Source organism: Lynx rufus, unplaced genomic scaffold (assembly GCF_022079265.1).
Source record: "Lynx rufus isolate CCGP_SWC_20201006 ecotype Redwood Valley unplaced genomic scaffold, mLynRuf1.p SCAF_29, whole genome shotgun sequence".
NCBI classification, from domain to species: domain Eukaryota; kingdom Metazoa; phylum Chordata; class Mammalia; order Carnivora; family Felidae; genus Lynx; species Lynx rufus.
In genome coordinates this window covers 549,860-690,362 of record NW_025814844.1, presented here as the reverse complement: position 1 = coordinate 690,362, position 140,503 = coordinate 549,860, and the positions used below count along the sequence as shown (strand labels likewise).

The 140,503-nt window shown below is 48.3% G+C and overlaps 7 protein-coding genes across 9 annotated transcripts; 2 read left to right on the top strand and 5 right to left on the bottom strand.

Moving 5' to 3' along the window:
- Positions 1-5,453: 5,453 nt before the first annotated feature.
- YPEL1 (yippee like 1) lies at positions 5,454-14,532 on the top strand. Its single transcript, XM_047090226.1, has 4 exons — positions 5,454-5,857; positions 8,637-8,680; positions 9,595-9,703; positions 10,890-14,532. The coding sequence occupies exons 1-4, from the start codon at positions 5,741-5,743 to the stop codon at positions 10,977-10,979; spliced, it is 360 nt and encodes a 119-aa protein (XP_046946182.1). The 5' UTR covers positions 5,454-5,740; the 3' UTR covers positions 10,980-14,532.
- On the bottom strand, positions 13,708-43,997 carry PPIL2 (peptidylprolyl isomerase like 2). 3 transcript variants are annotated; one of them, XM_047090224.1, is made up of 21 exons: positions 43,852-43,997; positions 41,344-41,393; positions 40,513-40,558; positions 38,320-38,382; positions 36,694-36,745; positions 32,675-32,726; positions 28,492-28,583; positions 27,541-27,630; positions 26,616-26,691; positions 25,713-25,873; positions 24,808-24,883; positions 24,133-24,239; positions 23,590-23,679; positions 23,207-23,240; positions 22,539-22,656; positions 17,477-17,533; positions 16,817-16,889; positions 16,640-16,702; positions 16,406-16,545; positions 16,052-16,154; positions 13,708-15,177 (listed from the first exon to the last, which is right to left on the bottom strand). In XM_047090224.1, exons 1-20 carry the CDS (start codon positions 43,881-43,883, stop codon positions 16,058-16,060), a joined length of 1,569 nt encoding a protein of 522 aa, XP_046946180.1. In that variant the 5' UTR covers positions 43,884-43,997; the 3' UTR covers positions 13,708-15,177; positions 16,052-16,057. The 3 variants fall into 3 exon arrangements, with proteins under 3 accessions (XP_046946180.1, XP_046946181.1, XP_046946178.1); XM_047090225.1 differs by having other exon boundaries at positions 13,708-14,833; XM_047090222.1 differs by having other exon boundaries at positions 13,708-16,154.
- Positions 43,998-45,193: 1,196 nt separating this feature from the next.
- Positions 45,194-55,805, bottom strand: LOC124519877 (uncharacterized). The gene is made up of 7 exons (XM_047090343.1): positions 55,764-55,805; positions 55,353-55,605; positions 55,022-55,145; positions 52,571-52,785; positions 51,847-51,917; positions 51,504-51,608; positions 45,194-45,837 (listed from the first exon to the last, which is right to left on the bottom strand). The coding sequence occupies exons 2-7, from the start codon at positions 55,572-55,574 to the stop codon at positions 45,663-45,665; spliced, it is 912 nt and encodes a 303-aa protein (XP_046946299.1). The 5' UTR covers positions 55,575-55,605; positions 55,764-55,805; the 3' UTR covers positions 45,194-45,662.
- A 5,928-nt stretch (positions 55,806-61,733) lies between these two features.
- SDF2L1 (stromal cell derived factor 2 like 1) lies at positions 61,734-63,757 on the bottom strand. Its single transcript, XM_047090268.1, has 3 exons — positions 63,519-63,757; positions 62,924-63,120; positions 61,734-62,137 (listed from the first exon to the last, which is right to left on the bottom strand). Exons 1-3 carry the CDS (start codon positions 63,736-63,738, stop codon positions 61,856-61,858), a joined length of 699 nt encoding a protein of 232 aa, XP_046946224.1. The 5' UTR covers positions 63,739-63,757; the 3' UTR covers positions 61,734-61,855.
- A 234-nt stretch (positions 63,758-63,991) lies between these two features.
- YDJC (YdjC chitooligosaccharide deacetylase homolog) lies at positions 63,992-76,781 on the top strand. The gene is made up of 6 exons (XM_047090217.1): positions 63,992-64,074; positions 74,723-75,100; positions 75,189-75,348; positions 75,550-75,649; positions 75,742-75,919; positions 76,116-76,781. Exons 2-6 carry the CDS (start codon positions 74,937-74,939, stop codon positions 76,459-76,461), a joined length of 948 nt encoding a protein of 315 aa, XP_046946173.1. The 5' UTR covers positions 63,992-64,074; positions 74,723-74,936; the 3' UTR covers positions 76,462-76,781.
- On the bottom strand, positions 68,319-72,536 carry CCDC116 (coiled-coil domain containing 116). The gene is made up of 4 exons (XM_047090219.1): positions 72,450-72,536; positions 71,077-71,634; positions 70,355-70,966; positions 68,319-69,220 (listed from the first exon to the last, which is right to left on the bottom strand). Exons 1-4 carry the CDS (start codon positions 72,519-72,521, stop codon positions 68,444-68,446), a joined length of 2,019 nt encoding a protein of 672 aa, XP_046946175.1. The 5' UTR covers positions 72,522-72,536; the 3' UTR covers positions 68,319-68,443.
- Positions 76,782-81,037: 4,256 nt separating the features above from the next.
- On the bottom strand, positions 81,038-137,168 carry UBE2L3 (ubiquitin conjugating enzyme E2 L3). Its single transcript, XM_047090218.1, has 4 exons — positions 137,107-137,168; positions 121,734-121,829; positions 89,149-89,335; positions 81,038-82,522 (listed from the first exon to the last, which is right to left on the bottom strand). Exons 1-4 carry the CDS (start codon positions 137,131-137,133, stop codon positions 82,368-82,370), a joined length of 465 nt encoding a protein of 154 aa, XP_046946174.1. The 5' UTR covers positions 137,134-137,168; the 3' UTR covers positions 81,038-82,367.
- Positions 137,169-140,503: the final 3,335 nt, after the last annotated feature.

The window sequence follows — 140,503 nt, the reverse complement described above, 5'->3', positions numbered from 1 at the left end:
CTTTGATCTGATCTCTCCCCCACTCCCCACCTTCCCTCCAATCATTGGAACAAAGCTTTATCAGTTTTATTAGTCTTTCTGAGAACAAACTTTTGGCTTCATTGATCCTTGTATATCCATGTTTTTCTTGTCTGTTGCATTGAATTTTTTACTATTTCCATATATTTTCTTTAGGTTTCTCTGTCACTTTTCTAACATCTGAAAGATGGGTGTTTAGCTCATTAATTCCACCTGTCTTATTTTCTAATCTACCTTCTAGAAAATTTTATGTTTCCTTGTAAATACTAGGAAGTACTTATTGTTTAAGTCAAAATATCTTCTAATTTTCATTGTCCTTAGACCCATGGGTATAAAGAAATATGTTCCTTTTTTCCTCTTTGGATTATACTTTTTAAAAAAAATCAGTATAATTGACATACAATAAATATCTTAGTGGCTTCAGGTGTAAATCATATGGACTGGATAATTTTATATATTATGAAATGATCCCCACCATAAATCTAGCTATCCTCTGTCCCCATTCAAAGTTATTACAGAATTACTGACTATATTCTCTATCTGTACATTACATCCCCATGACATCTTTATTTTCTAAGTGCAAGTTCCTACCTCTTAATCCCCTTGACCTGTTTTGCCCATTCCCCCAATGCCTGCCCCCTCTGGTAACCAACCATTTGTTTTCTGGATCTGTGAGTCTGTTTTTGTTTTTTCTTTTGTTTTTTTGTTTAGATATAAGTGAGATTGTATGGTATTGGTCTTTCTCTGTCTGACTTATTTCACCTAGTGTAGTACTGTTGATGTTGATCCATGTAAGATTTCATGGTGAGATAGTAAGATTTCATTCTTTTTATGGCTGTGTAGTATTCCATTGTGTATATACACCACATCTTCTTTATCCATTCATCTATCGATGGACAATTGGGCTGCTTCCATTGCTTCCCTTTTCTCCACATCCTCACCAACACTTGTTAATTTTTTGTCTTGTTGATAATAGCCAGTCTGACAGGTGTGAGGTGATAGCTCCTTATAGTTTTGATTTGTATTTCCCTGATGATGAGTGAGTGATGTTGAGTAGTTTTTCACGTGTCTGGTGGCCATTTGTATGTCTTCTTTTGAAGAATGTCTATTAACGTCCTCTGCCCCTTTTTTTAAGTAGGCTCCATAATCAGCATGGGACTCAAACTCATGACCCTGAGATGAAGAGTTGCATGCTCCACCGACTGAGCCAGCCAAGTGCCCTCTTTGCCCATTTTTTTTTTAATTTTTTAAATGTTTATTTCTTTTTTGAGAGAGAGACAGAGTGACAGAGCATGAGCAGGGAAGGGACAGAGAGAGAGAGACACAGAACCTGAAACAGGCCAGGCTCTGAGCTGTCAGCACAGAGCCTGATGCAGGGCTCAAACTTACAATGAGATCATGACCTGAGCCGAAGTCAGATGTTTAACTGACTGAGCCACCAAGGCGCCCCCCTCTCCTGCCCATTTTTAATCAGGTTGTTTATTTTGTGTTAAGTAAGTAAGTTGTGTAAGTCCTTTATATATTTTGGTTATTAACCCTTTATCAGATGTATGATTTGTAGATATCTTCTCTCATTGCCTGGGTGGCCTTTTGTTGATGGTTTCCTTTGCTGTGGAAAAGCTTTCCAGTTTGATGTAATCCTATTTGTTTATTTTAGCTTTTATTGCCCTTGCCTAAGGAGACTGGTCCAAAATACATTTTGCTAAGAATGATGTTAAAAAGCTTACTGTCCTTGGTTTCTTCGAAGAGTTTGTTGTTTTCTGGTCTTACATTCAAGTCTTTAATCCATTTTGAATTTATTTTTGTGTATGATGTAAGACAGTGATCCAGTTTCATTTTTTTTGCATGTAGCTGCCTACAGTTTTCCCAAAGACCATTTATTGTATATTTTTGCCTCCCTTGTCATAAATTAATTGTGTGTGTGAGGTTTTTTTCTGGGCTCTTGATTCATTCCATTGATCTGTGTGTCTGTTTTTATTTATTTTTTGTATTTTTTAATCTATATTTTTAAATTTAATCTTTTTAATGTTCATTTTTGAGAGAGAGAATGTGAGCAGGGGAGGGGCAGGGAGAGAGGGAGATACAGAATCTGAAGCAGGCTCCAGGCTCTGAGCTGTCAGCACAGAGCCCAATGTGGGGCTCGAACTCATGAACTGCGATATCACATCTGAACTGAAGTGGGAAGCTGAACCGACTGAGCCACCCAGGCACCCCTGTGTGTCTGTTTTTGTGCCAGTACCATACTGTTTTGATTACTGTTCATTTGTAGTATAGTTTGAAATTAAGGACTGTGATCCTCCAACTTTGTTCTTCTTTTTCAAGATTGCTTTGGCTGTTCGGGATCTTTTGTGGTTTTATACAAATTTTAGGATTCTTTGTTCTAGTTCTCTGAAAAATGCCATTGGTATTTTGTTTGGGATTGCATTGAATCTATGGATTGCTTTGGGTAGTATGAGCATTTTAACAATATTCTTCCAGTCCATGAGCACAGAATATCTTTCCATTTATTTGTGTAGAAAGTAGTACATTTCTGAATTTCTAAGCATATGAAAATTTTCTCTTGTGGTATTTTCTTATTGATATCTAAATTTAGTGTTTTGTGGTCAGAGAATATATTGTGTTTTCAATCCTTGGAAGTTGGTTGAGACTTGTGTGTTTGGCTTTTCTGAATGTTTGTGTGCTTTAAATAAACGTGGATTCTGAAGTTCTTAGATACAGTTTTCTCCATGTCTTTTATGTCTAGTTGGTCCATCACATCATGCACATCTTCTGTGTCTGTATTCATTTGTGTTTGCTCTGCCAGTCACTGAAAAGAATAAAATAGTATATTTATACTATATATGTTGTATATTAAGTGTACTATACATATGTAATAAGTATACCATGTTTATGCTTTATATACTATAATCAGTAATCCTACTGTGATTAAAGATTTATCTGTTTCTCCTTACGGTTCTATAAATGTTTGATTTATATATTTTGAGGCTATGTTATTAAGTAGTCAGATTTACACTTTTTTTAATTTTTATTTTTTTAATTTACATCCAAGTTAGTTGGCATATAGTGCAACAATGATTTCAGGTTTTACTGCTTTATTTTTTTTTTATTTTTTATTTTTATTTTTATTTTTTTTTTAATTTTTTTTTTCAACGTTTATTTATTTTTGGGACAGAGAGAGACAGAGCATGAACGGGGGAGGGGCAGAGAGAGAGGGAGACACAGAATCGGAAACAGGCTCCAGGCTCTGAGCCATCAGCCCAGAGCCCGACGCGGGGCTCGAACTCACGGACCGCGAGATCGTGACCTGGCTGAAGTCGGACGCTTAACCGACTGCGCCACCCAGGCGCCCCTTTATTTTTTTTTTAAAGTAATCTCTACACCCAACACAGGGCTGGATCCCACAACCCTAAGATCAAGAGTTGCATGCTCTACACACTGAGTCAGCCAGGTGCCCTGTCCTTTTGCTGTTTTAGCTACTTTATTGTGAATCACATGCATATAATAAATACACAAAACAGGGGCACATGGGTGGCTTAAGGACCTGACTTCGCTCAGGTCATTATCTCACAGTTCATGGGTTCGAGCCCCGTGTCAAGCTTTGTGCTGGCAGTTCGGAGCCTTGAGCCTGCTTTGGATTCTGTGTCGTCCTTTCTCTGCCCCTCACCCACTCATGCTCTGTCTCTCTGTCTCCCTCTCTCTCTGTCTCTCTCTAAACATTAAAAAAAAATTTTTTTTTAATACATAAAACAAATATATTGTTAGCAAATAATTATAAACTGTATGTCTGTGTTGCCATCACCCAGGTTCTAGCTTCATCTTTCAACCATTCTGTGTCCTTATGTTTAAGATATGTCTCTTGTAGGGGCGCCAGGGTGGCTCAGTCAGTTAAGTGTCTGACTTCAGCTGGGGTCATGATCTCACAGTTTGTGAGTTCGAGCCCCACGTCAGGCTCTGTGCTGACAGCTCTGAGCCTGGAGCCTGCTTCGGATTCTGAGTCTCTCTCTGTGTCTCTCTCTTTCTCTGCCCCTCCCCCACTTGCACTCTCTTTCAAAATAAATAAATAACTTAAAAAAATATATGTCTCTTGTAAATTGCATCTTAGATGAATTTTGTCTTCTATCCAGTCTGAAACCTTAAACTACCATTTAGCTTGATTTGGGGCTTGATCCTACAACTGAGATCATGACTTAAGCTGAAATCAAGAGTCGGATGCTCAGCCGACTGAGCCACCCAGGCGCACCTACCGTCCTATCTTTTTAAAGCTGTACAAAACAACACTGCTGTTCTTTTACTCACCTATTTACCATCTTCTTTATTCACCATTCCTTTTTTTAGACTCTGACGTTTAGGTAGTATTGTTTTTCTTCTGTCTGAAGCACACACATCCTTGTACTTCCTTTAGTGGTATTTTGCTGAAGTCAACCTTTATAGTTTTCTGAAAATGTCATTCTGGAATTCTTGAAAGATACTTTCACTGGATATAGAACTCTGGAATAGCCAGATATTATCTTTCAGGACCTTAAAGTTACCTTTCCTGACTACCCTCTGGATTCTGTTATTTTACTTGGGAAGTTGTTCTGTTGAAAGGTAGTTTTCCCTCTCCTTCTGGATACTTCTAAGACCTTTATTTCCTTTTCTTGGTGTTCTACAGGTGCTCTGCCCCATTTTTCTCCCACTTTACCTTCTATAAATCTAAATATTTTTCTGAGCTTTTACTGTCCTTTTCAAGAAATCAAGCCACATCAATATTGTAAGTGTTTTCCCCTATATTTTCTTCTAGGAGTTTTATAGTTTCCATTCATACATTTAGGTCTTTGATCCATCCTGAGTTAATTTTTTTCACTGTTGTTTTGAGAGGCAGCAAGTAGGGGAGATGTGTGTGGGGGGGGTGGTGACAGAGGATTTGAGGTGGGCCCCATGCTGACAGCAGGGAGCCCAATGCAGGGCTTAAACTCGAGAACCATAAGATCATGACCCAAACCAAAGACACTTAACCGACTATGCCACCCAGGCATCCATTTTTTGAGTCAGTTTTTGTATGCGGTGTTAAATAAGGGTCTAACTTCATTCTTTTGCATGTGAGTATCTAGTTTTCCCAGAACCACTTGCTGAAAAAACTGCCCTTTCCCTAATGAATCATAGCACCCTTGTTTAAAATCATTTGACCCTACACAAGGGTTTATTTCTGGACTCATATAATTTTTTTTTAAATTTTTATTCATTTTGAGACAGAGCATGAGCAGAGGAAGGGCAGAGAGAGGGAGATATAGAATCTAAAGCAGGCTCCAGGCTCTGAGCTGTTAGCATAGAGCCTGACATGGGACTTGAACCCACAAACCATGAGATCATGACCTAAGCCAAAGTCAGAAGCTTAACTGACCGAGCCACCTAGGTGCCCCGAGGTATTAGTATTCTTTATGTATAATATTAAAGAATTAGATCTTCCAGTTCTGGCCCCCCCCACCCTATTCCTCAAAACACATACCTCCTGAACGTGCCTCTTTGACGTATTTTGTTCCCTCCATAACCCACTACTTTGTCTTGATTCATTGACAGGTTGTGACATTTTTCTCTCGTCCCAGCTGTGTGGACAGTGCCACACGTCCTCTGAACAACAACGGCTCTTGCATGCATATTTCAGTGTCTCTTTTGTCAGAGAGCCCAGCAGAGCCACGGTTCTTCCGGTGCCAGCCCTGAGCTGAGCGAGGAGTGCCCTGCCGAGATGGTGAAGATGACAAAATCCAAAACTTTCCAAGCTTATCTGCCAAACTGTCACCGAACGTACAGCTGTGTCCACTGCAGAGCCCACCTGGCCAATCATGATGAACTGATCTCTAAGGCAAGTGGTTTGTGCCCAGAAAATGATGAGATCCCCCTGAGGATGATCAGACCTAATTCATAGACAAACATTTAACCATCGTGTGACTTTGTGGGTCTGTTGTGTCCTGGAAGTGTAGAGACTCCTGGGCAGCATTGATGAAAGTTTCGTGCATGGTGGAGTGTGATTGCACTGTGATGTTGGTGTGCTTAGTGTGTTGGTCATGGTGTTTGTGCAGTGGGTGGGTTTTGGAGGGATAGAAAATCACAAAAAGCAAGAGGAGTAGGTTAGTTTGTCAGAGCAGTAAAGTTAATGTAAAACCAAAACACATCAAAGGAACAAAGGAAGTCTAGCAAATCTGTGGGAAGAGTTTAATAATAAGGGAATTAAGAAATTTTAAAAACTCAAAATGCTTAAGGAGAAAACAGCCCATCATAGAGGAATGGGGGAAAGAGGATTTTTTTTTTTTATGTTTTATTTATTTTGAGAGCGAGAATGCCAAGCAGGTTCTGTGATGTAAGTGCAGATCATGCTGTAAGTGCTATCGTGCTATAAGCACAGATTACGCAAAACTGTGAGATCATGACCTAAGCCGAAATCAAGAGTTGGACGTTTAACCAACTGAGCCACCCGGGCGCCCCGAAGAGAGGATCTTTTAGAAAAATCGTCAGGACGGACACTCTGAACAGGGCCACAGCAGCTGCCCTGGGCACTCTGTGTGGGACCGGGAGCAGCCTGGTAGATGAGAAAAGAACAGCCCAATTCCTTATTATTAAGTTGGACCCTTTTTTAGCAGCATCTGAGGTCTATAATCAACCACTTGTGAACACGTAAAACGATTCAAATGTAGTAGGTGGGAAGTTGTGACCGTTCTCTCCTGCCCATCCTTGCGGGTCACCACCACCTCCCCCCATCCTCACAGGTTTGCCTTCTTGGGCTACGTGAACCTCATGCTCCTTCAAAAACAAAGTCAGGAAGTTGGGCCTTTCAGGAATCCCTGCTTAAGCTTCGCACTTTAGTCAGTAGGAAGATCGCTTGCCTACTTGTGTTTTAGCTAGGTGATAATGAATGGTTGTCTCATTTCTGTTTATCATCTAAAATAAACACCGTGAAACGAGGCAGAGAGTTCCTGTGCTCTTGCTGCTGTGGATCCTTTGTCCATTCAGAAGATTCAAGTCAGAAATGCGAGGGTCTCGGTTCCTGGTTTCTTGGGTGCCTTCCAAGGCAGGCTCCGTGTGTGTCACAGTGTCTGAGTTTGTGGAAGGCAGAGCCACTCTGTGACTGTCAGATGGGGCTGTGTGGCTTGGTGACCTCCCTGAGCCATGCCATCTCAGAAGGCATAGGTGTTTGTTGGCATCATCACGGTGTTGGTTCTGAAGCATGCTGGAGGCTCCATCATGGGGTGGGCCAAAAGGAATTTGGGATGCTTCTTTCAACGAGCCCGAAAGACTGTTTTTTAAATTACATTGAAAGTAGAGACCTGCTAGGTGGAAACAACTGTGACCTTAACTGAGTATCTCAGGATGAAAGTCATGCTGAGAACCTAAATGCACCAAGCACACAGTCTGCCAAGAGGCATCAGACCTTGCATTTCAGCTGGTGATACAGGAAACTGCTGCTTTTCCTTCCATACATTGTTAGTCCATAAGTTACCATGTAGAGCAGAATCCAGTTCATATGAGGACAGAATTATTGTCTTGACAGGTGTTCACGAGCCTCTGGGGCCATCTTTGTCACTAGTAAGCAATGCCTTGGTCCAGGGGAGCTATTCCTGGTACAGGCAGGTCTAGTTGTTAGAAGGCTCTGATTTTATCTGTGGCCCACATCTGGCACACCACCTGTTTTCTGTGAAGTATTATTGGATCACAGCCACATTCGTCTATTTATGTATCATGCCAGAGTAGTTGCAACAGAGGCTGCGTGGCCCCCAAAGCCTAAAATATTTATCAGCTGGCCTCGTTTACGGAAGTTTGTAGGCCCGCACTCTAGTCTGACTTCTATCTAAACCCGAACCTCAGATCTGACCATATCACTGATCCAAACCCTGTTTAAACAAGTAAGGATTTGCAGAGTAGGTGAGAGAATTAGGAAAATTGGTCTACCAAATTGAAGGCTGATAAGGATGTTCAGGAAAGCCTATGAGATGATTATTTGTTAAATTGGCCATGATGTAATATTCCTTATTCTAGAAAACCACTTGAAAACTCTTCTTAATCTGAAAGCTGTATATTTCTTTCTTTTTTTTTTTTTTTAAGTTTATTTATTTTGGGAGAGAGAACACACATGTGAGCAAGTAGGGGAGGGACAGAGAAAGGGAGAGAGAGAATCCCAAATAGGCTTCGTGCTATCAACGCACAGCACCACCCCCTCTCCCCGTCCCCCATGCAGAGCTCAAACTCACAAACTGTGAGATCATGACCTGTGTCAAAACCAAGAGTCAGTTGCCCAATGGACTCAGCCACCCAGGCACCCCTAAAAGCTATGTAACTCAGTCAAAACACTGGTAGCCTCAAGCTAGGTTATACCACAGTAACAAAAAGCCCCCAAGTCACAGTGGCTTACCACACAGGTCTTGCTCCGGTGAAATGTCTGTCCAGGGTCTGGGAGCACTGTGACTCCCGGGTCCTGTGTGGGGTCCAGAGCCCCAGAGGCCTATGGTAGCCGTTCCTCAGCTTGGCCCTCCACTCACGTTGAGGCCATGACCTGAAAAAGTGTCTCCACCTTTATTCCAAAATGCAAAACTCACCATCCCTTTTCATCTTACCACAACAGATATGTGACAGCTTTTTCTTCTTTGCAGTCTTTTCAGGGAAGTCAGGGACGAGCCTACCTCTTCAATTCTGTGTGAGTACCACTGCCGTTGGCCTGTGGACCTGCTGTGTTCATGGTCACGTTACATTTATTGCTTCTGTACATCCGTGCAAACAATTACTCAAAGGCTAGAATGACCAGAGGGTTTTTTTTTTAATTATTTTTATTTTCATTAAAAAAATTTTTTTAATGTTAATTTTGAGAGAGAGTGCAAGTGAGGGAGGGGTGGAAAGAGAGGGAAACACAGAATCTGAGGCAGGCTCCAGGCTCTGAGCTGTCAGCACAGAGCCTAACGCAGGGCTTGAACTCACGAACTGGGAGATCATGACCTGAGCCGAAGTCGGATGCTTAACCAACTGAGCCACCCAGGCTCCCCTTTTTATTTTTTTTTATTTTGAGAGCGAGAGGGTGCGTACGAGCCAGGGAGAGGGAGAGAAGAGAGAATCTTAAGCAGGCCCTACACTCAGCACGGAGCCTGTCATGGGGCTTGATCCCACAACCTTGGGATCATGACCTGAGCCAAAACCGAAAGTTGGACGCTTAACCAACTGAGCCACTCAAGCACCCCAGGTCAAGTGTTTTTAAGTGATCTTAAAGAATTGTACCCTCCAGTCAGAGTTTCAGGGAAGAGTGTGCTCTTACCTGAGGAACTAGCTCCCACATGTGGTGTGGTCTGTGCCCCATTTGTGGTGGGTTTGAATTTTACTGCGCTATGCACCACAGAACTGTCACCTCCCTAGGAACCTGGCCCATCTTGGAATTCTCCTGGGGAAATGAACAGTTGTTCCTTCTCATACAAGGTGGTGGTGGGCAGGGGGCGGGAAGGTGGGGCATTAAGAAGAAACACTGGTGCCTTTGGTAGCCAGCTAGCTGGAGAAATAACCACCTGAGGCGGGAGCCGGGGAAATGCTCTGGTCTCCAGCGATTTCCTGCCTCCTCCCCTGTAGGGTGAACGTGGGCTGTGGCCCCGCTGAGGAGAGGGTCCTTCTTACTGGCCTGCACGCGGTCGCAGACATCTACTGTGAAAACTGCAAAACCACGCTCGGGTGGAAATATGTAAGTAACTGTCTATTCCAACCTCTTGGACACTGCACAGATTACCAGATAAAACACATTACTAACAGACACAAAATTCGCGAAGGAGTAAGCCCTCCCCCTGGAAGTGTCAATCCATGTTTTAAAATAGAAATTCTGAGCCAACTAAAGATAGACGTAATCACATAGGCACACCTGCCCACACCTGCGCTCCCAGGGCAGGGGTGACAGCCATGCCTCACAGTCCCACCCTGCAGACCTAGGCCCCTGAGGGGCCCCTGGAATGAGGGGAGGGTCCCACCTGTCTGGGGGATGCTCGCCGACTGGCCAGGCCTGCGGTGGCTGCTGACATTACTTAGCAGTAGCGATGTCAAGCAGAACCGTCTGTGGTGCTCAGAAGTTTCCGCCGCACCCACTGAGGCCTGGCCTCCCCCTGCCCATCAGAGGTTTGGCCTGTGGGCAGCTTCTGCTCCCCCACACTCCCTGCTCCCGTTTTCCCCACCCCTCCTTTCAACTCCCAGATTTGTCCCTCTGGCCCGCACACTTGGTGCCCCCTGGCCATTGAGTGCACGTCCACCCTGGGCTCTGGCATCTGAGAGGCGTGTCTGGGTGTGGCTGGCACCTGCCTTCATGACGTGCTCTTCTGCAGCGATTCTGGTCATCTTGGTCAAGGCCAGCTGCTCTCCCTCTTTCTGTAATTCCCGATTGTTCCTATTCTCTACATTCCCCAATCACACATGGAGATGGGCTTGGTGAGGCCTGCACACACCCCCAGCCCATTCCGCTCCACTCTCACTGCCCACCCAAGGGCCTTCTCTTCTTCCGACGTCTTGAATGACCTCCAGGGCACTTGGCATAGTTGCCTTCACTTGCCCCTTACCCGAAGTCCCTGCAAGGAGGCTCTGGCTCCTCGGCCTCCCAGACTGCCTCACACATGGTAGAGGCTCGGTAGCAAATTTGAATTAGCCTTTCCCTGTGAGTTTATCGGCAACTTCACAACGAGTAGGAGTGGCCTGTCCTGGTCTAGGTGTGCTTGTCACCGAGACAGACCCTGCCCCCCCGCCCCAGCCCTGGTCAGTACTGCACACAGATCACCTGGGGAGATTTAATACCATCCACTTATTTTCTTTACCAAGCGTGCAGTGAAGCCAAAGTGAAATCAATTCTGCCCTGAGACCTTCTTTCTACTTTTTTTTTCTTTTTCAAGGAACATGCCTTTGAGAGCAGTCAGAAATATAAGGAAGGAAAATTTATTATTGAGCTTGCCCACATGATCAAAGACAATGGTTGGGAGTAAAGTGAAAACTTTGTTCTCTTCTGAATCCTATTTTGTGAAAGAAACTGTAAATGTAACGGAAACCTAGGAGCATCCTGGATGACAGTATTTCTTGAACTTTGAACCTTGTAGGCTGGCCTCTCCCAGCTCTTCTGGTGGTAAGGTGTCCCCTCAGCCTCTGTCCTGTTCATGTACATGGCTGTTTCCGAAATGTTTCAATGACCTTTTCTTCTCAAGTTCCAGAGAAAGAATTAACCAACTGATGACTTACCCGTCTAGTTAATACCTTCTTTTAACCTATGCCTTTACAATAGAGTTTGGTTGTGCTCTTTCATGTTTGATAGAAAACCAAACTGAATTTCTGCGGACTACAGGGTTAGGGTCTTTTTAGAGAGTAAGTTCATTCCTCTCTTTTGGAATGAGGGTACTATAGCCCACTTTTTTCCCCTAATTCGTGAAACTACAAATGCACTGTTCCTCTTGCAGATGAACTGTTAAGGCATAGTGCTCATTTAAGAATCTTCCAGAAGCAGCCAATGAATCTATATGCCAAGGGACCTTTTTCTTTTTTAAGCTTTGCTCAAAAACAGAAGACACCACTGATTACATTTTAGATAAGCTATAAATAGAGAAATATGCCTAATGGAACATCTTGTTTATTTAAGCCAACAGCTTCCCTATCTAGAAAGCAAGCATTAGCAAAGACTATTCCAGGGGTCTGCAGGGGCACGCTATTTAGGCTGCAGTCCGGCAGGGCCCTGGCGGTGGGGCTTCTGCATCAGTTGCTGAGGGTGGGTGGTCCACAGAGTTAGAGTTTAACACACTGGACCGAGTAAAATCGGATTTCCTTTTCTACTCTGATGTACTTGAAGAAAAAGAATTACTTTTGCATATGAAAGAGGCCAGAACGAGCAGGATAAACTTCCAAACTTGAGATTTGGGAGATTGTTTTAACATTTTTTTCAGGAAAGGTTAAAGTTCTAAGACCTATTTAAACTTTGTAAATGAATATGGGTCTCCTGTGCCCCACTGGTTCTGTCCCTTGAACTGATACAGAAGGGATCTGGGCAGTCTTCTAAGTCCTGTGTCTCAACCATCCACCCGTGCCTCTGCAGGGAGAGGGCACTGTGCAGAATTTTGGCCAATGTTCAGAGCATGGAGGTCAAAAATCATTCCCAAATAAGTTCTGTTTTTCAGTGTTTGAGCCTGACTCCAGCTGCTAGGCCTGGCCAGCTGCTCCAGGGGTCTGGTGGGGCCTCCAGTGTAGCTGGAGACCCCTGAGCCCCCATTGCTGGGGATGGGGGCAGGAAGAGAGGGCCCAGGGAGGCAGGGAGAGAGAAGGGCAGCGTGCCCAGAGGTTTCTCTGCTGGGCCAATGTCTGAAAGACAAGGTCAGCCCCGTGGCAAATGTGAGCTGGCTGCGAAGGCTGAGAACGGCTTCCAGTCCAGTGGGAGGTCCCTTTCCTCCTTCCAGCCCTCCTGAGCCCCGGAGCCCATGGCCCCCCTGGGTGGTTTTGGCACAGCTGCTCACCTAGTTTCCCTTTTGGCACCATCTCTCGGGTTAAGCCTTGGAACGTGGGGAAATGGCGCTGCCTTGCTGTGGGTGAGGGCACTGGAGTGCGAGCTAGTGTATACACATGTCTCCAAGTATCGGAGGCAGATCTCTGTACAGCCGCGTAGGCCTCTGCGTGTACACGTGCTCCAGCAGGCTGCTGCTTCCTGAGCTGGCGTGCCCCCCCCGCCCTCCCCCCCCCGCCCCAGATGTAGGTTGTCCCAGAGCAGCCCCGTGTTTGAGTTCATGTGCAGCTATACAGCCTTCAGGCTCCCAGGGCACAGTCCTGCATGCATGGCACACTCATTGCCACGGTCAGAAACCTGAAGACGCCGCACTTGAGCTGGCATGTGAAGCATGGTCATCTGCAGCTTTGGTCCTTAGTGGCAACTTTGAAAGGACAGAAAGACGCCTTCGTTGAGGAGTACTCCTCTTTGAAAACTTCACCTAAACTGACACCTCCCTTCTTGCCTTGGTGCCTCCATGAGCCTCAGTGCTGTGTCTGAGGCTCCAAGAGGATGAGGGAAATGGGGGTCCTGGGGGTGCTGAGGGCAGGGCTCCCGAGCACTTCTCCGCAAGATCTCCACATAAACTGAAGAATCTTCTCAAATTCTTCTGACCGATTTTTGTATATACTAAACTTCTATTTAAAGCTTTTATATGTTCTGGGCAAGTTTACTGCTCCTTCGATTTGAGCACTTTGGTTTTTGTATTGTCTTTTGTGATGGCATTGAAACATTTTTACTAGTGGTCTTAGGAGGCCTTGTTTTATTTTGTTGGTATCAATTACCACTTTTTTTGTTGGTCTTCTGAAAAACCCAAGCTCCTCTTGAAACCAAAAGAACAGACCGTGAGCTGACTTCAGGGAAGGACATTCACACACGAGACCACAACCAGATGTGCTGGTAAAGTGTTGGAATGTTCCACCCTTTTAAATTCCTAAACAGTAAATATCATCCTGTGACTTTTATTTAAATTATTTAAAGTATTTTTTTCCTTGAAGTTTGGGAAGTGATGCCAGGATCATAAATGCATTTAAACTATGTGGTGTTCTCTGGCACAGCACATCTACTCTAAAAGTGTGGTTTAGTTTTGTTGCTGTTTTATATATACATATATAGATAGTATTTTTATACCTTAACGCTTATTCTTGATGGCATCTGTCAGATATTACGCGAAATCAGAAATGGGAATCTTCTTTCAAAAGTCCTTTAATTTACCTGATGACTTCACCAGGTACTTAAAAAAATCCAAGTGGTTTTAATACCTAGAAAACTAAGTTCCAAAATGACCTACAGAAATGTAAACCCTCATTTGTCAAAGGCTCTTGGGTGGATCTGCAGCCCAGAGTGGCCTGGCCATGCCTTGGGCCAGGTGCATGTGGTCACTGGGTGCAGCTGGAGGGACGGACCAATGGACAACAGCCCGAAGGTTTGCCCCTTGGAGCAGGACTGTCAAGCTCACGTGCACAAGCCTCCTTCAGCCTCTGCGTCCAGCCCTCTGTCCTCTGTGTCCGTGTGAGGTTCAAAAATAAAGCTTCCAATGTCAGATGTGTCCTTCCCAGTAGCACCTCCTGTTGTGGGCACTGGGGGCCCTGGATTCCCACAGTTCTCATTGTCCACGGCTTCTCCCATGTGGGGTCCTCCTGTTCCTTGAGGTGGAGAGGCAGGTAGTCCTGGGTGTGGGCCACAGGGGAATGTGGCTGTGACTACCCATGGTCCTTGCTGGGCGGGCCTCAGTGAGTCCAGGCATAAGGTAACAGAGCTTTCCCTGCTGCGGCTCCGGTCCCATGTGGGGCCATGCGGCCCACTGTCTCCTAGAGCTCTGTGTCACCGGGCTCCTACCAGTTGGGCTTGTGCACGTAGCCCGAGAACGCCTAACTTGAGCTCACCCCTCCTGAACGCTGAGGGGTTAGGAGCCCTCTGGGACTCCCTCTTCACCCCCACGTACCCGGAGTCCACGAGCGACTAGTCAGTGGCCTGCAAGTGCGTTTACATGGCTGTCACTGCATCCAGCCCTCTCCTCCTGGGTGAACCAGACTCTTGGGATACATTTCAGGCACACTGGAGTGTAAGCCCTTCACTAATTGGGAGGGTAGTGGTGAGGAGGTCATGAAGAGGGATGAGGGCCAAAGGCAGAGGCTGAGAGGTCACTCCCTAGAGCCCAGGTCCCTGGTTCCAGCTATGGTCACAGGCAAGGGATTGCAGAGGCACAGGGTGCCTGTGGGGCTCAGCCTTGTTCTCAGCACAGAGGAAAGCTGGTGGCAGGCCTGAAGCAGGATGACCACAGGCTGATGAGCTTTAGGCGGGTGACACAGATATGACCTGTGTGGATATGCACAAGGGGCTTGAACAGATGCAGGTGAGAGATAAGGGGCTTAGACCTGGGGTTCAGCATCAGAGATGGAAAAAGAAGAGCCCCCCCAGCATGTTCTGGAATTTGAAGTTTGGGTGAGGGGAAGAACCAAGGACAAGCTGGAAAGAGTGGTGGCCTGTGCTGACCTTTAGACCATAGGCCTTAGGAGTGGGTGTGAGGAGTGGACAGCCTTGGGGCCAAAGGAGACAGACAGTGGGAGGCGGCAGCTGTCCCCACCCTTCTGCAGAGGCACTTTGGGAAGGCCGAGGTAGCCGTGTCAAGGTCAGAAGCATGGAAACCAGGCTGGCACAGGCTATGGAATGAAAAAAAAAAGGGTGGGCAGGCAAGCAAGTATGTTTTTTAAAAGACATTTATAGAAAAATAGAGTTAAGGGATTTTTAAGTCTGGAAACGCTGGTGAGGCTGGCCTAGAAGCTCTGGTGCTAGGGCTGGGGGTCGAGTGAGCATGTGGGGAGGCAGGGGGCCAGGGGGCACACCAGCTCTCTGTGGCCTTTGGCACATCCATTGGTAACAGCAGGCGCTGGCTGGCTTCTCCCATGTGTGGTCCTGGTCCTGTCCTGAGCCGGAGAGGTGGGCAGTCCTGGGTGTGGCCCTCGGGGGAACATAGCTGTGACCACCCATGGTCCTTGTTGGGTGGGCCTCAGTAAGCCCAGGTATAAGGCAGCAGAAGAGGTTTTAGAAACTGATGTCAAGGCTCTAGTCTAGCATCCTCAAGCCACCGGCAGCAGGGGCCCCCCCAAGGTTTGGATGCCGAACCCTGCCGCCAGAGTCTCCCGATCAGAAGATCCGAAGTCTGAGACTCTGTTTCTAACCAGGTCCCAGGTGATACACTGAGTAAACAGTCTCAGACAAAATGACCGAAGTGGGGTGGGGAAGGGAGGAAGGCCAGAGTCAGGACACAGCCTTCCTCCCTGTCCCAGACCCGTGCTGCAGGCTGGTCTAAGGGCCACAGCCCACGCCTGGTGGTCCAGGTTGAGGGTTCTAGGTAGGCTCAGGCCTGGAAACAGGGCCAGGCCACTGTACCAAGTGAAGGTTGGGAAGGCCCAGGGGCCAGGAAAGGGGAACAAGCAAGAGCTCTAGTGAGATGTAGTCAGGAGGACAGAAAACTCTGTGATGTGGATACAAGTCCCCAGCCCTGAGTCCCTACGGGGACCCAGAGTGACAGACCTGCTGCTACCATGAGCTGAAGTCCCCAAAACCTCGGCTGGGTTTTTTCTTGGCTACAGGGACAACTGCACTGGTTGAGGGCTCTTCCTCTGCTACACGTTTCCTAGAAAGAGAAGAACCACTCTAGCTGCTGTGTACCAATTCCTGGAGCTGGGGGCCCACACCCTCCCACGGCTCCCCTCAGCGTGATGTCACACAGCCACGTACCCCCAGCCCCAAGTCCTCAATCCCCAGCCTGCGCAGTGGCCCCCATGGCCCCTGCTTGTCCTCACCACTGGTGGGTTCTGACCCGTGGGCACTGGTAAGCTTGGAGAGCACCATGCAAAACGGGACAACAGCCCTCGCTCCACTCACGTGGCTGCCGGGTTGATGTACTTGCCCACCCCCTGGCGGTACGTCTGGGGGCCCTGGCTCCCCGGCTTGGGCTGGCTTGTTTTCACTGTGCTTTCTGGGGCCACCTCCTCGAGCTGCGTCTTCTTCCGCTCCTCAGCAATCTGTGAGGAAACAGGACAACAGCTGGCCCGGAGCTCCTCAGGCTGGGCAAGTTCCCCAGAAGCCCTGCCCACCTGGTGGCTGAGGCCCCCTCACCTGAGCGTCAGCCTCCTCGTAGGGGTCCACAAACACCGTGGTGGAGTCAATGCGGATCTCCTCCTAGCAGCGGAGGGAGGCAAATGAGGGGCCGGCAGAAGGCAGCAGGCCCCTCCTAAGCCACCTGCCTGATGCCAGGCCTGAGCAGCGGTCCCTCTACTCTCCCTGAGTACATACCTTAGGGCGGTCAGTTTTGGGGTCACTCTCCACGTTCTCCATGGCTGTCAGTGTGTCAAAGCCCCCAACAACCCTGCAGCAGGGGGACAGGGGTACTCTGTGCTGCAGGCAGTGAACCCCCAAAAGCCAAGTCCCTGTGGCATGCCAGGAAGAAGGGCAGAGGATGGGCCTGAGAAGGTCCCATAGGGGTGAGGGCCATGGCCTGGGGAGGAGAGGCCGAGGGGAGAGGTAAGAGCAGGGCCAGTGGGCCACCTGGCTTGTTCAAAGTTTTATTGGGATGTAGCCACACCCATTGCTTCTATGCTAGTGCCTTTGGCGCTACAGACAGCTGAGCTGAGGGTTGTGACAGACCATGAAGCCAGGAAACTGGAAATACCATCCGGGCCTTCACAAAACAAGAGGACAGAGAACAAACATGGACCAGACTTGAGAATTGGAACCATCCAGAGGAGAGCCTGAGGGGGGTGAGTTCAGGGAGGGCAGCTGGCCAGAGGGGGCTAGAGCTCCTCTCAGCCAGCAGGTCTGCATGGCCATGACCGTGGCAGTGATGGTGATGAGGGCAAATGAGCATGGAGCCAGGCAAGGGGGAAAGGCAGTGAGAGGGTCCCACTGGGGAAGAAGCCCACCCGCACCCCAGACCTCAGCAGCAGCTTCTCTTACCGCCCGAAGATAGTGTGCTTCTTGTCAAGGTATGCGCAGGAGCGGAAGGTGATAAAGCTGGGCAAGGAAGAGAGGTCATCAGGACGAGCGTGCAAGCTCCCCCACCCAGCCTGACTTGGGTCATGGCTTCTGGGCACAAACCAGGCGTCCTCGTCCCTCAAGAGCTATTCTGGGAAGCTGGAGCTCACTCGCGTGTGTGGCCTTCATGCCCTGCCCGTCCAGGGGACCAGGACCCCTGGCTCCCCAGGAAGAGGCCCAGGGCACAGCTGCCTGGGAAGGAGCAGGAGAGGCTGTGCCTCCAGACCCGGCTACTGCCACCTCCTGGGCAGACACTGCCAAAGCCTGCAGGGAGAGGCTGCTGGGGGAGTGAGTGGCTGGGGAAACTGGACACCAGAGCCCACACCAGTGTGACAGCAGCTCAAGGAGCAGGGACTCTGAACTGGAAGAAAGGACACGAGCAGGAAAGGGAGCAAAGACACTGAGGAACATAGGTAAATACCCATAAACACTGACCAAGTAAATTTTTACATCTAGTTTGGTATAAAAATGAGTGAAATTTAAATGCCTAACTATACTAATGTGAGATGGTAGAGCTGGGGGGCCAGGACTGGAAGGATCTGTCTGGGAGGGAGAGAGATAACTAACTAGTAACTATAGACTTTAAATAAATCTACTTAAGTGACACATCTAACTTCCAAATCAGGAGAAAGAAATGAAAAATATTTTTTAATTTTTTTTAACATTTATTTTTGAGACAGAGAGAGACAGAGCATGAACGGGCGAGGGTCAGAGAGAGGGAGACACAGAATCTGAAACAGGTTCCAGGCTCTGAGCTGTCAGCACAGAGCCCGACGCGGGGCTCAAACTCACGGACCGCGAAATCATGACCTGAGCCAAAGTCGGCCGCTTAACCGACTGGCCGCCACCCAGGTGCTCCGAAAAATATTTTTTAAAAGGGTGACTAGAAAGCACAAATGAAGGTAACAGAAAACAATCCAGACACCGTCTGGAAAGTTAGGTATGCACTTATGACTGTCAGGCTGAGGTAAAATAGTCCCCACTCCAGCATGTGCTGTTAGAAAGACAGCCCCAAGACTTCAAGGATCTAGAAAGCTCCAAGTTAAAGGATGGAAGGAGATGTTTAACAAGAGATGGAGGCAAAAGCATTCTGGGGCGGATCCCGGTGCATAAGGGCATGAGGCCACACCCCTGGAAGTGGTGCAGGCCGGGCAGCCTGCTGGGACACGGTGCGATGCCACCCACATCCCCGACAACCCACAGCATGCACACACGCACACACACCTGGCAGGGACGGAAGGCTGAAGCACATTCCTCCAGGGACAGCACTCCCTTGGGGCCCACCAGGTCTGACCCGATGACAAGGCCAGCGGGCAGGTGTCCACAGACGTCAAAACCCACAACTGTGCAGACCTTAACTCTGGCCACCGAGTGGGTCACTCGCTACCACTCATTTCTAACACACATGGGGAACCTTAAAAGGGAATGAAATAGTCCCAAAGAAAAAAAAGGAAACAGAAAAACAATGAAAGGGCAAAGACATAATACAAAGGAAGTCTCAAATTAGTTCTTTGACCTAAGAAGAAAGTGCCGTCAACATATACAGACTCAAATGTCTTCAGGGTGGAGAGCAAGACGCGAGGCTAAGAAAGGAGAGAAAGAGAAGAGAAACAGGAAGAAGCCATTAAAGATGGAAACTGAGGGAACTTACATGAAGTAAAAACAGAGAAGCCTTTCGTGAGCCATTAAGGGGAGTGGGAAAGGAGATACGGTGAGCAACAGGAAAAGAGATGCCATGGAAGCAAGTTTGGAAATCTAGACATGGACCAGTTACATTCTGGCAAAACAGAAACGTGGTCCAGTTGGCCCACGGAGTGGAATCTGACTAAGGAATTAGAGTGAATGATCTGCAAAAGCTGTCCTTGACAAGCTAACTGAACAAGCAGCTGACTCCAATCTAAGTTTAACCACCCCAGGCTATAAAGTGAGGGCAGGCTCACTGTGCAGGCTGCACCCTCTCAGACTCTGGTCCCACCAAACCAGTTCTGACAAGCCACACCTGGCTCCAGAAGATAGATAGTGGCACATGGTCTAAAACAGTGGTCGTCGGACCATCATTGCACAGCAAGGACCAGACCGGGTTTACTCCAGAACAAAGGACTGACAGACAGCAAGGCTGGTCAGCCCAGAGGATACATCCACAAATTCCAGGAGGAAAGGAAAACCATAGGACCATAGTAACAGATGCTAAGAGAAAAACATCTGGAAATGCCACAGTCTCTCCAAAAAAGTAGGCCCCAAAACAAATTTGATCAGATGGCAAAACAGCATGTTACGCCTACTCCTCTCCTTACAGGCCTATGAAGTGACTGGTGTTCACACTAGAAGAGAAGACAGAACACCACCTTGTGCTGATAAACGTGAGTATCTAGAAAACCCAAGACACTCTTAACAAAAACTATCTGAGTTACAAGAGAATTTGATAAAGTAGCTAGATATAAAATAGACTTTCTTGGGGCGCCTGGGTGGCTCAGTCGGTTGAGCATCCGACTTCAGCCCAGGTCATGATCTCATGGTTTGTGAGTTCGAGCCCTGCATCAGGCTCTGTGCTGACAGCTCGGAGCCTGGAGCCTGCTTCGGATTCTGTGTCTCCTTCTCTCTCTGCCCATCCCCTGCTTGTGCTCTGTCTCTCTCTCTCAAAAATAAATAAATAAATGTAAATAAATAAATAAATAAAATAGGCTTTCTCCACATGCGCAACAGAATTGGAAAAGAATTCTCATTACAAAAATATCACAAGTCATAAAATCCTTAATGAACAGGCTTATCCAGGAAGGCAGGGAGCCCAGGTGAAGAAAACTATAAAGCCACATTAAAAGATATAAAACACAGCCTCACAGAATGTCAAGACACATTCATAAATGGAAGAGGTCATACATCTATCCTTCCAAACTATCAACATCACATCACTCCAATTAGAACCCTCATAGTCTGCTGTAGATAAAATGATCTTAAAATCTGGGGTGTGTGGCAGGCTCAATCGGTGGAGCATGCACTCTTGATCTTGGGGTTTTAAGTTCAAGCCCCACACTGGGTGTACAGCTTGAGAAAAAAATAAAATCAGGGCACCTGGTGGCTCCATTGGTTAAGCGTCCAACTTTGGCTCCGGTCATGATCTCGTGGTTTGTGAGTTCGAGCCCCACATTGGGCTGTCTGCTGTCAGCACAGAGCCCACTTTGGATACTCTGTCTCTCTCCCTCTCTGCCCCTCCCCTGCTTATGCACGCTCTCTCTCAAAAAGTCTTTTTTTTTCAATGATTATTTTTGCGAAAAAGATCACGCGCATGCACACGCACACAAGTTGGGGAGAGGCAGAGAGAGGGAGACAGAGAATCCCAAGCAGGCTCCACACTGTCAGTACAGAGCCCAACTCGGGGCTCTTGGTCCCATGACCCTGAGGCTCAAGACCTGAACAGAAATCAAGAGTCAGATGCTCAACCGACTGAGCCACCCACGTGCCCCTGTATTTTTAAGAGCTTTTTAGTCATTGATATTCCAGATGTTTTTCCCAGGTATTTTCCATTTGACAAGATCCCAGATAATATTTTGTCTTAATGTTACTTTTTGAGAGAACAGGGGAGGGGCAGAGAGAAAGCGGGGCAGAGAGGGGCAGAGCATCTGAAGCAGGCTCTGTTCTGAGAGCAGAGAGCCTGAGGCCGGGCTCGAACTGTAAGTTCGAGATCATGACCCGAGCCGAAGTTAGACACTCAACGGACTGAGCCACCCAGGCACCCCTGCCGTTGACTCACCTCTAGTATGAGGGTGCCCATCAGAGCCCCTGTCAAGTGTGCCTGGTTGGCCCCAGACACCACGGGCACAGTGGAGAAGGGGGTGCTGGGACTGCCTGGGCCCCAGGGTGTCCTCTCTCAAGGGAGGCCCCTTTTGTATCCTGATGGTCCCCTAGCTTAGGTGACTCGTTCCAGGCGATTTTCCATAAATCCTTTACATCCTAAGCCAGGGCCCTCCTGCTGGGTGCTTCCTACAGAGAAGGTGCTCCTCCAGCAGGTGTTCTAGGAGAGGCCCGGCTCCTTTCCCCACCTCCTCCCAGGCATGTGTTACATCCTTGTGTAAATCAGGGCCTAATTCCAGATTATATATACATATGCACACACAAACTTCCTCATAAAAAGTGAGCAAAGAGGAAAGAGTTGACAAAGAACAAGCAGAAACTAAAGACTTTTAAAAATCAGAAATAATGAAACTCAGTGAACTCCTCCAGCTCCCAAGAGAGGGAATGATTGAGGCCAAGCGAAACCCTGCCTGGCTGGGCACCCCCATTCTACCCAGCTGCACGGCTCTGCGGGGGAATCCCATCAAACGTCCAGGAAAGCCACCACTCCTGCCCCGCTAGATGCCACCATCATCGGCCCCCACATTGCACAGACCGATCTCCCCTGCCCTGCCAGCCCCATTGTGCAAGGCTCCTCCGGAAAACTGTCTTGCCGCTGCCCCACAGACATCCCCCACCCCTGTCCCTCCCAGGTTGAGTATGGCTGTTCCCCTTCCCACGCTCACTTCCAGTGGGCCCTCACCCCTCGCCTTTTCATCTAGACCAGGGTGGCCAGGTCTTTACTTCCAGCTCATTCTCACCCCCTTGGCTGACCCACTAGGACCAGGCTGAGTGTCCCAAGCATCTCACACCTCAATGCTGCAAGCAGAATTCTCACACCCTCACTGGGTCTCCCCATTTCCAGAAATGCACTACAAGTTCTAGCCGCCCCTGCCCCCCATCATGCACTCTCCCCACAGCCCGGGCCAGCCACACCCACACCCGCATCTGCCTCCTACAGCCGCTCTGGGTCTCTGTGTAACCACCCATGTCTATTCTTTCATGGGCACATACAAAGCACACACACTTGGGGGGTGGGGGAGTGGTGAGTCTCCCCCCGGAGTGCTGCCCACTTTCTGGGTGGGATTCAGGTAGTGTATGCTCTCTAGGGCAAAGCTGAGAGGGAGGACCCACCCACAGCTGCCGGCTGACTCACAATTGAGACTTGTTGGTGTTGGGCCCCGAGTTGGCCATGCTGAGGATACCCCGGCCCGTGTGCGAGAGGTTGGGCCGGAATTCATCTTTGAAGGGCTTTCCCCAGTACGACTCCCCACCTGGAAGAGAAAGCAGCATGACTGGCAGTAAGAATGACTGGGTCCCAGGCCAAGTGCAGCCCGAAGGATGAAGCCCAGCTCTGGAAATGTGTGTTGAGTCCCAAGGGGCACTGCTGCCAAGTACCTCAGAGGGCAGCCCTGGCCCCGAGGGACCCTCATCACTATCTCCCCATGGACTCCTCCCAGCCCCCAGGTCCTTCAGAGCCCCTACATGGGGCCAGGCCCCTAGTACAAGGAGAAGGTGAAAACCACAGGTTATTACTGCTCACACCACGTGGGGTGAGGGAGTGGCCCGGGCCCAAGGAGCCAACAGGCTGAAGGGTTCAAGAGGCAGCAAGAAGGCAACATGTTGCTTTTCATCCTCTAACCAGGCCTTACAACCATCTCAAAATGAGAAAAATGAGGGATGTGCCTGAGGTCACACAGCAGGCTGGTGGCTGGTCTGTCAGATTCCACATCTGGAGCTCTCAGCACAGCCTGCACCCACCTACCCCCTCGCGGCCTATGAAGCAGCCAAAGCTGCCAGGGTGGCCCCCATACTAGTACCTACCTGTGCCTGTGCCAGTGGGGTCTCCCCCCTGGATCTGTGAGAAGACAAGAAGCCAGTCAGCAAGCTGTACCCCTTGAGCCCGAGGCCCTGCCTGGCCCTCCTGCCACCGCCCACCACCACTGGCTGAATGAACTCCCCACCTGCCAGGGGGGCTCAAGGGAGTTCTGGGTGAGGACAAGGCCCTCCCAGGCCACTTCTCTGCACAAGCCTAGTGTGGCCAGGCTGGGGACTCTTAAGGGTCAGCCTGCAGGCTCCCCGCCCTGAAAAAAAGGGGCTCATAGGAATGACTCCCAGGAGTCACCTGCAGGACTCATGCTGGCCAGGAGTCACAGGGCCCCTACAGAGAAGCAAGTCTTTGGCCAGTGCTGACTCTTGTCACTCACCACAAAGTTCCTGATGGATCTGTGGAAGATGGTGCCATCGTAATACTGCTTCTTGCAGAGTTTGATGAAGTTTTCACAGGTTTTTGGTGTCTACAAAATAGCCCAGATACTTCTGTGAGGCAAGGAGCAACTGATGCAAGGATCACAACTGCCACCCAGGGCCCTTACCGTGCAGGGGCAATGGTCTGCTGCCCAGCCCAGACATGGTAAAGAAGGACCTGTGAAGCTAAATGACAAGACACTTGTATCTGCTGTGACCCTAAGCCAGGGCCGTGGAGAGACACTTGAACAAGTGGGGGGCAGGGGTGTGTGTGTGGAGCCTGACCCCTTTTGTGTAAAGGTTGTGCACGCAACTGCTCAGAGCACGGACCAAGGAAATGCAGTGCACCGCTAACAGGGTCCCTAACAGAAAGGGAGGTGGGGGCACCATACTTTCTGGAGACCAAGTGGAATTTTGTACCATGAGCATGTGCCAAGTGCAGCTATGTATTTAAGACCCTGGCAAGGGCCTGGACTTAGGTGGAGGGGATGGCAGCCACCTACCATGTCGCAGTGCAGCTCCAGGTTGAGGTCGCCCTTGTTGGTGTGCAGCCGCACATAGCCCTTCTTCTTCACAAACTGGTAGCGCAGCACATCCTCATCGATGGCAGCTGCAAACCGAGGCCAGAGCTCTGTGCTGCCCTCCATCTCGGGCAAGCCCACCCCACACCAGACTCTAGGGCCGGGGACGCAGCCCCAGCTTTGGGGAGAGCCCAAGAGTCTTCCTGGTCTGAGCATAGGCTCACAGGGGCCACAGTGGCAGGACAGGGTGAGTGTACAGGTAGAGGGATGAGGAAGGGCTCAGAGGTTAAGGAGGTACTAGAAAAGCCTGGACACAGCAGGCTAGGAGGGGCAAAGGGGATGGTGGGGACTTGGGAGGCTGAGAACACAAGAGGAAGGGGCGTGGGGACAGTGCCAAGGTGGGACACGGGCTGGAGCCCAAGGCAGGGCAGCCCCGGCAGGTGGAGGGAGGACCTTCTACTCCCGGCCTGGCCCCCCTGCAGCCTCTGCCATCCCGGACAAACATACTTTCCAAAAGGGCCTATGGCTGCCTGATCATGCCTGAGTTGCCTAAGCACCCATGAAGGCCAGGCACGATAAAGTGATGCTCAAGGGGGCACCCTGCCCTTGGATGCTGTTAAAGAGCACTGCTGGAGATGAAGGTGCAAAGGCAGCTACCTGCTTCGTGCGTAGTCTCTGGAACCATGGCAGTGGAGGTGAAGGAGGCGCTGACTTTGCCGGTGGAATAGTGCGCCTGGAGAGGAAACCACATGGGTGCATTAGCGGTGCCCTGAGAGGCTGGGGCCCCACTGCTCAGGCCCTGCTTGGTGCCCTTCCTCCAAGAAACTGTCCATGGCCGCTGCCCACAGAGCCCAGCAGGGACCTCCTGGGGGCTGGGCCCTCTAAGAGCTCACGGACTGAGGGGACCGAGCCGGGGTGCTCGCAACACAGGGCCCCGCCTGTGCAGGAGGCTAAGGCTGAGCTGGCCAAGGCTCTCATGTAAACTGAAACCCTGGAAGTAAGTAGAAACTGGTCACCTCTGGTATTCACAGTACCAGGGACTCTAGTTCTTTTGCAAACGTTTCAACTTTTTACAGTAAACACACTGCCTTTTTAATCAGGAAAAAATAAACCCCAATAGGTTTTATTTTTATCTAAGACAGTGGGAAAAAAAAGATTTCTCCCCATTAGAAGGAAATACATCAAAATACTAAGCACTGTTGTTTTAGAGGAATGGGATTATTAACCACAACCCTTCTTTTCTTACTTTTGCAAATTTTTCTGGATAATTCTTTAAGGATGGAGCCTCAGAGCCCCCTCTGTCCCCCTCATCCCCCATAGCCCTGCCCGAACAGGCCATGTGTGGCCTCCAGCACCCCACCTGCCATCCCCAGCCTCCTGAGGCCCATTTTCAATGCAGCCCTCCTATGGGCCTCCAAGGGGCACGTGGGCTCTGAGGGGTCCTGGCCACCCCCCTCCAAGTGTATCCCAAGGCCTCCATGAGTCCCTTCACCAAGACCTCTGAGGGGCTGAGCTGGGCAGGCTGGCTGAGCTGGCAGCTGTGTGGCCCTCTGCCTACTCACAGCATTCAGCTTGTCCACTTTCTTCTTCTCTGGGACTTTCATGGTGGCAGCCAGAACCTCGTCCCCTTTGAACTCTTTGTAGAGCTCCTGCAGCGTCTCTCGGGTCTCGGCGTTTGTATTTTTCAAATAATAAGATGGGTCCTGTTTGGCCTTTTCTTCATCTATAAAACAGCACAGTGGCCCTGATCAGCCGAGCCCCCAGCAATGTCCCCAAATGTGCACGACAGGGACAGGAGGCCAGAGCCTGCTGTAATAGTGGAAGCCCAGGCTAGGACTTAGGCTGGGTAACCTGAACCTCCATCACAGTGATGCTTTCCTGGTAGCTATGAGGAAGAAAAGGGTGTGCAGAGGGAGAGAGAGCGAGGAAACGGCTCACAAGGGTACAAGTCAACCCGCCCACAGTGTTCTCCACAGTCGGCTCTGGTCTGTCCCCAGCCGTGACCTGGCCCCAGTGGCTCATACACAGCCCTGCACCAAATGACACTGGGAGCAGCAACCAACTAGCTGAGCAGTGGCCACAGTCACCACCCCTCACTGACTACCTATCCCCACAATGAGAACAGAGCCAATTTCTAAGAAGCGAGTGGAGGACCTGGGAGAGGAAGCGGCCTAGAAGGGCCTTGGAGCTAGGTGTTGAGTGGGGAAGAGGCGGCAGCCAGGCCTCCATGGCATGAGGCGGTGGGCACCAAGGATACTGGCCCCAGCTGGGACGCCCACAACAGGCCCCCTGTGGGCAGGCATGGGCCAACAAGGTCCTGCCAACTTCAGCACAGAAGCTAAGTGTAGCCAGTCTAGGCTTGAGCAAGACTCCTGGATGCTCCAGCCCCAGGAAGGCGAGGGCTTTACCCAGAAAGCACTGGCACCCAAACCCCTGGCACCCAGACCAGCTGCCGTTGCACCTACCAGGATCTGTTATTTTTATGTTATTCTTCACATGAAAGAAGTTGGAGACATTGAATTTGTCCAAATTGGTGGGGTCCTGCAGCAAAAAGAACACACACAGCACAGTGAGCCAGGCAGTGAGGCAGGCAGGTGGCCTGAGTGCTGGGGTTGGGAAGGAGAGGCCAGTGGCAGCACAGAGATCTGGGGTGTCGAGCAGGGAATGGAGGGTGGGCGTCAGGGGTCAGGGGAGGGCTGAGCACGGCCAGGAGCAGGGGTGGGGTGGGGACAGTGATATAAATGGCTAGCTGCTCTCCAAACTGTGTCCCCTTCTCCCTAGCACACGGAAGATGAGCATGTCTCGCATCAGGCAGTCATGGGACGGATGGAGTTTCGTGGAGGGGATGCAGGCAGAATGGGGCACCCATCTTAGCCTCCCACATGCCACACCCCACGCTCCCTTCGGCCGGCTGCCACAGACCCCTTGGTGCCTCAGGTCCTGGTGACAGCAAGCCCACACTGTGGGAGGGAATGTGCACGGACCTCCGATGAGGACAGGACAAGCCCTGGATGGGAGGGGTCCACAAAGGCCACCCCTGGTTTCTAAGTCCAGGTCTTTCAGGAACCCACTCTCTGACACTCAGAGGCACACCCTAGCCCCATGCTCACCACTGGGGTAGAGCACACACCAGCCCATCCTCTCCCACTTGGATACGGAGATGGCTCTGGGGCAGAGAGGAGCGGCCTTGACGTAGCAAGGGCAGGCACTGGAAGAAGAGATGTGAAGCGGCCTTGTGAAGGCCCAGGCTGACAGAAAGCAGGGGTGCTGCCAGGAGCTGAGGGCAGCTGGGAAACAGCAGGCAGGTCACAGAGCCTGGGTGGAGAGGTGGGGTTGGCAGAGGGGTGCCACGGTCCCTCCTGGGAACAGCAGTGGGAAGGGGACACCCACCTGGAGGGTGATGATGTCCTGCCGAGAGAAGGGCTCATCTGTCAGCAGGTCTCGGAAGTTCTTGGCCTTGATATTTAGTTGCTCCACTGCCTACAGCCAAGAGAGAGCCCACTGTTACAGTGCTGGCCCCGATGCTGGCACCAGGAGCCTGGAGCCCACCCAGATGACAGCGCCATCTCAGAGGTGAGGAAAAAGACGGGACCCACCAAGGGCTCACAGCAGTGACCCCACCACTGAGGGCGGAGCTTGATGAGCCTGAAAGATTCAAATTCAGCCATTTGAGCAAAGCTCACCAAAGGACACTCTCATGATACACATCTTATGTCAATAAGCAGGCTCAACAAGGCCAGCCATGCATCTCTATCAAAGCCCTTCCACCAAATCTGTGCACTCTTTGGGCAAAAGTGACCCCTGGAGCCCCGAGGGTGGCACTGGCCACCAGGACCCTGCCAACAGCTGGTGACAGGTCTGATAACATCTCAGGGAGGGTTTCCCTGCAACATGGGGCCCACACCCTGCTCTGTACCCTGTGCTGGCATACCCAGAGCAGGAGGACAGGTATGGAAATCAGGGCCTCTTCACCCTCACACTTGCCCACCAGCCTGCATCTGCTCCTCCTGGGGACTCCACCAGGACGCAGTGGAGGGGGGCTCCGTGCTCCCCTCAGCCCCAGGCCTGCCCTCAGAGCACAGGTTCCCTTCCAGGGCCCAGTCAGTGAAGATGAAGATGGTGGGAAGGACCCCTGGGGTACAAAAGAACTGGCCAGGTTTCAGGTCTGGAGGCTGCAGGAAGGGCACACCTCTTCCTGTCTGCGCTGACAGCTCTCAGAATGTAGGCTCCACGGGGACAGGCTGTGCCCACTGCACCCAGTGCAACCTTAACGCCAGCCCAGGGTTTCCCTGGAGCATACACCCAAAGAGCCTGCATGGGACACAGTTCCCAAGAACCCACCTCATAGGTATAGACATTGCCCGTGGTCTTGACAGCTACGATGTGGGTGTTGTTGGTGAACACGGTGAATAGCACTGGGCAGTGGTACTTTCCTAGAAAGAAGGCTCATCATCAGGGAAATACAAATCAAAACCACAATGAGATACACCTCACACCTGTCAGAATGGCTAACATTAACAACTCAGGCAACAACAGATATTGGTGAGGATGCGGAGAAAGAAGAACCCTTTTGAATTGCTGGTGGGAATGCAAACCGGTGCAGCCACTCTGGAAAACAGCGTGGAGGTTCCTCAAAAAATTAAAAATAGAACTACCCTACGACCCAGCAATTGCACTACTAGGTATTTATCCAAGGGATACAGGTATGCTGTTTCGAGGGGACACATGCACCCCCATGTTTATAGTAGTGCTGCTGACAATAGCCAAAGTATGGAAAGAGCCCAAATGTCCATCGATGGATGAATGGATAAAGAAAATGTGCTGTATATATATGTGTGTGTACACACACACACACACACACACACACACACAATGGAGTATTACTCAGCAATCAAAAAGAATGAAATCTTGCCATTTGCAACTACATGGGTGGAACTGGAGGGTATTATGCTAAATGAAATTAGAGAAACACAAATATCATATGACTTCACTCATATGTGGAATTTAAGATACAAAACAGATGAACATAAGGGAAGCAAAAATAATATAAAAACAGGGAAAGGGAACAAAACATAAGAGACTCTTATTTTGTTTTTGTTTTTTAATGTTTACTTATTTTTGAGAGAGTGAAAAAGATACAGCATGAGCAGGGGAGGGACAGAAAGAGAGGGAGACACAGAATCCAAAGCAGGCTCCAGGCTCTGAGCTGTCAGCACAGAGCCTGACGCAGGGCTCGAACTCACAAACCACGAGACTATGACCTGAGCTGAAGTCAGATGCTCAACCAACTGAGCCATCCAGGCGCCCCTAACATAAGACACTCTTAAATATAGAAAACAAACTGAGGGTTGCTGGAGGGCTTGTGGATGGAGGCATGTGCTAAATGGGCAAGGGGCATTAAGGAGAACACTTGTTGGGATGAGCACTGGACTCTACTCCCTGAAATCATTATTGCACTATATGCTAACTAACTTGGATGTAAATTATAAATACATAAATAAATAATAAATGAATGAATAAATGGGAGGAAGGAAGGAAGGAAGGAAGGAAGGAAGGAAGGAAGGAAGGAAAGGGAAAGAGGGAGGAAGGGAGGGAGGGAGGGAGGGAGGAAGGACGGATGGACGGACGGAAGGAAAGACAGGAGGGAGGGAGGGAGGACACGCAGAGACCAGAGAAAGGCCCAAGGTCAGAGAAAAGGAGGAGGCAAAACTCTGTGTCAGCATGCCCAGAGTGGAGACCCAGAGGGACAGTCAGATACTCAAGCCCCCTCCTCCCACTCCACTGGGAAACTCCTAGTCATTCTGCAAAACCCAACCCCTACTTGGCCTTCCTTGGAAGAGTCTGCTCCATCAGCCCCCAACCCACTGCTAACTATCACCACCCTGGCCCCATCCTCCATCTCAGATCTTGCCACATTCCATCACCTATGTTACTGCAACAAACTCCCATTGCCCTCCCTGCCCCTGCCCTGCCAACTCCGCACCAGGCAGCCAGGAAGCCTGTTCAAGTAAGTCTCAACAAATAAACTGAGAAAAAAGGGCAGGAGAATATTTGCAGATTAAGAGACTTAGATATCAAAGACACGGATTTGTGTGGACTTAAAAAAAAAAATCTTGATTTGAAAACTTAAAAAAAAAAAAAAAAGGAATGCATTCCAGAAATTTGACCACTGGCTGGATATTTGACAATACTAAGGAATTCCTGTTAATTTTTTAGGTGGGATGATGGTAGTATGACTAGTTTGGAGTCCTTATCTTTTAGAGATACACCTGATATTTGCTTCAATATCACCTATGCACATGGCAGCACAGATAAAATCAGACAGCCCTGAGTGGATGGGACTGAAGCTGGGTGATGGATGTGGGGCAGGGGATCACCATACTAATTCTACTTTAATGTGTCTGAAGTTTTCAATTAAAAACAAAGCAAAAAGGGCAGTCAGTCATTTGAACATCCAACTCTTGATTTCAGCTTGGGTCATGGTATCACAGTTCATGGGTTTGAGCCCTGTGTCAGCATGGAGCCTACTTGGGATTCTCTCTCAATTTCTCTCTGTCCTTCCCTCGCTCGCTCGCCCACACTCTGGTTCTCTCTCTCAAAATAAATAAACATAAAGAAAGAAAGCAAAGAAAGGTGCTTACTGGTCAAAACTGTTTAAAAAAAACAAACAGGTGAAAGGTCAAACTTGTCTTTTCCTCTCTGGCTGGTATCTGAGAGTCCTGTGGCTGCCTGGACCCTGCATGACTGCCCGGCACCATCCCCAACCCTGACCCCTCTGACTGAAGCCCCTGCTTCCACCCCTTGTACTATTCCAGCAATAATGGACTGCTCAGGGCCTTTGCACTGGCTGTGCCCCCTGCCTGGAATGCTTTCCCCCACATCTCCACAGGCCTCCTCTTTCATCAGATTCCCACTCAAATCCTATCAGTGTGTTTTCCTAGGAGTCTCTTCCCTCATCTTTAACTTTGGTTGGTGGTAGAAGCAGCATCTGACACACTAAGGTGATCTGTTTTCCAGTTTCCTCCCTTGCCATTCCAGAAGCTTTTATTCCAGAAGGGATGTAGCCTATTCTGCTCTCTGCATGTGGTAGGTGCTCAGTAAATATTTGCTGAATGAGAGACACACTGTGGGCCTCTCTAACTCAGCTGATCTCAGAGAGGAAGATCTACACCACTTGGCTACCGGTCCCTGACCTCCAGGGACTGTCCACAAAGCACTGTGCACACTCACTCATTTACAGCGAACTAGCACCTATTGTGAGCCAGGCTCTGTCTGGGGTGAGATAGGACTGCCCGGTCCCAGCTTCACGTGTTTCAGCATCTCCCCAAAATGTACGTTCCTGGTTAGCAGAGACAACCCCCACCATGGCATCTATATGGGCCAAGAGAACTGTGCCAGGCCCACAAAGAACCAAGAGCAAGGTTGGTGCCTGTGGGGGTCACCTCAACTCTGGTATCTGATGAATAAGAATGGTGGAGGGAGGGGTACCTGGGTGGATCAGTCGTTGAGTATTTAACTTTGGCTCAGGTCACGATCTCGCGGTTCATGAGATCAAGCCCGGCATCGGGCTCACTGCTGTCAGCACAGAGCCTGCTTCAGATCCTCTGTCCCTCTCTTTCTGCCCTTCCTCCACTTGCACTTTCTCTCAAAAATAAACAAACATTAAAAAAAACAAAACAAAACAAAGAATGGCTGAGGGTGCAGAGAGATATAAAGCAGGAGGACCCCAGGGCTGGGGTGGGCTTTACAACCAGTGGTGAGGAGAAGCCCAGACTAAGAGCTGCCTGGCGAATCCATCACACTGCCCATACCTACTGCCCTGGGCCTCAGTCTGAGCAGCTTCTGGTTCCAGTGATGAGCAGACCAGCGCCTCATCCAGACAGGGTCCATGCCCACAGGACCCAACTATACACACAAAGGCCACCAACAACCCTCACAGCCCCACTGCCCTTGCGGGAAGAAATATCCCACCCACCCCCAGCTTTAAACAACTTGGACCTTTAAGGAAAAATTATACATCTTTTTTTTTTTTTTAATTGGGGTAAAGTACATATAAACCTTTGCTACTTTAATCATTTTATAATTTTAAGTAACCTCTACTGCCAACATGGGGCTTAAACTCAAGAGTCATGTTGTCCATTGACTGAGCCAGCCAGATGCCCCTACATCTTTGAAAAATTAAGTGCCTGGGATGGGGTGCCTGGGTGGCTCAGTCAGTTAAGCACCTGACTCTTGATTTCAGCTCAAGTCATGATCTCATGATTCAGGAGACTGAGCCTCGGTCGGGCTCTGTGCCAATATGATGGGGTCTGCTTAGGATTTTCTCTCTCCCTCTCTCCCCCTCTCTGCCTCTCCCTCACTCGCACATGCTCTCTCTCAAAAATAAATAAACATAAAAAAGAAAAAAAACCATGTCTGGCTTGATCAGAAAGGAATGATGGATTCTGCAGAGATCTTGGTGAGAGACAGGGGCTATGGGGTCTGTGGGCCAATTTTTGAATTGGGTGTCAAAGGGATCACTCACCTTCGTTGTTCTTTGCAAAGTTCAGCTTGATCAGGGACCTCCCATCCAGCTTCTGGAAGGAAAATAATTAATAATTAGTAACAATGAATAAGTGGCTGATGTGAAGAAATGCTGAGGCTATGAGGCTAGGTGAAGCAGAGACTGGAGGTCTCTGACCAAGCAAGCCTTTACAGCTACAGGCAAGAGGAAAAGCCACACAGGTGCTGACCCAAGGCCCCCAGGACACAGAAGTAACCTGGAGAAGATGGGCTGTACAACCCAGGCTCTAAGTGGGCAAACTGAACTGCTCACAGGGGCAGACCCCCAGCTAGAGGTGGAGGCTGAGTGTGGAGATTTGTTTTATACTTCTCAAATGTTCAGACATTTTTATTGTGAGCACTGATTACTTCTGAAGCTAAAAAAATGTGTGTATTTCTTCTTCTGGGTGGTGGATACAGAGATGGGCACCTACAATTCTGCTGTATGACTATTTAAAACAGAATATTAAAAAGTGGGGGGAAAGGAATCAATATACCCAAATGCTGAGTGATTGTGATGGGATCCTCTATTTTCCAAAGTTCCTGCACTGTCTGCAGTTTACCTCTTCTGTGGGAAACTTTACAATAAAACAAAGTCCAGGCAGCCAGAGGAAAAATGCTGCCCCAGTGTGGGAGGGCTGGGTTGGAGGCAGTGAAGGGGGCTATGGAGACCCCAGAAGGGGAGGCAAAGCTGTGCACCTAGGAGCACCTGAGGGCCCACAACCTGGCAGCCTCTGACCACTCTGGTGCGGGCCCAACCCTGACTACCTAACGCACAGAGAAAACGCTGGGTGGGCATCCCTGGGCCAGGCCCCCATGTCCTCACCCTCCTGAGTGGCCAGGCCACATGCGAAGCCTTGTGAGGCCACTGCCTGCTGGCCAGCCCACCCTTGTTCCTCCACGGCTGGTTTCATTCCTTCCTTTGCCACTCAATGGCCCTTCTCACCAGTGCAGGTGAGCATTAGACTCTACGACAGACCACAGGGTCCCTGCTCTGAGGTTGCTCCCATCAGAAAGCCCTCCTCCTTCAGGCCCAGGCACATGATCCAACCCAGAGAGACCCCATATACAACTCTTGGTGGGAGGCCAAGCCCAGGACATCTACATGTTTTGGGGGCCCTGACAAGCACCTGAGAAGCAAAATGTCCACAGTAACAATATCCACTGGGAAGGAGACAGAGGACATATGGACAAGAAAACATGAGAGGGGTCAGGGGCAGAGTGGGGCCTAAAAGACACCATTGACACCACAAAGCAGACCCTCAGCAGCAGAGGAGCCCCAACATCAGATGCTCCACTGAGGCAGAAGTGACCTTCATGTCAGGGAAGGCAATGTACCCCAAACACAAGCCAATTGCACGGGGCACAGGCAGGCAGCACAGACCCCATAGGAAGCCCCTGGAAGCCCACAGTGGCTCCCAGCAGACAGCCTCACAGAAAAACACTGCCAGTCACACTTTCAAATGACAACAAATGAGGAAGGACACAGCAGACACCTGAAAGAGAGCACTCTCCTTAGGGAGGCCAGACCACCAGCAGCACCTCAACCACCTGAGAGAAAAGTCCACAGGCTCTGGGCAGCCGGGCCCAGAACATGCACCACTGGTCTAGCCCTGTCTCATCCAAGGGCAGGGGAGCCACTCACTTGATCCAAGGGGCCCAAAACACCCTACACCCTGTCACAAGTGCCAGAGGAGCCCAGATAGCACAGAAGGGCCTCCAGAAAACAGGTAATAAGACCTCGGCTAAGTAAAGAACTAGTGACATTTCACTTGTCCCAGGCTGCCAACCAGGACACTGTTCACATCGCTCACCCTCTCACTACCTCGCCCTCAAGCCTCACAGCAGCCAGGTCCTCCTGGGCCTCCCTGACGATGGCCTCCACTCTGCATGTTCTCAAGGGTCTCTGTCACAGAACTAGTTGGGCCACACCCAGCTTACTATCTTCTCAGTCAGGTCGGGACCTCATCCCAGCAGACAGGGTTCCAACCCCAGCCCCCTGGGCCAGCTCTCCACTCCACCGTGCCAGAACCCACCCTGCCCACCTCGTCCTCACACTCCTCCTCCTTGAACAGTCCGTATTTCATCAGGTTGACCTCTTAGCCTCAAACACCTCCCTTGGACACCCTGGAGTTGACTTGTCCTCTAAAGTCCCACAGAAGTCCCCACCCTCCCTGCTGGCCCCCCTCATTCCCCCTCCACTCCAACTGCCCACCCTCACTCCGTGCTCCCAGCTCCCTCCTGCTGACCTGCCCATGGCTCTGCTTCTGAGGGATCCACCTTCCTGCCGAAGCTGCACTGGCCCGGAGCGCCAAGCACAGGCTGTATCACCCGGTTCCACCTGTTGTCCATGGCACAGAACGTGCTAACTGACCCAGTCCTCTCAAAACGTGGCTGCACTTGAAGATTTCTACTGAGCTCTCCCCCCGCCCTGGGGACACACAGACCCTGATGTGATGGCCCAGCAAGTCCCACAGGCCCACCCTTCACAGCCATCTTGGGTCCAGCCTCTTTGTGCCACCTCCCCCGCCTCACCCTGGTCCAAACTCACACACCACCTCTTACACAGACAAGTGCACAGCCCCCTCCCTGGCTGCTTTCCCACCTTCCACCCTTGACTCCACATAGTCCTGTTTCCCACAGGGCAGCCAAAGTGGGCCTTTAGAACACAGGCAGGATCACAACACGCTTGGGCTTGAAACCCTGCCCGGCTTCCAGCACCACCCCCCAGAACAAACTCACGCTCCTCCCACAGCCTCCAAGCCTCCCCCCACCGCCCATGTGCCTCTATCTGCCACCATTTCCCCATCCCCCTCCGTCTCCAGGTCTCAGCTTCAATGGCACTGTGCTGCTCCAGACGTTCCCCAAGCCCCCCACCCCCAGCCTGCCTGTCGGTGAATACCTCTGCCTCCACAGCTCACGGCTCACTGGCCCTGCACACAGCACAGGCTACCACCATGCTGAATAAATGGATGCAACGATGCAAATGAAGAAATGAAGAAATGGACCTGGGCTGCAGTGTGAGGGAAGGAGAGAGACCTCTCAGAAGAAAAGGGACCAACAGAATGTGTAAAATATAGGAACACCGCAGGTTTGTGATGGAGGTGTGCAGTGGGGGGCAAAAGAGGAGAATAAGCTGGAACTTGGCTCTGGGAACCTCTTCCTGAGCAACACAGAATTCGTGTCATTGGACCTGTATACACGACATATAAATACCTGCTTAACCTAACTCATGATAAAAATACAAATTAAGGGGCACCTGGCTGGCTCTGTCAGTAGAGTCTGAAACCCGTGATCTTAGGGTTGTGGGTTCGAAGCCCACGCTGGGTGTAGAGATTACATAAAAATAAAATCTTAAAAAAAAAAAAAAGTTAAAAAGTGTTTTCACTCTGAGGCAACAAAAATTTTTTAAAAAATTGATGATATCCATGGTTGTTGAGGGTATGAAGAAACAGGCGTTTGCAACTTCTCTGGAGGACAATTTGCCAGTAGCTACCCAAACTGAAAATACTCCCACCCTGTGACCCAGCCATCCTGGAAGGACACTCCCATGTGTGCCCAAAGAAACGTGCACACGGGTAGTCCCTATCTCCTGTTAGTAACAGCAGGGGACTTCAGATGTGCTTCAGCAGCACATGTCCTCCCTACAGGAGGACGCATGCAGCCACCACAGAACGCAGCAGGGCTCTATGCACCCATGTTCAGGTCTTCAACACACCGCGGGGGTGGGGGAGAGGGGAGAGCAAGTACAGAGGAGTTCGCGCCTGTGATTACAACCATGGCCCAAGGAAAGAAGATGTACGTTTATGCATATGCGTGTGCACGTAGGGAACATTTCTGGAAAGAAACAATGTGGGGAAGGGGGAGGAGGACAGTCCCGCTCACCATGCCTCGTGAACAGTCCTCTACCGCGCTTGCATGTACATGAAAACCACAGAACAAAAGGTCAGACAAGAGGATAGCATTCACTGGCATCACTTAAACTCCTGCCCGGCCACCTACCTCTCCATTGCTGGGGTTGGTCCCATACTTCTTAAGCCAAGGGACGATGTTACTGAAGGGAAGAGAAGAAACAGTGTCAGTAAGGCAGTCAGGTGCAGGCTGGTGAGGAGGCCACAGCTTAGGAGGGCTGCGTCCAGGTGAGGGCTACGAACAGGCTTTGCTCTACTTCACTTCTGCTAGCAGAAGCCAAGAAGAGGAGCATCCAGCCTTGACCAAGGAAGCAAGGGAGTGTTTCTGGTTTCAACACATGTCCAGGGTTTTTATTGTGGTTACATATAAACAACATAAACAAGCAAAAAAAAAAAGACATATATAAATGCTGATACGTCTGTGCAATGAGGTGCTGAGCCAGCATCAAAAATTATACTTCCAGGGGCACCTGGGTGGCTCAGTTGGTTAAGCTTCTGACTTGGGCTCAGGTCATGATATCACAGCTTGTGAGTTCGAGCCTGCTTCAATTCTGTGTCTCCCTCACTCTCTGCCCCTCCCCCGCTTGTCCTCTGTCTCTTTCTTAAAAATAAAAATAACAACACAAAAGTGTACTTCCAGAGAACTCTGAATGACACAACTGAGTGAAAAATGGATTCAGAACTATCCTTGCAGTATTACCTCAACCATGTTGCCATAAATAACCTCACAGAAAAAGAGGAATATAAGTACTGACAATGGTTATCCTTGACAGTGTGATTACGGTAAGTTTTTCCTTTTACCATCAAGTATTTTCCACATTTTCTAAAAGGAAACTAAAACACAGGAAAGTTTTAGAAGCTGGTTTATGTTGGAACATAAGACCTTAAGCATCATGTTCTCATGGTTCATGAGTTTGAGCCCCACATCTGGGTCTCTGCTGACAGCTCAGAGCCTGGAGCCTGTTTCAGATTCTGTGTCTCCCTCTCTCTCTGCTCCTCCCCTGCTCGCCCTCTGTCTGTCTCTGTCTCTGTCTCTGAAAAATTAAACATTGGGGTGCCTGAGTGGCTCAGTCAGCTAAGCGTCCAACTTTGGCTCAGGTCATGATCTCAGGGTTGGTGGGTTCGAGCCCCACATCAGGCTCTGTGCCGAAAGCTCAGAGCCTGGAGCCTGCTTCAGATTCTGAGTGTCCCTCTCTCTCTCTGCCCCTCTCCTGCTGGCGCGCTCTCAATCTCTGTCTCTCTCTCTCTCAAAAAATAAATAAACATTAAAAAAAAAAAAAAAGACTAAGCAACATGCTTCAAAATACAGCACTGGGAAAGTATGTACCTGAATTATGGCTCTACTTTCATAAAGTGGAAAGTACTCAGTTTGTTAACATTCCAAAGCAGGATAGGTAGGCCAATTAGAACACTAGCCCCCCACCCCCCATGTGTGTAGAGAGGTCAATGCCACCCCAGGCAGGGACAGCAGCATCTGCCAGCAAGGTTGCCTGCCCAGGGGTCACAGCAGCACTGCTGTCTCATCCCTAAGGCCCTGGAAGTCCCTCCTGGGTCCCCAAGAGGCCCACTCAGGTCCCGAGGTTGCTAAGACTTCAGTATGGCCTGGCGTGGCACGGCCTGAAGACACAAACCCTCCAGCTGGTCCCATACCCCCTTGCTGAGTGGGTGTCAACAACCTCACCCCTTTTGTTAGCTCAAAAGTCGAGGGCAAACTCACAGCAAGTCAAAGACGACTCCTTCGGGGGTGCAGACTGGGTAGACGAAGGGCTGCAGAGAGAGACTAACAAAGGACAGAGTCACTCCAAGTCATACAGTGATTCCCGTGACTTCTCCCTTTGCTCCTCCCTCCTTCCCTCATTCCTGCAACAATACCAGTGCTCCTCTGCCCAGCCGGGGCTGGGTGCCAGTACAGAGGTGACCCCACAGCCCTGACCCTCAGAAGCTCCCCACACAAACCAATAAATACAAGGCAAGGGTCCCTGGAATGACAAAAGCCTGGTTCTCCCCACACTCTCTGTGTCATATAACACACACGTGATCACATTCAAGCCCCAAAGAGGTTGGGGGTTTGGGTTTGGGACTCCCCAAAACCTCACATAGCAGGCAGGCCATACTTTTCTACTGAAAACTACCCTCTCGCATCCCAAGAGACTCTGTGGAGCTATTGTGATCTGGGGGTGCCCTGCCTGCTCCTGACCAGAGTGTGCACACAGTTGCCCAACATTTCCAAGGGACAGGCACGTGACTCAGGCAACAGCCGATGCCCTAGGAACCCTAGGTTAAGTTCTAATACATGGATATGGGGGTAGAGGGGTGTGCAGAGATCCAGACTGCCACAAGCCATTTGCCACCTCAGGAGGGTTGGGTTTAGAAAAGGAGAGCCCACAGATGAGGGGAGACAGTACCTGGTGAGCTTCTTTATATCAATACCCTTTTTTCTTGCATGAGGTTTCCATCACTAGCCATCAAGAGCCCTGGTTGACCTGGCTTGTTTGCACCTCGGTCACCCAGATGGCACAGGCCAGTCCTCTGGACCTGGACCGCCTGGTGGCAATGGCATCACCTCCCCAGATGCTGCCCCAGAAAGCTCCCATGGGGCAACCTCACCACCTCCCCCTCTGGCCCAACCACTGCTCTAACCCAGTGGTGATCCTGGTGCTGCAGGGGACTGATGAGAACACGACCCAGCACCAAAGCAAGCTCCAAACGGCAAGACACTGCACATTCATCTTCTCCCAAATGGGCCTTGAAGGGCATATTCTCAAAGCACATTTTTACCCAGAACCCAAGGTAGTTAAAAAGTAGATGAAACACAGCTTAGAGAGACCTCTTGGAGGAACTGGAAACCAAGGACCAAAATATTTCCATAAAATCCATTCATACCCACTCTGAAGGATACCACATTCCCATGAAGGTGATGACAAAACTTGGTGGGGGTGGGGAGAAATCCAACCAATGAAGCCTGGGTCTCACTTGCTGACCCTCCCTGAGCAAGTGCTATGAGAAGGGAAAAGCCCTCACTCAGCGCTACATGGGAGCCTCTCGGCTCTCGGAGCCGACCCAGTGGCTGCATCCCTGGCCTTCCCTGCACCCTTCTCGCCCTATGGTGTCTGGCTGACCTGCCCCAATCAGGGTGCTGGGATCACTAGTAGAGCTTTGTCAGTTCTTAAGCTCATCATGCCCAATGGGACACACACACACACACACACACACAGCATGTGTCCAGGGCAAGGACGATCACAGCTTAAGCTTGGAGAAACTCAGGCCCAAATGGACCATTGGACCTGCCCAATCCCCAAAGCCCCAATGTCTTGGGGTTCATTAATCTTAGCCCCACTTCTCCAGCAGACACACCTGTTCATACACATACCAACCACAGTGGGAAGAAGCATCTGAGTGGCTCTGCAGCTGGGTCCCTCCTCATCCTCACCAATAACCTGTGCTCGCAGGGAAGGGGGAAGGGGTTCACAGTATCATGACTGTTGCTGCTGCTGTTACTGCTTAGACTGTGGACCAAAAGTAAAGCATGAAAGACATGGGCCCGGAGTCAGGCCACCAGGTCCAAGCCTCAATGGCATCACTTCCTGGATGTGACACATGGGTGAGGGACTTCCCACTTCTAAACATTAATCCTCTCACCTGTAAAGTAGGCTAAACAACAGAGTCTACCTACCTTGGAAGGCAAGAAAGAGGCTGGAAAAAAAAAATGCAAATACATAGACACCGAATGAGCAGAAATATTAGTTCTTATCATTGTTAGGTCATCTTCTCTCAGTTCAAGGAAGATCTAGACAGGAGAACACAGACAGAACCCACATCTGCATCCCCAAAAATCATATTCACTGTCAAAATATGTCATTAAGTAACAGAAAACAACTAGGAGGGAAAGATAAACACTCAAAACTCTTACCTGCAGTGATCAAAAGGTAAGCGACGAAAATTTGCTTGTGGGATATCTGTTTAAGATGAAAATAAAAGATGGAAAGTTTATTCTGTAAAACACTTCATGTATGTGTTCCTACCAACAATTCAATTCCATGTTAAGAAAAAGTTCATGTGGAGGCACCTGGGTGACTCAGTCAGTTAAGCATCTGACTTCAGCTCAGGTCATAATCTCGAAGTTCGTGGGTTCGAGCCCCACATCAGGCTCTGTGCTGACAGCTTGGAGCCTGGAACCTGTTTCGAATTCCGTGTCTCCCTCTCTCTCTGCCCCTCCCCCACTAGTGCTCTCTCTTTCTCAAAAATAAACAAATATTTAAAAAATAAATTAAATAAATAAATAAGAAAAAGTTCATGTGAATTACCTAGTGCAAAAACTGCTGTGGATTAAAAACCTTTCAATAGGTAGGACACATGGAATACATCAAGAAAGAACTTAGAGAAAAAATGACATACTTGCGTAAGCCTCTGGGGTTGGGTTTCTCCCATAATCCTAATACCCTTGCTGTGGGGCCTGGCTTTGCTTTCCAAGAATCCTGTGCTGATTTTACCCCGGTCAACAATTATGAGAATGTGCTCTTTTTATTTCATCTTGTTTTGTGAATCATCTGTGTTCTCAACCCATTTGTCTGCTACACTTTGTGTTCTTGTTCATTGTTAATTTTTATAGTCTCATTGTGTAGTAAAAACATCATCCCTTAATTACAACACCCACCCCCCGCCCCGCCACACACACACACACACACACACACACACACACACACATCCACATCAAGGAAAACAGAAAGATTTCATGCCTTACCTGGTTTCTTGCCACCATAGAAGTGAGTGTATTCAGCACAGGTAATGTACCTGAAGAAGAGACAGAGAATCTTATTACCACCCCCCTTTATAAAGAGGACAGTCTCTAGAAGTAACTGATGATTAAATCATTTCACTCATTCAGCAAATGCTTATTAAACACCTATAATGTGTGAGATGCAACACAGACATACACAAACTAGTAAGCAAATACAAACATTCCTGCTCTGCTCTGAAGGAAATGAACAGAATTTAACAGAAGGCTTGATGATGCAAAGGAGCAAGCCATGTGAAGATGTGCAGGAAGAGCTTTCTAGGCAGAGGGACCAAGCAAGCTTATCCCATATAAACGTCCTGACACAGAAAAAGCTGGTGTGTCTTCAGAAAAGGGTGAAGTCACTGAAGAAGAGTGTGCACAGGGGCATGTGGCAGCAGGTGAAGAAGGCTAGCAGTTGGATCACGAGGGGCCCCACAAGCTGTGTGATGGCTGTGGATCTACTTTAAGTGGTATGGAAAGCGGCCGGAGGGTTCTGAGTAGGGCCCTGACATGCTCTAACATAAGTCCTCAAAGCATCACTCCGGCAGCTGTGTATAGAGGGACAAGCAAGAGAGGCAACAGAAAACCAATCAGGAGGCATCTAAAAATGTCAAAGGAGGGGTGCCTGGGTGGCTCAGTCGGTTAAGCGTCCGACTTCAGCTCAGGTCACAATCTCACGGTCCGTGAGTTTGAGCCCCGTGTCGGGCTCTGTGCTGACTGCTCAGAGCCTGAAGCCTGTTTCAGATTCTCTGTCTCCCTCTCTCTCTGACCAACCCCCCCCCCACGTTCATGCTCTGTCTCTGTATCAAAAATAAACGTTAAAAAAAATTTTTTTTTAATAAAAATAAAAAATAAAAAAATAGGGGCGCCTGGGTGGCTCAGTCAGTTAAGCGTCCGACTTCAGCTCAGGTCACGATCTCGCAGCCCATGAGTTCGAGCCCCACGTCGGGCTCTGGGCTGATGGCTCAGAGCCTGGAGCCTGCTTCCGATTCTGTGTCTCCCTCGCTCTCTGCTCCTCCCCCGTTCATGCTCTGTCTCTCTCTGTCTCAAAAATAAATAAACATTAAAAAAAAAATTTTTTTTAATAAAAAATAAATAAATAAATAAAAATGTCAAAGGAGATGAAATACACTCCACCTACTGAGGGGTTTGGTGGATTAGTGAGTGCCTTCCTATTCCACATTTACTTCCTGGATGAGCCACAGGATTTACTGATGAACAGGGGGAGGAGAGAGCCTCAGGAAAGAGGCACCAAGGCTAACTCCCAGACTTCTGACCTGTGTAAACTAAGTAGCAGTATGACCACTGAGATAGGGAAAATGAGGGGGGAACATATTAAATGTGAGATGTCGGGACACCTAGGTGGCTCAGTCGTTTGAGTCTCTGACTTCAGCTCAGGTCACGATCTCTCCCGGTTTGTGAGTTGGAGCCCCACATCGGGCTCTGTGCTGACAGCTCTGAGCCTGGAGCCTGCTTCAGAGTCTGTGACTCCTTCTCTCTCTGCCCCTCTCCCACTGGTGCTCTGTCTCTCTCTCTCTCACTGTCTTAAAAATAAATAAAAACATTAAAAAAATTTTTTGTAAGTAAATGTGAGATGTCTATCAAACCTCCAACTGGAGATATCAAGTAAGCAGTTGACCACTGCAAGATGAGAGATGACCAGGGAGAATGTAAAGGGAGAAGAAACGTGGGGGACATGGACGTATGAAGTCTGAGAGAGTGGGAGAAAGACCCAGCAAAGGAGACTGAGAGAGGCCATTGAGACAGATGGAAAACAAATGGAAAAGGGCATATGGGGTCTCAGATATCAAAGAAGGGCCTCAGAGGGAGCAAGGTGGTCAACCGTGTCACACGCTATTGACAAGCCCAACAAAACGAGAACTGGGAATTGACCACTAGATTTAGCAACAGAGAAGTTACTAGGATCCTGACAGGAATAGTGCTGGGGAGAAAAGCCTGACTGGAGCGGTTTCAAGAAACAGCAGAAAACAGCAAGTAGACACAGGTCTTTGACGCCTTGTTCGGAAGAAAAAAAAAAAAAAAAAAAAAACCACGGTGGCAGGAGAGGAACAACGGGGCAAGGCTGGTTTGTTTTAAAATGGAAGATTCCGGATGTGTGTAAGCCAATGAACGGCACACAGGAAGACTGGAGGTGGAGGAGAAAAAGGGGCTGATTAGGGGCAGAATTCGAGAGTGGAGATGGGGCGTTCCAGGGCAAAAGCCGAGGAGCCGAGGGGCAGGGGCTCGCACGCTCAGAAGCACTGACGGTGTTAGTACCAAGAAACCCGGGAGACCTCGGCGGTCGGGGTAATTCCCCTGCCTTGGAGGAGACAAAGGCTTCCGAGACGAAACGGCATTTAAGAGTGGCTCTGGGAACCAGCTCTGAGAGAGGGAAGAAGGGCGGCGCGGACTGCGCGTCAGGTGGGCACTGAGGCCGAGCGGGGCCGCGCTTCCGGCTGCGGTTCAACTTACATCTTGTCCTTCTGATGCTGCCGTTTCCCCATGGCGGCGGGAGCGGTAGCAGTGCCAGGACCAGCGAGTGAGGAAAAACGACAGCAAACGATTTAGAAGCCGACTTCTCGGCCGAGTTCCCTAACGACTTCCGGGCCCCGCAGACCCGCCCCGGAAGTGGGCGCAGGGCATGCGCGAACAGTGGCGCCCGGTGCCAAGTGCGCATGCCCAGTCGGTGCACCCCAGTCCTCGGGCACCTGGGCAGTCTGTGGTAGGGTTTGCCTCCTGCTGGGGGCCGAGGGGCCTCGAAGCCCCTCTTCCTTGGGCGAACAGAGATGGCTCTCTCTAGACCTTTTCTCCTTTCCATCCCCCCGCTCAAGCCTGCCCTGGTTTGACCTGGTTTCTCAGATTTTTTTAAAAGTCCACCTTAAGTCTCACCAGCCTCTGTCTCATCTCTGCTTCCTTCCACGGCAGACGTCTCCAAACCTACGTCCACATTCGCTGTCTACCCGTTCTCCCATTCAGTCCCCACCACCTCCAGCCCTCTCCTGGGAGGCTTAGGGGCAAGTAGCCATTAAGCCCGAGAGTCCAAAGCCCTCACTCATCTCTCTTTCGGACCCTTCCCGCGACCAGATCACTATGTTTGTGTGCCCCAGCCTAAGCCCCGGGCCTCCGTCTACACACAAGCACCTGGTGATCTTTCCCAGGCTTGTGGCTTTAAATACCACTCATATCTCTTGATTCACATCATTAAATGGCCAGCACTCCAGATTCCTGACCTCTATTTTAGGTACCATTGATCTCAAATTTAACATGTGTGGTCAAAACAGAATTCTCCACCCCCCCCCCACCCTCCCTCCCCCTCCGCATAGGCTCCCCTTGCCACAACTGTACCGCTATCTAGTCACCCAGAGCCAGTGGTCCTTGCCCTTTCTCATTTCATGGCTGCCTCCTTATGTTTTTCTACGTTTCAACATAAATGTCACCTCCTCAGAGAGATCTTCCCTGACTACCCACTGCATACATGTCCAACTCAGCTTCCTTAGGGCTTATCACAATTTATAACCCTGTTATTAATCGGATGCACTGGTTACACATACAGTCACACACACACACACACACACACACACACACACACACACACACACAGAGGAGGATAGGATGTAAGCTCCTTAAGAGCAGGGACACCAACTGCTTGGTTTATTATCTCCAGTCCCAAGCAAGGTGTGGAGCATACACAAGGGTTCAACAAGTATCTGCTAATGTCCAGCAGTCATTAAGCATTTTGTGAGGGCTCATGTCTCACATGCAGGTTTGACTCTAAGGCTGGTGTGTAAAGCAACAACAAGAGTCACATCTCTGAAATTCCTTAGGGAGGTGCCAAGTTGGAAACTAACATGCCAGCTTATTTTCCTCCAGGGAGGGAACAGATCACTGTTTCTAAACCTGCACCCAGATAAGGCTTGAGTTTAGAGCCCAGGTGTAGGAAAAAATGATGGAACTGCAATTCAGTGAGGTCAAGTGAAGCTCAAAGGGGCCACAGAGTCACTGTAGAGAAGGGCAGTGCTGTCTCCTCACTCATTTCTCTTTCAAAGTGCCATGGCTAAATTCCCAAGTTAGAGAACAAGCAAGGGGACTTCACAGTAGCACTGACCTGAACAATTACTGTATGCAGGCTCAGACTAAAGGGCCTCTGGCTTGCACTATTCTGACAAACTCTTCCAGCAGGACGAAGCCCAAGGGACTGCACAGCCTTTAGGGAGCCCAGCACAAGTAAGGCACCTCCATGGGAACTTTATTCATTGATCTAGCCGTGGTCTGTAGGAAAGAGGTTACGGACCCCTCTTGTGGGGCACAGACTCCGTGCTGCTAGGGTCATTCTCAGAGTCATCTTTGGGTCTTGCCACAGGCTGGAACTTGAGCAAGACAGGCGGGGTGAAGATGGAAGTCTTCACAGGAGGGGATGGTGTCTCCTTGGTGTTGGGGGAGCCACTACAGGCCAAGGTCCTGTGCAGGAGACAGCCAACACATGTCCATGAGGTGGGATACCGGCACACAGAGCCATCAGAAGTACGCATGACAAAACTTAAGGCTGTGGGATGGCCTTCAATACATTTCTACTTCCATAATGCTCTCCCATGGATGTTTTGTTCCAGGCTGTTCATCACAGCAATGTTGGTGATTATGAAAGCCTGGAAACAATCAAACATCCATCAAAGAATGGCTAAAGGAACCATGGACACCATGCAGCAGACCATTCTGCAGCTGTTTAAGTTCTGATGATGGCCCAGCCCTGGTGCATGGCCCCACAATTCTGTGAGGATCTGATGATGCCAACAATGCCTTGCTTCTACATTTTGCATCATAACAACACTGCACAAGTGATTGCCGGCAACCCCTTCTCCATCACTCGGCAGTCAGTCACCTTCCTACTCTTCCATCCTACCAGGAGGTAGGATGATCTGATTGGATAGCTTATTGTTTCCACTTACACATAATTCATGAATCTACATAATCAGGTTTAACCATGTTCATAATTTTATGTCTGCATAATATTCCGTAATTCTGTGAATGCACATTTAAGCTGTTTCCATTTTTTCTCCTTTTACACTGCCATAAACACTTTTGTACACAGTCGCTTTTTTCTTTCCCTTAATCATCTCCTTGAATTGAAACTCTCCCAGAATTGAAAATACCAGAGCAAAGAATATGAGAACATCTATGGCTCCTGATATTTTGATAAACTGCCTCTCAAAAGACTAACCTTAAACTTTGGTGATCCAAAAAGACCAGAGAAAGAGAGAAGATAACCCACATAATATGAGGAAATATTTTGCAGATGCTACGTCTGATAAGACTTGTGTCTTTGGCAGTCCTTCAAAATATATTTACCATATGACCCAGCAATTCCACTTTTAAGACTATACCAAAGAAGGGGTGCCTGGGTGGCTCAGCCAGTTAAACGTCTAACTCTTGATTTCGGCTCAGGTCATGACCTCACAGTTTTGTGAGTTCAAGCCCCACTTTGGACTCTACACAGAGCCTGTGTGAGACTCTCCCTCTCTCTCTGTGCCTCCACTGCTCACACTCTTATCTTTCTCAAAAATAAAAAAAATATTTATAAAGAGTGTGCCCAAGAAAACTGAAAACTATGTCCTCACAGAAACTTGCACAGAAATGTTCATAACAGTATTATTCATAAGAGCCAAAAATGGAAACAACCCAAATGCCCATCAACTGATGAACTGACAGATAAAATGTGGCATATCTACACAGTGGAATAATATTGTTCAACCATAAAAAAAAGTCAACCCATAGAATGTACACCACCAAAAAGGAACCCCAGTATAAACTATGGACTTCTGGGTGACGCTGAAGTGTCAATATAGGTTCATCAGTTGTTAATAAACACACCACTCTGGTGGGGGATATTGACAATAAGGAAGGGTATTCATGTGTGGGGGCAGGGGACATGGAGGAAACTTCTGTACCTTCCTCTCAATTTTGTTGTAAACCTAAAACTGCTCTAAAAAAATTAAGTCTTAAAAAAGAAATTTAAAAAGCAGGAAATTCAGAACTGACACATGCTAGAACATGGATGAACCTTGTAAACGTTATCCTAAGTGAAAGCAGCCAGTCACCAGAGACCATGTTATTGTATGGTTTCATTTATATGAAATGTCCAGAATAGGCAAATCCACAGAGAAATGTTAGTGGTTGCCTCGGGATGGGGGAGAGAAGAACTGGGGGTGACAGCTTAGTGGTGCTAGAGGTTTTCCTTTTTTTTTATTGTAGTAAAATATGCACAAAATTTACCATTTTAACCATTTCTATGTGTACCATTCAGTGGCATTATACACATTCACAGTGTTGTGGTGACCATCATCATTATCTATCTCCAGGACTTTTTCATCATCCCAAACAGAAACTGTACCAATTAAGCAACAACTCATCTCCTTCTCCCAGGCCCTGGTAACTTCTCACCTACTTTGTCTTTAGAATTCTGCCTACTCTAGGGGCGCCTGGGTGGCGCAGTCGGTTAAGCGTCCGACTTCAGCCAGGTCACGATCTCGCGGTCCGTGAGTTCGAGCCCCGCGTCAGGCTCTGGGCTGATGGCTCGGAGCCTGGAGCCTGTTTCCGATTCTGTGTCTCCCTCTCTCTCTGCCCCTCCCCCGTTCATGCTCTGTCTCTCTCTGTCCCAAAAATAAATAAACATTGAAAAAAAAAAAAAAAAAAGAATTCTGCCTACTCTAGATACTTCATGTAATGGGAACCAGACAATAACCTGTCCTTTTGTTCTGGCTTATCTCACTTATTTCAACATTCTATTATATGGATAGACCACATTTTGTTCATCTTGGGTACACCTGGCTTATTTTCTCCTTTTAGCCACTGTCAATACTGGAGCTATGAACACTCATATACAAGTATCTGTTTGAGTCTCCACTGCAATTCTTTCAGGCATATACCTACAAGTGGAATTACTGGGTCATATGGTAATTCTGTTTAGTGTTTTGAGGAACCACCATACCCTTTTTCCATGGTGGCTACACCCTTTTACATTCCCACCAGCCACACACTAGAGATTCCAATCTCTCCACATCCTCATCAACACTTGTCATTGTCTTTTTAAACTAATTTTATTTTTTAAAGTTTATTTATTTATTTATTTTGAGGGGGTGGAGGGGCAGAGAGAGAGAGAGAGAGGGAGGGAGGGAGAGAGAGAGGATGAATCCCAAGCAGGCTCCACACTGTCAGCACGGAGCCCAGCTCAGGGTTCAAACCCAAGAACTGTGGGATCATGACCTGAGCCAAAATCAAGAGTTGGAAGCTTAACCAACTGAGTCATCCAGGTGCCCCTTTTGTCTGTCTTTTTGATGGAAGTAGGTGGGAAGTAGTAGTTCACTGTGGTTTTCACTTGCATTTCCCTGATGTCTAATGATGTGGAGCATCTTTTCCTGTGTTTATTGGCCATGTTGTAGGTCTTCTTAGAAGAAATGTCTATTCAAGTCCTCTGCCCAATTTTTAGAATGGGATTTTGATGATTTACAAATATTTTCTCCTATGGGTTGTTTTTTCAGTCTCTCCTATTTGGCATGATGGAAATGTTCTAAAATTGGATTATGGTGATGGCTACACAAATGTGAACATACAAAAAGCCACTTAAGTTGACACTGTAACTGGGTGAATTTATATGATACTATGTAAGTTATCTCAATAAAAGAATTTTTAGGAGCACCTGGGTGCTGTCAGTTAAGCATCCGAACGTTGATTTAGGCTAAGGTCATGATCTCAGAGTTTGTGGGTTCGAGCCCCACATTGGGCTCTAGGTTGATAGTGCAGAACCTGCTTGGGATTCTCTTTCTCACTCCCTCTCTCTCTCTCTGCCCCTCCTCCACACTCTCTCCCTCAAAATAAAAAAACTTAAAAAAAATTTTTTTTAATTTATTTAAGTATTTATTTGTGAGAGAGAATGTAAGCAAGGGAGGCACAGAGAGGGGGTCAGAGGATCCAAAGCGGGCTCCATGCTGACAGTGGAGAGCCCAATGTGGGGCTTGAGTCCATGAACCATGAGGTCATGACCTGAGCCAGAGTCAGATGCTCAACCGAGCCACCCAGGCACCCCCCCCCCCAAAAAAAGAATTTTTAAAAGAATTAAAACAGGGGCACCTGGCTGGCTCTGTCGGTGGAGAATGCAACTCTTGATCTCCGGGTTGTGAGCTCGAGCCCCACATTAGGTGTAGAGATTATTTAAAAATAAAATCTTAAAAAAAAAAAAAAAAAAGAATAGGGGCGCCTGGGTGGCTTAGTCGGTTAAACGTCCAACTTCGTCTCAGGTCATGATCTCATGGTCCGTGAGTTCGAGCCCCGCATTGGGCTCTGTGCTGACAGCTCAGAGCCTGGAGCCTGCTTCAGATTCTGTGTCTCCCTCTCTCTCTGCCCCTCCCCCACTCTTGCTCTGTCTCTCTCTCTCTCTCTCAAAAATAAATAAAGATTTTAAAAAATAAAAAAAAAAGAATAAAGCCATTTTATATTATTTTCACAGCAAAAATGAGTCTCTGCCTATAGCCTCAATAGCACAGGATTCTCTACTTTGGGCTTTTTGACAGGTATATAACATACATGCTAGCAACCTTAATGTGTACATCTTTCATTACTAAGTATGCCAAAAATATTTTTAAAGGTTTGCTTACTCTTTGGGTGTCATCTTGGATAAACTTTCCATCAACTAAATTTAGAATCAGCTTTATAGAACTGCGTAGGTTTCTTACAAAAGAAGCCATCTGAATTCTCACTCATTGCTAGTGGGAATACACAATGCTATAGCTACACTGGTAGTTTCTTCAAAACTGAACATATTATCACCATGTGATCAGCAATCATGCTCCTTGGTGAAAGAGTTGAAAACTTATGTCTGTAAAAAACCTGCACATCTATGTGTATAGCAGCTTTACTCATAATTACCAGAATTTGGAATCAGTCTTTCGGTAGATGAATGGATAAATAAACCACAGTACATCCAGACAATAGAATGTTATTCAGTGCTAAAAAGAAAGGAGCTATCAAGCCATGAAAAGACATGGAGGAAATTTAAAAGTGAGTATTACTAAGTGAAAGAAGCCAATCTGGAAAGGCCACATACTGTAGGATTCCAAGTATATGACATTCTGGAAAAGGCAAAACTGTGGAGACAATAAAAAGATCAGTGGTTGTCAGGGGTTACAGAAGAGGGAGGGGCACAGAGGATTTTGAGGACAATGAAACTATTCTGTATGATACTATAATGGTGGACACATGTCATTATACATTCGTCCAAACCCACAGAATGTACAACACCAAGAGTGAGCCCAAACATATGACTTCTGGGTGATAATGATGTGGCATGGTAGGTTCATCAATTTAAGGTGGGGAATGTTGATAGTGGGGGTGCCTGTGTAGGGACAGGGGGTAGAGGGGAGCTCTCAGTACTTTGTCAGTTTGCTGTGAATCTAAAACTCCTCTAAAAAACAGTATTTTTTTTTTTTTATGTCATCTGAAGCAATGAAGTGGTCAGTTTAAATATATACTTTGAGGGGCGCCTGGGTGGCGCAGTCGGTTAAGCGTCCGACTTCAGCCAGGTCACGATCTCGCGGTCCGTGAGTTCGAGCCCCGCGTCAGGCTCTGGGCTGATGGCTCAGAGCCTGGAGCCTGTTTCCGATTCTGTGTCTCCCTCTCTCTCTGCCCCTCCCCCGTTCATGCTCTGTCTCTCTCTGTCCCAAAAATAAATAAACGTTGAAAAAAAAAATTTTTTTTTAAATATATACTTTGAAATAACACTCCATGGAATGACATGGGAAATACTTAACAACACCCTAAGTGGAAAAAACAGGCGACTAAAAAACAAACCAACAACCATATTCAGTAAATCCCTGCTTTGCAAGACACATGTCTATAAACCTTAGGGCTGCCCACAGTTGACAGAATTGTTTCTAGTGGGTCTCTGAGCTGCTTGTTTCTGATCTTGCCATTACAAACACTAGGAAGGGGGAGTGACTTTTCCAGCACCCTATTACATTAGGGTCTTTTCATGAAACGCAAAGGACTATCATAAAGAACGTTTTTCTGGCCCTCATGCACACTGCCATGATGCCATCAAGCCAGGCAAGCCAGGATGGTGTCAGAGGCATGCTTACCAGGGGTAGCCAGGGCAACGAAGCTGATGTGCACTGTTTCCAGCCAAGTACGAGAAATGGAAGCCTCCGGGGTTGAGGACCAAGGGGGTCAGATCAACCATGTGGCTAAAAGAGCGGAGAGGGTAACGTCAGCTCTGGGCTCCTCCCAGGCAGGCCCTTCCCAGCCTCATTGCACATGTCTATACACAGAGCAGACCCGAGCCTCGATTCCTTCCCTATTAAATGGGAATAACAACACCTCAGGATTATTGTGAGGATTAACAAGGTAGGGAAGAAATGGCAACCGAGTGTTGGCACACAAGCTACCCAAAACACTCCTTTTTCATTTGCCCCAAGTTTACACCTCTTTGGGTTCGATGACAGGCCAGCCCAGTTTAATTTCACTTCGGACCTTGTAACTTCCAACTTCTCTATCTGCGGTATAGAAACAAAATCTTAGGACAAGTTTGGGGGCCTCACTGAGAAAAAAAAACACCTTATACAGGAACCAGGGGAAGTACATGACTGTCCTTCATTTGACAAATACGTCAGGGTCATCCTCAGTGCCCACCTCGAGCTTGGTGTTAGGGTAACAGAGAATGTGATGGGGGCTGGGAACTGACAGAGGATGGGGGTCTGCCTAGAGTGAGAGTGCGGGACAAGGGGAGATTAGCAGGGACAGGCAGATAGGAAGGCACACTGCAGAGGCACCTAGAGAGTGGCAAGAACACCACCCATGAGGCGAGGCAGGTGTGGGGCTGGAGACATTGGGGGGCAGCCATGGTTCTCCACCTGTCCTTTGGGCACCCCAGAATTCTGCCCAGTGTTTTGGGGACTGCCTCACTCAGCTGAAGCACAGCAGGTAAAACTCTGTGCCTCCAACCCTTCAACAAGAGCAGACCCCTTTTCATCTGCTTTATCCGTCACCATTCCACCCAAGATAGTGCCTGCAGATAGAGTTCTGCCACTTAAAAACAAAGTTCTGAGAGCCACTGCTGTGGGCCCAGGAGAACCACTGGGGTGGTTCTGAGCGAGGGGCAGAGGCTGCCCTTCCTGGGACCACATGAGTGGGGGATGCACTCACTGACCGACTTGCTGGGCAGAGGAGGGAAGGGGCCAAAGACCCTAGGCATAGTGTAGACAGACGGTGATGAGGCCACCATGGAGGCCACGGTAGTAGCAGTGGATGGCAGTGGTGGAGGTGGCAGCACGGTTGGTGGCAGGCATGGGGAGGTGGACTGGTCTTGCAAAAGGATGGGTTCTGGTTTCTTCAGTTTTGGCTTTCTTCTCTTCTTCTTGGCATCTGTGACAAAAGGGACCAGTGAGTGCCTACCCCACAGCCAGAAAAGGATAGAGTGGGAGCCCAACAGTAGTATAGGGTCTTCACAAGGTTCCTCCCCCAAAAGGGACCACATTATAATGCCTAGAGCCACTGTTGACAGGCACCAACATGTACCATCTCATCAGCCCATAACTATCCCATGGGGAAAAGGTATTTTTGTCTCTCTTACAGATACAACTGTAAGCTCCAAGTGTACAAGGCACAGGCAGGATCCATACCCCAACTGTCTGACTCCAAGGCCAGAATTTCAGGGGAAGTGACAGAGTATCACCACCAACGAGGGCTTGGCTTGCCCTAGGCAAGTCAGTCTGCCACCTATGCCCAAGCACTGTGGAAAGCTCCTGAGTCTGCCAGCACCTTCATGAGGTATCCAGGCTCTGGACAGTAAGCTCACCAACTACACCCAGCCCCAGGGCCATCCTAAGGGTGTGCAAAGGCTCCTTTTTCTGTAAGGAAACCCATATGTACAAGGTCTTACAGAGGTGGGCTCAGGGAGAGAATCTTTGAGAAGCAGGACCCTCAGGCCTACCCCCTCTCCTCTTTCTGTATTAGGTTTTCCTCCTATATTCAACAAGTCTGGCTATTTCTACTGTTCAGAGTTATAGGAAACCAGCAAAGTGGGTGTGAACAAGTGCCTCATACAACCCATTAGAACGGCTCATCTAGAATGATGATGACCACCACCAAAGAGCACTGACCCAGAGCTAAGAGCCTGAGCCTCAGAGCAACCCAAGCCTGAGTTCAATTCCAGATTCTACTACTTACTATGTGACATTGTTGTCACATAGTTGGCTACCCTCCCTGGGCTTCTATGCTCTCTTTCATAAAATGAGGATAAATAGGATCCCATACCTTGGGAGACTATGGTAGGAGCTACATATGCCATGGGTTGGGATGAAATGGTGACGTGGAGCACTCACACTTACCATCATGGGAAGTAGGACCCCCAGGTGAGCCAGGCTTCCTAACATAATGAAGCAAGCAGCTCCACCACTAGGTAGTCTATCACTGAAGACAAATGCACTGAAAGAACTGAACCCAAATCTAATCAAGGCTTTAGAACGACTGTCCAAGACATACAGGCAGAATGGGCCGCCTGGGTGGCACAGTCAGTTAAGAGTCAGACTCTTGATCTCAGCTCAGTTCATATCTCACAGTTTGTGAATTCAAGCCCCGCATTGGGCTCTGTGCTGACAGCAGGGAGCCTGCTTAGGAGTCTGTCTCTCCTTCTCTCTGCCCCTTCCCTGCTTGTGTGCACTGTTTCTGTCTCAAAATAAATAAACTTAAACACACAGACACACAGACACACACACACACAGGCAGAGGAGAATAAAACAAACAACACCAATGAGCCATAACAACAGATATAAACCCATTAAGTGGATTACCCCAAAGGACAACGCAGTTCTTCAAGTTGATGGCAGGGGGGACAAAAGTGAGGGCATCCTATCTCAAGAGGTTTCAACAGATGTGGCCACTATACTCATTTGCCATCCCTGTGTGGTCATTAAAGTGGCCCCTTCCATTTCACTCTCACATATGTCCTAATGTGGACACAAAGTATATAGCCATCCTAGTAATGGAAAGTCAGAGGCTGAACACCAACCTAAGTATCAGCTAATATTATGGAACTGTTGTCAATTATGTCCGGGGTAACACTGTGATTACAAAATATCTTTTTTAAAAAAAAATTTTAAATGTTTACTCATTTTTGAGAGACAGAGCATGAGCAGGGGAGGGGCAGAGAGAGAGGGAGACACGCAATCCAGAGCAGACTCCAGGCTCTGAGCTGTCAGCACAGAGCCTGACTTGGGGCTCAACCCCACGAGCTATGACATCATGACCTGGGCGGAAGACACACTCAACTGAGCCACCCAGGCGCCCCACAAAATGTCTTTTTCTAATATCTAAAAAAAGCATTCTAAAGTATTGAAGAATACAATGATGTCTGAGATTTCCCCTAAAATGCTCCAGAAAAAGAAAATGGGGGATGAAGCAAGCATGGCAAGATGGGGAGAATTGCAGAAGCTGAAGGGAGACCAGTATCTGAGTGTTCGCTGCAGTCTCCAGTTTTGTTTATGTTCGTTTTCATAATAAAGACTCAAAAAATAAACACCAAACAATCGAAAACGTACCAAGCACAGGATCAGGGATCAGGGATCCTAAGTCAGGTGTGCTGGCAGAGATTGACCCTCACCCTGGGAGTAGAGGTGCACGCGGTGGATGCTCCTCTTCAGCTGTTCCAGGCGCTGGTGCATTTCCAGGGCACCCATGCTGTTGCAACAATTCAGCTCCCCCTGGACTGCACAGAAAAACTTCGCCTACAACAAGGGGAGAGGCAGGGCAGGAAGAAGCGGGAGAGGTGACACAGCTGCCTACAGCACTCCCCACGCTGGGCCTCCTGGGCCTCCTGGAAGACCCTACCCTGCAGCTCCACCTACGCCCGACGGCCCTCCCCACACCCGCTCCAAACCTCCAGTCTTCAGAGCTCCGCCCCATCCCTCGAAGCCCCGCCGGCGGACTCGCACCCAGAGGAAGGAGAGGAGCCCGCGCCCCTCGTACTCGGCCAGCTTGCCCTTGCGCACCACCCTCTCGGCCAGCGCGGGGTTGCGGTCGATGCTGCGAAAGAGGCGGCGCAGCGCGCGCTCCGTGTAGGTGGCCGCCTGCCTCTCGAAGTCCTCCTCGGAGATGAGCTGGCAGAAGGTCACGCTCTGGGAGAACTCGCTGTCGAACTCGTCAAGGACCTCCATCCGAGAGGCGCTGCGGGCTGGCTCGGGTGGCCTGGGGGCGGAACGGTCGTCGGGGCGGGGCCACCGAGGCTCCAGGCGCGCCGACTCCCACCCGCCTCGGGCCAGGAGAGAGGGGCTTCTCCCGAGGGCCCGGGATCGGTCGCCGAGGGCGGGCCGGGGCCAGTAGGGGCGGGGGCCGCCGGGACCCACCTGCTCTCTTTCCCACAGCCGCCGAGCCTACGCAGCCTCTCTCCGCGAGCCGCAGCCACCGCCCCGACCGTTCTAGCCAATCCCCCTGGAGCTTTCTAGCAGGGGGCCAATCCGCGCGAGGGGGACGCACGTGACAATGCCCGCTGCTCTGGGCATGCGCTCTGGCGCCTTCGACGGGGCGAACACTCACGCGCGCGCGGCGGAACCCTGGTCCTGATGGGGTCCCGCAAGACTTGATGAGGGAGCGGGCCATGGCACGCAGAGAACATGGTCCGCACCCAAACTCTTTTTTAGGCCCTCACTCCTCCTTGTTCCGACAGCTCACCAACTCTCCTTGCGGTCTGTAGACAACACCCCAAGGACTTCACTCAGCCCGACTCATCTGCCCCAGACTTCACTCTTCCACTCCTGATTTACTCTCCAGCATCAAATCCACCCACCCCTCCCCCAGCTTCTATCTTCTCTCTTCCCCTGTATAACTCAATACTTTGTGTTACTTTGCTCAATACTTTATGTTGCCTCTTCAGCATCTAGCTGCTCCTTATGGGTTTAAGAAGGTCCTATCTTCATGGTACCATCTTGGACAATTTAGCCCACTCTGAGGTTCCAACTCAGGGCTGACTTAACTAACCCTAACTTATATCTCAGGCTCAGACCTTCCTTGAGTTCTAGAACCACATCCAAGTGTCCGATGGGGAAGTTTTGGGGGCATCTCATGCTGCACACATAAGATTGGCATATAGGTTCTTCTCTCCCAACCCCAAACCTGCTTCTTTTCTCCTCTCCTACTTGGTCAGCGATGACACCACCATCCACCCCAACCATTAACAGGGGGGTGCACCCTGGATTGCTTCCTTCCTATCACCTCCACCGCCCTTCACCCCCAACAATCCATGGAGTGTACCTGATAAGTCTAGACAATTTTCACCTCCCACCACCAAGCCACCAACCCTCTAGGCTCTGCTGTCCCCAACATCGGGCCCTCACTTCCTCCTGCTTTGAGGTCAGAGAGCAAGATGGAAACAACCAAGGAGGAAAAATGTTCTAGCCTAGGAGGACAAATAGACTTAGATACACCTGGGTTCAAATCTTCATCCTGCTTCCTGACCCTGTGTAACTTAAAATGAGACTTTACTTTGAAATATGTAGTATGTGCCTTTTTATAAACAGCAGAAGCATCCTCTGAGGGGTAGAGTAGACCCCTAATTAATCTTCCCCCATGTTCTGCTAATAATACTTTACACTTTATGTACTTATTTGTATTTTTTTTAGTTGTATCAGTCCCCTCCTCTGTGCCAGGCACTGCCAAGAGAGATATAAAAAGGGATATTGTCCCTGCCCTCAGGGTCTAATGAGGACTTCAGCCACAAGGAGAAATTTCAATCTAACATGCTCTGCTGGAGGAATATTGGATGTTGTGGAGCCCAGGAAAGGCTTCCCCTAGGACGGAACATTTGAGCAGAACCCTGAGTTCAAAAAACATCCCCCAGCAAGGGTGAGAGACAGATGTATGAGAGTCTCCAGGCAGTGGGCACAGAATCTACACAGAAGGATGGCCACCTCCAAGCATGCATGCCCGGGCTTCTACTCTCAGGGTGGGGTGAAGCTGGCATCTTGATGTGCTCAGCCAGGAGTGAGGGGTATTCCCAAAGGCCCATCTGGAAACCTGGGCCTCCTCTTAAAGGAGACAGGCTTGAATAACTGTCACTGGACACAGAAAAGCCTTTTGCATTGTGTCAGGTCCTGATGGTGGAGCCGGCCCTGCAAGCATGCCTGGGGCCTGGCTCTTTGACAGTGCCTTTAATTGTAGCTGTTAGGATGGGCATGCCAGGCATCTCTTGGTCCCTTCTGCAGTCTCAGGGCAGCACACCTCCCTGTAAGAAAACAAGCTGACATGGTTGATGGGCATCACCTGTGGTCTGCATATCCCAAGTCCACCTACCCAGCCCAGATAGTGCTGCTCCTAAGATCCCAGGACAATGTTCTCTCCAGAGCCTGACCCTCCCCAAGCCCTCAGGGAGGCCTGGGTGCAGTTCATCTGCACATGGTCAAGGTTGAGCTGGGTCTGAGCCAGACCCTGGCATACCCTTCATGCAATACAGTGAATCTTCATTTCTCCACAAAGCCCTGACCAAACCTGGAGTCCCCAGTCTTACCCAGGGAGTTGGTGTGGAAAGATCCTCTTCAAACCAGAGTTTTTCTGATCCCAGGGCCTCTGCCCCTGTTCCTGTCCAGCAGTATCCCAGAAGGAGAATTTGTGGGATGATCCCCCAGTTCTGCACTCACCTAATCCTCTGATGGAGGGTCCAGCCCAGTTCCACACCTGCTCCTGCTAGGAAGTGGAGCGAGGCAGCAAAACTCCCTCCCCTCAGGCACTGTGGGTGGTGGGCTGGGCCTGACCGATGCCCTTTCATCATTGCACTGCTTCCCAGCGGCCCACAGTAGTGCAACAGGGAAAGAGTGTCAGGCAGGCCTGCCAGCGCCTCTCCTGGTGGTGGTCAGTGAGGATCTGAGATCTGGAATGCAGGCCCACTGGGGTGGGGCCCCGAGGCCTGGGGGAAGGGTGCCCTCTGACCCTAGAGGCCCAGGCCTGGCCAGGATCTCAAGTTTCCATGGAGAAGGGAGTGAGCTGGGGAGGGAGGTGGGGGGAGGGGAGGGCCTGCAGGCCCAAGGGGCCCGGCCTGAGGAGGGTTGTGGTGTGGGGAAGGGGGGTCCCCAAGGCTGGTCCCAGATGCTTTGACAATATCATTGCACTGCTTCTCAAAGCACAGTAGTGCAACCTCGTCAGAGCAGCTGGGGCCAGCAGGGGAGACCCGCATGGTCCCCAGTAAGTGCAGAGCGGGAAGCTCAACCGTGGGTGGGTGGGGCTAGAATCCCTGTTCAAGACCACAGGGAGGGGAAGAGGATTTCAACAGGGCTGCTGTCCTGGAGATAGTCAGAAGGTCTGGGACTTTCTCCAGGCACTCTCCACACTGCGGTGCGGGAGAAACCCCAGACTGAGGGGTAGCTCCAACCCAGGAGCGGGAGAGGACGGGGGAGGGGGTAAACACACAAAGGAGAGGGGCCCGCGCTCCACCGCAGTCCGAAGCCCACTCGTGCACGGAGCAAGGGTGGGTACACCCCGATGACCCTACTCCCTCACTCGACCCAGGGCTGCAAGAGAAGGAGGGTGGCCCCATTCCGATCCACGCGCCCCTGTCGGCTTACGCCCCCATCCCTGGCCCCTAGTCCCCAACTCCGCTCCGTGTTCAGTCCTAAAGATTCTCTGCCTGGAGGCCCAGAGCGAAGCAAAAGAACGGGGGGGGGGGGGCTTCCCGCCCTGCTGGAGTCCTCTGCGGAGAAGGCGCCAGGGATCCGGGCTGCGCCCCTCCGCACAGTCCCACCGGGTAGGGCCGCCCTGCCCGTGCTCTCCACCTCGGACCCTGCTACTCACGCGGCGGGACACACCTTTCGAACCAGGCCAGGCCAGGACGCGGAAGGTTAGCAGGAGAAAAGTCTTGGCGGGTGTTCGCTCCCCTCGTACCCATCAGAACGACCCCGCACCTCGTGGCGCCCTCTTGCTCACCGGCTCCATCTTTAACCCGCTGACAGTCGGCGGGGCCCGGCCCCCGGCTTCTTAGCATAACGCCGCGCTCATTGGCCGGAGCCGACGCGGGGCTTCTCTTCCCGCACGCCTATTGGCTAAAACCGGAGCGATTTCAAAATAGCCTCCGGGCCTGCATTGGCCGGGCGCGGGCCAAGTCCCAGGCTCGGTGGTTTTAACAATGAGTACTACAAACACTTTCTCCTCATTCATAACTTATCAAAAGGAATTTTACCCGCCTTTTCTCGGCTCCAGTCTCCGCGAGTTTAGAAGCAGCGCCCGCGAGAGCGCTTAGAAGCCCGGGGGGGGGGGGGGGGGAGGGGGGGAGGGGGTGGCGTCCGCGCAGCTGAGCTCGCTGGGAAGAGGGCTGCGATCCTAAGAATTCTGAAACCCTGAAACCTGTGTCTAGCCTGCTGTGGAGCAGGGCTGCTTCGTTTTGCGTGCTCACATCCCTCCTTGTGTCTCCCGGATTTGATATTCAGCTGCATTGGGTTTCCCGGCTGGGTAGCTCCCCTCCCCACCAAACCCCACCTAATCGTCCTGCTTGACCAGAACGGGTTTGCCTGAAGCAAGCCGGTTAGGTCTGAACTTCAGAGATCCGGTCCTGGAGCCCAGGGAGCCTTGTGGATCTGTGGGAGGTATGGGGAAGTGGGGGTCGACTTGGGTCCATTTTGTAGATAAGCATTCATTAAGTGCCTAACCGAGGCTGATGACCCAAAAGGATATACATTGGCCCTCACACAGCTGCAGTGTGTGTGTGTGTGTGTGTGTGTGTGTGTAGGCGGGGCGATGCTTAGGCTACATTGCTTCTGTCCCTTCCCATACCGCCCCCCGCCCCCCATTTTATTCTCAGTCCAATGGCTGAGAGTAAATGTTTTTGAGGCAGGCAGAGCTGGGTTTGAATCTTTACCAACTTGCTGCCTCCTCTGCAAAATTAAGATGATAATTGAGCCTGCTTCAGGGTTGTTGCCAGGAGCAAATGAGATGCTGTGTAAATCCTTGGCCCAGCACCTGACAGTGTTCAATAAATGAGTGCTCTACTGCTACCGCAATTTAATTTTTGGTCTTGTCCTGCATTCTGTCTGCAGCTATCTTACATGCTCCCACAGCTTCAGCCTTGGTTCCCCAAGGATTCCTATGTGCTGTGCACTTTTTGATTCTGCTATTAATCTAGTTGTACTCCAATCCTGTCACAGGTCAGGTGAGTGATGGGAGAGGAGGTTAAACTTGTAGACAGTGTCTGAGAGGTTTGGCAGTGGAGGGGTCAGGAGCTCTGTGTTTGACTAGAGCAGGAGCTCATGGGTTGGGAGAGTGGGGAAGTAATGGTTCAGCACCTACATGTGACCCACCTCCCCTCAAGTCTCACAATTGGCTAGAGCTATTCTCCCACCCCCATAACGCCAACAGATTTCTCACCTGCAGTGTGCTCTGCCCACATTCCTCCAAGCCTCTTCCAACCAGTTGCCACCCCCAGCATCTCCTTGGGCTCTTGTATTCTCATTCAGGAAAAGTGTCACTCTCTACTCCCAGCAGCTCCCTTAAACCCCTCCCCTCCTATATAAACAGCCACACCTGGGCCAAGTTTAGCAAATCCAGGAAGCCTGTAGTCTCCACCATAACCTCTAGAGGTCACCTACACACCAGCAAAACTAACTGTTGCCTTCATTAGGGCCCTCCTATTTATTGTTCCTGCCTTTAAGTTGCAATGTTTTGCTTGCCCAAATTGTGACTGTCCTTCCAGGAAGCCTTCTCAGATATCTGCAGGTAGCAGTTCTTTGTGGTTACTTTCCCTTGCAATATCTTTTGAAGTTCTGTAATCTCCTTGGGACCCTGGAAGGTTGTAATGGGGGCTAGAGATGCCCACATACCCAGGCAGGCTAGGGTGTGAGGGGTGCCATTTGCACCAAGAGTGAGGGAACTTGTGATGTTAATTTCCAACAGATGGGCAGTCTTGGCTTGGTGCTGAATCGAAGACAAATGTCAAGACTGCCACAAATGCTAGAGGAGACGTGCCAGGCAGGAGAACAGGGACCCACCTCAAGGGATGAGGGCACTAGAGAACTTGTGCTTCATTCTAGCTGGCAGGCAGTGGGCCTACTGTTCATCCTGCTGAGGCCCTGGCCCTGGTCATAGCCCTTAACAGAAGATTGATGAAGCTCAGGGGCTAGGAAACTGGAGTCACTTGCTATTAGAGCATCTAAGGATAGAGAAGGGTGTTGTGATGGCCCAGGGCAGTGCTGGAGTACATGAAAGAGCATCAAGGTTTGGACAGGTTTAGCTGTCATTCCGTGCTGGAGACAAGGGGTTTTGCACTAAGGAAGAGATAGTGAACCAGTCAGGGAAACTGGGTACCTCCTGGCCACCCCAAGGCTCACAGCAAAACACAATCACAGACTAACATTCTTTAATCACAAAGGCACTTGAAAACCCCTACAAACCCAAAGTCTCCACCAAGAGTGGTCCTGTAGATGCCCCACCCTTCTGCCCTCCATCCACCCATCCATGGCACTCAGAGTTCATCGTGACCTGCAGAGGGATCCACACTGGGTTTGATGAAGATGCCTTCCATGGCCTTCCACGTATTGTGTGTATTGGCACTGGACATACCATGCACTTCGTGCTGCCCACGGATGGGGCTCCCATACTGCTCCCCGGTAACCGACAGGAACACGGAGGTGCCCACGTGCTGGAAGCGCACGGCAGCCTCTCGCTCCCAGTGCTGCCCTGAGCAGCGCACGGTCCACAGGTCCAGGTCGTCACCCTCACCGTCTTCCCCAAAGGCGCTCACCTCCTATGGGTGCAGGGGGCAGATGGACAGTGTTCACCACAGAAGGCACAGAGTCCCCTGTGGTCACTTGTCTGGCACCAACACTCACACCCAGAACACTGGGCCTTGGGTCCTTCCCTGTACCTTTCTGAGCCTTAGCTTCCATAGCTGCAAAATGGGACACTGCAACCGCCACTCCCAGCACCCAGTAGGCTCTCCCCAGCAAGGGCTCTTCAAATACACGTCCACCCTACCCCATCTGTCTGCGCGGTGATCACAGGCCCCCACATAGCTAAAGCCTCCTCCTCTCTCCATGTTCTCCTTCCTAACCTCTCTGAGACTCACTCAACGTGATGCCCAACAACCCCTCACTCAATTTCATACTTTTTCTTCTGACAAGTCCCCTAAGCACTCAGTCCCTAACCCCACAAACCCCTCCCACCCCAACTCCACCCCTCTACCTCTCCCTCCCCAAGTTCCAGTGAACTCCATTGGAGCACAAGTTCTTCCCCAGGCCTGCAAAGCCGCTAGTCTCCCCTCTGTGGCCTAGAGGACTCCTACTCATCCTTCCTGACCCAGCCTGAGTTCCTCATCCCCTGCTGGGTTTCATGTTCCCCACCCCAAAGGCCTTATGGATCCTCTTCCTGGGTCCAACTCACCCCCAGGAGAATAAGTTATCCAGCCTGATCTCTCTTCCTGTCAGTCGCCGGCAGAGGTAGTGCTCAGGCTCAGAGTCACTGAGGGGAGTCTAGATTCTGTCCCTGCACCCCCCCCCCCAACACAAGTAACCTCTCCCGGCCGGCCACTCACCTGGTTATTGGACAGCGGCGACGGAAAGTGGTGCGTGTGTAGGTTCTTACCGGTGAGCACGTGCGTGAGCCTAACCGCCTGCCCGCAGCGCACCGGGGACCCACGCGGGCACCCGCCCTCCGAGCCGCCACGGATCCGCCAGTAGCTATTGGCGTCGTCAGACGCCTCCACGCCAGTCACCGACTGTTGGCCGCTGCCTGTGGGGCGACACCCCACCCCACCGCGAGGTCGCGGTCAACCTCTGAACTCCCTATACTTGACTCGGACACCATAAACTTTCCCGACAACCTCAACCCTGGGACCCCAAGGGCTCACTCCCAGCCCCAATCCCTGGCCCTTGGTCTCTGGCTGAACTCTCAAGTCCCTTAGCCTGCAGCTCCTGGACGACCCTCCTCGCTCCCAATATCCCAACGACCCCCTTAAAACCGCCGGTCCTTGTCCCCCTGGGCCCCCCAACAACTCCAGGCGGTCAGTGAGGCTCCCTGGTGACCCCCAGACCCGTGGCTCTGCAGACTCCCCACGACCACCCAGCCTTCAGACTCCCAGCCCCGGGCTCCGCCCCCTGACGATGCCCCATTCACGGGCCTCTGCGCACCGGATCCGTATTTGATATCGTGCGAGTGCAGCCGCACCCTGTGCTGCGTGTTGAACAGCTTCAGCACCGACCCGCAGGTCACGAGTCCCGCGCCGGTCTTGGCGGCACCGCTGCCTGGCACCAAGAGAGTCAGCAGCAGCCCTACAAACGCCGATCCGGCAGCTCGGCCGCGGCCCGCGCTCCACATCGCCCCGGCCGAGCTCCGGCAGCTCGGGCCCATGGGCCGCTTCCGTCTCCGCCATCGGCCAATGAGAGAGGCACTGGAGGCAGCCAATCGCCAGCCAGCACGGCTCCCCGCCTGCACTGCCATTGGGTCGGCATGGAAGGGACTCGCCCCTAGCTTTCCAGAGAGGCAACTGGGGAGGGGGCTGGAGACACGAGGAGGATTTTGATTGGTCCACGCTTCCGAGGACCCACCAATGAATGATGCCTAAGGAAGGCTGGTGCGGCGCCAAGTGGTAGGAGAGAAGCTGCGGAGTCGCGCTGTAGGTGAGGGCGCCCCACCCAGCAGCCGCTGAGACCCTGGACACCAGGCTGGGAATCCAAGACCCTGCGGGTACGTGTTCACAAAGCCCTTTGATCTTGGATCTTCGGGGCTTCAATCACGATCTTTCCTCTCGGACTCTTGGTCCTCAGCTTCAGGGTCTTGAGGTTGCCGGACTACTAGATTTTGTAGTTACAAGGTCGATGTGTCTCAGATATTGGATCACTTGGCTCTTCAGTCCCTGGATCCCGGGATTAGTTAATCCCCCAGTTACTCGGTCATTGCCTTCCTGACAATGGGTCACCTCAGTCTCTGGACTTTGTGGGTTTTTAATTCCTCTGACCACTCACTTTTTCCAGGGCAGAATCACATGGTCATTCGACTATCGGGCAGCAGAGGGCAGCAGAGATCTGTGGTGTTGAAGATGATGGGCTCTCTCACCAGGAGACCCCAAGGTTTCTTAGGAAATCAGAGCCCTGGCCAACCAAGTGACTTTGGGAAATAAGTGTAGATAACCATGTGTCCCAGGTTTCTGACACGAGTGGGTCCCAGTCTCACTGCCTTCTCAGAGGGCTGTCAGCTGTCTTCAAGGGGGAAAACTTATATGACTTTATTTATTCATTCGTGGAACATTCTTATCTTGACTTAACTCCCTGTGCTAGGGGCCACTGGGGAACTGGCTCTGGGCTGCATTGCTCAATGGGCTGACTACCCATGCACTTGGGGTGCAACAAAGCAGGGATAGAAGCTTATATTTAATTAAATCATTCAGAATTTTGCGTTCAGAAAGTCCAGAATAGAGCCATTTTAATTATAGAAACATGTTATTTTGGGGTTTTCATGTTTAATATTGTTTCTATTTTGAATTACATATGGTATAAGACACTTGATTCTTTCAGGATTTAGGGTGTCTAAGTTGCTAAAGGTATGCCCTGGCATTGGCAGACCCTGCCCTTGAGGGGCCTCCACTCCAGGGTGGAGGGGCTAGAGTGTAATCTGGGAAGCAATGAAAATATCCTCTTGGATACCAACAAGCATCTCAGACTTATTATGTCCAAAGCAGAATTCTTGGTCTCTTCCCTCAAACTGCTCCCTCTCCCTAGAGGGAGTCTCAGTAATGGTACCTCCGCCTCCCCCCCCCCCCCCCCCACCGTTTGGGACTTATCTTCAGTTGCTCTCTTTACCGCATACCTAGCATCTCATCCAACACATATTGGTGGCTCTAACTCTAAAACAGATTGTGAAGCATCTCTCCTGCATTCCTTATCACCACCCTAATCCAAGCCACCCCATCCCCCCTCCAGATATTGACCACTGCCTCTTAACAGATTTCTGTATTTCCATCGCTCCGGCTCCTCCAAGTCATTCTCCAACAGGGAGAATATATACCTTTTTATACCTTAAAAAGCATATATCAGAGGGCACCTGGCTGGCTCAGCAGTAGAGCATGTGACTCTTGATCTCAGGGTCATGAGTTCAAGCTCCAGTTGGACATGGAGCCTACTTAAAAATAATAAAAATAAAAAATCAGGGGCACCTGGCTGGCTCAGTAGGTGGAGTGTGTGACACTTGATCTCAGGGTTGTGAGTTTGAGCCCCAGGTTGGGTGTAGAGATTACTTAAAAATAAAATCTGAAAAAAAAAAAAGCATATATCAGATCATGCCAGGCACCTGCTGAAAGCTGCCAACAGCTTCCCACTGCATGTAAGACCAGAGGGTGGTGAGGACACAGCAAGCAATCTCCCCGACAGGCAAAGACAGAATTCCAAGTACAGCAGAGACCCAAGAACTGGAATAGGAGAAACCAACATGGCTCTCCATCAACTTTCTCAGAGCTTCATGGCTGGAGCTGTTCTCTTTCCCTGCTCCCCGCTGCATACCGGCTTCCGCAGCTGGCAGATGCTCAGGGCTGACTATGGTGTCTCCGCAGACTTCTGCTTTCCAGCCACAGTTTGTCTTCAGGTTCAGAAAAGAATCTGATCTGCTCCACTTGGTTCCAGGGACTGCTCAAGGTGAAATCAGCTATGGATGGGGAGGAGGGGTAGTAGCTGGTCTCCAAATATGGCTACTAACAGTTCCTTCCATCCCTGTAAGTGTAAGCTGCTTCTCTCATTAACACATGGACTCCATTTTCCCTCCCCTTGAATCTGGGCAGGCATTGCCATTCGCTTTGACCAAGAGAATGGCACAGAAATGCTGTTTTGGGGCTTCTGAGCAAAGCTGCAAGAGGACCAGTGGTTCTCGATTTGTCTCTCTAGGAAGCCAGCTGCTGCACCGTGCTGTAAGGAAGTGCAGGCCAGAGGGCTGAATGAATGGGTAGGGGCCTTGGGGAGATCCTAGAGGGGGAGAGGCCATGTGGGATGTTCTGGTCTCAGCCATGTCCCCAGCTAAAAGCAGCCACACAAGAAACTATCTCCACCACTGCCAGCTGAGCCTGCCAACCACCAGCATCAGGAAAAATGATGACTTTGTTTGAAGCCACTTAAGCCTTGGAGTGGTTACATAGCAACAGATACCTGATACAGATACAGGAGCTAAAGTCAGATGTCTTTAGCACAGTGTACCAGTGGTTCCCAAAGGGGCTGCTCCCATTCCAGGGACATTCCCTAGACATGTGCCTCTGAGGCCAGGGTGGGTGTATGTTCTTTTTCCCTTGAGGACTTGGCAGAGAGACCTGGAAAGCTGGCAGGTTTCATGCCAGCTGCTGTCTCTGAGAGCCCTAGGGCTCCCCTCCTGGTTCTGTCCTACAGACAGGATTTCTTGCCTCTCCAGAGGGGGGTGGGTGGGGGGGAGATGCTCCACACTGTCCACCCTTGTTTTTAGCACTCAGTGCAAACTGCACCAGAATTTCCCAGTCTATGCCAGCATGCCTGGCAGGCTCAATTGGAAGAGCATGTGACTCTTGATCTCAGGGTTGTGAGTTCGAGCCCTAGGTTAGGTGTAGAGCTTACTAAAAATAAATAAACTTAAAAAATAAAAATCTCTCGGTCCACCCCAATTGCAAGCTCCTAGGGCAAACACCTGACTGGCCTAGCTTAGAATAGGGATGTGTCAAGAGGGCTAGACAACTGTGGCCAAGTGATATGGCAAAAAGGTACAAAAATGTTGTGGCCCGACACTGTGGGTGGCCTCAGGGAATGGGCCTTATGAGTTGAGCATATGCCCTAAAAGATCCTTGCCACAAGAGATCTCTGGAAAAATGGGTCCCTGATCCACCAACTTAGGACCCCGGTTGCTCTGACTGGCAGCAGAGCAGGTCTTTCTCCTTGAACCACAGGGCATGGGTGTGGTATGGAAGCTCCTCCCTGACTGGCTCCAGAGAAGCTCTGCAGTCACTGTGTCTTCACACATGGAGCGCTGAGCGTGGTCAGGCTTGGTTGAGCAGACTTGGGCTCTATACGCCCAGGTGGGACCTGTGTGATCTGTGTGAGCAGGTGGCTCACACCTCCCCCATATCCCTGAAACAGCAGCCCACACAGCGAGTCAGAGTGGAGCATCTTCACATGTTCTTTTGACAGGGTGGAGGGGAGAGAGGTTGAGCGGTTCCCTAGGTGAAGATGCCTGAACAGCGGAACAAAATGGCTGCCCTGGGAAGGCAGAGAGAAGGCAGGTTCTGAGCTGGTAGCACAGGATGGCCAGAAGCCCCAGAAGAACCTTGGAGATGAGACCTGCCAATCACAGCACCAGCCATGCCCACAGACCCTTCCAGAGAAAGCTGTCTGGCCAGGGGCACTACTGAAAGGGTAGTCACATGGCCAGCCTGGAGCAGCCAATCCACAGCTTGACAGACCGTGAGCCCCCATGTGACCTAGTTTGGATCCTCCAGATTCAGGAGCTGGGAGCTGGGAAATACAAATTAGGAAGACAGGTAGGCATGGGAATATCAGGAAAGGGAGGATGCGTGGTTCCCCAATAGGAACATGAGGGTGTGGCACAGCAAAGGTAGCAGGTTGCTGCCCTGGCAGAGGAGGAGCTCTCTGGAAGCAGGAACCACAATGCTCAGGAGCCATTAGGAAAATGCACCATGAATCCTAAGAGGCTTGAAGAGTCAGGAAGGTGCACACTGGGGCAGAGAAGAACCATAAGCAGACACTTGTGTTCAAGCATGCATGTGAGGTGAAGGGGGGGGGGGTCAGGGTATGGCCAGCTGTCATGATGGCTGGCTGTGTCCAGGCCTGTGGGAGGTGTTACTTCAGGCACAGGTGCTCAGTCATACGGAAGCGGGGCTGAAATCTCCAGACAAGAAAACTGTGCTCCATCAACACAGACTTTATTTCTCCCTCTGGCTTTCCTGATAGGCCAGCAGAGCTCCTCGTGGGCATTCAGACCACCCTGACCTCTGCTCAGGGCAAGGGCCGGTGTGGGGGGGGGGCGGGGGGCAGCACTCCATTGGAGCAAGAGGAGGAGCAGGGAATCAAGCACTGGGTGCAACTCATAGGCCTCACGGAGCGTGACTGTGGCCCACATCTCTGGAGTCACTGCTGACATCGGCCTCCACTTGAGACTCGGGAGAGCTCTGGGGTTTGCCCTTGTCCCCAAAGAAGTCATCATTCTTGTCCTCGTCCTCTTCCTCCTCATCACCTTGACTGTCCATGTCTACAACTTCCTGACACAGATCGGAGCCCCTGTCTGTGCCAGTGAACATGAAGGGCCTGGGCTCCTCCTGGCTCTTGGGCTCCTTCTCCTCGAGTGTAGTATCCTCCTGAGCTGGGAGGAGCTGAGGGTCCAGCAACTCACTGTGGAGAGTGGGCTCTGTGTCCTCCTCCTGATTCTTTTGGGTGGATGGCTCAGGCAGCGTGGAGGGGGACTCCGTGTTGCTCCAGGGCGCCTCCTGGTGGGCAGTGCTGCGGTGGGCGGTGCCGCGGTGGGAGTCGTGCTGGGACCCTTGTCTAGACAGCTGTCGGGCCCACTCTGCCTCCTCCAGCTTGCGCAACAGGCAGCTCCAGTTGATCTTTGAGGACAGGCAGATGTGGGAGCCCTTCACTTTCTTGAAGCCCAGGAGGAGGTCCACGAGCGTCTCGGTGACAGGGAATGAGATGAAGCCTAGCTGCTTGGAAAGGTTCTTCTCGAATTTGTACTTGCAGATGAGCAAGGACACAGCCTGCTCCACCAAGTAGTTGATGAGCTCCTGGTACAAGGGGTTGGAGAGGTGGGATATGGTAGACTTGGATGAGATGGAGGGCAGTGGCTTCTTCTTCATGAGATTGTAACTGGGGCTCTAGTGCAATAGCCGGGGAGGGAAAAGGAGACACGTCATGCCATTCCTGATGCCTCAGGATGCCCCTCACACCCGAGCACCCTCCATCCACATCACCCACACAGATGCCACGCTTGTTGCACTAGTGTTATGGCCTTGCCACATCTGCTATCCTGTCTCAGTCAGCAGCTGAGCCCTGGTCCTGCATGTGGGCCACACCCTCACACTTACCACACTGTTCCCACACTTGACCAAACCAGTCAGGCCTGGGGCCAGGCTGGTGATGTCAGTCACAGTGCCACCCAAACTGGAGCGTGGATAACCTGGGCTCTGGTAGATTGTCCCCCAGACCAAGGTTCAGAGGAAGGAAGCCTGCCTCGGCCTTGATGGGTGAGATGAAGGTCAGGGGCTGTGCTGGGGGTCTACCAGGGTGAAGCCACCTATGTCTTCTCAATACTCTTTCTGAGCAACTCCCTCTCAGCAGACACACTGGAGGATCCTAGGTTAGTGGGAGCACAGGTAGCTGGGCCTAGGATGTGGGGCCCCACTCTGGGTTTAAGCTGCTGTCTACAAGGGACAGGACCCTCCCCACATAGAAGGGCCCCTCAGATTAACAGGCAAACGTTACAAAAAGACCCAGAATGAAATCTTGGCTTTATTCATCTTCAACAACACCTGACAGTAACCAGGCCAGGATTTCTGCCCCCCATCAGTTCGTCCCCGGCTCAGGTGGTTTCCACAGTGCAGGGCAAGATACCTGTGATGGTGGCTAAGGGTGGTTGCTGAAGGAACCCTTCCCTAAACCCCCTTGTCCCACCCTTGAGGTCACCTCTGGATACATGAAGCAGATGGGGAGAAGCTTCTTACTGAGGAGGCAAGTGGTGAGAACACGGGGAGGTGGTGGGAGACGTGAGGGGAGAGGGAGATGAGAGGAACTGTGCCCTGGGTGGTGGGCTGGGTCTGGCTGGAGGGCCCTTCAACCACGATCCCAGGGGCAGGCAGGGTGAGGTGCAGGCTCCGCCAGGGCTGGGCCTTCTGGCTGAAGCTCAGGGGCCCCAAAGTAGGTATGGATGGTGTCTGTATTTCAGGGTCCTGGCCAGGCACCTCTTGTCTGCGGTGGGGTGAGGGGACCTTGGGTTCTTCTGTGGGTGTTACCTTGAGCCTGAGTCTGGTAGCCACTTGGGCACTGGACATGGGGGAACCACCTTCCTTGGGCTTGGCCTGTCCTCTGCCCTTGGTGCTCTTTCTGCGAGCCATCTTGGGGCTGGAGGTTCTGGTGGGTAGCATATCATAGGGCTCCTCCTCATCAGTGGGTGTGGCTAGCTTGGAGCCTGGCATGGAGTCAGAGTTGGGCTCTGTTGCGGGCTCCCATTCTGATGGGAAGAGAGGGCAGCCATCATGGCGGCAGGCACCACGGAGCTTGTCCACAGCCTGGCTGACCACATTCTGCAGGGCAGGGAAGAGCTGGTGCTCAGCCAGAAAGTCCAGAGTCCGATGGGGCTCACGGAATGAACAGTAGCCAGGCAGGTCAAAGGATGCTGGCTGGCTCAACAATGACTTGATCTCCTTATTAAACTCTTGCTTGAGGCAGATCAGTTCCTGTTCTCCAGGGCCCAGCTCTGATGTTTGAGGTGTGCCTGAGCTTGAGCCCAGCTGGCCTGAGAACGAGGACAGAGGCGGCTCCCAGGTCCACTGGCTGCTGGCATGGCTGTCCAGTGAATCCCACAGCAGGGAGTCCCTCTGGAAGCAGGACTGATCCAGGCCTTTCTGCAAAGAGAGGGGGACTTTCAGGGGCAGCCAAGCCAGGCCTAACCCTAGCCCTGGGTTCTGGACTGGGGTCCATCCTGCCTACCCTGTGCCATGGCCCTGGATCTCACCCCTCTGTTCTCCAGCTTCAGCAGCCGTTTGAGGTTCTTCTCCAGCAAAAGTTTGTCCCTCATGGGTGGCAGTGAGCCCATGCCACGGGTGCCCAGGTCACTGTCCTGGCTGTGGGATCCCAGCCAGCCAGCTGTGAGGCTGCTATGGGAGTCAGACATGGAGCTGGAGCAGGATGGGTAGTTGTTGGGACATCCAGTGCAGAGGCTGGGCCGGACACGGTGCCGGTGCATGGTACTGAGGCTAGGCTGGACACGTACCCGCCGCCTACCCCTTGGTACCTCTATTGGGTCCTGCACCTCCACCAGTGGCACTCCAGCCTCTGTCTTCATGGTGGTCATGCGCTCAGTGGCCTCCTCCACCACCGTCTGTAGGCTGTCCAGCACCTGGCCTTTGACAAGGAAATCCAGGAAGCTACCAAAGGGCCGAGGGTCCCTTGGGTTTTGTTGGTGGCCACGGAGCCCTGAACTGTCTGTGAGAGTGTACCTCGATGGTGGGTGTGGCATGTGGCCCAGCTTGGAGACTTGTCCCATTTCCAGGAACAGTGGCTTCTTAGGCGGCTGCACCAGAGCAGACAGGCATCATGTCATATAGGGCATGGATGCTCCACAAGGAGTAGGGGGTTTCCTGGAGGTCCTCCTAGGGCACCAGGAGCTGGGTGGGAGTGGGCAGTGGAAGGCACTGTGTGTGTGTGTGTGTGTTTTGTTTTTTATAAATTTTATTGTCAGGAACTATGTTTTAGAGTCAGAAAGTTTCTGGGTCTGGACCCTGGCTCTGCCACTGCAGGTTGTGACACCATAGGCATGATGGCCCCTCTTGAGGTCCAATTTCCTCTTCTGCAAAGTGAGGCTTGATTTCAGGTCATCCTAACGCTTCCCTGACACATACATTTCACATATATAATATGTGGCTAGGGAGTCAGAAAGCCCACTTCTGCCCTCACACAGGGCAGGACAGAAATGGGCAATCACAAACCCCTTTGAACCCTACTTGGGTTCCTCACCTGTCCTTAGAGCAGACCAGTCCTGTCTCCACTGCACAGACCACCTGTAGTCCTGAACCCTCGGCTCCCCATGGCTGTTTCTGAAACTTTGAGCCTTGGGCCCTGAGTAGACTCCATGCTTCCACTCTGGAGTACCAGTCTACCAAGCTCCTCCCCAGCTGCTGGAGGTCAGGGGACACAGTGAATGAAGTTTGAGGGTGACTAGGGCCCAGCAGGAGGTGCGAGGAGTGGTCAAGGTGATAAGGATGTCACTAAGAGGCCCAGAGAGGAGGTCAACAGGCACTGAGAAAGGGGGGCTGTGGTCTGGGGTGCTGGAGCTGGCGGGGAACATTTTGGGGGTCTTAAAGTCAGGGTCCTGCCAGACACACTTACCCGGGCCACGTAAGTGGTGTGGCCGGCCTCATCGTCTGCCAAGTATCCTGAGTGATGGCGGCAACTGGTCATGGTGAGGGTGAATCGCTGTCGGCCTCCTCTCTCTCTGGTTCCGCAGCACAGCCACGGATTCCTCTCTGCGCCGGGCGGGGAGATGGTGTGAGGGTCTCCCTAGGCCTCAATGAGTCCGACTCTCCCTTCGTCTGTCAGCTACTGTGTCAGCAATCCCGGGATCCGCAGGTTCCTCGCTCCCCTCACCCCACGTCCTTCACATGTCGGGCCCTTCCTCTGCTCGGAATTCCCTGGGTGTCTGCGCACGGTCCGTGTCCAGAGTCGTCGGGGCTGAGGTCCCCAAGGATGTCCGCATACTGTCTCTGACCATCTCTGGGCCTGGATGTTTCCGACCCTCCCTCCTCCTAGACCCCGGAACCCTGTTGTCTGCCCCTGGCTCAGAGCCGACCCGCTCACCAGAGTCCGTGCCTCGCTCAGTGTCAGGCAATATAGCCTCCCACTCCAGGGAGCTCTGGAGTTGGCCCACGTCAGCACGGCTTGCTCATTTACATGCTACGTCCTGATTGGCTCGCAATGCTTTCTAATTCTGCCACAATGGTTGAGGGCGGGACCCAGGCTGGCCCCTCCCCCACTTCGTCTGAATTTGCCTTGCCCACATTCACTGTGGGAGATTCAGGGGTTGCTTCCGACTGTTCCACGTAGGAGACTGGGCACCTGAGGGAAGCCCTAAGGGTCAAAGCCACAGTCTCCTCTGGTGACACAAGCACTTTCCTCCTGGGCCTCCTGATCCTTTCTAGGGTCCTCTCCTTGCCCAGTGTGGGGGACCCCAGGAGAGTCCTCAGCCCTCTCCCTCTGCAGTGTCCCTGAGCACAATGGTAAGAGTCCCGGCTCTAAGTCACAGACCTAGCTTCAATTCCTAGCTCTACTGTTTCCTCCTAGTGTGACTCAACCTCTTGTCATCTGCTCCTCCTCTGTAAACAGTTGAATGTTCTTCCATATGAGAATATAGAGATTAAATCAAATCTGCATACAACACACCTGACACCCCAATAAGAGCTCTGTGTATCTTTACCTCCTTTCCCCTTCTGCCCAGTAAACTCCTAATGCCCCTCCCAGGTGTCACCTTCCAAGAAGGCCTGCCACCCTCAACAGAATTACCAAAAAACCCATTCTAGGCTCTGCCACAAGGTATTGTTACTCATTTACCATATGGTGCTCCTTGGGGGTAGGAACAGAGGCACACACCCCTAATCTCTAATATTTCTAATACCAGTAAGTGTTCAATAAATGTCAATTTCCTCTTTCCAATCTGCTTACCCTCAAGGGCTGTGGTCTTTTCAGGATCAGCTTCCCAGTGGAGAAAGTTTAAGTCCAACAATTCAATAATCACAACTGAACACAATAACCTTTATGCCAAGAGGTTGATAAGGGCTCTATGAGGCCTCTGATCCATACAATGTCCCACAAGGAACATATTATTTGTTATTCTCAAATTCAGCTCTGCCTTCTCTGCCCCTGACCCAGGGGGCTGCTAGGGTCTAGAGGACCAGGGTAGACCCAGAGCTTTGGAGGTCAAGTCGCAGCTCCACTACTGGCAGGGTCACTTTGGGCAAGCCACTTTTCCCCTCTGAGCCTCAGCTTCCTCATCTGCAAAACAGGAATAACATTACCAATCTCATGGGCTGGAGACAAATGCTGCACTTTCCATTGGGAAAAGAAACACAGCCACATCACAATGAAAACTCTCACTGTCAACCATGGTGACTATATAGTCATCAGTAAAGAAAGCTTTTCTGCACCATTGAGGGAAAAAATGAGATTATGAATGTAAAAGTTGTATCCTAGCACAGAGCTCAATTGGGGCAATCAAGGACTAATGCTTCCTCAAATGAAGCCATTGTTATACACGTTTTGTTTCATTTTCTTACTTAGAACGTTCTTTCTAGAATGTTTTTTTTAAACCTCCTCTTAGAAAAAAAAAAATCACCAAAGACAAATAGGCAGTTTGAAAAGTTCATAGTCACTATCAAAAAAATGAAACACTACAAGAATGGGATAACACTGATGTGATCATTATCTTCTCAAAACAAACAAAAACTTTAGGGTGGGGGAGAAAAGGAATTGGGTTTATTTGCTTAGAAAAATACTGGAGGGACACTATCTAGAAAGTTAACATTAGTGACTTTAGGGAAGAGTAAGAGGTTTTTTTTTCAATAGGGTTTTTTTTCCTGTATTTTTCACATTAAATATAATTTTTGCAGTTACCGAAAGTTCCGCGTTGCAATAAATCCGGCGGAGCGCGCTGTGTGGTCCAGAGGATCGTTGCAGAGCCACATTGAGACCGGTAGGTGGCGAGAACAAAGGCGAAGTGCAGCTGCGTGAGGGCGTGCGCTTCAGGGCGGAGCCTGCGACTGCGTCTAGGGGTGGGGCCTGGATCCAGTCCTCTAGGGTCCAGGGCAGTCCGCGGAAGTGTCTATGGCTGGACCGCGCGTGCGCCTCGTGGTCACCGCAGACGACTTTGGTTACTGCCCGCGGCGCGATGAGGGCATCGTAGAGGCCTTCCTGGCGGGGGCTGTGACCAGCGTGTCCCTGCTGGTCAACGGCGCAGCTGCAGAGAGCGCGGCGGATCTGGCCCGCAGGTGAGTGGCGGACCCTCCAGGGTCGGGGCTGGCTTCGGGAGCCGCCGCCCCGCGGCAGCCAGTTCTCCCGCTCGCGCTCCGCCTGCAGGCACAAAATCCCCACGGGCCTTCACGCCAACCTGTCCGAGGGCCGCCCCGTGGGCCCGGCCCGCCTAGGCGACTCGTCGCTGCTCAGCCCCGAAGGCTTCTTCCTCGGCAAGATGGGATTCCGGGAGGCGGTGGCGACCGGAGGCGTAGCTTTGCCCCAGGTGCGGAGGTGCGGCTGCAGGAAGATGCTCGAAAGGATCCCCAAGGCTCCGCCCTGAGGGTACCGTGAAGCCATTAGTGGCAGGAGCTGGCGATGGATGTTTCCCTAGTTCAAACGAGCAGTCACACGGAGGCACCTGGAGGGAACCCTCCTTGGTAGCTGCTCCGGGACGTTCAAGGTGCCTGTCATCCTCTCTCTCCAGGTGCGGGAAGAGCTGGAGGCCCAGCTGATACGCTTCCGAGAATTACTGGGCGGGGACCCCACTCACGTGGACGGGCACCAGCACGTGCACGTGCTCCCAGGTGGAGGGCATTGTTCCCTGGAAGGGGGCTGCGGGTGAGAGGTGGTCCCAGGTAGTAGGAGGTGCTACTTCCTGACTCCATCCCGCCCGCAGGCGTGTGCCAGGTGTTCGCAGAGGTGCTGCAGGCCAATGGGGTGCGCTTCACAAGGCTGCCGGTGGAACGTGGGGTGGGCGACCGCGCGTGGCTCGAGGCCCCCGCGCGTGCCTTCGCCTGCTCGGTGGAGCGCGACGCCCTGGCCGCCGTGGCCCCCTTCTCCCGCTACGGCCTATGGTGAGGCCCCTATCCCGTATCCTAGTGAGCCCGGCCGGCAGTTCACCTGACAGCTATGTCCGTTCCTCATCGTTAAAGGCGGTCAGGCGTCGACTTACGTTGCCCCCGTCCCAGATCTGTCCAGTCACAGGCCTAGCCCTGCCCATCACATAGTCCTGCTGCACCCTGCCTGCCCCTGATGCCCCGACATCCACAGGTGGACGGATGCCTTCGTGGGCCTGAGCACCTGCGGCCGGCACATGTCTGTTCATCGCGTATCAGGAGCACTAGCACGGGCCCTGGAAGGCATACCCACGGGCCATACCCTGACAGCTGAGCTGATGGCACACCCTGGCTACCCCAGTGTGCCTCCTGCCGGCGGCTGTGGTAAGGGTCCCGATGCCTTTTCCTGCTCATGGGAGCGGCTGCATGAGCTGCGTGTCCTCACCGCACCCACACTGCGGGCCCAGCTTGCACAGGACGGAGTACAGCTCTGCGCTCTCCACGACCTAGATTCCAAGAGGCCTGGGGAAGCCACCTTCCTGGAGCGCTCCCGGCCATGACCCTGATAGCCAGCCAAACATAAACACCCATTAGTACACAAAAAGGGGGCCAGTGTCAAGCCCAGGGACATCCTGGAACCAGGCTGAGAGCCGGGGTCCAGTAACATACTTCCCTGGGCAGGACCCTGTCACATCTGTGTCTAGGTCCTCATGGCTCAGAATGGTGGCCAGAGCTTTGGCAACCCATCTTGGCTACAGATGACATCTGGGCCTGGGGCCTGCCAAGCATTTGGTGCCCTTCAAGTTGTCATGTAAGTTAGCATTTTCCTTGTCCAGATGTAGTAGAGATCGCTGTATTAATAAAATATTTGTCTTGTAAACTTGGATGGTTTATAAACTGTGCCCAGAAAACGTTTGCAGACACTTAAGGCAAAAGCAACTCAGGGCCCAAACCAGGTCATTATTCCAGAGTAGATATGCAAAACATACTCCACATTTGGGAGGAAGGGGTTTGGGAGAAGAATGTCTCACTCCTTGCCTACTTTTTGGGAGATACTATAATCTCAAATTTTATTTAAAAAGTCACCTGCTCCAGGCACCTGGATGGCTCAGTTAAGCATCTGACTCTTCATTTCAGCTCAGGTCATGATCTCAGGGTTGTAAGATTGAGCTCCAAGTTAACACCTAGCATGGGAGCCTGCTTAAGATTCTCTCTCTTTCTCTCTGCCCCTCTCCTGCTCTCAAGTGTGTGCACACGTGCTCGCTCTTAAAAAGTCACTTGTTCTAAACAAGCAGTCCTTTGCCATCCTAGGGGCAAATAAAAGGAGGTCCTGCAAGCCTGTTTAATATTCTCCAAGAGGAACAGTCTGTGGAAATGGGATCCTGGACTCTTCACTGGACCTGGTGATGTGTGCATGCCCCGTCACTGGGGTTCATGCGTCTTGGATCAAGGAGATGCAGGGAGCAGATGGGGAAGGTGGTAGGGAGTTCTTGGGAGCACAGTCCTGCCCTGCCCGGCTCTAGAGTGTTGAAAGGCAGATGGAACGATGATCCTGTTTCATTTAATCTCAGGTAATAGTGCCTATGTGCAAGGACCAATGTCCTTATTTTACAGACCTGGGAGTGGCAGGGCTTTGAAGCTGCCTGTACATTTTTTCACCATGCAGTGTCAGGCAAGCAATCAGGTGCCTAAAGAGCTCTCTCTTGGTCTGGGCTGCCTTGAGGGATGTACAGCTTTCTTTGAGAGGTGAGGGTGGGATCTTGCTCCTCCTTTCTGCTGTCCGGATCCTACATCTCTAACCCTTGACTGTGGCTTCACACTTTTCTTTCCTGGCTTCATCTTCTACTCTAACCTTCCCTTGACCATGATTCTTCCAGCAACAGGCCCTTTCCTCCATAGCTGTGAAGTGGAATCCCTTAGCCCCTCCAATTGCCTTGCCTCAGTGTACTGGGGTCTGGCCACATTCCTGCAGGCTGCTGGCCAGAGCTGGTAGGGGTGGCCTGAAGGCAACCTATTGGCACAGAAGCTCCCTTGAGGGAGGTTCTGCTATTTTGAGAAGAGGAGGCAGTTAGCTGTGTGGCTCTGAGGCTGAGGACAGAGATATGGGTGGACAGGAGAGAGATTTGGGATCTGCACAGCTAAAGCTGTGGAGTCACCCAGAGAGGGAGAGAGGGGTGATCAGAGATGAGGGCCCAGATCAGCCCTAGAGGCCATGAGGGTTTAACAGTGGAGAGGAGAGAGGCTGTGGCCAGGAGACAGAGGTCTACTTCACAAGGGGTGGGAAAGTGATAAGGCAGAAGGCTGCAGGCAGATCAGGCCCACTGTGGGGCTGGTCACTAGCACCCCACTGGGGAGATGGGGTATTCCTTATGTCAAACCTGCTGTGCACTGGGTGGCTTGGACAAGGGGTTTACTGTTCTCTACCCATCAGTCATGTATGGAAGGTCTGCTCTGGGCCAGGCAGGACTGGGTGCTCAGATTGCCTAGCCTGTGTGGAGCTCACAGTCTGGCACATACATGGGCTTAGCTGGCTGGACTGCAGTGGGAGAGAGGGGGGAGGAACACAAAGTAGAGTGTGGGGCCAAAGTGGGGCTCCTAACCCAGCCAGGCCTGCTCAGGAAATGCTCTCTGGAGGAAGTGACTTCCTTCTTTGGGCCTTGGTTATGGGCCTCCATCCACCATTGGGCAGTCCTTTCCACTCTGATCCTCTGAGGCGTGTATGGTGTCCCCAGGAGCCCTCCTGCAAAAACATGTCCCAATCACCCAGGAAACAGCCATTTAGCAAGTACCACCTGAGCCAGGCCACCTTCAGCTCTGCTCCTCTGGTTGATGCCACTGCCCCACACTGCGTGAGGGAGGCAGGGAGAAGAGGAAGAGCCAGTGCAAATGGGGCAGGAAGAACTAAGACCAGTCTGGCTTTGCCTTTGATGGGGTCAGGTGGCTGCCCTGCAGAGTGGGGCACAGAGATGCTACCAAATGAAGAGAGTAGGCTGAGAGGCTGACAGCCTGTGGATTGTGCAATGAGGAAGTCCTGGGGCCCTTGCCAGGGAAGCCTCAGGAGGCTGGCCAGGGGCTGACAGAAGCCAGGCTGCAGTGGGCACAGGAGTGATGAAGTAGATGCATATTTTGAGCTGAACAATTAATACAGGAGTGAGGAAGGCAAGAAAATGGTGGCTCCAGAGTTGAGGAAGTTGAGAGAAGGTCCTGTAGAGCTCTGGTTTTGGGAAAGGGGTGGGGACTGTGGCTGTGTCTGGGGTCCAAGAACCTGTGATGGAATGTAACAGGCTCTGGAGCCAGACTGTAAAAACACAGGCCACGTGTCCTTGCCTGTCACTGAACTTCGGTTTCTTCCTCTGTAAAAATAGGGATAATGGTGTCCATGGGGTTGTCTTAAGAGTCACAGAGGATAAAGTCTTAAGAGGCAGCAGAGTTGATCACCCTGTTGATGATCAAGGGAAAGAAAGGACTAGCTCCTTGCTAGCAGGTAAAATGACACTCCAGGAAGGTTCCTCCTGGACACCTGCAGATGTAGCTGACAGGGCAGGTCTGGTATCAGCTTGTGTCAAATTCCCAAGGGGACTTAGGAGGCCTTGGAGGCAGGTTTCTGGCTGGAATCATTCAAGGAAATGGCCTAGCCTCACCCTCAGGTGCACCCTCATTTAGTTCAGTGAGGTTGAACAAGACAGCCACCCTCTAGGGGCCTCAGTCTGCTCCTCTGCTAAATGTACATAATACCACTCTCTTGGGACTGACAGATGAACTGAAGTGATGCATATACAGAGGCCACTGTCCCTTCCCGACACCCAATGGGTCCTTCCACAGGCCCCGATGGCCTGGATTTCAGCCTTTTCTGCTTCCCTCGTGGAAAGACCACACACCTGTGTGTGCCTCTTCTGGAAAAGCTGGGCATGGGGAGAGAGGAGCAGGCAGAAGAGCCTAGGTCCTGGCCACCCCTTCCCCATCTCCAAGAACACAGGCCCCTGGCTCTGCCCACCCCCAGTAAGGAAGAAACCCACAAAACCAAACCAGTGTCAGAGAGCATTTTTATTAAGGGCAGCAGAACGGGATCGCAGCATCTTAGAAAGCCTATTCTCTGCCGTTGGCAGGGAGCGGGAGGGAACCCGGCGCACTTCGAGGAACCCAGTGCTTGTGAATTCCTGAGTAGGCTCGGGTCAGTGGTGGCTGCTCGACAGCTCTCCCCTTCTCCAGAGGACCCAGCTGTTTGGTTGTGGAGCAGCCAGGGCTGTCCGCCAGCATGCTCAAAGCCTGCCCTGGGGACTGCCAGTCTGGAGGGGGGCAAGCTGCCCAGGCCTGAAGGAGGGACCATCCCCTGCCTTGCTCTCTGAAGGCCAGGCCTCTGACGGGGCAAACCATGGGGTGCCATGCCAGGGCTGAGAGTCCCTGAGGGGCTGCCAGCTTTGACAAAGGTATCCTCCTGAGCACAGATGTGAGAGGGTGACAGGCAGGCAAAGCTACGCTGGTAGAGATATGAAGCAATGGGACAGTTTCCAAGAATGGCAATACTTCTGGATTCAGAGAAGCAACGAGAACAAATGGTGGCTTATCTGGATAGCTTCTGACAGAATTTGGCATTTTATTAACAAATCTGTGTGTGAGTGAAATAAAGTCCATTATCACCTTTCTGCTAATGAAGAGACAGATGTGGAAACACTGGCCCGGTGCTCCTGCCTTCCTGGGCCCACAGGAGTCTCCAGAACCTGCCCTGGCGTACCTAGGACTGAAGAAGCCAAGTTCATTGCCACACTGCAGGGGCCATGCACCTGGACAACTAAACAACGTTCTGCTGCCTAACCTACCCATCACACCCACCTCTGCACAGGTAAAACCATCTTACAGGTCTGTAAGGCCCAGAAAGATCTCAAGTAAGAGAGCTAAAAACAGAAAGCCAGGTTTCTTTATCTTCCCCACAGGATCTAGTCCCTACCCACCACCCCCCCCCCCCCCCCCCCCGCCACTCAAGAGCCAAGAAGGGCAGCCGCCAGTGGCAAAAGAGTTGGTGACACACGGTGTTTGGACCATCAGCTTCCTCTGGGTGTCAGTGACAGGTATTCTCTATTTCAGGGGCAGTCCCACTTGCTTTGAAAAGACATTAACATTCAAATCCTTACAAGTTCATCTGATGATAAATTCTAAGGTCAATTTTTATTTCTACAAAAAAAGGCAGTCAAAACAATATAAAACACATGTAAAGGATATTATTGAGTGAGCTTCAAGTGGAGCTTGACTCTGCAAAGGCTGTGAGTCCAGAGGGAGGGGGAAGGCCGTCTTGTTCCTGGGCTGGCCGGCTGCTCCGAAGAAAGGGGCCAGCAGGGTGCCAGCAACCCCACACTGGTGCTGGCTACAGCCGAGTCCCGCCAACTCCAGCCAATTCCAACCCCGCAAAGGGTCAAACTGTGCCAAGGGAGGGTCGCAGTGGGGCTGCGCTGCACTGAGGAGCTGGGAGAGGGAGCTCCGTGGCACATTCAGATGGAGCTCGGTGACAGGTGAGCGTGGAATTTCACATGGACATTCTGGCTTTGGCGTTGTTGCCTGCACTGACACATCTTCTACAATGGCTGCAGGGAGGAGTGTCAACCTTTGGCTTCAGGAGCCTCTCTGGCGAGAAATTCCTCACACAAGTGCCAGCTCACACAAGTGCCAGCATCTTCTGGTGGGCAGGCCCTCCCCTGGGGTCACCACAGACATGGGTTACCCCAATCAGGCCAGGCCAAAGTTCAATCACGCACACAGACATCAGGGTTTGCCCATTTAATCAACGTTATTGTGGTAACACCAGCCGGATTTTTACATAAGAACTGGGCCTCCCTTTTCACGGAATTTTTTTTTTTTTGGGGGTGATGAGGGGGAGGTGGTGGGGTGAGTGGTAGTTTGCTTGTTTTTAAAATTTTTTTAAAGGATGTTATAAATTGGGGCCAGGAGAATTTGAACCAACTCCCACACAGGGCAGTGCAACGTGGGAGTAGAGAAGCCACCAGAATCATCAGGAGTGGTCTCTTCTCTTTGCGGAGGAGATGGGCCTGAGTCTGGGGAAATGAATGAGTGAAAAATAAACCGAATGCAAGAAGGTGGGAGTTGCAGGGGCAGGGGAAGAAAGGGAACTGCAACCTTTTTTTTTTTTTTTTCCTTAACCTTAAGGGCTAAATGTAAATTGAAAATTTTGGATCAATTTGGACAAGAAAAGAAATACCATTCTTTTAAAGTAGATTGAAGCAGTGATTTTTAAAACAAAGAAAGCAGAACTAGAACATCTTAAATTTTTAATCCTTTCTTTACAGGTTACCTAGACCACTTTTGATTAAGAAAACTGTAGAAAGTTAGTAACTGCCACAAGCAAACGCCAGGCGGCGGAACGTGTCAATTTTCCACAGAGTCCTGCTTTGCGGGGTGTCTGAATGCGCTGCTCGGGATCTCCGCTCACACTCGCTGGAATCAGTCGCGGCAGAGTTTAGTCCACAGGTCGCTTCTCCCCGTATTTCTTTGTAAACTCTTCAGCGTTCTTACAGAATTTTTTACGGTCCTTAGAGTATTCTTCAGCTAGGTCAGCCCGAAGTGGGTGCTCGGGCTGGGGGTCGTTCACCAGTGCTATGAGGGACTGGATTACTGCCAAGAAAAGGACCAGGCACCGCTGGTTAGAACAGTCTCAGAAAGGGCAAAACTTTGACTGCAACACTGATTTACATCGATGTGCTTTTACGAGAAAGCAGCCTCCCGTTTATCCAAAATTCTAACCACCAGGGCGCAACCCATCTTTTCTCTGTAGCTGGGAGAAGGTGCTGAGCCACAAGCAGCTAATACAACAGCAGTTAACTGGACAGATGACACCTCCACCTCTCCAGGAACCTTCCTGAACTGACACCCTGGGGAGCCAGTCACCCTCTCCCTGCTTCTCCCAAACTGCGGAGCTCTCAGGCCTAGCAAGAACACCTCCTCACATGCACATACACATACTCGCACGCACGAGTGGAGCTTCTCCAGGGTAGGGATTGGGTGACGTGTCCCTCACTACAATCGGTTCAGGGGAGTTTCCATAAAAGTGTACTGAGAAAGCATGGCAATGAAGGGTGCATGACAGGTCTGCACAATGTAAATACATAATGAGCCCACCCTGGAAGACCACTAGGAGCTTCTGAAGCAGCTGAGAAAGGTTCACTTGACACCCGAACTGCTGGAAGGCAGGTAACCTTCAGCACTGTTATGCTCTCAATCCCACAGGCAGAAATCACACAGCTCAGGGTGGGTTCCACAATGCTTTCCCAAAGTACAGTAAATCCTAGATGTACTGGAAGGCTAGCCCTGGGATGGAAGGGCCACCAGGGAACAGAAGATGGGAAAGAGAGATCAAGGGGGAAGCACGGAAGGCTCAGGAACCCCAAGCCTCCTCACCTCAGAAGTGGGGTGCATGCAGCCACTTTGCCTTCTCCCACATGCTTCTCCTCACCCCGCCCTGATTAGGACTGGCACCCCCAGAGTTCCATGTTTCTTCCCACTGTCATGTTCCTAGCAAAAAAGGCATCTCTTCTCTGGATTACCGAAGCCATGGATTCCTTTCCTGGGAGCCATGTTCTTCACCCTAGCATTACAAGTTATGGATTACCTGCTACCACTGGCTGGGTCAGGTACAAAGACATAACCAGCCAATAGGTCCACTCTGAGTGGGGGGAACAGCACAAAGTACTCCTGGCCAGGCATCCAAATACCACCTGCCCTCACCTCTGTCTATTAGTGTTACCAAGTGAGACAGGGCAATTGAGGGTTCCTGTGACCATGGTGGGCACAGGCGAGGCCGATAGGGTCCAGGCTGAGTATGGAGGAGGTGGGCAGAAAGGGTGGACTGGGGAGAGCAAGCAGGAATGAAAGGCCTGGAAATAGCTTTGTAGGTTAGGGCAGTTTCTCCCTATCTCCACACCACCCTCAGGGGCAGGCATTATCACCTCCCACCTGTAAATATCTCTTAAGAGAAAGCAGGCTCTGGAAGTATATTTCTATTTGTGTATTTAAGATTTACCCTTTCTATATTTTATTCTTGTGTAACAGCAGAAACAATGATAAAGGTATTTTGTCCCTATTTCCCCAACTTCAACCATTGGTATTCCACTATTTGCCGTGTTTCCACATATAACCTAAGTGACTACTTATCTAATATATTTCTCTAAATCACATTAAAAAATAAAAATATTTATATTTTATAAAGGAAAAGTAAATGTTAGTAACTCCAATGGAAAACCACTTTCACTCACCATAAACAGAAGGCATGCATCAACAAACATTAAAATAAGCACCTAAGGCTCCCTCCTGTCCAGCCAGGGGAAGCAAGCACATGGACAAACCCTCTTCCTGAGGACATCTTTCACAGCTTCTCCCAGATGCTACCCCAGCTTGCAGGCCAGGCCCTAATTTAGCAAGCTCCCAGATTTCTCCACCCCATGCTCAGCTGCGAGACTGCTCCATAGACTTCCCCATACTCTTTTGCTGCTCTTGACTTCAGGCTAGAAACTTGAACCACATCTGACTCACTGTGTCAACAAGGTGGCTTCCCGTCTTCTTCCATGATCAGAAACAGTTCTGTAGCAGAACTGATGCTTCATTAGCATTTCAGGAACCTCAGAGGGTTCTTGCCTGGATAAGTACTTTGTGGGAGGTACTGATGAGTTTTCAAGTTTTCCTGTTCACCCTCTGTGATGGATACTCAGGCTCTCTGCTGTTCACTAGCCCATCTTTTTTTTTTTTTAATTTTTTTTTTTAATGTTTATTTATTTTTGAGACAGAGAGAGACACAGCATGAGCAGGGAAGGGGCAGAGAGAGAGGGAGACACAGAATGTGAAGCAGGCTCCAGGCTCTGAGCCGTCAGCACAGAGACCGATGCAGGGCTCGAACTCACGAATTGTGAGATCATGACCTGAGCCGAAGTCGGACGCTTAACTGACTGAGCCACCCAGGCACCCCAACTAGCCCATCTTAATACCTAATCTATTGGTATAAAAACCATTTTGTTAACTATTAAGGCTAGTTTTTCTTTTTCTTTTTTTTTTTTAAGTTTATTTATTTATTTTGAGAGAGCAAGCGAGCAGAAGCAGGGGAGGGGCAGAATCCCAAGCAGACTCCACACCATCAGCGCAGGACTTGATGCAGGGCTTAAACCCACAGACTGTGGGATCATGACCTGAGCCAAGATCAAGAGTCAGATGCTTAACCAACTGTGCCACCCAGGCACTCCAAGACTGTTTTTTCAAAAGATGACTAATTTGTAAGATTTCTGTATCTATTTAATTCTTTTTTTTTTTTTTTTTTTTTTTTAAATTTTTTTTTTTTCAATGTTTATTTATTTTTGGGACAGAGAGAGACAGAGCATGAATGGGGGAGGGGCAGAGAGAGAGGGAGACACAGAATCGGAAACAGGCTCCAGGCTCCGAGCCATCAGCCCAGAGCCTGACGCGGGGCTCGAACTCACGGACCGCGAGATTGTGACCTGGCTGAAGTCGGACACTTAACCGACTGCGCCACCCAGGCGCCCCTGTATCTATTTAATTCTTGTCTGGGAACTTGCTTTTGCTTATTTGATCAAGTCAAAATATTTTCCAATTTTTTTTACTTGTTCTGATGAGTATTTCATTCTTTCTCTGTTCCTCTGGGTGCATTTCTGGCACCTTGGCTAAACTGTAATAAAGTCTAGCTGAGCTTAGCTTGCTTTGATAGTAAGGAAACTGACAGCTACAACAGATTTTCAAACTACAACTGTGGCCCCATCCCAGCATTTTTCATACATAAAACAGCGCATTCATTGTATTTTACAAGTGGTCTAGCCCTATTTTTTTTTTTTTTTTAATCTCTTCCCTGACCCAAATGCTCCTCAGGAGTATTTTTTTCTCCTCCAAAATGTAGGGGCTAAAGAACAAAATCAAATTTTACCTCCCACTCTCAATGTATACAGTCAGAGAATAAAGGCTATAAAATTTCCTTGTTTTTGTTCTTAGTTTCTTTGTAATGGGCAATGTAAACAATATCCATGACATCCCCCCCCCTTTTCATGGAGATCCGGGGGCTCCATTCTCAGAGTAAAATGTGAATGGTACATTCCCCCATCCCTAAAGGCTGTCTGATGCCTTCCACAAAATGTACTACAAAATCTAATTAATCTTACACTGTTTATTATATTTACTGAGTCCTCTTTCTAAATTTTATCCACTTGATTTAAGATAATAATGCAGGGGGAACTGAAACATTCAATTAAGGAATTATTTTTCTCTTTATATATTTCTGTCGCTATTGTTTGGTACACACAGAATCCATATTATGCTGGCTTTGTTAGACTCCAATTTATATGGCAAATCTTATTCAACTACCACATTAAGCCCTTGCTCTACTGCTAAGATATCTACTAGGACCAGATACACTGCTATGCAAAACTTTGTTTTCACATTCTTTTTTTCTGGTATTTTTATTGTCAACATCTACTACCTCTCTGTTTGATACAGTTTTGCTTTGTTTCTTGACTTTTCTCCTGCTACTTTTGCTCAATTTTTTAAAATGTTTATTTATTTTTAGAAGAGACAGGGTGGAAGTGGGGAAGGGGCAGAGAGAGAGAAACACAATGCAAAGCAGGCTCCAGGCTCCGAGCTGTCAGCACAGAGCCCGACACGGAGCTGGAACTCATCAAACTGCGAGTTCATGACCTGAGGTGAAGTCAGACACTTAACCAACTGAACCACTCAGGCACCCCATACTTTTGCTCAATTTTTAATGCTTCTCTACTTTCTAATTAAAAATCAAGGGGCACCTGGGTGGCTCAGCTGTTTGAGCATCCAATTTCGGCTCAGGTTATGATCTCAAGGATCGTGAGTTCAAGGCCCACGATTCTCTGTCTCCCTCTCTCTCTCTCTGCCCCTCCCCTGCTCATGCTCTCTCAAAAATATACAAACATTAAAAAAAAATCTTAAAAATATACAAATTGTTTTCAGCAGATAACACAAAACCGTGTAATACCACGACTATTTCATTCCAGAACATATTCATCATTCCAAAAACACCCACTCTTATAAAGAGTCACTTCCTAATCCCCTCATCCCACCCCTGACAAACACTAATCTATGTTCTATCTCTAGATTTGCCTATTCTGGACATTCCAGGTACAGCTGCTTCTAGTTTTTTTTTGGGTGTTTTGGGTTTTTTGTTTTTTTTTTTTTTTTTGCAGTAGTTATGTACTGTAAAGTTGCTGTGAATGCTGAATTACAGAGATACTCAGCCATGAGTTACCTCAGGGATGACCAGCTACAGAACCATCCAGCTGAGCCCAGCCAATCTACAGAATGAGAAATACCAAATTGCTGTTATTTTAAGTCATGAAGTTTTAAGGTGGTTTGTAACATAATAATAGATAGCAGAAACAAGGAAGCATATCAGCAAGTGCCAGGGACAACATGCCTGATGTATGTGAGGACAAGCTACAGAACGATTTTCCAGAAAGAAACCCTAACCGTCCCAAATAACAAAATATCAAGTCTGCCCATCACTTCACACACAACAGTACCCTGTACCAAAATTTTTATCTTAAAAAGCCTGCCGGCAAGGGCGCCTGGGTGGCTCAGTCAGCTGAGCATCCGACTTCGGCTCAGGTCGTGATCTCACAGTTTGTGGGTTCGAGCCCCGCATCAGGCTCTGTGCTGACAGCTTGCTCAGAGCCTGCAGCCTGCTTCAGATTCTGTGTCTCCTTCTCTCTCTCTGCCCCTCCCCCACTCATGCTGTGTCTGTCTCTCAAAAATAAATAAATGTTTAAAAAAAAAAAAATTTAAAAAAAGCCCACCGGCAAATACCAAAAGAATGAAAAGCCTATCTCAGGTATCTGACAGGTATCTAATTTAGGGGTGGAGGGGAGCCCAGCATTTTGGCTATGCGCCTACATCTGCCCATCCTGAGCAGCTAGTCCCTGAAGAGGTGTGGAGCACTTTTACTTGTGTTTGTATCTCCTACAAGCCTCAATGCCCCTGGTCCCACTCCATTTCTCAGGTAAGGGAGGAGATCTTATAACTTTGAGGCCTGGCAGTCTTAGCTGTGGCGCAGCCAAGCCTGGAAGGGCTTCCCCTCCCAGGGCATGGTGTTAGATACACACAACTTGGGCTCCTGAAGTTGTGTGAGAGGCTGACAAGGCATTCCGGAACAAATGCAGCTACAGCCTTCCAACACAGAGCTAGGAATTTGTATAGAAAAACAAAAACAAAAACCAAGTATGTGCACTTAAGAACAACTTCATCGGAGGCGCCTGGGTGGCGCAGTCGGTTGAGCGTCCGACTTCAGCCAGGTCACGATCTCGCGGTCCGTGAGTTCGAGCCCCGCGTCAGGCTCTGGGCTGATGGCTCAGAGCCTGGAGCCTGTTTCTGATTCTGTGTCTCCCTCTCTCTCTGCCCCTCCCCCATTCATGCTCTGTCTCTCTCTGTCCCAAAAATAAATAAACGTTGAAAAAAGAAATAAAAACTAGACACAGTCCATAACAAAATCTAGATACTTCCAAGGGACAAGAGGAAGGCCAACCATAATAATGAATCATGTACCTTTCCCAGAAAAATTAGCACATGTATGTTCATACAGAAGTACCTGGACACATGGCCACATTCAATTGCAAGGAATTCCAGGTCCACTAAAGCCAACTTTGTGCTTTTATCTGGGCACACAGCCCTTGACCATGCCCCTTCCCCCCAGCACCACCCACTCTGAGCCACTGGCATTGTGCTGTCTGCCAGGTAGCTTTGATTTGCACCCTTCTTTTAGCCTGGCAGGGCCTCTTCAACCTCCCTCCCTCCTTCAAGTCTGAGTTCATGTGCTAACTGCTGTATGAGGTTACCTTAAACACCATTCGCCCTTTCCCACTCAAAGCAGCCCCACAATCCTTCATGAAAACTTCCAGGGACAGTACCTACACCCCCTAACTGCACAGGCAGCAAATGCTGGGCTGGTCTATTTACATGTGTAAATACATGTGTAAATACATGTGGTCTGCGAGCACAGGAGGGCCTCCTCAAATACCCGTGCAGGTCAATGGTTTGACTGAGATGTGCCCTGCCCATGAGGAATGGCGGGAACCTCAGCAGCACTTGTGCATGCACTGGAGTTGGGTCAGGTAAGATTTCTCTGGAATCTGTGAAACATGGCATTAGAAAGGACTGAGGGGCCCCTGCCCCACAACAGCATCCCCAGAAGAGCACCACCTGAGAAAGACACAAGAAGCATGCCTTACCTTGGTCGGTTTTGGTTGCTGGCTTCCAGTTTTCAGCACTAATTACTGGCAGACAGACCTGCCCCTTTTCATCGATGTTCGGGTGATAGATCTTTGTTTTAAATGTGATCTTCGGTGGTTTGAATGGGTACTCTGCTGGAAAGTTGATTTCGATTCTGAAGGCCCCCTTATCATATGGAGGGTTGTCCTGCAGGGAATGAGAAAAAATCAAAATGAACACGCTACAGTTCAAACACCTGTAGCTGAGACAGGACTGTCCTGTTTACTTGAAAAATTAACTTATTTCAAATAGTATGCCAATTGAAGCCTTGTCACCTTCAGGGCAACCATCAATCAGTGTTTCCGGAGCAGGATGTCCACAAAGCTGCATAAAGGTCTGCAACTGGCCGTGTGGTCTCTTTCTCTTTGTATCCTTAATAGACTTTGTTTGTTTGAGTAGGTTTAGGTTTACAGCAAAACTGAGAGGGAAGTACAGGTATCCCCACTTTCCAGAAGTTTGAGTGATGCCACTTTGCTTTCTTGAAAGACCTATGTTAGTACCTGTTTTGCTAGCCAACAGACAGAAATCTGAAGAGGATTTTCACTTTTACCAAAAAAAGGCAAAAAATGAAAATAGCATTCAGCATCTGTTTTGCAGCAATCATTTATAGAGAGCACTGCACCTGGAGCAGCCAGAGTGGTGGCGCCGACAAGTGCCTTCTTCAGGAACTGCACTCAGCATCTCAGAGTCAAGCAGTCAGAGCTTTGAACTGTATCTGTAAACATCTGTGCTTTACCTTGACTTCTTTTGTCTATCTGTTAGCAAGACGTGTCCCTAAGGTATCAGACAAGCCTGAGAGGTTAATTTTGGGGTCTGGAAACACTAACAATTTTTTCCATATAAATTAATAGTAACTAAATGCTTCTTTGCTTTACACCATTTTGGCTTATAAAAGGTTTCCTAGGAATGCTCCAGTTGTGTGTGTTTGTGAGTGTGTGTGTTTTAAGACTTATTTTTAAGTAATCTCTACACCCAACATGGGGCTTGAACTCACAACCTTGAGGTCAAGGGTTGCATGCTCCACCAAATGAGCCAGCTGGGTGCCCCAGAATGCTCCCCTGATAGCAGGGGAAAGCTGTACTGAATTCCTATATGTCCCCTCCTCCACTATCAACATCCCCCATAGAGTGGTTACAATCGATGAACCTACACTGACAGCTCATTGTTATCCATAGTCCAGTTATACTAAGGTTAATTCTTGGTATGCGTTTTGTTGGTTTGGTATGGTATCATACATTATAGGTGGAATCATTCAGATTAGCATATTTCATTTAGTTATATTCATTTAAGGTTTTGTCATGTTTTTTCATGGCACGATAGCTCATTCTTAGCACTAAATATTTTGTTTTCTGGATTTATCACCACTTACTCCATTCATCCACTGAGGGACATCTTGGTTGCTTCCAAGTTTAGCAATTATGAATAAAGGTGCTATACACACCTGTGTGTCAGTTTTTGTGTGGATATGCATTCCTAACTCCTTTGGGTAAACACTGAGCAGCATGATTCCTAGATTGTAGTTAAGACTATGTTTAGTTTTGTTAAAAAGCACCAACTGTCAGGGTGCCTGGGTGGCTCAGTCGGTTAAGCAACCAACTCTTGATTTTGGCTCAGGTCATGAGATGGAGTCTTCCAGCAGGCTCTGTGCTGGGCATGGAGCCTGCTTGAGATATATTCTCATTCTCTCATTCTCTCTCCCTCCCTCCCTCCCTCCCCCTCTGCCCACTTGTGCTCTCATTCTCTGTCTCTCACAAACTAAACATTTACATTTTTTAATAGTTATTTATTTTTGAGAGAGAGAGACAGACAGACAAAGCATGAGCGGGGGAGGGGCAGAGAGAGAGGGAGACACAGAATCTGAAGCAGGTTCCAGGCTCTGAGCTTTCTGCACAGAGCCTGACACCGGGCTTGAACCCACGAACCTTGAGTGAGATCATGACCTGAGCCGAAGTTGGACACTTAACTGACTTAACCACCCAGGTGCCTCCAAACTAAACATTTAAAAAAAATCACCAACTGGGGTGCCTGAGTGGCTCAGTCGGTTAAGCGTCCAACTTTGGCTTAGGTCATGATCCTGAGGTTTGTGGGTTTGAGCCATGTATCAGGCTCTGTGCTGATAGCTCAGAGTCTGGAGCCTGCTTCAGATTCTGTGTCTCCCTCTCTCTCAGCCTCTCTCCTACTCACACTTTCCCTTTCAAAAAAAATAATAATAATAAACATTAAAAAAACAATCACCAACTGTCTTCCAAAGCGGCTGCACTATTTTATATTCCCACCAGCAACAAATGAAAGCCACCAAGACATCCTCCCCAGCATTTGTTAGTGTTAGTGTTTTAGACTTTTGCCATTCTTTTTTTTTTTTTTAATTTTTTTTTTCAACGTTTTTTATTTATTTTTGGGACAGAGAGAGACAGAGCATGAACGGGGGAGGGGCAGAGAGAGAGGGAGACACAGAATCAGAAACAGGCTCCAGGCTCTGAGCCATCAGCCCAGAGCCCGACGCGGGGCTCGAACTCCCGGACCACGAGATCGTGACCTGGCTGAAGTCGGACGCTTAACCGACTGCGCCACCCAGGCGCCCCTAGACTTTTGCCATTCTAATAGGTGTGTATGGTTATCATGTTACTTTAGTTTGCAATTCCCTAATGACAATATGATGTTGACTATCTTTTCATATGCTTATTGTCATCTATATATCTTCTTTGGTGAGGTATCTATTCAGATTTTTTGCCCATTTGAAAATCAGACTCTTATTATAGAGTTTTAACAATTTTTTGTATATTTTCAGATAGCAGCCCTTTATCAGATATGTCTTTTGCAAATATCTTTTCTGAAAATATGAACAGTCACACACAATATGAGCATATAACAACCCAACCAAGACCACACTGAGTGCTAACGGTTCAAAGAGGTGGTGGAACTCCAGCTGAACTCTGGGGAACAGAGCTTGCCCCTAGTTGCTACCCACACATGGCCAGAACCATGCCCCACATCCTTGTCCCTAGGACAGCTCAAAGATCTAGACTTCAGGACAGCTCAAAGATCTAGACTTCAGGGCCTGGATGCCCTGATGGGCCCAGGAGCCTCTGAGAGATGCCCCAAGAAAAAGAGCCCCAGACTCTTCCCACCCTCCCTCTACCTCCAGCGTTGAGCAAACCCTTCATCTACTGCCTTTTCCCAATACTCTGGCTCTCTTGCGTGCCATCCAGGTGTGCCATGTCACACCCAACCCAAAGAAAGCTAAGCTTCACAGAGCACCCAGGAATGCTATTGGCAGCGCCCCCCCCCCCCCTTCAAGCCCCAAACCATCTGGGCATCCTCCAGCAAAACATGGCTCCTCTGCTGGGAAGCAAGGCTGGCTTGCACCAGGTCTCTATACTGCCCTGTGTTCTAATCCTGCCCAAGGAAGGGAGGCATGGGGCAGGGGCTTTGGAGGACAGGTAAAGTTGGGGAAGGCTGAGGGGCGAGAGAAGACTTCCAGACAGATATGACTAAAGACTATGATGGTGGGGCCTGGAAGGGGCAGTCTGGGGAAGACAAGAGGCTGGGAGCAGACAGTGTGGCCGAGGGGTTACACAGGGTCTTCCTAAGGAAAGCCTGGGGCCACGTTTAGGGCTCCGAACTCCCCCTGAACAGCGGGATATACTCTCAGATTAACCTGTGGGGAAGCTTGTAAGGAAGTTGGAGACTCAGGGTCAGGAAGAAAGTGGAGATGCTAACTAACAGTCTGGGTCGTATGCCTGTGTGAGGAGACTGACCTGCACACACCTGGGAAAGGATGTTAGGAGAAGACATGATTGGGAAATCATTTTTATCCTAACAAATCCTTCCCTAATCCCTTCTTCATGAACACAGATTTTTCTAGAACACTGTCCAGAAGTTAAAGTGGTAGCAGACCCCTCCCAGACCTTGCCCTGTCTGCCCACCCCGAGTCACTACCTAGGACAGAGAGCTCAACTCACTGTTACAAATATACACATTTGTACAAATTACAAATGGAAGGAACTCAGAGAATACTGCTTTTGTTTTTTAGGAGAGATTTAAATTTTCTAAGTAAAAATCATGTTCGCTTATACTGCTTGAGCAAAGTGAAAAGAGCTTTCCTTTATAACTTTTGTTTGGCTTGTGATTTCTGCCAGATTTATTCATTCACTGCCCCAGACTAGTCACCAGCCTTGTGCCTTGCCTTGTGCTGGGCGCCGTGCTAGGAGCTGAGAGGCAAGAGATAGCTGGTCCCAGTTAGCAGTATTAACCTCGGTTCTACCTCCTCCTTGCTGGATAAGCCTGGGACATTCTTGAACATCTGTAAAATGGGAGTGTAACAGCAGCCTGCACTGATGATGAAGTATGAGCACATACAGTCCAATGAGCCTGGCACCTGGGAAAAAGCTCAAGAAAAGCAGTTCTCTTGCTACCAGAAGCAGGACAGGCTGAGCCTCTCACAACCCAGGGAGTGTGGCTAAGCTCACCTTAACTTCTCTGAGACTCTGTCCTTGTCTGGAGCTCTGGGGAGGACCAAAGGAGTGGCTCGAATGTGTGCTGACACACCGACTGTCCACCGGTCCCAGGGACTTTCGCTGAAGGTGTGCAAAAATTAAAACACAGAAGAAGCATATACCTTCCAGATAAAGGCCTAAAGCCCCACAACTTTTGACATTTCAGACCTAAACTTATTATGCAATGACCCTGACTAATGTTTTTGTGTCATTCCCACCTTTATGTATGCCTTGCATTCCCTTCAGCTCACATTGCTGTGTCAAGGAAAGTTTTTAGATGTAAAATTAATTTCTTCCGATAATTTTTTTTCTTCTGATAATTTTAACATGTCATAAATTACTGCACAGATTTTAAATTTTACTCTCTCTCCTGAAGATGCTATAGGTGATAAGCCAAACATGTATCCACTCTCCCTTTACATAAGTATATTTTATCAACAGTATGGTTGAGAAAAAAGGGAAAAGAAAAATAACTTTGGTATCACTTTTGTGCTAAGAATCCCTTTTTCTGGGTCATCTGGATGGCTCAGTCAGTTGAGCGTTCAACTTTAGCTGAGGTCATGATCTTGGGGGCTCTGCGCTGACAGTGCAGAGCCTGCTTAGGAATTCATTCATTCATTCATTTTTTCTCTCCCTCTCTCTCTCTGTCTCTCTTCTCTCTACCCCTCCCCCACTCATGCTCCCTGTCTGTCTCGAAATAAATAAACTTTAAAAAAAAAAAAACCCTTTTCTGCATTTGCTTCTAGTCATTACACACATGCATGTAAATAAGATTCGACTACTCTTTACCAAAGACTTACTACATGCTAGCTGTTTTTCTGTCTTATCTCCAATTCACTTCCCCCAACAGCACCCTCAGGCAGACGCTGTCATCACCCACATCTGGAAACTTAACAAGTGAGGTGGAAGTTGAGTAATCAGCCTAAGACCCTAAACTCACCCTTCCTCTCCTGCAACACAACTTGCTGCATGTGCAGGCATACCTCTGGGCCCATCCTCGTCACCTCTGTGGGGCCTGCGGGCAAGAGGCATTGATGAGAATGTGCTGATGCTCATGTGGCTTGCTGTATCATGAGTCACGAATTGTCCTCTGTCCCTGTACAAGAAGTCTTTTGTCTCCTGCCAGCGTCCAATAAGCCGTGGCAGGCTACCTTGTTAGCTTGCAAGTAGGGTAAAAACTTCAGATCCTTCACAGTTCTCGACACCAACTTTGCAAGGCACAAAGTCATTCTGTGGCAACTAAGACCAAGAGGAAGCTCCTCCACACATGGCATCAGACCATCTAGGGCCGTTTACCCATGTGTCCTACTCCTAACCCTGTGGCCAAACCTAATCTTTCCTTTCCAGGGCAACCCTTCAAGAATCTCAAGACCCCATTGCACGTCTTCCCTTTCTTGAATGTTGACCCTGATTCCTTCAGTTTCCCCACAGAAGTCACAGTTTGTGTCACTGCTGTGACTGCGTTCTCTGTGATGCAATAAGGACACCACATAGCTCTCTGGCAGCCACAGAGGAAGTCAGTCGAATCCTCCCACTCCCTGACGTACGTGGACTGCTGCCACATGGTGTGTCCCCACAGCATGTACACAGCTAACTGTCTGACACCACATGCAGGACTCATGGCTGACTTGATGCGCACAGGTGGATCCTGGTTTAGAGCTAACGAACATGCTGTCCCTTCTTCACTCCAGGATGAACTAAAGGCTCTGTGTATCGCATCCACTTCTGTCCATTTTGGTGACGACCCCTCAGTCGCATCCCATCCTTTCCCCATGCCTCACCCAGCAAGCTAACAAAGCCCGAGATTCACAATGATGGCTACCCGCCCCCCAGAGTTGAGCTGTGCTGTTAAAGGGGAGCTTTCTATGCTCTCGTGCTTTCAGGGTCTACTCTAGAATCTTGTCAATTGGGGCTCCTGGGTGGCTCAGTTAAGTGTCCATCTTTGGCTCAGGTCATGATCTCATGGTTCATGGGTTGGAGCCCTGCATTGGGCTCTATGCTGACAGCTCAGAGCCTGGAGCTTGGTTTGGATTCTGTGTCCCCCCCAGCCCACCCACTCTCTCTGTCCCTCCCCTGCTCATCCTCTCTCTTTCTCTCTCTCAAGAATAAATAATCATTAAAAAAAATTTTTAGAGTCTTCTCAAAAGCTGAGATAAGCTCATGGGTCTTCTGAACACAGACGATGTCTTTTTACCCTTTGTAAACTGTCAAGTATTTATTCTTTTGTAGCTATTCTGAAAATAAGCTTCCTGATTGCCTGAATCACAAAATCTGCTCAATTAGTAGGCTGATTTTGCACTAATGTTGCTTTCTGAATGAGTTATTTGTACCATTTCCAACAATTTGGTTCACAGGGTTTTTCACACTATAGTTGTCAATGAAGACCCCACACTACAGAATTCCATCATACTGAAAGTATAGTGGAAGTAATCTTAGAACTGGTTTTCCAATCTCTCATGACCAAACTACCCTATGAATTATAACTAAATTTAAAAATCATGCTCAGTGGGGCAGTCAGTTAAGCATCCAACTTTGGCTCAGGTCATGGTATCGCCGTCCGTGAGTTCGAGCCCTGTGTCGGGATCTGTGCTGACAGCTCGGAGCCTGGAGCCTGCTTCAGATTCTGTGTCTCCTTCTCTCTCTGCCCCTCCCCCACTCTCACTCTCTCTCCCTCTCTCAAAAATAAACATTAAAAAAATTTTTTTAATGTTTTAAAAATCACAATATCCATGAACTGAATTCAATAAGGAATATTCTCTCCTCCGAACTCCTATGTACTTCTCACAACACAATCCACTACCCCAGGAATGAAGTAGCCTTATTATTATTCTTCATAGAAATATAACAAAAGCAACAACAACAACAAAGTATTAAACATTCCATCCCCCAGGTAATAGCTTTTAGTCCCTGCTGCATGGCCCTGCTATGTTCTCTATGCATATGTAGCATAAACAAAGACATTTTATTCTGGACATCTATACATATATATTTTTTAATTTTTTTAATGTTTATTTTTGAGAGAGAGGGCTAGCGAACAGGGGAGGGGCAGAGAGGGAGGGAGAGAAAGATTCCCAAGCAGGCTCTGCATTGTCAGCATGGAGCCCGATGTGGGGATCGATCTCACAAACCATGACATCATGACCTTGGCTGAAAGCAAGAGCCAGACACTTAACTGACTGTGCCACCCAGGCATCCCATCTATACATATTTCTTATAAGCAGTTATAAAACTGAAGTCATACTGTCTATATAATCTTTCATAACTTCTGTTCATGTTGCTATCTATACATTGTCTTCCACTCTGCAATCCAGATGTTTCCCATTTCTGTCAGGCCACAACACCTTACGGGTGGAGCCACACTCAATGTTACAGAGACCATGGAGGGCAGTGCCCCTGGTGGCTTCTGTCCACAAAGCCTGTGCCTGGTTTGGACAGGAGCTCAACAGTTCCCACCAACATGGAGGGATGCTCTTCTCCCTAAGAACATCCCCAGTGCAATCTGAGGTTGGTGGCAAAATTATTTTTTATGTATGGCTCTGGGTCAGAAACCAGGGCTCCCCTCATTTGGTTTCAACCATTACAGCTACAGAAAAGCAGAAGGAAGAAGCTCCAGGACAATCAACAGGAAAGCGGAGAAGAGCAGAAAACACAAACCAAGGCTGGGCCCTGAGACAGGCAGGACTTGGCTCCTCCTCAGTCCCGAAGGGCAATGTAGAAAAAAGGAAGGTATCTGGAGGGTGAGGATTTCCGGTGAAATGGGCTACAAAGTGAATAAGGATCCAGAAAGGAAGGTGAGAGATTACAACTACAAATGTAGCAACAAAAAGGTAAAAGAAGGAAACCAAAGCTTCACACACGCTCCTGGAGGCCAGGGTGGAGCTGAGGGAAATCTTCCTTCTTCCTTGACAAAAAATAACCTAACACTAAAGGAGCTTTTATATTGTGCGTGGGAGAGTGCCAAATACTTTTAATCAAGAACACCACACCAATCACCAGAGGGCAACAGGAAAAAAAGGAAGGAAAGGGTGCTTATGTCACAGACATCCGAACACCCTACTAGCTTCAGAAAGTAGGTTTTGTTACAAGTGGGGAAAAAACGTTTTTTAATTGAAGCAAAATTCACGTAACACACAATTAACTATTTTGGCACACACAATTCAGTAGTATTTAGTGAATTCATAATGTTGTGCAACCACCTCTAATTTTAAGACTTTCTTTGCCCTCAAACACTCTGTATCCGTTAAGTAACAAATGGAAAATCGAGGCAATAAAACTTTGTTCAATTTATTACATTTTTGCTTCAGTAGAGGCTGAGGGGGCTTGGCCAGAGGTGGCTAACTTCTCCCAGGAGGGAGAGGAGACAAGCTCAAGGTTGAAGGAGGGACCCTCAGACGGAGGCAGGCAAGCCAAGAACACACACTGCTTTCTACAATCTGGCCCTAAAGTTGTTAAAATAACGTTCAATACTAACACAGAGACAGAAATCCACGTTTGTTGTAGAAAATGTGGGATGTGGGCAGGCAGAGAAGAAAATAAGCTCCTCTAGTCTAGCCTCCCTGACAGAGGACTGGGGCCAGAACCCTAGTAGATGGCATTCCTGCCCCTTTTCTTTTAGGTGAAGGCACATGAGGCTCTCTCTCACATGCTGGGGAACTGTGCGCACAGTGCCGTAACACCTTTATTTACTTTACAGGCTGCCACCAACATTACCCTCATCACCCATGTACACTTATCTCCTTGATCTTCCTAATGGCTGCAGCATATTCTGCTGTCTGGATATACCACAATTTCTTTACTGCTACCCCCACTGCAGGGTGTGAACTCCGTTTCATTTGTAAAGACGATATCAATAGTATCACGAGTACCTGTGGGAGCAAGCATTAAAGACCCTACATTTTTTTTTTTAATTAAAAAACAGAGCTACCATGTATTCCCAAGGCATCATTGGCCAGTGCCCCTTCTTCACCACAGGAAAAGCACGGGAGGCAAGGTTGTAGGGAGCCATGAGGATATGGTAGCAGCACTCACTCTGGGAAGCCACAAGATCAGTGGTGTTCTCATATAAGAAGCCTGGGTTTATCTAAAACAGAGGGAAGTGGTAGCAAGGAAGCCTTGCTGTTCTGGTGGGCTCCTCACAGCACTCTGATAGCTGCTGCATTTTGATCACCTGTCTTCTCCATTAGTCCAGGAGATGCCTGAGAGCAGGGACCCAAGGCAGCCTTAGAACCATGCCTCAAATGTTTGCTAAACTCAGATTCTCTTCTCGATTATAAAATCATCAATGCCAGTGTTTACGTTATTCTTTTGAATATGGCCAGGAATGGGTCAGCTCTCAGAATAATGGTTTAACATACCTGAAACACAATGACCCCAGAAGTCAGAACCAGCCTGGAGCTTGTACACAGAAGAGAAAACATTTCTACAACTCTGGATATCCTAGGCACCAGTCACAGCTTAGAGTTGCTAATAAAGTAGGAAGTATGAGAATCTCACAGTCAATCTAGGTGGTAGGGAGTCAATTCTAGGTCATTCACATGGAAATAACACAAGCTCTTATTAGGAAAGAAAATCTGATTATTGCCGCTTTTTTTTAAAAACCAAAGCTAGGGGTGCCTAGGTGGCTCAGTCTAGCTGAGTGTCTGACATTGGCTAAGGTCATAATCTCACGGTTCATGAGTTTGAGCCCTGCATCAGGCTTGCTGCTGTTAACGTGGGGCCCACGTTGGATCCTCTGTCCCCTACTCTCTGCCCCTCCCCCACTCACACGCTTACATTCTCTCTCAAAAATAAACACTTAAAAAAAAAAGCTAATTACAACTGAATTAAAAAAAAAAAACAAACAGACCCAAATAACCCAATTCTAAGAATGGGCAAGGTAGGGGCTCAGTTGGTTAAGTGTCTGACTTCAGCTCAGGTCATGATCTCACCGTTCATTAATTCAAGCTCCACGTCGGGCTCTGTGCTGATAGCTCAGAGCCTGGAGCCTGCTTTGGATTCTGTATCTCCCTCTCTGCCCCTCCCCCACTCACGCTCTGTCTCTGTCTCTCTCAAAAATAAATAAACATTAAAAAAAAATGAGCAAGGTAACATGAACAGACATTTCTCCAAAAAATACATATAAATGGCCAACAAGCACAGGAAAAGATGTTTCAAATTATTAGCCAACAGGGAAATGCAAATCAAAACCATAATGGGATACCACTCTGTACCCACTAGGATGGCTGTAATTGAAAGGACAGACAATATCAAACGTTGGCAAGGATATGGAGGAATTAGAACCCTTACACATTGCTGGTAGGAATGTAAATGATACAGCCACTGCGTTAACAGTCTGGCAATTCCTCAAATGGTTAAACATAAAGTTACCATATGACCCAGCAATTCCACTCCTATGTAAATACTCAAAAGAAATGAAAACACACATCCACCTAAAAACCTGTACATGAATGTTCACAGCAGCATTATTCATAACAGCCAAAAAGTGGAAACGATCCAAATGTCCATCACCTGATGAATGGGTAAATAAACCATGCTATATCCATTATAATGAATATTTGGCAATAAAAGGAATGAAGTACTGATACATGCTACAACAGGGATGAACATGAAAGTATTATGCTAAGAAAGAAGCCAGACACAAAAGGTCATATGTGGTATGATTCCATTTATATGAAATATACAAAATAGCTAAATCTACAGGGACAAAGTAGATTTTTGGTTGCCTCAGCCTGGGGGGATGAACTATGGGTGGGGGGTGATTCTTTTGGGAGTAATGAAAAATATTCTAAAATTGTAGTGATAGTTGCCTAACTGTGAATAGACTAAAATCCATTGAATCATACACTTTAAAAGGATGGCATGTATGGTTTATGAATCTCAATAAAACTGTTTAAAAAAAAAATCAGGGGCACCTGAGTAGCTCAATCAGTTAAGTGTCTAACTCTTGATTTTAGCTCAGGTCATGATCTCACGGTTCTTGAGTTCAAGCCCTGCATTAGGCTCTGCACTGACAGCACAGAGCCTGCTTGGAATTTTCTCTCTCAAAGTAAATAAATAAACTTAAAAAAAACAAAATCAAAGCAAACACAGAAACAGTGGTTCTCAACTAAGGGCGATGTTGTCCCTCTCAGACAGGTTTAGAAATGCCTAAGGGTGTCCTTACATCGTCCCAATGACAAAGTTGGCCACTGGCACCTAGTGGACAAGAAACAGGGACAATACGACACAGATAATCCACACACACATACCAAAATGCAGCGTACAACACAACCTCATTGAGAAATACTGCTTTAGGATAATTACAGATTGAATTTACAAACCGTGTGTGAGGTGCCTACTATGTGTGTCACATGGTGCTAGGCACAGGAAGTAGAAGGGAAACAGATTTCAGGCTCCCACCTGAATCAGAACTCACTGAGATAGATATCAATACCACAATACAGCAAAAGTCACACTGTGAGCAGTGCCCAAATAGAAGGGGGCACAATGATGGGTGGGTCACACCAGGCCCCAACAGGCTGTCCAGCCAACAGGCATTCCCCCATTTCTTTGCTGGCAAACTTCTGGTTTTGTATGCAGTCACACTGCTCCCTCATTGTGACCCAGGGGTAAATCCTGACTGGTCTAAACCTGTCCGACAGGTAGCCACCAGCTGCTAGTGGCTATTGTGCACTTGAAATGTGACTCTTCTGAGCTGAGAAGTGCTGAGTGCAAAACACCACCTGGATTTCTGAGATCTTGTATTTAGTTTATTTTATTTTTTTAATTTTTTTTTTAATTTTTTTTTTCAACGTTTATTTATTTTTGGGACAGAGACAGAGCATGAATGGGGGAGGGGCAGAGAGAGAGGGAGACACAGAATCGGAAGCAGGCTCCAGGCTCTGAGCCATCAGCCCAGAGCCTGACGCGGGGCTCGAACTCACGGACCGCGAGATCGTGACCTGGCTGAAGTCGGACGCTTAACCGACTACGCCACCCAGGCGCCCCTTTTAATTTTTTTTTTTAACGTTTATTTATTTTTGAGACGAGAGAGACAGAGCATGAGCGGAGGAGGAGAGAGAAAGAGGGAGATACAGAATCTGAAACAGGCTCCAGGCTCTGAGCTGTCAGCACAAAGCCCGACACGGGGCTCGAACTCACAGACCGCAAGATCATGACCTCAGCCGAAGTTGGATGCTCAACCGACTGAGCCACCCAGGTGCCCCCTTGAGATCTTGTATTTAAAAAAAAAAAAAAAAAAAAAAAAGAATGCAGAATATTTCAGTAATAATTATTGATGCTGATTATATGTTGAACGATATTTTAAATATATTGCATTACATGAACTGTTTACAAAATGAACTCCCAAATGAATTTTTAAAAATTTTAATGGGACTACTAGAAAATTTTAAAGTACAGCTGTGGCTCACAGTATGTCCCCACTGGACAGCACTATCCTACTTCAGCCAGTGATTGCTACGGGGTGGGGTGGGGGTAAGCCATGTGTCCTGGTTCTGGATAACATGTGAGGGGCCTGTGGGCAGCTTCTGGGATAGGTGTCTTTGCTCTTGGTCACATCACACTACAGGTATGATAAAACTTCACAGACATAAACACACACATATTAACACTGGAGAAATCTGAATAAAGTCAGTGGGCTGTATTACTTAATTTTCTGGTTATGATATGATGCTATGGTTATGCAATAGGTGAAGGGTACTGCAGAACTCTCTATATTATAATTACATGAGAATCGACGATTACCTCAAAATAAACAGTTCAAAGAGACAGAGAAGTGAAGGGAAGAGAAGGTCCTCTTCCGACCCTGGACACTGGGGCCCTGCAGGAGTCTGCAGTACTGCAGCAGCTTTCTGACAGCTGGGTAAAAGCTGGACTGAATTGAACCAAGGTCAGGAGAAGAGGGACAGGCAGAATTCAGGTCCTTGCTCACATCACTGAGTTGCTGGATTGACCGGCTAAGAGCACAGAGCATGCACCATCAGATTTTGTCAGGTGCAGTAACTTTCCCTTTGCAAAGCTAAATTGAGTTGGGGGCTTCACTTGGGAGTCAAAAGTGACCTCACCAGTACAAATGGTGACTGCAGAGAACACAGAAGGGTAAGATTCACCAAGACCAGGGGATGGGGAGTTTCAGAGAAGACTCAGGAGGAGGAAGATGAGTACCCTAAGCAGAAGGGGCAGCCTCCTAAGCAGGAATAGAGGTCATGTTCCTGAGAAAATGCGATGTCTCTCTCTCAAAGTTAACAGGAATTTGATGCAACAATTAGTTTTGAGTACCCTAGCCACAGCCCAACTTAGGGTCAACTGGTGGAGGGCACTGACCTGTAGCCCACACAACAAGGAAGCAAAGCTGTTTAAAAGAGGCTGGTATATGGGGCGCCTGGGTGGCTCAGTCGGTTAAGCGTCCGACTTCGGCTCAGGTCATGATCTCACAGTTCGTGAGTTCGAGCCCCGCGTTGGGCTCTGTGCTGACAGCTCAGAGCCTGGAGCCTGCTTCACATTCTGTGTCTCCCTCTCTCTCTGCCCCTTCCCTGCTCATGCTGTGTCTCTCTCTGTCTCAAAAATAAATAAACATTAAAAAAAAAAAAAAAAAAGAGGCTGGTATCCAGCACATGTCAGGGAGATTTGACGATAAGCCTGTGAGGCTCTGCAAAGAACTCCTGAAATGGAAAAGCTTGCACAGAGACAAAGGTACTTCCAGTTTTCAAAAGACGACATTAATCAGTGCAACTGATGCCCATCCTCAAAAATATTCTGGAGGGGTTCACCAGAACCTGGTATGTGTGGGCACTGAAAAGAGACAGCAGTGAGCCCCAGGAGCCAGCACGGAGACCGGACAAACTGCAATGTCAGAGAGACTCTACTTCCTCTCCCACCAGCTGGCAGGGGGCACAACAAGGAAGTACAAGGCTTCTCCAGAGAGCCTTCATTTCATTTTAAAAACAATTCTTGGGGCAGCCTTTGATATACAAGGCCTCAGGGATACAAAGATGACTCACAAGTCTGCAGTTCTGAAGCCCAGAGGCAAAGACATTCAGGGCAGCTGACTGGAGCACTGACCACAACATTGGTTGAAGTAAACACTTGTTCTGCGCCTGCCCTGCAGGAGCACCATCAACCTATTTAGTCCCCTGCCCACTGTGAGAGGCAGGGACTTAGGAGTTTTACAGATGAGGAACTGAGGCACAGACCCTTAGAAGGAAGCCTACTGTCACTGCTGGAATGTCTCCACCTGTGAACGTCTTACCTTCTAAATAAAAGGTAAAACTAGCAGCAGTACCACCATAAGTTCAGGGTGACAATGACATGGCACAGGAGTAGCCCAGGCAAGAAAGGAACTCAAGATGGAATAAATTCCTGCCTTAAAGAACTAAGCACTCAAATCACAAAATTAGAAAAGGACAAAGAGCAAACACCAAGGAAAGAGAAGACATCATAACATAAAAGCAGAAATTAACATGAAAGCAAAAATTAGCTATTCACAACACAGAAAAAGAATGAAATTTCTACTTCATAATACTAAAACTAGTATGACCATCTTACCCCAATCCACTAGAACACAAAAAATACATTCCAATCTCACATATGAACACATATACAAAAGCACTAAAGACTAGTAAACTTAATACAATGGAATTATTTTAAAAAATAGTCCACAGTGAAAGAGGGGTTAATTCAGAAAGGGAAGAGAGATTTAATTAACAGGTCACTTTGAAAACCCATATCATAAAATTTAATTGACAAGTAATATGGCCTTTAATGAAATCCACTCATTCCTGATTAAAATTAAAAGATTTGAGAGCAACATCAACAAAATGGCAAAGCAAGCAGCTCCAAACTCCTATTCCTCCACAGAAACATAAAACAAAACAAAACCAAACAAAAAATGCACGCAAGAAACTGTCAGAACCAATTTTGTAAAAACTTGGGAAAACAGTCCAAGGTTTACAGCAGCTAAATAAACCAAGAATCAAGAAAAAAAGCAACTGAAAAATGGTGGGAAAGCTTTTGTGGCAATTTTACCTGCCCTTACTCCACCTCCTCCCAGGCTGGGCAACAGACAGTCTTGCAGATGGCAGCCTCTGTTTCCAGTGTGGGACCCTGGTCCCCGGCTCCAGAGGGAGCAGAGCAGAACTTACTTGCAAATTATTGTGTCTGTCTGTTCTAATGTGTCCGGGGGCTACCTGAGGCGCTGACACACAGTGCTCATCTCTGTTTTGCCTAACTCAGAATCCACACAGGGTGAAAAATCATAGGCACTGCTCAAAAACATTGTAATACACAAGCCACCTGGAGCAAAAGATAATGATTAAGACTTCCTAAAGCAATGGAGGAAAAGCCAAGAAGAAATCTAGGGAAATTAGGACATTCAAAAGTGCTCAACTATACTGGGGAATTTAGAAAGCCATGCACATGCCTCGAACAGGCTACATGCTCAGAAAAGTCCTGAGAAGATCTGAAATTTTCACCCACTGTCTAACTACAGCCTCAACACAAGCAACAAGTAAAGGCTTGGCTCTGTGTTGAAGTAGTACCCTAGACAGAGCCAATCTGCACAGACCAAGACTCTTTTTTTAAGGCTTCTGGCATCAAGGAAATTTCAGCCCAAACACTGGTAGAACACAAGTGAAACCTTTAACAATCAAGAATAGCAAACCCCAGGGCGCCTTGCTCAGTCAGTAGAACACGCATCTCTTGATCCTGGTGTCAGGAGTCCAATCCCCATGGTGGGTGTAGAGATTAAACAAACAGGGGTGCCTGGGTGGCTCAGTCAGTTAAGCATCCGACTTCAGCTCAGGTCATGATCTCACAGTTCATGATTTGAGCCCTGCATCAGGCTCTGTACTGACAGCTCAGAGCCTGGAACCTGCTTCAGATTCTGTGTCTCCCTCTCTCTCTGCTCCTCCCCTGTTCATTCTCTGTCTCTCTCTCAAAAATAAACATTAAAAAAACTTTTTTTCAAACAAACAAACCAGCAAACCTTGGGCAAGAGGGAGAATCTGATTCCAGATTACAATATTCAAATGTCCAGTTTTCAATAACAACAACAACCACAAAGTATACAAAAAAAAAGACGGGCGCCTGGCTGGCTCTGTCAGTAGAGCACATGATCTTGGGGTTGTAAATTCAAGCCCCATGTTGGGTGTAGAGATAACTTAAAAATAAAATCTTTAGGGGCACACCAGGGTGGCTCAGTTGGTTAAGTGTCTGACTCTTGTTATCTGCTCAGGTTGTGACCTCATGATCAGGAGATGAAGACCCACGTTGGGCTCTGTGCTGAATATGGAGCCTGCTTGGGATTTTCTCTCCCTATCTCTCTGCCCCTCCCTTGCTTGTGGATGCTCACACACACTCTCTCTCAAAATAAATAAACTCTAAACATAAATAAATAAACTCTAAACATAAATAAATAAAGGGACTCCTGGGTGGCTCAGTCAGTAAAGTGTCCAAATCCTCATTTCAGCTCAGGTCATTATCTCTCAGTTTGTGGGATGGAGCACCGCGGTGGGCTCTGCGCTGACAGCACGGAGCCTGTTTGGGATTCTCTCTCCCCCTCCTTCGCGCACACATACGCCCTCTCTCACAAAATAAATAAACTTTAAAAAACCTTAACATTTATTTATTTTGAAAGAGACAGCACGTGCAAGTGGGAGAGGAGCAGAGAGAGAGAGGGTCAGAGGACCTGAAGCAGGCTCTGTGCTGAGAGCAGATAGCCCAATGTGGGGCTCAAACTCACAAACCATGAGATCATGACCTGAGCTGAAGTCAGATGCGAGGTAAGCCACCCAGGCGACCCTAAGATTTTTAAGTAATCTTTATATTCAACATGGAACTTGAACTTACAATCCCAAGATCAAGAGTCGCATGCTCTACCAACTGAGCCAGCCAGGAGCCCCAATTATAACCCATTTAAAGGAATAAAATAAATCAACAGAAACCACTCCTGAGGAAGTCTAAACACTGGGCTTACTAGACAAAGAATTAAAATCAACAGTCTAAAACATGCTCAAAGAAGCAAAGGAAATAGCGGACAAAGAGCTAAATAAAACCAGGAAAATGATGTCTGAACAAAATGAGAACGCCAATAGACAGAAATTGTAAAAGGGAAACAAATTTTAAAGCTAAATAGCACAATAAGTGAAATGAAAACTTCAGTAGAGTAATTGGACAGTAGGTTTGAGTAAGCAGAAGGAAGACTAAGAAAGAATCACCTGAAGTTAGAAAAACTGAAATTATCCAGTCTGTGGACCAGAAAGAAAAAGGAATAAGGAAAAGTGAACAAAGCTTAGGGATATATGGGACACCATCAAGAAGACTAACATATACATTATGGGAGCCCCAGCAGGCTAGGAAAGAAAAAAGGGGCAGAAAGAATATTTGAAAAAATAATGAGCAAAAACTTCCCAAGTTCCATGAAAGATTAATCTACACATCCAAGAAGCTTAATGAACTCCAAGCAGAATCAACTCAGAGAGATCCATACCAAGACACAGTCAAATCACCAAAGAGATAATCTTGAAAGCCATAAAAGACAAGTGATATGTCTGGATCGTCAGTAAGACAAACAAATGTGGTTTCTCACCAGAAACCACAGAGGCCAGAAGGCAGTGGAATAACATATTCAAGGGGCTGAAAAGACCGTCAGCAAAAACTATCCTCCAAAAATGAATGAGAAATTAAAATATTCCCAAATAAAAATTGAGAGGGGCACCTGGGTGGCTCAGTGTATTAAGCAACTGATTCTTGGTTTCAGCTCAGGTCACGATCTCATGAGTTTATGAGACTGAGCCCCTGACAGTGCGGACCCTGCTTGGGATTCTCTCTCCCTCTCTGTTCTTCCCCTGCTTGCGCACATGCATTGTCTCTCTCTCTCTCTCTTTCTCTCTCGTGCTCTTTCAATCAATCAATCAATCAATAAACTTAAGAAAAAAACCCTGAATTATCACTTTCCCTAAAAGAAATACAAACAAGAACCCACCCTTCAAGCTAAATGAAAGGACAGTAACTTAAAGCCATATGAAGAAATAAAGAACAATAATAAATGTAACTACACAGAAAAATATAAAAGCTAATGTTATAGATTATTGCACTCTAGGTTTGTAGCTGCTCTTCCTGACAATAACAATATAAGAATGGGAGGTAATGGAGATGTATAGGAGCAAAGTGCTTGAATACTACCGAAATTAAGTTGGTATTATTCAAACTAAGTTGTTAAAAGATTAAGATGTTAATTGCAATCCCCAAGGTAACCTCTAAGAAAATAGTAAGTATATATAAAGAAAGAAGGGAATCAAAACAGTATGAAAAATCAACTATATATATATATATATATATATACATATTTATAGATCAACTATATATATATAGACACATATATATATATTGCCATATGTATATATTGCCACATATATATTGCCATACACACACACACACACACATATATATATGTATATATATATATACATATATATATATATATATATATATATATATATATATATAATAATAAAAGACATTGGGACACCTGGGTGGCTCAGTCAGTTAAGCATATGACTCTTGATTTCAGCTCAGGTCATGATCTTGCAGCTCGTGGGTTCAAGGAAAACAAATTTTAAAGCTGAATAGCACAATAATGAAATGAAAACTTCAGTAGAGTAATTGGACCGCAGGTTTGAGCTTGCACACTGGGCTCTGTGTGGACAGTGCAGTGCCTGCTTGGGATTCTTTTTTCCTTCGCTCTCTGCCCCTTCCCTGTTTGTGCACTCTCTTAATAATAATAATAATAATAGTAATAATAATAAATAAAAGACAAGAGATTGCCAGAATGGATAAGAAAATGCAATTCATCTATATGCTGACTACAAGAGACTTGCTATACAAAGACATAAAGTTAAAAGTAAAAGATGCAAAAGATATTCCACGCAATTAATAACCAAAAGATGACTATATTATTATCAGACAAGACAGATTTTCAAGTAAAAAGGATTATAACGAAGGATATTATATATTGATAAAGGCTCAATCCATCAAGAGGATACAAAAATTATAAACCTATAGACAACTAACAAACATAAATCAAAATACATGAAGCAAAAATTGACAGAGTGAAGGAAGAAATACAAGTTTTAAATAATATTTGGGGATTTCAGTATCCCATTTTCAATAACAGAATAACAGAAAAGATCAACAAGGAAATGGAATACTTGAACAACCAATTAGACCTAACATATACAGAACACTCCATCTAATAATAGCAGAATACACATTCTTCAAGTGCTTATGAAACATCTTCCACAATAATCCACGTTAGGCCACAAAATAAGTCTTTAAATAAATTTTGAAAGATTGAAATCACACAAAGTATCTTTTCTGGCCAGCATGGAATGCAACTAGAAGTAAAAAATGAAAGGAAAACCAGAAAACTCACAAATATGTGGAAATTAAACATACTCTTTATTTTTTTAATGTTTGTTTATTTTTCAGAGAGAGATAGACAGAGACAGAGCATGAGCAGGGAGGTGCAGAGAGAGAGAGAGAGAGAGAGAGAGAGAGAGAGAGACACACACACACACACACACACACACACACACACACACACACACAGAATCTGAAGCAGGCTCCAGGCTCTGAGCTGTCAGCACAGACCTCAATGCAGGGCTTGAACTCATGAACCACAAGATCATGACCTGAGCCAAAATTGGACACTTAACCAACTGAGCCACCCAGGCACCCCCATACTCTTTTCTTTACATGTTTATTTATTTTGAGAAAGAGAGAGAGAGAGCACATACCTGCCATGAGCAGGGAAGGGGCAGAGAGAGAGAGAGAGAGAGGGAGGGAGGGAGAGAGAATCCCAAGCAGGCTCCAACACTGTGAGCAAGGAGCCTGGATGCAGGGCTTGATCTCACAAACCGTGAGATCATGAGCTAAGCTGAATCAAGAGTTGGACACTTAACTGACTGAGCCACCCAGACACCCAGAAAATTAAACATATATACATATATATATATATATAAAAATAATTTATATATGTATATGTATTTTTATTTATATATATACATAATTTATATGTATATATAAATTATTTTATATGTGTATATGTTATTTATTTTTTTTAAATGTTTAATGTTTATTTTTGAGAGAAAGAAGAGAGAGCACAAGCAGAGGGAGGGGCAGAGAGGGGAGCAGAGGATTTGAAGCAGGCTCTGAAGCAGGCTCAGAGCCATCAATGCAGAGCCCAACGTGAGGCTCAAACCCACGAGGCGGCAGATTATGACCTGAGCCAAAGTCAGATGCTCAACCAACTGAGCCACCCAGGTGTCCTGGAAATTAAACATAATTTTTTTTTTAATTTTTATTTTTGAGAGAGAGGGGGAGAGAGAGAGAGAGAGAGTGTGTGTGTGTGTGTGTGTGAGAGAGAGAGAGAGAGAGAGAGAGAGAGAGAGAGCGCGCGCGCACAAGAGGGGGAAGGACAGAGAAAGAGTTGGGCAGAGAAGGGGGAACAGAGGATCCGAAGCTGGCTCTGCACTGACAAAAGTAAGCCTGATATAGGGCTCAAACTCCCGAACCACAAGATCATGACCCGAGGTGAAGTCAGACGTTCAACTGACTGAGCCACCCAGAAATTAAACATATTAAAAAAATATATGTTTATTTTCTTGACCCGGTTAAAGAAAAAAAGTCACAAGGGAAATTAGAAAATACTTTGAGATGAATGTAATTTAAAGCACAACAAGTAAAAACTTACGGGATGCAGTGAAAATAGTGCTCAGAAGGAAATTTACAGCTATAAGAACAATAGAGAAAGATCTCAAATCAATAATCTAACTTGACACCTCAAGAAATGAGGAAAGGAAAGGAAGAGCAAACTAAACCCAAAGCCAGCAGAAGGAAGTTAATAACAACAATTACAGAAGAGATAAATAAAACAGAATAGAGGGGCGCCTGGGAGGCTCAGTTGGTTAAGTGTCTGACTTCGACTCAGGGCATGATCTCACAGCTCTTGAGTTCGAGCCCTGCGTCAGGCTTTGTGATGCCAGCTCAGAACCTGGAGCCTGCTTCGGATTCTGTGTCTCTGGCTCTCTTTGCCCCTCTGCCATTCACACTCTCTTTGTCTCTCTCAAAAATAAATAAACATTTAAAAAAATGTTCTAAAAAGTAGAAACACAACAGAGAAAAATCAATGAAAGCAAAAGTTGGTTCTTTGAAAAGATCAATGAAAAACTGACAAACCTTTGCCTAGACTCAGGAAAAAGAGAGGAGACTCCTATTACTAAAATCAGAAATTAAAGTGGAGACATTACTCCCAATTTTACAGAAATAACAAAGATTATATGAGAGTAATATAAACAATTGGGTACACCAACAAATTAGATAACTTAGATGAGATGGACAAACTCCTAGAAATAATCAATCTGCTAAAACTGAACCAAGAAGAATCTAACTAGATCTATAATGACTAAAGAGATTGAATCAGTAACCAAAACCTCCCCTCAAGAGTGCTGAATCAGATGGTTTTACTGACGAATTGTACCAAATGTGTAAAGAATTAGCACAGATCCCTCTATAACTCTCCCAAAGAGGAGTGAACACTTCGTAACTCATTGTATAAGGCCAGCATCAGCCTAACAGTGAAGCCAGACAAAGACACTACAAGAAATTTACAAAATCTTACGAATTTTAAGCCAAACTCAACAAAACACTAGCAAACTGAATTCAGTAGCATATTAAAACAATTATTCACCATGACCATTTGGGATTTATCCTAGGAATGCAAGGATACCTAAATACACAAAAATCAATCAGTGTCATATACCACATTAATAAAGGAAAAAAAATCACAATCATCTCAAGTGATGCAGAAAAACCATTTGACAAAACTTAACACACTTTCATAATAAAAACACTTTATAAACTAGGTCTTGAACTCAACAAAAGCTATATATAAAAAAGCAACAGCCAACATCATACTCAATGGTGAAAGTCTGAAAGTTTTTCCCCTAAAATCAGAAATAAGACATGGATGCTTGCTTTTATCACTTCTATTCAACAAAATATTGGGGTCTCTAGCCAGGACAATTAGGCAAGAAGCAAAAGATATCCAAATTGAAATGGAAGATATAAAACTACCTTTATTCAGAGAGGACCTGATTTTATACATAGAAAACCCTAAAGATTCCACAAATACACACACAAGCTATTAGAACTAATAAATGAGGGTTGCTTAGGTGGCTCGGTTGGTTAAGCATCTGACTCTTGATTTCAGCTCAGGTCATGATCTTGTGGTTTGTGGGAGCAACCCCTGCTTCCACTGGAAGTTAATGCAGAGCCTGCTTGGAATTCTCCCTTCTTCCCTCTCTCTGCCCCTCCCCTGCTCACTGACATGCACACATACTCTCTCAAAATAAATTGGGGCGCCTGGGTGGCGCAGTCGGTTAAGCGTCCGACTTCAGCCAGGTCACCATCTCGCGGTCCGTGAGTTCGAGCCCCGCATCGGGCTCTGGGCTGATGGCTCAGAGCCTGGAGCCTGCTTCCGATTCTGTGTCTCCCTCTCTCTCTGCCCCTCCCCCATTCATGCTCTGTCTCTCTCTGTCCCAAAAATAAATGTTGAAAAAAAAAATTTTTTTTTAAATAAATAAAAATTTTTAAAAAATGAATTCAGCAAAACTGGAAGATACAAAAGCAACACAAAAATATCAGCTGTATTTCTATATACAATGAATAATCCAAAAAAGAAACTAACAAAACCATTCAAAATAACATTGTAAAGAATAAAATACCTAGAGGGGCGCCTGGGTGGCGCAGTCGGTTAAGCGTCCGACTTCAGCCAGGTCACCATCTCGCGGTCCGTGAGTTCGAGCCCCGCGTCGGGCTCTGGGCTGATGGCTCAGAGCCTGGAGCCTGGTTTCCGATTCTGTGTCTCCCTCTCTCTCTGCCCCTCCCCCGTTCATGCTCTGTCTCTCTCTGTCCCAAAAATAAACGTTGAAAAAAAAAAATTAAAAAAAAAAGAATAAAATACCTAGAAACAAATTTAACCAAGGAGACTTAGTTACAGACTGAATGTGTTCCCTCTAAATTCATATACTGAAGCCCTAACCCCCAGTGTGACTATATTTGGGGTCAGCGAGCAATTAAAGTTACATGAGATCATAAGGTGGAGTCCTGATCCAATAGAGTTAACGTACAGTAGTTCTCCTTTATTCGCAGGGTATACTTTCTAAGACCCACAATGGATATCTGAAACCACAGATAGTACCAAATCCTATATATACTATGTTTTTTCCCACACATACATACCTATGATAAAGTTTAATTTATAAATTAAGCACAGTAAGAGACTGACAATAAAAAAGTAGAACAATTATAACACTACATATATACTATAATAAGAGTTATGTGAATGTGGTCTCACTCAAAATATCTTATTGTACAGTACTCTTCTTCTGGTGATGATGTGAGACAATAAAATACCTACATGATGAGATGAAGTGAGGTAAGTGATGCAGGCATTATAATGTAGCATTAGGCTACTGTTGACCTAAAGATATGTCGGAAGGAAGATCATGTGCTTTGGGATCATGGTTGACTTTGGGTAACTGAAGCCACAGATTGGGGCGGGGAGGACCTACCTTACAAGAAAAGCACCAAAGAGCTTTTGCTCTCCCTGTCCATGAATCCAGGAAAGGCCATGTGAGCACACAGTAAGTAGGTAGCCATTAGCAAGCTAGAAAGAGTCCTCCCCAGAAACTAACCCTGTCAGACCTTGATCTAGGACATCTAGTCTCCAGAAATGTGAAAAAATTTATTTCTGTTGTTTAAGCCACCCAGTCTATGGTGTTTTGTTACAGCAGTCTGTGCTAATACAGAAGCATAACACTTACACACTGAAAATTACAAAACACTGCTGAAAGAAATTAAAGGCCTAAATATACGAAAAGACATCCTGGGTTTACGGATTCGAATACTTAATATTCAGATGACAATACCACCCAAAGATTCAATGTGAACTCTACCAAAATCCCAAGATTTATTTCTGCGAAATGGAAAAACCCATCCTAAAATTCATATGGGATCTCAAGGAACCTTGAATAGCCAAAAAAATCTTGAAGACCAAAGGGGTGACTGGCTGGCTCAGTTGGTAGAGCATGGGACTCTTGACCTTGAGGTCGTGAGTTTGAGCTACACATTGCGGGTAGAGGGAGGGAGGGAGGGAGGGAGGGAGGGAAGGAAGGAAGGAAGGAAGGAAGGAAGGAAGGAAGGAAGGAAGGAAGGAAAAAAAAGACCAAAGTTGGAGGATGGAGGACTCACACTTCCTATTTCAAAACTTACGACAAAGCTACAGTAACCAAAACAGTGTCTGGCAAAAAGACATACAGACCAACAGAACACAGCTGAGAGCTCAGGAATAAACCCTCACGTGTATGTTCAACTGATTTTTGACAAAGATGCCAACCAAGATCAAAAGGGGGTGGGGGCTGGCTGGTTCAGTTGGTAGAGCATGAGGCTCTTGATCTCAGGGTTGTGAGTTCAAGCCCCACATTGGGTATAGAGCCTACTTAAACAAACAAACAAACAAACAAAAGGGGCACCTGGATGACTCAATCAGTTAAGAGTCCAACTCTTGGTTTCGGCTCAGGTCGTGATCTCATGGTTTGTGGGTTCAAGCCCCACGTTGTGCTCCATGCTGATAGCTGAGGACCTGTTTGGAATTCTCTCTTCCTCTATCTCTGCCCCTCCCCCATCACGAGTGTGGGTGCTCTTTCACTCTCTCTCTCAAAAATAGATAAACTTTGGGGGGGGGGGACCAAGAAGACCTACATGACTTGGATTTCTTAAATATGACCCCCAAAGCACAGGCAACAAAAGAAAAAAAGAGATAAAATGGACTTCATTAAAATTAAAAACTTTTGTTCAAAGGACACTATCCAACCGGAAACTAATGTTAACGCTGTGTATCAACTAGCAGTTGAATTAAAAAAGAGAGAGAGAGAGAGAAAGACACTCTCAAGAGTGTGAAAGGAAGGGCGCTTGGGTGGCTCAGTGGGTTAAGCATCCAACTTAGGCTCAGGTCATGATCCCATGGTTCATGAGTTCAAGCCTGGCATCTGGCTCTGTGCTGACAGCTTGGAGCCTAGAGCCTGCTTTGGATTCTGTGTCTCCCTCTCTCTCTGCCGCTCTCCCACTTGTGCTCTGTCTCTCTCTCTCAAAACTAAATATAAATTTTTTTTAAAGTGTGAAATGACAGTCCACAAAATGGGAGAAAATATTTGTACATCATGTATCTGATAACAGTCTAATATCTAAAATGTATAAAGAATTCCTACAACTCAAAAACAAGGAGAAGACCAACACCCAACTAAAAATGTTTATGGCCACTTTATTCATAATTGCCAAAACCTAGAAGCAGACAAGATGCCCTTCAGTAGGTGAGCAGACAAACTGTGGTCCATCCAGACAGCAAAATATTACTCCATGCTAAAAAGGAGCTGTCGGGGCGCCTGGGTGGCTCAGTCGGTTGAGCGGCCGACTTCGGCCCAGGTCATGATCTCGCAGTCCGTGAGTTCGAGCCCCGCGTCGGGCTCTGTGCTGACAGCTCAGAGCCTGGAGCCTGTTTCAGATTCTGTGTCTCCCTCTCTCTGACCCTCCCCCGTTCATGATTTGTCTCTCTCTGTCTCAAAAATAAATAAACGTTAAAAAAAAATTAAAAAAAATAAAAAAAATAAAAAGGAGCTGTCAAGCCATGAAAAGACAAGGAGGAAACTTAAATGTACTGTATATTACTATAACTGAAAGAAGCCAGTCTGAAAAAGACTACACGCTGTATGATTCCAAACAAATGCCATTCTGGAAAAGGCAAAAGTATGAAGACAAGAAAAAAATTAGTGGTTGCTGGGGTAGGGTGGTAGCGAGGGGAGAAGGGCAGGGAAGAATGTGTAAGTAGAACACAGAGGATTTCAGGACAGTGAAAATACTCTGTATGATACTGTAACAATGGATACATGCCATCATACATTTTCCCAAACTCACAGAACATACAGCACCTACAGTGAACACTAATGTAAACTATGAGCTTTAGGTGATGATGACGATGTCAGTTGTAGGCTCATCAATTTTAACAAATGTACCATTCTGGTAGGGAATGTCCATAATGGGGGAGGCTATGCATGCATGGGGCCAGGGAGATATGTAGGAAATCTCTATACTCTTCTCTTAATTTTGCTGTGAAGCTAAAATTGCTCTTTAAAAAAAGAAAGAGGGCAAAGGCCTTGCTTGAATTAACAGAAATAAATATGTTACCCAAAGAACATATACAAATGGCCAATAAGCACATGAAAAGATGTTCAACATTCATAGTCACGAGGAAAAAGCAAATCAAAACTACAATGGAGGGGCGCCTGGGTGACTCAGTCACTTAAGCATCCAACTCTTGATCTCCTCTCAAGTCATGATCTCATGGTTTGTGGGACAGAGCCCCACATCAGGCGCCGAGATTAAGGCACTGACAGTGAGGAGTCTGCTAGAGATTCTCTCTCCCTCTCTCTCTGCCCCTCCCCCCACTCTCAAACAAAAAGATAAATTTTATGTTGTATATTTTACAATTTAAAAAAATGAAGCAGGGGCGCCTGGGTGGCTCAGTCGGTTAAGCGTCCGACTTCAGCTCAGGTCACGATCTTGCGGTCCGTGGGTTCGAGCCCCGCGTCGGGCTCTGGGCTGATGGCTCAGAGCCTGGAGCCTGCTTCCGATTCTGTGTCTCCCTCTCTCTCTGCCCCTCCCCCGTTCATGCTCTGTCTCTCTCTGTCTCAAAAATAAATAAACATTAAAAAAAAAATAAAAATTAAAAAAAAATAAATAAATAAAAATAAAAAAATGAAGCAAATTTTTTTTTAATTTAAAAGAAACTTTCAAGAATTCTTGAATGAACAAAAAAACCCAGTATTTTTCCCAGAAACAAAGGACTGATATACAGAATTCGTACAATTCAAAGAAGCACACTAAAACTCCAAAAGATAACAGATTACAGAAATATAAATAAGAAAAACCTTCAACTACAATAACAAAATTAAAAATGCACTGGGGCGCCTGGGTGGCTCAGTCGGTTGAGCAGCCAACTTCTTCGGCTCAGGTCATGATCTCGCAGTCCGTGAGTTCGAGCCCCGCGTCGGGCTCTGTGCTGACAGCTCAGAGCCTGGAACCTGTTTCCGATTCTGTGTCTCCCTCTCTCTGACCCTCCCCCGTTCATGCTCTGTCTCGCTCTGTCTCAAAAATAAATAAACGTTAAAAAAAAAAATTAAAAAAAAAATGCATGTTACTATGGTCTGAATGTTTGTATAGCCCCAAAATTCATATGTATAATATTTTTAAATTTTTTTAATGTTTGTTTTTGAGAGAGTCAGAGCAAGCAGGGGAGGGGCACAGAGAGAGGGAGACAGAATCCAAAGTAGGCTCCAGGCTCTGAGCTGTCAGCACAGAACTGGATGCAGGGCCAAACTCACGACCCGTGAGATCATGACCTGAGCCAAAATGGATGCTTAACTGACTGAGCCACCCAGGCGCTGGCCCAAAATTCATATATTGAAAACCTAGTGCCTAAGGTGATGGTCTTAGGAGGTGGGGCCTTTAGGAAATTATTAGATCATTAGGGAAGAGCCCTCATGAATGGGATTAGTGCCTTATGAGAGGCTCCAGAAAGCTAGCTTGCTCCTTCTGCCATGTGAGGATGCAAGGGAAGTCTGTGACCAGGAACAAGGCTCTCACCAGACTGGCAGGCACTCTGATCTCCAACTCCCAGCCTTCAGAACTATGAGAAATAAATTTCTGTTGTTATAAACTAGATACAGAAAAATAAATTTTTTCAGAGATTTAATTCTGTTGTCTGTTGTTCTAAACTAACCAGCTCCTGGTTATGTAACAGTCTGAATGGGACCAAGACACAAATCCAATTGAGTACTTTTGCACCTATCAAATTGGCAACAATGATTTCTTTCTGTATGCTTGTTTCACAGGCTCTTTACTACATAACTGCCAAATAGTTTTGCAGGCAACCCCACAAAGGCTTTAATAATATAGAAGAGACTAAGCACTTCACACACAAGCACTTACTGAACTTTTACAACAATCAGTGAGATGAAGTACTCCTTTTAGATGTAAGGATATTGGGACAAACTGATTAACTAACTTGCCAAAGATCCCCAAACCAGTTAGGGCAGGGCTGGGGTTCTCACCTGGGGCAATCGGACCCCACAGGCTGGTGCTGAGTACTACCATTCAGAACCCCTTTAATAACACCCAGCAACCTTCATGACATACAAAGGACATGTGCAGGCACTTTGCAGACAGTGGCCATGAGAATATAAATTGGCACAACCTTTCCAGGAGATAACTTGACGATACACAGGCTTATAGATATATATATAATATAATCTTCCTTCTGGTCAGGCTGTATTTTAAAATCAAGTCTAAAATAAATAGGGGCACCTGGGTGGCTTAGCTGGTTAAGCGTGTGACTTCAGCTCAGGTCATGATCTCACAGTTCATGACATCAAGCCCCTCGTCCGGCTCTATGCTGACAGCTCATAGCCTGGAGCCTGCTTCAGATTCTATGTCTCCCTCTCTCTCTGCTCCTCCCCTGCTCCTTCTCTCTCTCTCTCTCTCTCTCTCTCTCTCAAAAATAAACACTAGGGGCGCCTGGGTGGCGCAGTCGGTTAAGCGTCCGACTTCAGCCAGGTCACGATCTCGCGGTCCGTGAGTTCGAGCCCCGCGTCGGGCTCTGGGCTGATGGCTCAGAGCCTGGAGCCTGTTTCCGATTCTGTGTCTCCCTCTCTCTCTGACCCTCCCCCGTTCATGCTCTGTCTCTCTCTGTCCCAAAAAAAATAAATAAATAAACGTTGAAAAAAAAATTAAAAAAAAAAATAAACACTAAACACAATTTTTTAATTAATGAAAATAAAAAATAAAATAAACAAAGATGCACACTAAGACTTTCACATAAAGATGTTCTTGGGCAAATTATTTCACTTAAAAAACATTTTTTAAAATCCATTAACTTTTTAAAACTACACCCAATGTGGGGCTCAATCTCACAACCCTGAGAAAAGAGTTACACGCTCCACCGACTGAGCCAGCCAGGCACCCCTTTCAAGGATAAATTATTTTAAAACTGGAAAAACAACAATCCAAATGGCCAAAATCAAAGGAATGATTGAATAAATATATTATGGGATTTGTACAGTTATCAAAAATTATGTTCACAGAGTTTCAAGGCAATGACTAAATGATGAAAGTATGTAATAATTATGAAATTACCAAATGGTTCATTAAAAATTGCATGCTGGGGCGCCTGGGTGGCTCAGTCGGTTAAGTGTCTGACTTCGGCTCAGGTCATGATCTCACTGTTCGTGGGTTCAAGCCCCGCATCGGGCTCTGTGCTGACAGCTTGAAGCCTGGAGCCTGCTTCGGATTCTGTGTCTCCCTCTCTCTCTGCCCCTTCCCCTCTCATGCTCTGTCTCTCTCTGTCTCAAAAATAAATATTAAAAAAAAAAAAATTTTTTTTTAAAGTGCATGTAAAAAGGTTGGGAGGAGCTGCTAATGGTTAAGAGTGAACATGTTCATTGGGTCAGAAATTCGAGAAGGCTCATCACCATACCTCCAGTTTCTAAAGGGCAGGTGCCCAAAACCTTACTGAATTTCTTTATGTTAGGCTTACGGGATTTTTTTTCTTCCTTAGACATTACCTCTGAATTTCAAATGAAAAAAAAACAAACTACATAAAATTAAGCACTTAAGGGGAATAAGCCTGAAGTGCCATGGTAACAATGAAGTGTCTCCAGGTAGCACCACACCCGGTTCACTTTCCCTCTCTGGGGGGTCCAAGTCTGTCCTTGCTCTGAGCTATAGCTAGGGACTATTTAACTAAGTAGGACCAGATCCTGTGGTCAAAGCATGCTTCTGGACTACTATGTCTTTATCAGCCTGGCTCTGCTTTCACCCCAGTTGGGTGGACCCCAGGTGAGTCTAGGTAGAAGACTCCCCAGCCCCTGTGGTGCAGGAACACCTGAGGCCCAGGTGTGGGGTATGACTGGGGGCCATGGAGGGGTTCATTGCCAAGAGCACCGTAACTGCTTCCTTGAAATGCTCCCCACACCAAGCCAGGAGCCCTGGGCAGTAACTGAAGGACACAAGAGAGGGGTGGGAAGAGGCAATGGAATGGTGAGAGAGTAGCTATGGCCTACTAAATGAAAGGCAAGGCTTTGGCCTAGACACTCCCCAGAGCCTGGACTCAAGCACGCTACATTCCACCAGCCAGTCTCCACCTTGGGACTTATGAGACCACAGCTCATTCCACAGGCTCCACCAAACATGACACCAGAGACAGGTCATAAGGTCCTGGCCATCCTTCCACTTAGCACCTAACAGTTCTCTACAGCAGACAAGGCCAGAGGTCACCGGCTGAACTTTCCCAACCAGAGGCTCCTCCACCATCTATATACTGTGCCCTGAGCCCCACCATCGCCAAGCCTGGAGAAATCTAAAGGACTCATCCTCAAAGCCAGACTAGATACTCCCAGGTTTAAAATTTTTGAGTGTGTACTGAAATGCTACAAAAGCATATCTTTCCTTACTTATCCAAATGGTTATGAAAATAAAGCAGGAATCCAATATCTACTGTTGTGTCTCTTTTAAAAAGGCATGATCTGTAACCAGCATTAAGAAGAAAGTATCTACAGTAAGCATGTTCCATGTTCTGCTTTGGCAAAGTAGCCACTCTGCCCACAAGGAAAGAGTCTATACAATAGGGTAGGGCAGGGACAGGCACAGGAGAAGGGCCTGAGGCTCACAGGGAAAGTGGGGATGAAAAGAGGAAGCAGTAGAGGTAGAAGAACAGGAAGGAAGGGGGCACTCATGCAGAAGTCCCGGTTGGGAGCCAGGGAGACTAGAAGGCACACGGTATCCAAGTAGGCTACGTCACAGACAGATGGTGTGGCTCTGGAGACAGGGCAGGAATAGAGGCAAGGACAGGACTCCTTCATGTACAGTAATAACCTAGTAAGCTATGATGCTGGAAGATGCAGGGACCCCAAGAAACAGCATGAGAGATGGGCAAGAGACTAAACAAGGTCCCTAAGAGCTCAGAGGAAGCAGCAGGAAGACAGGTGTGAGTGGCGCAAGGTCACAGAACCAGGAGCTGGGACACCGCATGGGCTCCAAAGGCTGGGGAGGCAAGTGGGCTCTAGGGCTGTAGAGCCTGAGGCATGAGGACAAAGGGGAGCCCATGTGCTCAGTGTGAGGTGGTTCCAGGAGGGTGGGAGAAACTGGAACTACAAATTGGAGTTAGTACAGGAGGAGACTCGGGGGGTGAGGAGATGAAAAGATGGAAAAAGAGCAGACACTAAATCGAGAGGACAGTATGGCCACAGGAAGGCCCTTGCCAGGAGCAAGCCTGAGCCTATCTGAAGGCAGAAGTCCATGAGGCAGGGGGAGCATGAGCTGTGGGGTTCAGACAGTGGAAGCAGAGGCCCCAGACAAGACACTGGGTGAGGGGACCAGGTGGGCTTGTTAGACAAAGGGATTTGAGACCAATGGCAGGCACATATGGGAGGGGACCAGGAATAAAGCCCGGAACGCAAGGGTCCAGAGGGTTAGACATCCAGATGCAAAACCAGGTGGGGAAGCAAAGAAAAGATCTAGATGGGAATGTCCACCATCTCCTAAGAGAGGTCAGAGAAGGCAGCACTGTCTGGACAAATGGGACCAGACACAGAGAAGCCAGGGAAGACAGGAGCACAAACACATGCTCCTTTCCTGGGCCGATAACCAAAGAAGTGGAAAACGCGGGCCCCCCAGAATGTTAACAAAACCACTGCAAAGACAGGATTCTACTTAGGAACCCGAAGTTAGAGTCCCTGCCTTATTATACCCTAGAGTGACAGCCCGCCTCTGTGCCTCTGTTGGCTGCTTCACCTAAGAGCCTACTTGGGAGGAGAGAGGTAAGCCCAGCACACACATCACCTTGAAGAATAATCTGATAAGAAGTGGAAGTGTTCAATACTCACAGGAACAATAAGCCCTTGCCAAGTCAATAAATTAGCTTCATCAACCTGGATGTTACGGAAGTTTTTCATTCCACATTTGCGGATTTCTTCAAGCTCCTGTTGATTAACAAAGCATAAAGGGGTGTCAAACAGGGGAAAGCACCACACATTAAGATCCCTCCTGACTCCCTCAAATTAAACCAAGTGTCAACACCACCAATGACAAAATTTTAAAGTGTGGACTAGACCGCGCCCAGTCTGGTTAAGAGGCCCAGAGCCACAGCGGTCCCCTCAACCCTTGCCCCAGACCAAGACAAACCCCCACCTTGGTGACCCCATGGAACTCGGTGGGACAAATAACTGTCTTCTGCAGACACACTGCCTCCTCTTTGGGCTGGTCACCAGACCTTTGTTTAAACACCCTCGGACCCTAGACAGGGCAGCCACGTGGCAGGGGCGCAAGAAAGGTGTTACAGACTTGACTTCTTCCAACCAAGATTTATTAAGCTATGAGTCAGGTGTTGAGGATATAAAGATAAACAAAACTGGGGACTAGAGCCAAACACATACCTACCAGGTTTTCTACCCAGTGCTGTAGGTGTGATTTCAGAACTCTGCCTCAGCATGGACACACAGGGAAGAGAACAACTATCCACTCTGGGGTGGAGACGGGGACATGTGCCTTTCACTGAGCCTTCACTTCCTCGGCTTCAACACAGACCCAGAATCAAACACAACAAAGGGGCAATGACTATGCAACAGAACTCTTTGCAAATGAGGGATTATTATTAAACAGTTCATGCCACAAATGCCATTTGGTCCAGAAAGCACAATCACCATGACTACTTCAGGGCCCTACCCGAGAAGTCTTTAGTCTACAATTGTCTTGTTACTTGTTTCTCAACTGTGCACTGCTGCTTCTCCAACAACTCAAGTCAACATCAAGAGGCATTTTGACCCAAGCCACCCACTGTGCACTAGCCTGCCCACATTCCCAATATTCCTCCATTCTCAGACACCTGGAGTGACACAATCCCTCCAATGTCTCAACCTGGTCTCTTGTCCTTGGTACAAGTCTCCTCAACATCTCTTGGGTACACTCTTTTCGGCATCCTCAGAGCACCACCTAGCTGAGTTCTGCCTCTCCTGCTGAGCAGGCAGAACAGCTTCCTCACTGGCCCTGGCTTCCTCCTTGTTGGTCCAGCCCACGCACCCTTTTGGAACTTAGAAGCCCCTCTGTGTGTGGTGCTATGGCTCACGATGGCACCGGAGGCTCTGAATAAGCCCAAAAGATCCTCTGCACCTTACATTCCCATCACATAGGAAACAGTTTAAAAGGCCCCATGAGCAAACAATTCCAAAGAAAGTAGGAAGTGAGCCAGTGTTACAGGTTCTAAGTTGGAGGATGTGTGGTATGGAGTAGGCAGAGAAGGACAGTGTGTCAAATGAAGGCACAGAACAGGCAGTTGGGATGTGCTGGTGCTTCATGGCAGGCGACACACCCGACCATGCTTCTTCTTACAGGATGCTGCTGCTTGTCAACCCTAGCTGCCCACTACCACCATCTGGCTTAGGCCCCAGCCCTGGAAATTCTGGTCCAGAAACTGTGGGGTGGAGTCTGAAATAGGGATTTTTAACAAGCCACACAGTGACAGGAAAGCTCCACTTCTAAGCAATGCTCAGCTTCCATCAGGAAGCTGGTTGCAATGGTTGTGGCCACTGCGATGGGGAAGGTGTGGTCTGGCTCCTCTTCCCGAGGCTGCAGGGAGGAAAGCATGGAACCTGAGAGACCACTCACTTGCCAACTGCCATCTGGTCTTCCTTCTAATGCCCAAGACTCATCAGAAATGGTCCCCTGGGGACAATGAAACCTTCAGGATGGGGAATAAATAAATCTCACTCTAACACTCTGCCCCACTCCCCAAAGAGCATATAAGCTCCATGAGGGTAAGCTTGAGGGCACGGATCTAAAAGCCTCAGGAGCTCATGGTAATGTTCACTTGCTTAATTATCAGGGTAGTGAAGGGACAGGAAGCTGGGGCTTGAGGAAGAAAAGGCTCTGGGATGGGAAATGCTCTCCATGTATTTTGATTTTCTGATCCCTGGTATAAGATATCAGAGTAAGATTCCTGGCTAGAGACAGAACATATCATATGTCACTTAAGAGCTGAATCTTACCAAGCTATCAGAAATGTTTTAAACCACATACAGGTAGGAAAACAATTTCAGATAGAACATTGAAACTAGACAACAAATGAGATTATATTCAATTTTCATGGAAGAAAATTAATTTTAAAATAATCTGTAAATTTACTCTATGGCTTCAGAAATTCACGTACTAATAACAACAGGAAGTATCAGTAATAAACACAAGAAGGTAAATTTCAAAAGAATTACAAAAATGAAGCAAGAGGAGACTCAACTGCGGGCGGGGGTGCAGAGAGGGCACCTACTGGTGTTCTAATATCAAGAGATACATGAACAAAGATAAAACAAAAACTGTGGGAGGGGCGTCTGGGTGGCTCAGTCCATTGAGTGTCTGACTTCAGCTCGGGTCATGATCTCATGGTTCATGAGTTCGAGCCCCGTGTCAGGCTGTGTTGACAGCTCAGAGCCTGGAGCCTGCTTCGAATTCTGTGTCTCCCTCTCTCTCTGCCCCTTCCCTGCTCATGCTCTGTCTCAATCTCTCAAAAATAAACATTAAAAAAAATTTTTTTTTTTTCAAAAACTGGGGGAAGATGCCATCCCTCTCACCCCCTACTAGAGAAGAATGGGCAACACTAATGTCAGCTGAACTGGGAGGTTCAAGAAATCCAAAGCTCAGTTTATTGATTACTAGTTATCAGATAAACTCTCAACTTGCTATCAAGTTAAGCTCACCAAAGAGCAGAAGAGACAACCTCCTTTGCATAATTCTAATCAACAAGAAGAAGTGATTGTAAGGCAGAAGTGAGAGAAACCAAGACAAACAAACAAGCAAGCAAGCAAGCCCTGTAATCTCCAGGGAATGCTAGGCAGCGTTTCTCAACAGGGTGGCATAGGCATCCAGACAGGACTCTGCACTTGACCATCCTGAGCCCAGCCCATTACATGCCAAGCATTGTGACACCACTCCACCCTGGTTTCCCAATATCCTCTAGAGCCCCAGCTGCTGAGAACCACTGGCATCATTGGTAGCCAGGATGCTAGAAGTCCTGCATTGCACAAGCAGGTCCTCCAGATAAGAACTGCTTGGCCCAAAATGCCAATCACACCCCACCAAGGGGAACAACTTAAAGAGGATGGATTCTAGTCATTCAGAGAAAAGACAGGTTCATCTGAAGGTCTGAGATTGGAAAAGGCAAGATGACTCAAGAGGCTTAAACCCTCAAGCAAAAGTGCACCCCTATAACTGAGAATAATCCTCAGATGGAAGAACTGGGGAAGGAATTTAAAGAAACCAATGTAAATTCAAAGTTCAAATTCAAGGGGTGCCTGGGTGGCTTGGTCAGCTAAGTATCCAACTGTTGATTTCGACTTAGGTCATGATCTTGAAGTTTGTGAGTTTGAGCCCTGCGTAAGGATCCATGCTGACAGTGCGGAGCCTGCTTGGGATTCTCTCTCTCTCCCTCTCTCTGCCCCTCCTCCATGTGCTCATGCTCTCTCTAAATAAATAAACTTAAAAAAAAAATTTAAGTTCAAATCAAAAGGATATTATTACAAATGATGCGAAAAAAGGGACTTGACAAAGGAAAACTGTGAGTGGCCTGGCTCTAGAACAGAGTCAGGAAGACCAAAACCAAAAAAGACAGGAGCTTACAAAATAAGGCCACAAAAGTTTGTTTCAGTTCTACTAGGAGCAAGAAGCTGTCCTGGGTCAGCTGCTCCAGGCCGATGGCGCCAGTACTGACAAACCAAGAGAAGAGTGCGAGGGAAAGCAGAACCAGCCAGTGAGCTCATTCCTTCTCCCAGTAGGAAACAGCAGGCTTCCCACCCAGAGCAAGTGATGAGGGAGAAAGACAGCAATGCTTCTCAAAATGAGGTCCATTTCTGAGCCCAGAGGTGGATCTCAGTGTATTGAGGGAACTTGAAAGAGCCTGGGTATGCTGCCCAGCTCTTCAAAAAGAGAAAAGTCCACTGCCCAGACTATAGCCCAGAGAGCTTGATGCCCATGCCAGGCAGGAGTGTGGCACAGTCCAGAAACAGACTACTGCCTAACAATTCTGCAAGCACTAACAGGAGACAGCCCTGGCCCTGCACAGAAGCCTCGGCTTATCCCTGAGAGAACAGCAGGAGTCAGCTATACACAGTGAGCTCTCGGTCACATAACTCCAATGTATGCATCCAAGTTCAGGCAAAGTAGTTAACAGTCTCCCCCCCCCCCCCCCCTTCTCTGGAGATCTATGCCGGTGCCTGGAAAAGCAACCATTCAAAATCTCCCGGGGCAACCCTCACGCAGCACTGACGGAGAACCCTTCAGGAGCCAGCGATTCTCAGCTAGCTGTGGCCATGGTCCTCTTTAAGAAATCCATTCAGCAGACAGATGGGGGCGCCTGGGTGGCTCAGTAGATTAAGTATCCCACTCTTGATTTCTTCTTTTTTTTTTAAATGTTTATTTATTTTTGAGAGACAGAGTCAGAATGTGAGTGGGTTAGGGGCAGAGAGAGAGGGAGACACAGAATCTGAAGCAGGCTCCAGTCTCCAAGCCGTCAGCACAGAGCCCGATGTGGGGCTCGAACTCACAGAGTGTGTGAGATCATGACCTGAGCCGAAGTCAGACACTCAACCGACTGAGCCACCCAGGCGCCCCTCCCACTCTTGATTTCGGCTCAGGTCATGATCTCACAGTTTCACGAGTTCAAGCCCCACGCTGGGCTCTGTGCTGGCAGCATGGAGCCTGAGACTCACTCACACACACACTCACTCTCTCTCTCTCTCTCTCTCTCTCTCTCTCTCTCTCCCCCCTCCCCCACTTGCACTCTGTCTCTCACAAAATAAATAAAAACTTTAAAAAAAATAATAAGAAAACAAGAAACGTATGCAATCACCTCATGTGTCTGGGAAGCAGCTGGGAGCCAAGTTTGGCTGGAGTCTTAACTAACATTAGGGGACTCTCAATTAAGAGTGTACCCAAAGGCCCAGGGGGAATTGTTCAACAACCACATGCAGAGAGATGGGGCAGAGAGGGAGTGTGGAGGGAGAAAACCTGACTTGTGCTGAGGCCTCATTCTAGACTTGCAGAAACAGTCTCCTGAGTAAGGCTGGGCACCTATGCCAGGGGATCCCCCAGTGACTGTGAGCTGCACTCCTGCTTAAGAACTACCATGCCCATCCAATCCTGTCTTTTAGAAAGGAAGATCCTGAAGCCCTGATTAATTCAGTGTCATTTCCATGACTAGAAATAAGCTCCTAAAAGAGCTAACACCTCCCACTAAGCCAGGCACACAGAAGCAATGTAAGGAATCCTTCCAGCTGCAACAAGTTTGTGTAATAGAAACCCAGAAATCTTCCTGAACTTTTTTTTAAAAAAGTGAATGCTGGGCACCTGGGTGGCTCAGTTGGTTAAGTGTCCAACTTTGGCTTGGGTCATGATCTCACAGTTCATGGGTTGGAGCCCCACGTCGGACTCTGTGCTGACAGCTCAGAGCCTGGGGCCTGCTTCCGATTCTGTGTCTCCCCCTCTCTCTGCCCCTTCCCACTCATGCTCTTTCTCTCTCAAAAATAAACATAAAAAATAAATTTAAAAAAAAAGAAAAAGAAAAACATAAGGCAGAGGAGTTGCTAAGAACACATCACCACCACACTCCCCTTAGGCGGGCAATAGCTTAGTGTCACCACTTACAAAATCCCAACAATAAACAAATGGAGAGATGCCAGGGAAGAGGTCATCTTCTAGGAAAGAGCGTTATTTCTGGGGACAACCTCCAGAAATGAAGATGCTAGGGAAAGTGCGTACCTTCGGTGTAGGAGGCATACACCAAAAGCAGCCATGTGAAAAGCAGGAGCAAGACTCAGAGAAGCGTGAGAAGTGGTTGGTCACAAGAACATTCTGCAGTGTTTACAACAGACAGCACACAGAATAAGACTGGAAGCTCACAGACACTCAGAGATGGGCAAGTCAGGCATATTAGCTTCTTACAGATGGTAAAGCTGAAGTTCAGAGAAGCCCAAATCACAGACCCTTTGTAGGGTAGGGCCAGGGCCAGGACCAGAAGCAAACCTAGAATCTCTCTCAGCCACACAAAGCAATAGGTGAGGGTGGCAAGGGGTTCCACTAGAAACAGGCAATGCAGGGGCTCTTATTTCTTCAACAAGATACTTGCAGAGCTTAGCTTCCCAAAATTTATAATGACAAAAGCATGAACATATATAGCATTTGCCCTAGCCCTTCACAGCTGGTCGTTAAGTGTTTATGCCGTGCAAGGAACATTTCTAGGCTTGTCTTGTCCAGACAAAGTGAAACCTGGCAGATGGAGCTGCATGTCTAAGGGGAAGTTACACAAACCTGCCTTAAATCTAAGTACAGGGATGCCTGGGTGGCTAGGTTGGTTAAGCGCCCAACTCTTGATATCAGCTTGATCATGAGATCAAGCCCCAAGTCAGGTTCCGTGCTAAGCGTGGAGCCTGCTTGGGATTCTCTCCCTCCCTCTCTCTTTCTCTACCCCTTCCCCTGCTCACACACACACATTGTCTCTCAAAATAAATAAATAAGCTTTTTTTTTTTAATCTAAGTATAGTATAGCTCTCAAATACCAGCTACACAACTGGGAGGACATTAGTTATTTGAAAAAGCCTCTTCCTGCTTTTTTGTGTGACGGTAGCCAAGTAGCTAATTTTGACAGATAGGTGCTTTCCAAGCTCACACAAAGCAATCAGTGGCAAGGATACTAAATCATGACTTTAATTCAAAATACTGTAGGAGTGCCTGGGTGGCTAAGTTGGTTGAGTGTCCAACTTCCACTCAGGTCATGACCTCGCGGCTCATGGGTTTAAGCCTGGCATCAGGCTCTGTGCTGACAGCTCAAAGCCTGGAGCCTGCTTTGGATTCTGTGTCTCCCTCTCTCCCTACCCCTCCCCTGCTCGCATGCTCTGTCTCTCAAAAATGAACAGTTAAGAAAAAATTATATCAAAATACTGTATATGTTTAGATATATACAGGTTTAGATATATATAGGTTTCAGAGCCCCGCAAATATGATTCTCTTATTTCAATTAATAGTTAGCAAAGGAGGCAGGACCCACAGAAACACATCACCCCTTCCACGGGTCGGCAGTATACCATCTTACACTTAGTTATTTTCACAACTAACATATTTAACTACTATCACAACTCTATGAAGTAGTTTTATCATCCTACTGCAGAAATCAGGACACTGAGGCTCAAGGTGATGGCACAAATGAGTCCGTGATAGAAATTAAGATCTGAACTTGACCACAGCACACTGATCCAGGATGGTGGGCCACTTGTCAAGAGGTCATTCTAAGAGGGTATGGCTGAAGAGAACACTCAGTACAAGCTTATAGGCATACACTGCCCACACACCTCTGGGCAAGCATGGCCCAGGCCCAGCTGAGTGGACTCTGATGCCAGCTCCACACAGTCAGCTTCCGGATGTCAGCCTGGCTCCTGGAATATGTTTCTGTCTCCATATGAACATGGTTGTACATGGCATTCTTGAGTCCAGCACCCCAGCACAAGTGACTGGAATGGGAACCACGTGTGTAAAACACATGGCAGATCTCCTTCTGTAAGGTTAGCTTTCCTGAGCTGAGCTTTCTTAACAAGATGTACATTGGTGTGAAGGACATATTTTACAAACCATGTCAGAAAGCACTCAGAGGCTGTTCAACTTCTGAGTCGTACCCCCTCCCTGATCCTGTGATAGAATCAGGCACCATCCTCGCTCAGAAAGACAGACCACCACCATGAGCACTAGATTTGACGTTACTGACTTGCTTGCAAATGTGCCTGCTGGGCTAGGGACTGTGAAAACAGCATTTTCCTCTGCTGCTGAACTATGTTGGCAAAAAAGCAGAAACAAAATCTGATAAGATCATGAAGTAAAGAAAACTATAATCAATACAGACCTGGAATTATTGCAAACTGAACAAAAAACCCACCACCTGACCTGAAATGAATTCCCCTCCTCTCCACCTTGTTCCTCCTTAAAAACCAAAAGCAGTCATGTGAGCAGGAGCAAAACCCTGAGAACAGGGAGGCCTGGGCAATGAGTGTGCCCAGTGCCACTGCCAGCCTGTGGGTGGTACCCCCACCCCAAGCCTCAGCCTCTTGTCTGTCAAGGGTGTTCCTCTCAGCTCTGGAATTCTAAAGAGACTGTGGCGAGGGCCAGGAGCAAAAACGGATCAGCCACCAGAAGCAACCTTTCTTAACTTTCTGCTTCAGGGCTGAAAGAGAAGACAAAAAGCAACAATTTTATTTCTGGGACTGCAACTACTTCTTCAAAGTATTTCTTGCAAACTCCCACCCCTTACTGCCAGCTCAGCATCTTTCCGTGCCTTCCACAGCACCTGGACTCATCTTTGGACACAGTGACGGTCACTGCACGGCACATACATGAAGGACACGAAGAGATAATGTAAGTGTGAGATTCAGAGATACCGGAAAGACAAAATTTTGAATTCAAGAGCTTTTTAATTTTGTTGGAAAAAGTAAACATTTTTTGAACAAAGACACATTCACACAGCTGCCTCAAGAAACTTCTTGCTAATCCTAAGGAACAGGTTATTTCAAAAGGCAGAAGAGCAGGGTGGGAAAGAGAATGGGCTCTGCCTGGGTAATGAGGTCGTGTCCAGGCATGGTCCAACCCACCTTTTCAGTACCATCTCCAAGCCCCTACCCTCCTGCCAGGCTGCTCTGTCATTGCCCTGGGATATGTTTTGCTCACTCCCGATAATAACAATCTATGTGTATCTAACACTTAGGATATGCTAAGCACTCTCTGGAGCATGTGACATATACTAACTCATTTCACTTTCGCACACAGATGAAGTAACTAAAGCACAGAGATTAAGTAATTTGCCCAAGTTCCCACAACTAAGATATGGCAGGCCCAGTACACAACCTCCAGAACCTGAGCTCTTAACCAGGATACCATATTCTCTCTCCCAATAGCTTTGAATGAAACACCCTTTCCTCCCCACTTTTTATTGGGGTGAGGGTTAGGTTTACCTATGCCCTCAAGAACAGACAGATAGGATGAGACTGGCTAGAGGAAACCCAGAGGCAAAGGCTCTCACATGTGAGCAGCCTGCTGCTTCTCCTGGATGTTACAGCTGAGGATACATCTGACCCCCTCAACTGAAAGGCCCAGACATCTCTATGCCACCTGTCCTTAAACTCATCAGCATCACCTTCTGCAATGCCCCTTCATGGAGAGACAAGTCTTCAGTGGCTGGCCAGAGAATGTAGCCCTGCAGGGAAGACGGAAAGAGGGAAAGCTCATAGTTCTGGAGGGCCAGGTGCACTGGATATACCAACCTAGGGTAAAACCAGGCCACTTACCCAGTGCTTCTGGAAAGTGCCTCAGGGCTGGACTAACTGAAACCAAAGGAAGGGACTGCACAAGGTCAGAAGCAGGCAGCTGTTTGGGGCGGGGGGGGGGGGGGGGGGGGGAGTGAACTGTCACTGCGGTTCCCCAGGGCATCTCTCCTAGCCACCACCCACATCCATTTTGAGGGATGAGAGCTACTAAACCTTACTGGCTGCCAGGCCCCCCCCTTCTCCAACAGCCCAAACCCTTGCCTATGCTTCAAGGGCCAGACCAAGTTCCACCTTCTTCTCAATGTCAGAGGATCTTTCCCCTTATACTCCATTATTCAGCTGGCAAACATCCAGCATACAGTGGACAGACCAGAATTCCTTTGTTCTAGGCGTATGCCATTTTTCTCCCTCACTGAGCTCCTCGAGTGCAGGGCTAAGAGGAGGTGCCTGTGAGTTGAGTCCTAAAGGACAAGAAATTACCCTGATGTAGAGAAAGGGCAGGGATACCAGGGCAGGGATACCCATCAAGAGACCCCGGGGTGCAGAGCATGTGTAGGGGATCCCACGGGCAAGTGCAGAGAGAAAAGACTCGCGAGATCAGACTTTGAAAGAACATGCTAAGGAATGTGGGGTTTTAAATACAGATCTCTGACCTCCCGAATTGAGGATAGACTGGTGAGGAATAAAAGGAAACTACGAAGGAGTCTAGTGCAAGTGGCCCAACACAAATGGATGGCTTGAACTAAGGGAGTGGTAGAGAGGGTGGAGAAAGACAGGCAGAGGCCAGAGAGGATAAAGGCCTAGTTCAGCAGAATCTGGCAAGTGGCTAGATGTGGAATGAGGAGGCGAGGTGGGCTTCTCCAGGTTCTTCCTTGAGTGGCTGAGTAGACAAGTGGATCATTAACTGAGAAAGGCAAGACAAGAGAAGCGTGGGGGCTGTGGGGACACAAGTTTGGACAACCACAGGTCTATATGCCATTCAAAGGGAACTTCTCCAGGCTGTTAGATACAAAGTCTGGGCTCAGGAGAGATATCTTGGGGTCCTCTAAACGTTAATCCCTAACTTCCTGTTCCAGTAAAGAAAATAGAAATCTCTCTTGAACATTTAGTGATACTTTTCAATGGAATGAGAATTTTCCAAGTGATTTGGTACAATATACTGCTAATTTAACAAACTCTTTATAGAATTATAAAAAGGCCAGAATAGGTCCACCAAGTACCCTGAGACAAATGTTTTTGCTCTAGTATATACCCTAAGAAAAGGTCCCAAATGTTGCAACAAACAAGTCCATTCTCTTTCCCAGGGCCTGTCCCAATTTTCTTTTAATAGGGAAACATTTACAATGAGCATCATTAAGGGAAGCTGAAATAGTCCGAACTTACTGGGATTTTACATTTAGAACAAAAAAAATACAATGTTTTTCTCAATTCCCTAAAACCAAGTGGATTCAGGACATTTATACCGGCATAACATCATCTGAAAAACTCCCCTCACCCTCTGACACACACCTACCAGACACACGTTCACAGCTCTATCGTGTTAATTACCCAACTTCAGAGAACATAAACTTGTATTCAAAAGCAAACCGGTTTATTGCTTTTGAATTCCAAGGAAAGAACTATTATTAGTGACTCCTCTTACTTATTCACGTGTAGTTATGGACTGAAAGTACACCATTACAGAGTTCTGACTGAACATCATTTAAGTAGTATTAAAAGGTTGCTACAATCTCAATTCCTCATCTCAACAGTTACAGCATAATGACTGGCAAAATGTCACATACCCCCTTCTTAAATCCACAACTTCCCCCACTGAGAAAAGCCCTTCTGGGAAGATACTTAGCTGGAGGGCCCCTAGGGGAGATGTGTGCAATTGAGAGGCTGAAAAGAAATGATCAGACTGCAATCAATTTCCTTAGCCACACCTACAGGTTTCACTTTTGTAGCTATTTCCCTTCCTGATAGAAGCATGGTTACAATCTGGTTGTTACCATCAATGCTGAATTTGCTGCTTGCAAATTAAAATGTATTTAATGTTTTATTAACATTCTTTCCTAAAAAGGGTTCTGAAAAAGGCTAATCCTTTTAGCAAATGCTTTTTAAATTAAAGACTTTAGTCTATGGGGGAGGGGAAGAAAAAAAAAAGAGGTTGGAGAGGGAGAGAGCCAAAGCATAAGAGACTCCTAAAAACCAAGAACAAACTGAGGGTTAATGGGGAGTGGGAGGGAGGGGAGGGTGGGTGATGGGTATTGAGGAGGGCACCTTTTGGGATGATCACTGGGTGTTGTATGGAAACCAATCTGACAATACATTTCATATTTAAAAAAATAAAAATAAAGACTTTCTCATACTCACTTTGCCTAAAATAACTTCTTAGCCAATATATGCAAATACTCTACTTTCAATAATGTATCTTATACAGTCCATGGTTACAAAGAAATCAGACTCTGAGTGTCCTGGAAAATAGTTTTTGAGGAAATCTAAAGTTCTTTAAGATGTAATTCATTTGATTATTCAGCATGTTTCTTTCATCATCAAAAACCCCTTTATTTCCACCCCAAGTATTGATCAATATGCACCAATAATTTGTTGTTGTTTTTAACCAGCTTAAACACTGACTCCCAAAGCCAGTGATCTAAGTCATTTAACCAGCATTCCTCTACTGAATTGAAAGAGTTTCCATCCACAACTCAAGAAACTACACAGTCCTCCATGTGTCCTTGGAGTAAGAAAAGAGGCATGGACTTTGGGATTTGAAACTAGGGAGATTTAACATCTTCTCTCCCCACTGGTCTGCTTGCTACTCCACCTCAGGTAACACTCAACCTATCTAAGCCTCATAATTCTCTCATTTGTAAAATAAAGATAATAATATGCTAACTTAAAGTGTTAACGGAAAATAATTTATGTAAATGATCTAGCACTTAAAAGTACTTAGGGGCGCCTGGGCTAAGCTTCCAGACTCTTTGATTTCTGCTCAGGTCATGATCTTGCAGTCTGTGAGTTCAAGCCCAGCATCCAGCTCTGTGCTGACGGTGCAGAGCCTGCTTGGGATTCTCTCTCCTCTCTCTGCCTCTCTCTCTCTCACTCTCCCTCTCAAAAATAAACACTAAAAAAATAAAAAATAAAATAAAAAATAAAATAAAATAAAGTACTTAATGTTACATGTTTTTTTTTTTTTATTTTTTAAAATGCTTATATTTTGAGAGCGAGAGACAGAGCACGAGTTGGGGAGGGACAGAGAGAGAGGGAGACACAGAATCTGAAGCAGGCTCCAGGCTCTGAGCTGTCAGCACAGAGCCCAATACAGGGCTTGAATCCCCAAACTGTGAGATCATGACCTGAGCTGAAGTTGGATGCTTAACTGACTGAGCCACCCCAGGTGCTCCATACATGTTCTTTCTAAGCTCCAATTTTTGGAAACATAAAAATAATTTAAAAACCATAGGAACTCCCCTCTCAGAGCTCTGGAAGCCTGGGAACCCCAAATTAGGTCAACTTGGGTAGACTAGGGGATACCAAGATGAATTGGGTCAAGATTCCTGTCCTTAAGGAACTCAGAACTCTGTAGGAAAGGCAAGTCTAACACAAATGTGATTGGGACAAGTGCTCAAAGAGAAACATAAAGAAAGCACTGTGTTGGGGCGCCTGGGTGACGCAGTCGGTTAAGCGTCCGACTTCAGCCAGGTCACGATTTCGTGGTCCGTGAGTTCGAGCCCCGCGTCAGGCTCTGGGCTGATGGCTCAGAGCCTGGAGCCTGTTTCCGATTCTGTGTCTCCCTCTCTCTCTGCCCCTCCCCCGTTCATGCTCTGTCTCTCTCTGTCCCAAAAATAAATAAACGTTGGAAAAAAAAAAAGAAAGCACTGTGGTCACACAAAGGAGGAAACAACTTATTCTGAAGGGGTTTGGGGGAGAAGGCCTCACAGAGTAACTAGCATTGGAATTGGACCTAGGACTTCCATGAAAGGGAGGAGAGGCAAGGGGAAGGTAGCCTTTCTCATGTAGATCAAACAGCATGTGCAAAGGACACCACATAGCAAGTAAGTAAGAAGAGCAGGGGGCTCTGGAGTCAGAACTTGAGTGAGGTCACAGCTCACCCTCCCTAGCTAGGAAAATTGGGGCAACCCAACAAATCCCTCAGCATTCCATTTTTTCACCTACAAAATGGGAATAATAATGTCTACTTTCAGGGAGGATTAAACATGATCATGAATGTGAAGTACAGGGCAGCACAAAGTAAAAGCTTAAAAAAAAAAAAGGTAGCTATCATGATTTGCAAGGGTAGTGGGAAAACAAGGGGCAGGAGGTGAGGCTAAACAGATTACTTTCAGCCAGCCTAGGAAGGGTCTTGCATGCCAAATAAGAAGTTAGGATTAACTGCTGAGGACTATAAGATCAGAGAGGTTTTCAATAGGAATGAAAGGATTAAAAACTTGCTTTAGAAAAAGAACTTTGGTGTCCAAGAAGGGGAGTCAGAAAAACTCAGTATGTACTTGGAAAAGCATCTGAGAGATGAGGGTATGGATTCAGGTAATTTCGGTAAGATTAGGAAGGAAGGCACACACTCAACTCTCTCTAAAGTAAAATCCACAAGGCTTAATGGGTGACTGCATTTGGGGAGAAGAGTACAGAAATAAGTGAATAACAGTCCTCTCATCTGGATGACTGGGTGAATGGTGGTGTCACCGCAGAAAAGAGATGAGAAGTTTGGAATCTGCTGACTGTTCTTTTGTGCCCACTTCTAACCCAGTTTTATGAAGTTAAACGTCGTCTCCAGCCCTTACTGAACAAAAGAAATGTTCCCAGGGAGGGAGGGCCCAGAAGCTGTGACTCCAAGTTCAACGTCTAGTTCCAACAAGCACCGCTCTGCCCAAGAGGAATCCTAGCTCTTTATCTCCTCTCAGGAAATCAGCTCCTGCTCTTTTTTATTTCCGGCTCGATGCAACCCGGCAGCACTACCGGGGCGCCAGCTCACAAATCTTGGCGAGGTCGGCTCCGGAGGGCGCCGGCAAACATACTCGGGAAAGAACTAAGCCAGTTTAGCATCTGTAATCCTCACCAAAGGAGCCACTTAACAAGAAGGCACCCGCTGCATTCAAGATACAAAGTACCAAGTTATTTTTATAAACTTTGGCCGGTTTGACTTCGAACGATTGAAGCCAACCCCCACCCCCCAAAATGGCACTTTTGCTTCAGCAAGGAAAGGAGATCCGGATGACTAGAAGTGGTAGGTTGAAAAGGAGACGGGGAAGGAGAACCGCGCTGCAAATGCGGCCGACCCCACGCCTTCCTGGAGTTGGAACTTACCCGCTGTGTGACTCTGCAGTCACAAGGCGACAGTTTGCTAGGACCCAGCACAATTTCAAACGACCCACCAACAAACTGACCTAACTTTTGTCGCCCGACCTCCTCCTTCCTTCCCCAGCCCGAGCCTCCCGGCCTCCGGAGCTGCGACCCGGCCGAAAGGGGCACCAAACCCAGTGCGCTGCGGCCCAGGGCGGGGCGGCTCCGCGGCGCGGGCTCCCGGCCGGAGCTCCGGCGCTCAGGCCTTCCCCGCGGGCGCCCGGTTCGGGACCTTCCGGCCGGGGCCCCACATCAACACCGCTCTGGGTCCGGGAGGCCGCCGCCACTAGGAGGACCCTGCCCGGTTCCGGGCGGAGGACGGTGTGGACGCCCCGGGCCAGGCGGAGGGGCCAGCGGCAGCTCCCAGCGCGGCCTGACGCTCCCGCCCAGGCTGCGGCCTAGGCGGCCCCGTTAGCTCCCCCAGCCCGCGTGCGGTCCGGAGGGGCGGTGGGACCACGTAGAAGCGGGAGACCGAGCGGCGGCGCCCCGAGGAGTCCCAGCCCGCCGCGGGGACCCCGGGCCCGGGACGCCGCACCTCCCTGCCCGGCCGGCGCCGGAGAATGGCTTTTACCTTCATCAGCCTCCTGCTGGCCGCCATCTTGGATCTGGTGCTGCTACTTCCCCAGAATGCATCGCGGCCGGCCGGGCGACTGGAGCCCCCGCACTTCCTGGAGCGGGGGAGGGGCGGGCCGGGCACTCCCCGACGTGCGAAGTGCCTACTGTGTGCTGGCCACGGTGCTGGGTGAACACAGGTGAACGGGTCTGGCGGAAACCTTGCCTTTACGGGCCGTCCAATCGAATGGAAATTACAAAGCGTGCTTGGCACACAGTAGGCGCACAATAAATAATGGCTGCATAAAATAAGATCATTGAATAACCAAGATTATTTCGGACACTGATAAGTGCTGTGAAGAAAAGAAAACTGGGTGGTGGGAAAGTGACTCTGGAGACCTACTTTTCCAATGAAAGCCTCACTGAGGAAATAGTATTAATAACACTGGAACCTACAGAGCACAGCTCCCCCCTCCAGTGCTTCATTTTCCTTAGTCTTTGAAACCACCCTGTAATATGGTTATCATCAACAGCCCATCTCACAGAAAAAGCAAAGAGAAGGCCAATGATTTGCCCAAGGTCATGCAGCCAGCTAGGAGCAGAGGGTGAGCTGCTGGCTCCAGGGCCAACGCTGGAAACTGAAGGATGGGATAGAGCAGCTGAGAGGCTGGGAGGAGATTGTTTCAAGCAGGAGAAAAGGCGCTGGCAAAGGCCATGTGGCTGTCTAGATGGCCAGAATGGAGTAAGAAGTATTAGAAGGAACAAGGGAGGCAGGTGACAGACCGGGACAGCCTTACAGGAACAGAAGGGATTTGGCTTTTCTTCTATGCTCTGTGAGAGACCTTTGATGGATGTGTGTAGCAGCCACCTAGTCAGATAAAATGTTTAAGGAAAGTACTATGATTGAAGAATGGGGAATGGAGGGGGATAAGCAGGGAAGTAGGGGCCATTTGGAAGCCTGCTGTAGCCAATCAGGCAAAAGTGATAGTGGTTGGGACCTAGGGTGTCAGTGTAGGCAAGGAAAAAGGTACAGTTTCAGTACACATTTAGGCCATGTGAAGGCATTTTTCTTCATTCTAAGAGCAGTGAGTTTCCCATGAAAGGGGAGAAGAAGAAAGAACTGGAGATTTTGTAGCCTGGAATGGAGCCGGCCTTCCTCACAGTGTCCTGGGAGCCCAGGTTTGATATGGGTTGGGAGGGACGAGATGACAAGCCTCATGCCATCAAGATTCTGTTTGCCTTTTATCTCTCCCCGGGGCTGGCACACAGTGGGTGTTCAATAAACATTCAGCAAATGTGTGAGGGACTCCATTAGCCAGGTCCCTAGAGGCATGGGGGACTTGGAAATCTGGCCCGGAGACTAACTCCATGATCATACTGTGTACACCGAACCTGGTGCTACATTGGCCCAGGTCAAAGAAAGACAGCTTTATTGGGAGCCTGCCCTGAAGAATTCCAAGGCAGTTGAAGAAGCACAGTGATTCCCTCAACCTGGACATGTGAAGCTGGCAATAGAAGGCGAGGTTCAGTGAGGGCAAATGAAAAAAGCTAGCCTTTGCTGCGGCATCTTCCTATTCCCTCACCATCACCTTGCAAGACGGCTCCCTTGCAGGTGAGGAGTGAAGGCTGTAAGCAGCAGAGTGCCACTGTTAAACAAGCATACAGAGAAATGTACCCAGTCCCAGTGGAAAAGGTACCTGGTCTTCGGGGCCCCTCTCCTACTCTAAAACCTTTATTTCTGCCCATGGCAAGCCTGGCTTCTGATCATGCCAGCTCCTTTCCACTCAGCTAACTCATGTTCATTCGGACCTGGCCTTAGTGTCACTTCCCTGAGCCTTCCATTAAAAGTGGCCTCTTCCTCCTCTTCCACTCCTCCTCTTCCTCCTCCTCCCAGACTCCAGGCCATTCTGGATACAACTTACCACATGCTACTTCTTCTCCCAATCATCACAGGGTCCTGGATGCTCACCTGCTGATGTTCAGAAAGGTAGATAACAAGGTGGCACCTGCCCTCAAGCAGCTTGCAGCATCCTGGGGAGGCACCAAAGAAAACAACAGAATGTGGCAATGGTTTGGTGAAGTGTGGGAGTCCAGAGGAGAGGGCTGACAGTGGCCAAGGGAGGGGCCAGGGATGGAAGGAGCTCCGGGACAGGCTGACTGTATGCCCAGCACTGGGCCCTGCACATTTATACCCACCACCAAGTTCATTGGCACCACAGAGCAGCACTAAAATGTTCTGTTTCTCAAGGTAAGGAAACTGAGGCCCTGAGAATAGTAGCTCACCCTTCATCACCCATAGGAAGGGGCTCCAGAAGTTAGATTCTGATCTGGTTCATGCTGGTGAGGCTTTGCCTTGACCTCCTTCTGTTGGCCCAAAGCCTCATGTCCTACATTTCTCCCTTCCTAAGACCAGTGTTTCTGCCACACTATACCCCCTGCCTCTGCCCTTGCTACTTCCTTTGCCTGTAATGCCTTTGTCATTCCCTCCCCCCATACTACCTTGTCCATCTGGCAAGTGCTGATCATTCTTAAGGACTCAGCTTACCATGGTGGCTCACTTGGGTGACCTGTCAGCCTGCTGTGTGCTGGGCTCCCAAGAGTGCAAATGCACAAGTGTTCTTTTTTTTTTTAATGTTTATTTTTGAGAGAGAGAGACAGACACAGAGACAAAGAGAAACAGAGCATGAGCAAGGGAAGGGCAGAGAGAGAGGGAGACACGGAATCTGAAGCAGTCTCCAGGCTCAGAACTGTCAACACAGAGCCCAACATCGGGCTCGAACTCACAAACTGTGGGATCATGACCTGAGCTGAAGCTGGACACCCAACCGACTGAGCCACCTAGGCGCCCCACAAGTGTTCTATTGACTCCCCCAATGGCCCTCTGAGGTCAGAGCTGTTATCAGCCCCATTTACAAAAGAAGAAACTGAGGCTCAAGGGGTCAGTCAGCTTTTCAGCCCCCTGGCTGTTCAGAGGGTCAAGCCTGAGTCTGCTCTTGGACTGCGAGGGGGAAACCAAGGTCTGTTTGGGAGACTCAGCTGACCTAAAAGTCTCCTTCTTTCCCTTCTATTCTCCCTCTCAACCTCCCTCTTTCCTTCCATCCTTCCTTCAGTAAATCCCATTGGGGGTACTCTGTGCTTAATGAGTGAGGAAATTCACATGGTGTCTGGCCCTGCCTTGACCAGATTGGGTGCTCAACAAACATTTGAAGGACTGTCCCTGACCTAGAGCAATGGCCAAATGACTGGACAAAGGGTCTTGCCACTGGTGTCAGTAAGAAGTAGATCAGGACTTGTGCTTCAGGCTGCATAGGAAGGAGGGCAGCTGGAAGAGGTTCAGAGGGGAGAGAAGTGGAGACGGCAGAAAACAGAAGATAGGTCTGTCCCGGAAACAGTGGAGGGCTGGAACAGTGATGCTG

Excerpts from the sequence above, each read along its gene's own strand:
- PPIL2 (XM_047090222.1), bottom strand. The coding sequence starts at position 43,883 with ATGGGGAAACGGCAGCATCAGAAGGACAAGAT. Across the intron at positions 26,692-27,540 it reads AGGACATCATCACCCTCCAG|GACCCCACCAATTTGGACAA; the intron begins GTGGGTGTCCCC and ends TTTTTGCTGCAG. Across the intron at positions 16,703-16,816 it reads CCAAAACTGACCGCCCTAAG|GAGGAGATCCGCATTGACTC; the intron begins GTATGTACTCAG and ends CTCCGCTGCTAG.
- SDF2L1 (XM_047090268.1), bottom strand. The coding sequence starts at position 63,738 with ATGGGCCCGAGCTGCCGGAGCTCGGCCGGGGCGATGTGGAGCGCGGGC. Across the intron at positions 63,121-63,518 it reads CGATATCAAATACGGATCCG|GCAGCGGCCAACAGTCGGTG; the intron begins GTGCGCAGAGGC and ends GTCGCCCCACAG. Across the intron at positions 62,138-62,923 it reads CGCCGCTGTCCAATAACCAG|GAGGTGAGCGCCTTTGGGGA; the intron begins GTGAGTGGCCGG and ends CTGCACCCATAG.
- CCDC116 (XM_047090219.1), bottom strand. The coding sequence starts at position 72,521 with ATGACCAGTTGCCGCCATCACTCAGGATACTTGGCAGACGATGAGGCC. Across the intron at positions 71,635-72,449 it reads ACACCACTTACGTGGCCCGG|CCGCCTAAGAAGCCACTGTT; the intron begins GTAAGTGTGTCT and ends GCTCTGGTGCAG. Across the intron at positions 69,221-70,354 it reads CTACCAGACTCAGGCTCAAG|AGCCCCAGTTACAATCTCAT; the intron begins GTAACACCCACA and ends CTATTGCACTAG.
- LOC124519877 (XM_047090343.1), bottom strand. The coding sequence starts at position 55,574 with ATGGAGGTCCTTGACGAGTTCGACAGCGAGTTCTCCCAGAGCGTGACC. Across the intron at positions 52,786-55,021 it reads CGTGCACCTCTACTCCCAGG|ATGCCAAGAAGAAGAGAAGA; the intron begins GTGAGGGTCAAT and ends CTTTTGTCACAG. Across the intron at positions 51,609-51,846 it reads CTGTCATCGAACCCAAAGAG|CCACATGGTTGATCTGACCC; the intron begins GTGTAAACTTGG and ends CCGCTCTTTTAG.
- UBE2L3 (XM_047090218.1), bottom strand. The coding sequence starts at position 137,133 with ATGGCGGCCAGCAGGAGGCTGATGAAG. Across the intron at positions 121,830-137,106 it reads CCAGCAGGAGGCTGATGAAG|GAGCTTGAAGAAATCCGCAA; the intron begins GTAAAAGCCATT and ends GTTAATCAACAG. Across the intron at positions 82,523-89,148 it reads AGCAACCAAAACCGACCAAG|TAATCCAGTCCCTCATAGCA; the intron begins GTAAGGCATGCT and ends TTTTCTTGGCAG.
- YDJC (XM_047090217.1), top strand. The coding sequence starts at position 74,937 with ATGGCTGGACCGCGCGTGCGCCTCGTGGTCACCGCAGACGACTTTGGT. Across the intron at positions 75,101-75,188 it reads GCGGCGGATCTGGCCCGCAG|GCACAAAATCCCCACGGGCC; the intron begins GTGAGTGGCGGA and ends CTCCGCCTGCAG. Across the intron at positions 75,920-76,115 it reads TTCTCCCGCTACGGCCTATG|GTGGACGGATGCCTTCGTGG; the intron begins GTGAGGCCCCTA and ends CGACATCCACAG.
- YPEL1 (XM_047090226.1), top strand. The coding sequence starts at position 5,741 with ATGGTGAAGATGACAAAATCCAAAACTTTCCAAGCTTATCTGCCAAAC. Across the intron at positions 5,858-8,636 it reads ATGATGAACTGATCTCTAAG|TCTTTTCAGGGAAGTCAGGG; the intron begins GCAAGTGGTTTG and ends TCTTCTTTGCAG. Across the intron at positions 9,704-10,889 it reads CCACGCTCGGGTGGAAATAT|GAACATGCCTTTGAGAGCAG; the intron begins GTAAGTAACTGT and ends TTCTTTTTCAAG.